The sequence below is a fragment of the Peromyscus eremicus genome, chromosome 5 (assembly GCF_949786415.1).
Source record: "Peromyscus eremicus chromosome 5, PerEre_H2_v1, whole genome shotgun sequence".
Classification (NCBI taxonomy): Eukaryota; Metazoa; Chordata; class Mammalia; order Rodentia; family Cricetidae; genus Peromyscus; species Peromyscus eremicus.
In genome coordinates, this window is record NC_081420.1 from 117,841,986 (window position 1) to 117,986,164 (window position 144,179).

Here is a 144,179-nt window from a genome sequence, read left to right on the forward strand (position 1 = left end):
TCTACCACACTACAGTGGACGGCCCCACACCTGTGAACATATGGGCAGAATTGGACTGGATGGGTTATGGGGAAAACTAAGAGGGCGTGAAGTGGGGAGAGGGGATGAGGGTGGAATATGATCAAGATACATTGTATGTAATTAAGAAATTATCAAAAAATTAATAACAGTATTATATGAAAAGTCCAAAGCCCCAAACAAAAACAAATAAAAATCAAAAAGAAAACATGAAAAGAAAAAAAAAATGAAGGAAAGAAAAAAGACAGAAAGCTAACGGTGTTTTGTTCAGGAGAAAAGGCAGAACAGCAGAAGAACAGAAGGGGAGAGTGAACTGTCACGGGACTCAAGAGCATTTGCTGTCAGGACAGCCTGGAGGGTGTCACGAAGCGACCAGTCAGCAGAGGGAAGCGACAGTGTGGCGTGTGAGGAAGCATTTGTGAGCAGGCTGTCTATGAGACCCAAAGAACACAATAGCAAAGTAAGTCCTAGAAACTAGAAAGCGGCAGGGTATACACAGAAACAAGAGCAAAACAAACTGCCAAAGGCAGAAAGGGACTACACATTTAGCTTTTACACAAGCGCCTGCAAACTATACCCCTGGTCTAACTGGGAACACTCCCCAGGCCCTGAGCGGGATGCTGCTAGAGCTGACTGTCCCGTAGGCTTTCGTTAATAACAGCCGCTTGCCCGAGCCCCAAGAGATTACTCATGCCTGAGAAGAAAACAGTCCAAAGTTTATGAAGACTCCAGGCTTCTCACATACCACACAAAACACAAAAGGAAAAGCAGGCCAAAGAGAAGGTGGTGTTTGGGCTAAAAGACACAAAAGTGCTTCCCATAATTTGACATTTGGAAGGGACCTTGGCTCCTCACTCACACTGGCTACCTACAAACACAGCTTTGCCCACTTATCTACAGTCAGCTTCATGGGAAACAGACCTTCACAACTAGAGAGAAGTGTCTCAATTTGCTGTGCTAAATAACCTCTCCCAGCACTGAGAGATGCGACAGAGAGGGGACTGGCGGCCAGGGGAGGAAAGCAAACAGCATGCACGGAAGAGCAAAGGTGACATTGGCTGGTCCTGGAGGAAACGGTATTCAAGAAGAGCAGAGCCGTAGACAAATTGTAAATACGATCCCCAAAGGATTTAAGAAAAACTTGTATCTACCAAACAAAACCATAGGAAAGGAGGAGGCAGAGTTTGAAAAGGCATATTCAGACATTAAAAAAGGCAAAATAAAAAATATGCATTTGGTGAAAGAATTAAAAGCTGATGTTCAAATGGACAACTCCAAAACTTAGATCATCTTTCGAAATTTAGAGCTGGATAAAGCACATTGGAAGATTTGAGCGACCTTTATCACTAACTTTTATACCTTACTGTCTTCAGTAAAGTAAAAGTGAAAATAGTTAATACATTTTTTTCTGAATTAAAAATAATCGAGTTTTCAGATGGAAAGAGATGATAGAGGTCTAATCGTGTAAAATAATAAGACAAAACCAAAATGGGTCAGAGCATTAGACTGTTTATTCACAGCCCTATCATTTGCACTCCTGTGTAACTTGACATTTGTTGAGTGAATGAGTGAATGAACTGAGGAAAATAGAAAGCTTTAAAGTTCCAAGGTCAAGGAACAAAGCAGAAATGTGTACACAGAGGGCAAAATAATAGATTTATTATTACATAAATATAGTCAGTATATATATATATTATAATAGTCAGTAAGAATTTTATAATTAGTAGATGTTTCCTACAACCACAGCTCCTCTATTCTCTCTCTCTCTCTCTCTCTCTCTCTGTCTGTCTGTCTCTTTCTTTCTCTCTCTCTGGATGTATGTGCACATTGTGTGGGTGGGTGCTTGCACTTTTGTGAAGGCCAGCGGTCAATATCAGCTATTTTCTTCCATTGCTCTCCACCTTCAGGTAGACCAGCCATTCAGTGAGCTACAGTGATCCTCTGCTGCACTAATGCAGGCTTGTGCCTCTGGGCTCAGCTTTTACAGGATGCTTGTGCCATAGAAATGGGCACATGCCCAGTCCAGCAACTATAGGTCTGATGATATGTCAAATTAACTTCCTTCCTTCCTTCCTTCCTTCCTTCCTTCCTTCCTTCCTTCCTTCCTTCCTTCCTTCCTTCCTTCCTCCCTCCCTCCCTTCCTTCCTTCCTTCCTTCCTTCCTTCCTTCCCTCCTTTTTCCTTCCTTCCTTCCCTCCCTCCCTCTCTCCCTCCCTCCCTCCCTCTCCTCTTCCCTTCCTCTCTCTCTTTCTTTCACCCAGGACCTTGGGCATTCTAGACAAGTGCTCTATCACTAAGCTACACCATGGCCTGAGGAAAGATGATTTTCTCCCTAGAATTCATTACCCAGGCAAAAGGTCAATCTTGTATGGGTAGCTGGAGAGGGAAAGAATGAAGACTTTTTACATTACTTTTAGAATAAAGGAATAAAGTAATTTGCATTCATCTGAAAAAAAAATTATCCAAGGTCAAGCACCAATGAATAAATAAATAAACTTAAGGAAACATACAGAATCCAGAAGTAGTAAAAGCCAGAAGTTGCACGGAAAGGAATTGGAGGGCTGGGAGCTGAACTCAGAGCCTTGAGCATGCTAGGCAAGCTCTCCAGCACTGAGTTCCATCTCTAGCCTCACTATTCTTTTAAACCCACACTGTAGACCACTATAGTTGTAACTAGGTACCTGCTCTGTTGAAATTTGGGGTCAAATTCACAGGTTTCCTGGCCACTCTCCAAGGACTAGGAAGTCTCTGCTGGGTTTTGATGCATCTTAGTTGGTGGAATGCTTGCTTTGTGAGCTTGAAGGTTGGATTCCTGTCCTCAGCACTGCATAAAGCTGGGAGTGGTGGCATTTGCCTGTAATCCCAGCATTTGAGAGGTGGAGGCAGAAGGATCAGGAATTCAGGGTTATCCTTGGCTTCTTACTGAATTCAAGGCCAGCCTGGACTATGTGAGACCTTATCTCAAACAAACAAACACCCCGAACCAAACCAAACCAAACCAAAACAACAATAACTCAGTAGGAAAAAAGTCTCCATTCATAAGAACAGTATCATGTCAACAAGAAAGGCCTGCAGGCCAGTGTAATAGTCAAAACTGCTTCGCTGTCATCTAGTTCCCAATGACATTGCTTCCCCAGACACAATCAGAAAGTCTGAAAACCAAAAACTTTAGATGCTGCAAGATGTTCAAAATGTCTCAGATTTTGAAGCATTGGAAGTTTCAGAAATTTGGATTAAGGAAGTTCAACTAAATTTTGTGCAAATATGCCCAGCCCACCCAAACTTCAAAATGTGACATATTTCTGGCATCAGGCATTTCAGATAAGGAAGATTTAACCTGGATTAAAGGTAGCCTTCTATTCATTTTCTATTGTGTCTTGATTTAAGTTCATAATGTCTATATAGTGAGGTTACACTGTGTGCCACCCAGAATTACCTTAGGCAGTGGCAATGGTATAAGCTGTCTCCAACTATAAACCATAAAGCAGATCAGGTCTTTTACATAGTGAGGGGATAAATGATACAGACTTATTGCTTGGATTCTAATGGCTTCCTCAGGGGAGGAGGTGAGAAGGCATGGTGTCAACGACACAGACACTGGGAGTCCGTTGAAGGCAAATAATAAACTCATTTATTCAACAACAGGGAAGGCCTTATATACCCTCCTCCCAGTGCCCAGTCTGTGTGGTCGCCCCTCATTGGCTGGGCACGATCAGGAACTCTGACAGCTCCTGTTGCTAGGCCCTCAGGCAGACTCCAGGTTGGCTCTTAAGGAGTACATTATGTGCATGCCTTGGCAACTAGTCTGAGCCAATTTCTTCAACCCTACTACACAGACCCACTCTTAGGTGAGCCAAAAAAAAAAAAAATCCCAAGTGGTATGTGCTACACAGAGAATTAAAGTAGAGTGATGTAGTGATGTAACAGGGTGACTGGGTGGCTCAGATTATGTGGTCAGATAAGGTCCCTCTGGGGATGTAACATTTAAGCTGACCACCTTTTTATCGTTGCGTCCTATATAATTAACAGAGGCAAGAGCTTGCAAAATTGTACGTCACATATCATAATTCCTGGTTGAGATTACATAAGTATAACCACAAAACACTCCCTGGAGTACTGAGCTAGTCTGGTGGGATAATGAGTGATGGTCAGAACTTACACCATCATTTTGCCTTGACTGGTTCATAGTCCAGTAGATGAAGCTCCTTTGACCCCTCTGGGGTTTGGTTGAAAATATCCCTTGGATATCAGGCAGACTGTAGACATGTGTGACTGTGCTACCTAGCAGGGTCCAAGGAACTTTGCAATTTATAACAGATCTATTGAATATCTACAAGTGTCATGGAATCAGGGAGACAGAGACAGTGTAGAGAAATCCAGGGTCCCTGCCTAATGAATGGCTCACGCACACCGGGGAATGTGCCGTCTAGGGAGGGAGGATGGTAGTTAGAATCCTGAGGAAGAGCCTCAGTGTGGACTGCTGTGGGGTGTTAAGGCATCATCGTGCAGACACATCTTCAGCAAACTGGAAGTTTATCACTCCTCTCAGTTCTGTAAGAAAACATGCATGTGTAATCAAATGCCCTTACTTTTTCTGTAAGCAACTGTTGAGGAAATCTCAGTTGTGGTTGCAGCTCAGTGTTCAAGTGCTTGTCTACCTTCAACTCAAGCACTGAAACTCAGATTGAGTGACATCGAAACTCCTTCTCATATAAAATCACGTAGACATGCTTGTACATGTAGGCACACACATTTTCTGGTCACCATATACAGTATAGACCAGGGCATCTGGTTGTTTCCTGAGGTGCCTGTGGACAGCAGTGACAGTCTCTAAGATCCTTTCTGATCCCAGCTGTAGATTAGTTCTCCCCACCCCCACCTCCAGGCAGGGGTTGGTTCAGGCAATGTAAGTGTTCATGCAGGTGACTTGGCTGGTTATCTTTCCAATGTTCTAGTAATATTTTATCCTAAAAATGATTATTATTGCTGTTGTTATATGGGTGGTGGTGGTGCACATGAATCATGGGTGTGTAGAGGTCAGAGGACGACTTTGAGGAGTTGGTACTCTCTATGTCTACAAGGACTCCTGAGACTGAACTTGAGTCATCAGGCTTGTGTGGCAAGTGTTTTGCCTGCTGAGCCATTTCACTGGCCTGTGTTTTTAAACTGCAGATAAGTCCTCTTCTTGTCTTGGACAGGGACTTCTAGGAAGACATGACCGAAGGAGCAGGCTCTGCTGGCTGTGGGCAGAGAAGAATCAGCCTTCTGGAGTGTGCCTGCTGTGTCCTCCTCTCCTCAGAGACCTTGATCCCTCAGTGGTCTTGTTTTGTCTCCATACCAATCTCAGTTCTCCTGTCTCAGGAATACAGAGGATGTTTTCCCCTAACTGTCTTTCTGGGATCAGCTGGTGTCCCATGCCGCCTGCACTTCCTCTCCCACAGCTGCTAACAAGCATGGTTCTCCTCTTGCTGATTTACAGCCTATTAAATGCTCCATCCACACTTGTGCCTATATGCACACACACACACACATGCACGCACGCACACATGCACACACACACACATGCAGACACACATACACACATACACACACACCACACACGCATGCACACACGCACACACCACACTACACACACACACACCACACACACACATGCACGCATGCACACATGCACACACACCACACACACACACACACACACACACACACACACACGCACGCTCACACACACCACAACACACACACACACCACACACATGCACAGACACCACACCACACACACACACACACACACACACACACACATGCACACACGCACACTCACACGCACACATGTTTGTAGATTTTCCATCTTAGGACTTACTGGTTAAGCTTGAAGACAGCAGAGAGGTACAGTTGATTGAGAAGTGGCTGTATTCTGGGAAAAAATGCGTAAATGGAGTGAGTCAGGGCTGTCCCCTGGAGGGGCCTGGGCCAGTGACTTGGCTGACAATGGGATAGTGCATAGTCTGGGCAAGGTCATGACTCCCATCTGGGACAAATCTATCACACAATACCAAACACATAATTATATCTGCCATCCCAGAATCACATTGAAATAAGCATTGATCATCTACCAGATAAGAGGACGGTAGTTTAGAACTAAAAGGGAAAAATCTTTGGAATTCTCTCTGTTGCTCTAGGGAGGTTCCATGACTCTTCTGATTCTATTTAGAGTTGGCATTGCCGCTCCTGGTTTAATTCCTCCCAGGAACAAACACATTTTATAGATTCTACTGAATCATCCCTATGCCAAAGCTCAGGAACGTTCTAGTCGGCTTCCTTACGGCAGACCAGCCTTGCAAAGGCAAACGTCTTCAGTCCTTTATTATTTTCTGATTCTCAGAGTTGGGGCTTTTCTCAGTTTTATTATAGAAATAAAGAGCCACAGAGCACAGTGCTGACCAAATATAGACACTGGGTCATCTTTGTTACTACTCAGAGAAAAAGTATGACAGAAACACTAGCAAAGGCAGGATTAATTAAAAACCTCTGCTGAATATTAAAATAGGAAGACCTCACTAACATTTCAGAACCAGTCAGTGCATGTGCGGTGGATGTGTATTCTGATCTAACTCTGCCTGTTTCACAGGTCCGGTAGAATCAATGGAGATGGCACAGTATTGGTTATTACCAACACAGGAACTTGGAATCACTAGCCTGGAAGCACCAGGAGGCTCACAGAACATTCCCTCCACTCCAGGCCCAGGCCCTCCTCTGAGTACTGTAAGGGGGCTAGCAGCACTGGGAAGGAGAGTGCAGGCAGCAGTTTACTCTAGATGCAGCTTAGCTTGGCTATTTGGACCCAGGTCTACCTCGTTCATTATGTTAGTACTTTAAGATTCATTGGTAGATTTATTTGTTTGTTTGTTATTTATATTTGCAGTGCTGGGTATGGACACTCAGTCCTCTCACATGGTAGGTAAGTACACTATCCCTGAACAAGACCTCCAGTCCCTGGGTACATTTACCTTTTTGAATGGGAAGTAATATTTACTGACTTAAAGCAATACAACGTAGAGGTAACACTGCTATTTCTTATTATGAAGCTAGACGTCTATCTTATTTCCACAGACTCGAGCAGGGCCTCATAACATCTTTGCACATGTCAACAACCTGACACCAAAAGAATTCTGACTCCTTAGCCCCTAGTTCCATTGTCTGCTGAGTCACCACTAGGCATTTTTGCGTTTATTTATTTATCCATATCATGGCATGTTTCTGGCAGTTAATATTATGTAATATGGTGGGTATTCACTGTCTTAGAGTTACTCCTGCTGTGATGAAACACCATGATCAAAAGCAACTTGGGGAGGAAAGGGTTTATTTGGCTTACACTTCCATGTCACAATCAATCCATCGTCGAAGGCAGTCAGGACAGGAACTCAATCAGGGCAGGAACCTGGAGGCAGGAGCTGATGTAGAGGCCATGGAGGGGTGCTGCTTACTGGTTTTGTCTTCTTGGATCGTTCATCCTTCTTTCTTATAGAACCCAGGACCACCAGCCCAGGGATGGCCCCACCCCCAGTGGTTTGGACCCTCCCCCATCTATCACTGTTCTGTTGCCTACAGCCTGATCTTATGGAAACATTTTCTCAATTCTAATTCCCTCCTCTTAGGACTCTAGCTTGTGGAAGTAGACATAAAACCAGCTGCACATCTATATGGAGTGAAAAGATAAGCCAGGGGGTCTGAGGTAGGCTGGAAGAGAGGGAGAGAGAGAAATGTGGTGTGATGGAGGAGCTTCACGCGGCACTTCTCCCGAATGACTGCATTGGAGGATACGTGGCATTATACACCTGCTAAAACCCACAAGATGTAGCACCCTGGATGTGAGCCCCAGTATAAACTATGGACTTGAGTAGTACAGCTGCATCAGCACTGGTCAGTCCCTGCACCAAGCATGCTGCACAGATGCCAAAGTGTAAATAATGGGAGAAACTGTGAGTGCAGACGGGAGGGAAGAGGGCACGTACGAACAATACAGTTTTGGTTTACTTTTCTTGTACACTTTAAACTGCTCTAAAACAAACAAATCAACCCAAAATGCAAAAAGATGAATCAAGATAATTTAGGTGAGCTAGTCTTATAATGTGTTCTTCTAAGCAATGGAAAACCGACTCTAACCAGAACAGGCCAAAAGGTAAATGCTGCAGGATGTCTTTCTGTATGCTGTGAATATGTGCGGCTCCCATTGGATAATAAGTAAAGCTGTTTTGGCCTATGGCAAGAAATCTTACAGCCAGGTGGGAAAATCAAGCAGAGACACACAGAGAAGAAGGGCAGAGTCTGGAGAGACGCCAGCTGCCACCCAAGGAGCAATAAGATGTCAGCAGACCGGTAACATCACAACCATGTGGCAACATAATAGATGAATAGGAATGGGTTAATTTAAGATGAAAGAGCCAGCAAGCGAGAAGCTGAAGCCATAGGCCATACAGTTTGTAATTAACATAAGCCTCTGAGTGATTATTTTATAAGCATCTGCGGGACTGCGGGTGGGAGAGATTCGACGAACTGTGGGGCTAGGTGGACCCAAGAAACTTCCCCCTACAGGTACAGGAGCTGATGTGTTTCCACAAGCCATGGGAAGCATTAAGAAACCCCAGAACTGGTGACCAAAACACTCTTTCCCGTCTTTGTGGCATGGATAGGCTGATTTTCTTCCTCATGCTCAAACCATGGGTACCAGCTGGAGCTGGAGCTCACAAGCTTTTAGCCTCAGCACAGTGGGACAGGCCTCTTTCTCACCCAGTGCTTTCTTAGGCCCCATCACCCCCGCCTGGACTCGGGCTAGTCTGGCTTTACCCAGTCACGGTGTGGATGGAGTACAGTCTCCATGAGCATGGGCACGTACAAGGCAGGAAACAAGTAGACAGGATGGGACCCTGCCACAGTTACATTGACCACAGATGACAGTGTCATCGATGACGTAGATGGCACAGGCAGTGGGGAGAGGTGGGCGGAAAAGTGACACAGTCATGGGCGTGATCTACCGAGGGGGCTCCTTGAACTATTGAGATGTTGGTGTAAAGTCTAAGAGAAAAGAGTGATTTCAAATGTTTGTCTTAACTAGCCCAAAGGTAGAGCTGTATCTAACTGAACGGAAGAATATTATGGTAGCATAGGTTGAGAGACATCTGGTTCATTCTGTATGTATTATGGTCTATTAGCCATCTATTGGAGATGTCAATAGACAGTGGCTATGGATGTGTGTCTTCCTCTGGGCGGTCACATAGCATTGCTTACTGGCTCTTAATTCCTCTGGATTGCAAGCTCGATCAGATCTGGGACTCTGCCTGTTTCGTTCACTGCCTTGTATCCAATACCTAGCAGAAATTTTACTAGAAAGATAAAGGAGGGACAAGCGAGTTAATTGTTCAGTACAACAAAGCAGGGTGATGGGGACAGGACTACAGAACAAGCAGCTGTTCGAAAGTAAAATTGCTTGACTGGCAGTTACTAAGGAGAAATTTGAAAGACATTATATAACAGACACTCCCTAGGAAGATCTAATTTAAAATGAAATACATATTGGCACTGGTGATAGTTCTCTGAGTTTGAAGCTAGCCTGGTCTACAGAATGAGTTCTAACCTAGTCAGGGCTACACACAGAAATCTTGTCTCTGGGGGAAAAAAGATAAAAAGAGAGAGAAAGACACTCGCAATGCTTCTGTAAACCTTTATTTTATGTTTAATGGGCTACTACCAATGCAGGCCCTTAGATTCTGGCTCATTTCTACAAAGTTATTTGTTGGAAATATGGTAAAGGTAGAAATTAGAACTGTCTGTATGAGTGAACCATCATTACCAGTCCATAAACAAAATGCACACCAAAGCCTGTGTATTCAGATCTATGATGTTCTGAATTTAAAAAATACATCCTATCTGTAAAAAAAGCATTTTTTAAAAGACAATGGTCTAATAAACAAAACCGTGTGCATCTATGTCTAATTAGAGGCATATATAGGTGTGTGACACTCCAGTGGTATAGTGGGACTTGGCTACTAACACACAGAGGGCAGCATGTCTCAGCCCTGAAATTCAACCAGAATCTGATGCATTAACTGTAATAAAATATGACACAGAAGTTAACATAGCTAGTTTTTCACCAATAATCTGTCTGATGGTGTATGACAGAAACTCCAGCAACTTGTCAGTTGCAACGCAGTTGAGGATTAGAACAAAGTAATACTTGGCTGGGGATGTAGCTCTGTGGTAGAGCGCTTGCCTAGCATAAGTAAGGTCATGGGCTTAATCCCCAGTGCAAGAAGTAAAAGAAAACACACACACACACACACACACACACACACACACACACACACACCAAAAACCAAACAAAAACAACTAAGGAAATAAAGAGAAAAGTATAATACTTCTAATATAAAACTCTTTGCTCTGGCATGGGCAGCCCTATGACCCCAAATATTGCTTTTTGAAATCATCCAACCTAACAAAATCCCCTCCTCTTAGCTGGTGACTCATTCCCTTGCATGATGCTGCCCATAAGCTGTAATGGTAAATGGTCACAAATGTGGAACACTTGAGATTCTCATGTGAAAAAAACTGAGCAAAGTATAATGAACAGTAAGCTAGAATCCACTCCCAATATGTGCTTTGGCACAAACACAGGGTATTCTGAAATTATATTAAATCCATATGTACCATAACACACACACACACACACACACACACACACACACACACACACACACACCCCCTCCATAGAGACTGTCACAGAAAATTTGGCTAAAAGAAAGGTACAATTATTTATATATTTATATACACACAAAATAAGAGATATTTGTCATGCTCACAGTCTGTAAACACCTGGGAAAATGCCCAGTAGAGTTACTGTGGGCCCTTTGAAATGGTGACCACTGGGAACCTGGAGACAGGATGGAGATTTAGGTTCATATCAGGGAGGAACAAAGAGTTAAAGGTTCACACAGGTATAACTACAGTTCACTCGACACAGTCAGCTCATTTGGCTGCGTTTGAAATGGTTTCCTGTTTGGAAAAAGGAATGAGCAGGAAAACCCTGCAGCCAATCATCACTGTAGAAGAAACTGAGAGCATGAAAGGGACTACGTATTATATATGTGCTGTTATTATAGAACTTAAAGAAAATTTCAGGTCCTCAAAAAATATTCAGCATTTTCCTCTTAGGTACGCATCAGACATGGCAACTGGGAGTCTCAAGCATCCTTCAGTGACTCATTGAAGCCTTAGGACATGGTTTCACATTGAAAGATGGTTTATGAAAAACAGAACCATTGGATGTCAGTATTATTATTAATCACTATTATTATGAGATGGAATCCTTCTCCTTGCTGCAGACAGTTTCCCACTCACAGTTATCCCACCTCAGCCTCCCATGTGTTAAGAGCATTAAGCATGTGGCATGTGCCGTCTCACCCAGCTCAAGTATTATTTTTTTAATTTAATATAAAAATATGCTCAAGCCAGATGTAGTGGTGCATTCCCTTAATCCTAGCACTTGGGAGGCAGAAGCAGGTGGATCTTTGTGAGTTCAGGGGCTAGCTTGGCTTACATAGCAAAACCCTGTCTCAAAATTAAAAAAAACAAGATCCAAATATGCTCTAGTAAAAACATTGTTAAACAAAAAGGAAGGAAAGAAAGAAAATACAGGTTCTTAGGAATTCTTTGGCTAGCAGTTGTTAAACTGCTCTGGCGGTTACCAGTCTGGCTGTATTTGTGGCAGTTCTAGAACTCATGTTTTACAAATAAAACTGTGATGCTCGTCTGATGCCCCCCCCCCCTTCTTAGTATACGTAAATAAGATAGAACAATCATTTCTACGATACCATGCAGTTATAAAATACTAACTCTGGATGACATTTCCAAAAGAGTACTTGAACCTCACAGTGGGTTTGGCTAAAGAAAAGCATCTTGTCACACTCTCTAAACTCTTTTTATCTGTTTGTGTTTGAGACAGAATCTCGTGTAGCCCGGGCTTTTCTGAACCATGCAGATGAGGCTAACCTGGAACTCCTGATCACCTTTGCCTTACTTCTTCAATTCTAGGATTATAGGCATGTGCCAGTAAACCCAGCATAACCTCTAGATCAGTGGTTCTCAACCTCTGGGTTGAGACCCCTTTGGGGGTTGAATGACCCTTTCGGAGGGGTCACTGAAGATCATCAGAAATATCAGCTATTCACGTTACGATTCATAACAGTAGCAAAGTTGCAGTTATGAAGTAGCAACAAAAATGATTTTGTGGTTGGGGGTCTCCACCACATGAAGATCTGTGTTAAAGGTTCACAGTGCTAGGAAGGTTGAGAACCCTTGCTCTAGAGTCCTGTGATGAGCATTCTCAGTGGTTGTTCCATAGAACTGCATGAATGCTGGTCATGAACTTGCAAACTCTGTGTTCATGCAAAGCTTGCAGATATCGCGTGGTTTCCTTGAACAATCTCCTTTCTCCCTCAGCTCTCATAATTTTCAAGTGTTGGATATGACATGCAAACTATGCAAATCATACAAAGTATTTAGGAAAGATCCACTGACTGTGGATGGAAGGCACTCCACCACATGCTGTTGGGAGGGCAGGAGAGCTTTTCTTTTCTTGGGATGGATTAGAGGACCAGGGGAGAGAATTTGGGAGGTTTGGGGGGGCCGCTGCTGTGTGACCATCCCCTCCACTAGGACTTGAAGACACAGTGATTGGTGTTTCTGCAGAGGGTTAGTTCATGCTGTCCTTGTGGCTACTCCGTTCTGTGTTGTGGTTGTTCTGGTCATGGTTCTTCCACTGGACACTTGTTCCATTCATAGGGACCGAGGTCATGAGGCTTTTGGACTGGTGACAGCAGCAACAGAGGCATGACTTGAGTGAGAAAGAGAGAGTGTGTAAATGACGGCGTCAGCCTGCCTCCCCATCCCTAGTCACACATCAAAGCCTGGGGCCCACGAGGGAGGGGTCAATGCCTGTGGACAACTGAGGACAGCTGGAGCTTGTCAAGGCCAGGCAGAGATTAGGAGCAACGGTCTCTTGCTTTTCATTGCAACCACGTTCTTCATGGTTAAGAGGAGGGACGGCAGTACTGGTTGGAGAGGGGGCTCTCCAGGGCATGAGGAGTGTATTCCTCATGTGGTGCCTGGCATCTATCAGTACCTCAGCTGACCCTCATGCCAGCCCCGGCTGTAGGCGCTGTTGATAGCTCTTTACGAAGAATGATAGTGGGGTCTGAGGATGTAAACTACAAGGCAGGGCTCTCCAGATTGGATTCTTTCCCTTGGCCGTTCCCTTAGGCATGTGTTTAAATTTCTGAGGATTTTTAACAGGAAATTTCCTCTGCCCTATAATTAATATATAAATTAATCAGCAAGTGATATCAAATGCAGCATATGAAAATACACTAGTTAGGACCTGTATGTGAGCCAACCTAGTCCCAGTACTTTGTGATTTGTAACCTTTCCAAGGATACCTCAAAGTCACAGCACCTGAAGCTCCACTATCAGCTCTCACCTGCTTGTGCCATGGGCGATATGTCTGTCTTTGTTTAGATCGTGGGTTCTATGAGAGCAGTTACCATGTTTCCCTCTCTATCTATGTTAAACACTAGCGCACTCATACTAGGTACTTATTGTCTGTCTATCATCCATCCATCTATCTATCTATCTATCTATCTATCTATCTATCTATCTATCTATCCATCCATCCACCCACCCACCCACCCACCTACCTACCTACCTACCTATCCATTCATCTATCAGTCATGCACACTAAATTGTACTTATTGGATGGTTACTTAGCTCATCTATTTTTCAGGTGAGGTGACTGAGGGAGCTGGAGGGGACACCATTACACGTGGGTGAGACTATTAGCAAATGCTGGGCTGTGCTGTCAGCCAAGGTTGGCTGCTTCTTCCAGCGCCTGTACCCTGACCTCTGCTCTGTTCTGTATAATATGTACTATGACCTAAAGTTAGCCATCTTGGTCCAAGGTAACACAACCAGTAAACATTAGGGCTACGCTACAGACATTCCAGAACTGGAAAGTGACACACCAATGACGTGCCTGCAGCTCCTAAAGATGTTGTTGGCTTGTCTGGAAGGAGATTTGAAACAAGAAAGCTGACTACGAGTGGTGTCCCAGGAGGCCTTACAGATGGCTCTAAGCCACCATGTGGTTGCTGGGAACGGAACCGGGGGCCTTCACAAGAGCAGTGAATGCCCTTAACTGCTGGACCACCTCTCCAACTCGGAAAGGTTGTTATTAAATGCACCACTTAATTGCTTTTAGTGAGACCTTTCTCAGCCTCAGAGCTTATGTCTGCCTAAGACCAATTAAAGTCTAAGACAATAAAAGGTGTGAACTGGCTTTCTGTATTGAAAATGTGTGTGCTTATATTTGAGCATTCCTTTGAAGAGAGACACTGAACTGGCATGCAAGTAAGCCAGTCCTTTTAGCTTTACCCTGTGAACATGTCATCCGAATATATACTGATCTTCTGCTCTGTTGACAGTCGGACCCTCTTTCTAGGTGACAGGAAGTGATTTTCACTTCTCAAATGAAGAGGGACATGCCCGATCAAAGCGGGAGTAAATGGAATTGGCTATGCCAGTTGGGTACGGAGTACACTGATCTGGCAGCCCTTAGAGAGAGAGAGAGCTTGCAAAACCGTCTTACCTGGAAACAATTTTTGAATTTCTTGCTCACAAAATATAGAGCTATTGGGTTTATGCAAGAATTCATGGTTGCCAAGTTGATACCGATGTAATCCATGAGCAACAAGAAGCTAGAGCAAAAGAAAACAGTGTCATTAAAACACACTGCTTTAAAATCTGCTAAATAGCATTTATCCCCCACACCAGCATTTCTGCTGCCTCAAAGCCATGTCTCATGGGTGGCGGGTAGAATTGTGTAGGAAGTACTGCAGGGCCAATGCCTTGGTTAATGGAAATCCCCGAGCACAGCTTCAGGAAGGTAGTGTCAAGATTATAGACAGGACCCGCACAAATTCTGGGACCAGTTATGGGTTGTGTCAGCTAAAAACTTATAATTAAGTTTGCAATTTTAAATTTCAGAGCTGGTAAGAGTGTAAATATCCTATAAATGTGAAAAGTTGGGAAACTGTAGTTCCCTGCATGGGCACCTGGAATCATACCTGAGCAGTTCACATCGGTTCTTATCCATCTCATCATACACAGTCTTCTTCAAAATGCGGCTTAAGTGAAGAGGGAACCAGCAGAGGGCAAAGATGACAACCAGACAGAACACGGTCTTCGCCACTTCTCGACGCTAAGGGGAAGCGCACACAGACAAGGTAAAGGTCACACGACGTCTGCTTCTTAAGACCTAGAGTGCAACTGTCTCGTGGAGGAGTCGTTAACCATGCCTTTGGGCAGCTGCCAGGCTCGAGATGTCCCAAGGACAACAGCAGAGGTCTATGCCAGGAGGAAGGCAGGAACTGGCCAGAGTCAACACCATGGCTGAATGTAAGCATGATGGCATGTGTGCTTGTGAGTCTAAGCATGGGAGCATGTGCGTTTGTGAGTCTAAGCATGATGGCATGTGTGCTTGTGAGTCTAAGCATAGAAGCATGTATGCTTGTGAGTCTAAGCATGGGAGCATGTGTGTTTGTGAGTCTAAGCATGGGAGCATGTGCGTTTGTTGAGTCTAAGCATGATGGCATGTGTGTTTGTGAGTCTAAGCATGATGGCATGTGTGTTTGTGAGTCTAAGCATGGGAGCATGTGTGTTTGTGAGTCTAAGCATGATGGCATGTGTGTTTGTGAGTCTAAGCATGGGAGCATGTGTGTTTGTGAGTCTAAGCATGATGGCATGTGTGCTTGTGAGTCTAAGCATGGGAGCATGTGCGTTTGTGAGTCTAAGCATGATGGCATGTGTGCTTGTGAGTCTAAGCATAGAAGCATGTATGCTTGTGAGTCTAAGCATGGGAGCATGTGTGTTTGTGAGTCTAAGCATGGGAGCATGTGTGTTTGTGAGTCTAAGCATGATGGCATGTGTGTTTGTGAGTCTAAGCATGATGGCATGTGTGTTTGTGAGTCTAAGCATGGGAGCATGTGTGTTTGTGAGTCTAAGCATGGGAGCATGTGTGTTTGTGAGTCTAAGCATGATGGCATGTGTGTTTGTGAGTCTAAGCATGATGGCATGTGTATTTGTGAGTCTAAGCATGATGGCATGTGTGTTTGTGAATCTAAGCATGATGGCATGTGTGTTTGTGAGTCTAAGCATGATGACATGTGTGTTTGTGTGTGAGTCTAAGCATGATGGCATGTGTGTTTGTGAGTCTAAGCACGATGGCATGTGTGCTTGTGAGTCTAAGCATGATGGCATGTGTGTTTGTGAGTCTAAGCATGATGGCATGTGTGTTTGTGAGTCTAAGCATGGGAGCATGTGTGTTTGTGAGTCTAAGCATGGGAGCATGTGTGTTTGTGAGTCTAAGCATGATGGCATGTGTGTTTGTGAATCTAAGCATGATGGCATGTGTGTTTGTGAGTCTAAGCAAGATGACATGTGTGTTTGTGTGTGAGTCTAAGCATGATGGCATGTGTGTTTGTGAGTCTAAGCATGGGAGCGTGTGTGTTTGTGAGTCTAAGCACGATGGCATGTGTGCTTGTGAGTCTAAGCATGATGGCATGTGTGTTTGTGAGTCTAAGCATGATGGCATGTGTGTTTGTGAGTCTAAGCATGATGACATGTGTGTTTGTGTGTGAGTCTAAGCATGATGGCATGTGTGTTTGTGTGTGAGTCTAAGCATGATGGCATGTGTGTTTGTGAGTCTAAGCATGGGAGCGTGTGTGTTTGTGAGTCTAAGCACGATGGCATGTGTGCTTGTGAGTCTAAGCATGATGGCATGTGTGTTTGTGAGTCTAAGCATGATGACATGTGTGTTTGTGTGTGAGTCTAAGCATGATGGCATGTGTGTTTGTGAGTCTAAGCATGGGAGCGTGTGTGTTTGTGAGTCTAAGCACGATGGCATGTGTGTTTGTGAGTCTAAGCACGATGGCATGTGTGCTTGTGAGTCTAAGCATGATGGCATGTGTGTTTGTGAGTCTAAGCATGATGGCATGTGTGTTTGTGAGTCTAAGCATGGCAGCATGTGTGTTTGCTGAGGCATGTGTGTTTTGGAGGAGTGCGGATGGTAGCGGGCGAATACTTAGGGGCTAGTTTAAAGCTGAGTATCAGGCAATTGGCCTTAGTGATGGAACGACAGCCAAGGCGACTGGACACAGCACGAAAATGGACAAGCACAGAGAATCAACCCATTTCCACTCGTGTCTGATTTTGAAGCTACTCTTGGAAATGCTTTGCTTTTATTTACTTATGTTGTTTGAGACAGGCTTGCTTTGTTGCCCATGCTGGTTGTGAATTCCTGGGCCCAAGAGATCCTTTTGCCTTGTCTCTCTTGTGTTTAGATTATAGGCATGTACTACTATGCCTGGGTTGAAATTTGCTTTTCATTTCAAAATTCTTTTTTAATGACATATAGTTTCCAAAGACCTGCTGTTTGCAAACAGGAGTTTACGGGGAGGGGGCACCCGCAGTGATGGTTAGAAGCACTGGGCATGCTGATCAGGGACCGACTCCAACTGAAGCTTTACAGTCTCTGAGTCTGCTCATGGTCTGAGCAGCCATAGGTTGGGAATCATCTCTACCCTTCATTTGTGTCCACACCGCTGAGGTACCCCACACACATTTAGAAGCAGAACTAGGGACATAAAATGCAACCTGTCTGTAACTGGGCCAATCAACCTCAAACAAAACTGACTGCAAACAGGCTGGAAAATGATTCTGGAAAATAATCCTGGCTCAAACTGAGGCGTCTAACATTAAGTTCAGGAAGCCTAAAGTAAACATATCCGGTTGAGCCCTTCACAGAGACCACTGTCCCAAATTACTGCTACAGCCCAAAGAATTGGAGCCTTTAATACCCCACAGTCTCGACACCAGCTGGGATGTGGTTCTAGAGAGATGTCTGGAGGAGGGACATAGAACATTCCCATTTGCAGGGCTGGGGCTTTGTAAAGCTATTTTGTTGTTTGTTTTGTGTTTTTGTTTGTTTGTGAGGCAATGTTTCATTCACTATTTATCCTTGGCTGGCCTGGGGCTCACTGTGTTGACCAGGATGGGCTTGAACTCATAGAGATCCACCTGCCTCAGCTACCTTACTGCTTGATTAAAGAAGTGCACCACCACACCTGGCCTTAAAGGGTTAATTTTGCACCTGAAGTATCTGCAACATCCAAGCCTGAACAAAGTCAGGCTAGTTTCTCAGGGTGAACGCTGCCGTCAGTCAAAGGCAATAGCTCCCATTTGTGTGACACAGACTTCAGAGAGCACACATGTGCACATCCCTTCCTGAGATTCTCATAATAGCACCGATTCGTGTATTGTTATGGCCAGTTTGCAGACAAGGAAATGAGCAGTGGTTGAAAGGGTGCTGATGTGTGCTCGTGTGTGATAACTATATGGCTAGCTTTTGGGACTCCAACAACAGCTCTGACTGAGTGCTCGTATATACTCTCCCACTGCTACCAAGAAGTTACTCCACTCCTACTTTAACTCTATGAATCAACATCAATTAATTATTTCCTGAGTGTCTACTGGGAACTGGACACTATTAGGTACCTTACATGCCTTTGGCAACCTACAAATATATTATTACATACTTATGAGAAACCAGAAGCTTAGAGACATGAAGTAATCCACCCAAGGTCACGTGATTAGGAAGTTTAAGAGTCAAGTTTTGCCTTCTAAAGTCTCAAAGTACTTATAACTGTCTTTATGAGCTGCTGCCTGAAAGACACATTAGCTCCCACTGGCATGTTCAAATTCCTTCTAAAGTTTTGGGTCCTCCAAAATTTCACCTGTTTTTCTGTGTTCAGTCAAATTTCCTATCATTTATTTAAGTCTCATTTGAGGTACTGATCTGATCAAACTCATTTCCATTTTCCTCCTCCTGATTGCCTGGTGTCCATCCCACATTTTCCAAGGGCTTCTGTCCTCTGCTTTCCTACCGAATGACATTTATCCTCACTGTCCCCAAACCACAGACAATTCTCCATAGTTCCGCTTCGTACATGCCTTGGCTTTGTACTGTATGGCTGCTTGGATTGCACTTCATCATCCTATTTTCTAATTGCTTGTATTTGCATTTTATTCCACAACTACACTACAAAGCCCACGAGGGAGGATGGCCATGTGCATCTTTCTGTCCCGGCGTGGCCACAAGCCCATTTCAGTGCATCCACGCACACACGGCAAAATAATCACAAGTTAACTATCTTTAAGCCCAGCCTCGCAGGCCATCTGGTTCACAGGCAGGATTCCTACTTCCCAAAAGGAATTCCTAAGGCTATATAAAGAGCAGCTATGAGAGAACGTTTTTATTTTTAGAAAATCAGCATAAATCTGTTACATACGACATGGTCATATGCCACTTAAAGACAGAGATATGTTCTGAAAAATGTGTAGCTAGGCAATTTCAACACTGTGCAAACACCACAGAGTGTACTAACACACTGCTGGATGGTATCATCTACCTCACAGTAGGCTGTGTGGTCCAGCTTGTTGCTCCTAGACTATACATCTGTACAACGTATTACCGTACTGGATAGCGTAGGCAACTGTGATACAGTGGTGTTTACCTGTCTCAACACGTCTCAGCATGGAAAAGACACTGCAAACAATGCCAGGCGGTGAAGTTTTCCGTTCTGTTTCTAAACTTAGGGAGCCACTGCCATTTGTACAGCTGCAGCGGACTGCGATGCTTTTATAAGTAATTACCCACACTCGCAGGCTTGCTGATTTCAAAACGGCCCTGGCCAAGTTCTCGGGCACTGTGGAGATTTACCTGTTTGAGGTGTTCGCTGAGGGCAATCCGCAAACTGCCGTTCCTCCTGTTGAGCATCTCACAGGTCATGAGGGTGTAGAAGATGGCCGTGCACACCAAGGGCATGCAGAAGTAGAACCCGAACAACCACCAGTCCTTCACACCCTGGTAAAACTGTCCAGTGAGGAAAAGGGAAGAGTCACACCCTGGTAAAACTGTCCAGTGAGGAAAAGGGAAGAGTCACACCCTGGTAAAACTGTCCAGTGAGGAAAAGGGAAGATTCACACCCTGGTAAAACTGTCCAGTGAGGTAAAGGGAAGATTCACACCCTGGTAAAACTGTCCAGTGAGGAAAAGGGAAGATTCACACCCTGGTAAAACTGTCCAGTGAGGTAAAGGGAAGATTCACACCCTGGTAAAACTGTCCAGTGAGGAAAAGGGAAGATTCACACCCTGGTAAAACTGTCCAGTGAGGAAAGGGGAAGATTTACACCCTGGTAAAACTGTCCAGTGAGGAAAAGGGAAGATGGGCGCTGGAGCTTAACCTGACAGTCTCTGTGCTTGTACATGCGGTCGTATATACCCTCTTTGACAGCAGTGGAGAACTTGCATTGTGCTCAGTATTTATTGTTAATTTTATTTTTCAGCATGGGATCCTGCCTAGCCAGGGCTTGGCACACACTAGGCAAGCGCTGTACTCTAGGCTATGACATGTGAAAAAAAATGTGCATTAAAATTACCTAATTATCCCTACAAGGATACTTCTGAGAACTTCACGATGATTTCTATTACACAACGGAGGAGCTCTAATCAGTACAAAGAGTCTCCTCTTGAAGTTCATAAAATGGAATTTGAGACAGTTTCATTTTGTTTATTGATGAGCCTCAACATTTTGATAAGAGCAGCCGACTCTTGGATTGTGTGGTTAAAGTGTCTTGATGTGGGTGTCTGATGTGAGGACTGTGAAGGCGATCAGTGAATGGCTTATCTGCGGCTGCAGTTAGTGGGACTTGACCCTTCGCCTGGTATGTGACCCTAGAGTCAGCCAGCTCAGCCATCAATAACTCCTCCCTCCCTCCCTCCCTCCCTCCCTCCCTCCCTCCCTCCCTCTCTCTCTCTCTCTCTCTCTCTCTCTCTCTCTCTCTCTCTCTCTCTCTCCCTCCCTCCCCTCTCTCTCTCTCCCTCTCCCTCACTCCCCTACCCCTCTCTCTCAATACTTGCCACCTGGAAACTACTGAGTGGGGACATTCTAGCTAAAGGCTGACTTGGCACTCTCTCTCTGTGGACAAGGATTTACACAAATACAGGTTGTTCAGTTTTCTGTCTTCTTTTAAAGTTTTATTTTTGTTTATTTTATGTGCATTGATGTTTTGCCTGCATGTACGTGTTAGGATGCCAGATCCCCTGGAACTGGAGTTACACACAGTTGTGAGCCACCATTTGCTGGGAATTGAACCCAGGTCCTCCGGAAGAGCAGTCAGTGCTCTTAACCTCTGAGCCATCTCTCCAGCCCCCAGTTTTCTGTCTTTTTAAAGGAGGATAAAATTGAAAGTTGGGCAATAATACTCAAATGCTTTACTGAATTGACTTCGAACTTGGGAAGGCAGGCTTTTTACTTCCTTATGCTTTTTCTCCAGACCGTTTATTTACCGCTGGTCACGTATCCTCTTGTGACAGCTCTGTCAGTTCACACAGACATGATCACCCTGGTCCTTGAACACTGAGCCTTCTGTACATGGCAAGGAGCCCTTCGTGGCTGGTCGCAGAAGACCAAGGCCAGGCAAGGTTTCTTCACTGTCAAATGCCACAGACCCCCTTGGATATCTGGTGAATGTGAGAATTCCTTCTGAAAACAACACTGAGTGTGTGTGTGCTTGATGTGAGCATGTGCATGTGTGTAGGACAGAATACCCTTAGGTACTATTCTTCAGGAGCCATCCACCTTGTTTTTTGAGACAGTCTCCCACTGGGACCGAGGGCTGGCCAATTTGGCTAGGTTATCTGGCTAAAGCCTGTGGCCTTGCAGGCCTTTGCCTTCCCAGCACTGGGTTTACACGCCTGTGCCGCCATGCCCAGTTTTTTACATTGATAAAATTCCCAGACATCAACATTATATTTTAATAAGCACAAAGTTAAATGTAATGTGGTCACAGTGAAAACCAATTAAATTGAAATGGAGCTATCAAAATACTGAAAATAGAATTCTGATGAAGACATGCATTTATCAACAAATTACATAGTATATGTGTCTGGTTAAATAATATAATGGCTCCAAAAACTACTAAGCATTGAGCAATAATACTAGCAATGCATATTAATATTTCAAGATTGTGCACACATGTTTCTCTCTCTAAAAAATCATGGTACCTTTAAACATTACAGTGGTTTATTATCTACATTTTTGTTTTATTTTATTTTATTTCATTTTTTGACAGGGTTTCTCTGTGTAGCTTTTGCTGTCCTGGAACTCACTCTGTAGACCAGGTTGACCTCAAACTCACAGAGATCCACCTGCCTCTGCCTCCTGAGTGCTGGGGTTAAAGGCGTGTGCCACCACTGCCCGGCTATCATCTACATTTGAAGTCAGAGGAAATGACAGATTTCAGGAGAACTTTAGTGAAAACAAACACATTTTCTTTCCCATCCAATCTCCTAGACCCCTGTATTCTATCCCAGATTAAGTGCAAACTCCCAACGGAGTTCGTCTCTTCAGACTGTTAAACAACCTTCCCTAGTCCATCCCATTGCAAAAAGACCTCTGTCTGGAACTTAAAGAAAAATCTGGACTCTGTCCTTGCTTGGAAGTACAGTACAAACATCCTTTGAAGTTCTCCCCAGCCCCTCCACTCCCCAGCCCCTTCACTCCCCCCACACCACCTCTGTAGCCTCTTCCCACAGAATTGCAGGCTGAGTGGGTGTGGGTCTGAAGGTGACCCAGGACAGAGCTGGATGGATGGATGGAGTATCCCACCCCCTCCATGACAGAGGAACACTGGGAAAGGAGTTACAGTTTGTTTTTGAACTGATGTCATCAGCTAGGGATTGGAAAGGGCTTCAGGGCAGTCTAGAGCAGAGCAAAGTTGAAGAGTGGGGTGTGAAAGAAGATGGGGGGTTATTAGAAAAAAACGTGGATTCCAGATTCAGAATGAACTCCGAAATCTCACCAGTTTGACTTGTACCCTTCATTGTGACCCGCGGCCACCCTCTTCTCAAGCACTTACACGAAACCTCAGGCTTCATGATGGCACCTGCTTCCTTTAGTCCATTTCCAGGGACAAAAGTGCCTTCTTATGGGACCTTCTCTCCTCTAATGCCTTTCTTTGGAAAGTCTGGAATGCTTATCTGCCCCTCCCAATTCCAAACCCTAAACATGGGCTAAGCCATCCCAGTGTCTTGTTTTTCATTGTGTAAACTGACCTAGTAAAAAAGGCAGTAAGAAAAAAACTTCAATTTTGAGGTTGCCAGTTTTTATGAGTTCTTCTAATTTTAAAACAAAAATTTCCAAGCAGAATAACCGATCAACTGCAAAACCATGAATTGGGTGAATTTCCCACTTCAGGAAAGCACAGCTTGAGCTGTCTGTGACGCTGGTAATGCCAGCAGGTGACGCTGCCATCAAAGCACTTAATTTGACTGACTCAGGGACATGGGTGACCTGTTGGTTCTGTCCTGTCCACGTGGAACCAGTTTTGCAAAGGGAATATGCATTCTGAAACACGTTTCCCAGTGTGTTCAGGCACCTGCTTAAGCCTTTCAGAACAATGCTGATGTGCTCAGGGGTGCCGGGCCTAGAGTCCCTATCAATATAAGCCCAGGCAAGCATGACAGCATATTTACAGTGAGCAAGCCCAACCTCTAGGAATCTGGGTGTCTAATTTTTTTTTACTGAATTTGCTTAGAGGTCAGAACCTACAGTTTCGTATATGTTACAATGATTCCCCACAGGGCACATGTTCAGCTCATTTTGCTGGAGAAATGTTTTGTGAAATATTTTTAGGGTAGATAAGATTAGTGTTCAGAAAGCTAACTGAGCAAACTGCGTTTCCTCAAGGAACATGTGCATGTCTATCAGATGCAATGTCTTCTCTGTATCTTTGAATCATAAAGACAGATTACATTCTGTTCTTACAGAGGAAGTCTCAGTAAATTGCCTTGGACTTCCTTGTACAGAAAACAATTTTGTCTATAGTTGCACAATAAATAGAGAGTAGGACATGACACACTTGCTCTATTTAAGAAGCTACACACAGGCCGGGGTCACCTTCCCGGCAGTTGGAACATCTGCACTACTGGAGGCACAGCAGCCTTGTGGAGATACCAGCAAGCCTCCAGACAGTGAAGTACGGTGCCTCCCTCCCTGGCTAATTCAGTTAGAGCTTTAGCACGTCTTTAAGTTAAAATGTTGACTTTGATATGGAGAGTGAATTGTGCAAATGATCAATACCTCCATGAACTTGGTCGTGGCGTTGAGCATGCAGGTTCTATGCTGCTCACCCCTGTATTCGAACGGTACCATGACGAAGCCGATCGCTTCTGGGATGGCCAGGATAAAAGAAAGGATCCAGATGGAGACAATTTCAATGGCGGTAATCAAGGGGATCCCAATTCCTTGAACACGACTCCATGAAGCCACAGCTCTATACCTGAATAGGAGGAGGGGAAGAAGGAGAAAGGGGAAGAGGAAAGAAGGGTGGAAAATCAAGTTAGTGTATTTTGAACTAATTTCGACTGGAAAGCGCCTCCCCTTGGCAGAAGAATACCATTGGCTTTCCAGGAATTTTCTTTGAGCCTTGATGTGAAATAAAACAAAAGAAAGAAAACCAGTTTGCCCATTTGGAAACAGATGGTCTGGCACGCCTGAATCTAAAATCTATAAAGAACTAAGATTTATGAGTGCTATAAAACAGTCATCCAGATATGATGCGGTAACCATTAACATGGAGCGGCTATGGAGTCCTGCATAAGGTCTCCACAGGACTGGACCCTTCGATCGTCCATCATGGTGGGGGCGGTACCCATGAGGCCTTCACAAGACTGGGCCCTTGGGTAGTCCATCATGGTGGGGGCGGTACCCGTGAGGCTCACCTCTTCCTGAGTAGCCATCACTGGCAGTTAATTGTAGTAGAGGAAGGCAGCGTCTTTTTCTTTGGTAGTGTGGCCACTGCTCAGTTGTTCATGTTCCAGTAAAACAACCATCTACCCAAGCTCCTAAGTAACCTAATTAAACTGAGGGGCAGGTAGGAGACAGGACTAGTCGGGAAGAAGGGGTTCAGAGGGAAAAGGAGGGAGAAGGCAATGGAGGTTGAATCTAATCCTAATACATTGTATATATGCATGAGATTGTCAATAAACTGGTAAGTAAATAAATAATGGCAAAAGTAAAAAGAAAACCTTAGCATACTTAGAAAGTGGCACCAGCAGTGGGTGTGTCCGTGTGCTTAAAGCTGGGGGCAAGGAGGAGATGAACAGGGTAGTGAAACCTGCTAGGATTTCCCATAGCAATATGTATTTAGAATATATATATATATATATATATATATATATATATATATATATATATATAATCATAATACATATTCCAGACAGTTCCAGGCTATCCTGGAATTTGCTCTGTAGACCAGGTTGGCCTTGAACTCACAGAGATCTGCCTGCACCAGCCTTCTGAGTGCTGGGATCAAAGACATGGGCCACCACTCTTGGCTTCTCTTAACTTGAAATATTACTAATGAAGTGTATGAACCTTGAGTGAATCAGGACCACCCATAATTCCCTTCCTTTATCTTCAAGATATTATTAGAGTAGGCTTTACCAGGCGACAGGTTCAACAAATACCATTTCTGTAAGTATTGAAGGATTGTTAACTATCTCTCATTATAGTCCTGTGCCAGAGAACATGAAACAATTACAAACAGTTACAAATATCTTCATTCCTGACCTTCAGATTAACAACCTAACAGAAAAGAATAGTTCGTACAGATGACAGGGCATATGTGCAAATGAATAATAAGTAAAACAGAAGTAACCCCCTGACATTAAGAAATCATGCTTACTTACTTTACTTTTTACTTCAATATTTTTGGTGTATGTATGAATTGAGACAGTGTCTCATGTAGCCCAGGTTGGCCTAGAATCCACAATGTTTCCTAGGATGACCTCAAGCTTCTGACCTTCTGGCCCCTACCTCCCAAGTGCTGAGGTTATACTTGTGTCCACTGTGCCTGACTATTTAATATTTTTATGGTAGCAATTACATTTAGATGTCTGAAGAAAGTCTGGCTTAGAGACTCCATGTTCTTTGACTTGATGTAATGACTGATGGTGACTGCTGTCAGACTTACTATGAAGAAAAGACCTGCGACATAGCATGGTCTTTATTTTTTTTAAAGGCATGGTGTTTTTGTGGTCTCATTCTTGAAATTTTTCCTCTTGTTGTAATGGAAAAGGAACATTTTCTTTTTATAGCTTTCATTGAACAGTGCCAGAAGCAGGCTGTCAAAGAGACCAAAGCATCGGAGACAGGTGCACTTGGGTTTGCAGGACATGAGATTTACTGTTGAAGATTAATCAATAAGCCAAGGCAATGTACGAGCCACCCAGACTCACCAAACTGAGCTCTTTGTCATTTACATTTAGCTCACCATCTCAGTATGTCTACACAGTACATGTCTGTGAAACCCAGCTCCTAAGGACAACAATGCCCCAGATTCGCTTATAGATCAGAACCTATAAACTTCTGTGTATTATGATGACACCGTATGACTTATGTGCAGCTCAGTTTGCTGGAGAAATGTTTGCAGAACATTTTCAGGGTAAGATTTATGTGTATAAGAATGTGTGGCCGGGCAGTGGTGGCGCACGCCTTTAATCCCAGCACTCGGGAGGCAGAGCCAGGCGGATCTCTGTGAGTTCGAGGCCAGCCTGGACTACCAAGTGAGTCCCAGGAAAGGCGCAAAGCTACGCAGGGAAACCCTGTCTCAAAAAACCAAAAAAAAAAAAAAAAAAAGAATGTGTGGAAAGAAAGACCAGGTTAGTTGAGAATGGACTAAAACGCAGCTACACAAACAGGCCACGAGCACCTTTTATGGTATGGCACAAACTGCATCCTAAAATTCACGGTTCTCTCTAGTAAGATAAAGACTGGTGCTTATTTTGATTTCCCGTTCTATTTTATTTTCTTCGTGGCTTATTGATCTGGCAGCCTAATGTCCAGTAAAAGCTGGAGTGGAGACAGGATGTCTGTGTCCCAAGACTGCAGCTGAGGTGCATCTGTTTCTTCTCCCTTTCCCTAAACTCAGTAAGGTGATTTAAATAGAACCCTTTGCTCACAAGAGCAGAAGCAGCTGGGGTTCTCAGCTGGCATCTCTGGAAGAAGATGGTCTAAGGGAGACAACGTGATGACTATGTTTATAAACCAGCTTCACTGCACACTGTGTCATGAGGAAATCTGACAGGCATACACACACACACACACACACACACACACACACATCCATAATCTGATATAGATTTTTTTATATACATAGAAGTAACTTTTAGCAACTAGTTCACTCATAACCAGTCTGCTCCTTTATTGACTCATATCACAAACAATTAAAATATTTCTATTTGTTATCACATAGATCTTGATAACATCTTTGTGAGATTAAAAGAATGACTACTAGAGCAATTAGAGACAATGACTTGTGATGACGGTCATGGAGGTTGTGAAAATATGAAACCTTAAATGTTCCAACACTGTTTTTTTTCTTGGAAGTTTATTATAACACACACACACACACACACACACACACACACACACTTTTCTTACTACTGAACAGCTTTCAGTTTAAGTGGTGTGTGTGTGTGTGTGTGTGTGTGTGTGTGTGTGTGTGTGTGTGTGTGAAAGGTATCTTTGGTTGTCATAATCTGCAAGTGTAGATCTAGTCACCACCGACTGATCTTTCCTCTTGAGACACCTCATCACTTGGCATCCCCACATTTACCTGATCATTCCTCATTTCTTTAGCTAGACTCATTCTACCCCCAAATCTTTAGCAGTGGATTTTGCTAGGTCCAAGTCCTTGGAACTCTGTCTTGGTGATCTCCTCTATCCTATGGAAGTATTTTAAATAAAATAAAAACTATTTATGTGTTGATAATGCCCAAATTTATGATTCTAGCCTGGAACCCACCTCAAACTTTGGACTTGAACAGGTAGTTGCCAGCTTTAGAGTTCCACTGGGCATCCAGTGAGCACCCTAACACCCAAAAGCAGCCCCTTGACCAGTTCTTACCACTTGGTCCCAAACCTTAGCTTCACTCCTCTTCCACCTTTTTGTAAATCTCTTAACATATGTCTTCAGAGGTGCCCACTCTAGTATGGTGCAACACACCTTTAATCCCAGTGCTCAGGAGGCAAAGGCAGAGGCAGGAGGATTGCTGTGAGTCTGAGGTCAGCCTGGTCTACAAATTAAGTTCCAAGACAGCTAGGGATACATAGAGAGACTTTGTCTCAACAAACAAACAAACAAACAAACAAACAAACAAACAAACCTACCTCCAACCAACCAACCAAACAAACAAACAAACCTCCAAACAAAACAAAAAACTGCACAAAAGGGCATTCTTTCCCTTTCTCACTCATCACCATGCTGCCTACATTATTTCAGTAGATTCCTAATCAGTGTCTGTACCCATCTTGCCCTGCCACAGCCTTCCTTGGACACAGCAATGGGAACAGACCTACTAAACAGATAGGGAATCCTCTGCTCCAGCCCTGCCATGACTGCCCTCCTTACAGGGACACCCACAAGGGACCCACACGTCTGCTTGCTCTCTTCCTTCAGGTCTTTACTCAGTTGTATCTTAAAAACATTTAAACAATTAAATTTAGGTTTCATTGTCCATCCAAGTTTGGCCTGGAACAAACTATGTAGCCACAGCTGGCCTTGGGTTTGTGGTTCCCTACATTACCTGCCAGGTGCCAGGATCACAGATCTGTACCCTGGGCTCAGCTGTCCTTTTATAAAACCCCCACTTAAAATTTCAGAGTCCTCTTCCTGAATTATTCTGTTCCATGTACATTTTTTTTCTCAAAAGTACTTACCACTATGGGACCAACCAAAAGTTTTTTCTTTGTGTGTTAGTTGATTGTCTGTGCCAACCCCTCCATTTAGAAAGTCATTGTCATACAGTCAGGCACTTTGAGTGTTTCCAATAAACAGGATAACAGGTACCAGACTGCTGTGGGATAATGCTTTTGTATACTGGTTTAATAAAACACTGATTTGTCAGTAGTCAGGCAGGAAGTATAGGCAGGGCGAGCAGATGAGGAGAATGTTAGGAAGAGGAAAGGCAGAGTCAGGAGTCGCCAGCCAGACACAGAGGAAGCAAGATGACAAGGCAGAACTGAGAAAAGGTACCATAATAGATAAACATTATGGGTTAATTTAAGTGTAAGAGCTAGTCAGTAATAAGCCTGAGCTAATGGCTGAGCAGTTATAAATAATATTAAGCCTCTGAGTGATTATTTTATAAATGGCTGCAGGTGTGTGGGGGGCCATGCAGGACCCAAGAAATCTTCCAAACTATTGGTGGTGCCCAATGTGGGGCATTGATTCACATAGTCCTAAGAAAGCTTAAAGATTCTGAATGCACAAAAACAGAAGCCACACTGGGCTTCCATTCTCATGCCAGCAGCAGCACAGACTCATCTCTCAACAGCTGCCTGTGAGATGGAGCTGGCCACCAGCCGTCATAAGCTAAGCAGCATGGTGGATTCCCGCCACAGTACACAGTGGTGTCTACAAGCCACACAGTGTGCTGTGTGGCAGATTTAGCTTTTGCTAGTACGGACAAAAAAAAAAAAAAGGCTAGAGAGATGGCTTAGAGGTTAGGAGCACTGACTGCTCTTCCAGAGGTCCTGAGTTCAATTCCCAGCACCCACATGGTGGCTCACAACCATCTGTAATGAGATCTAGCACCCTCTTCTGTATACATAATAAATAAATAAATCTTTAAAAAAATGTTTCTGGACAACATGCTGCTTCTTGGAGACATAGACACACTGCTTCCCGGAGTTGGCAAGTAGATGTACCACAGCCATGTTGGAAAGCTGAGACAGGTGGGGTCAGCAGCCAGGGCTGCAGCTTTTGTCCTAGCCAAGCAGTTTAAAATCTCTCCTGGTCAGAGAAGGATTATAGATTCACAATGAGACAGATTCAGATGGAATAAAACTCTAAACTGTTGACAGTGTGTGTAAAAATGTATGTAGGTTTGGAAGAGAGAGAAGGAATATATGCAGTTATATAAAGAAATTGTTTTTAAAAAGTCTTTAAAGAGACAGTAAAAGTAATATAAAAGTTAAGCCATGTAAAGATGGAAATCACACAGAGTCTAGATTATATTGTCTTTGGTATTTTTAACTGCAGAAAGACATTTGATTGTAAAGGCTGATGAGTTAAACCAATATATATATTTTAAAGGTATCTTGATTTCAAAATTTGTGTCTAATGATATGTTGCTTTGGAAAAGAGATTCTGCTTTTTTTCCACAGAAGATGAGAACCTATGGATTGCTTCCAAGCTAAAAAGGTTTGATCAGCCAAGACCCCCTGAAAGGTCTCTGATGACACCATGGCCCAGATGATCCAACATCCAAAATTAGCTTCAAGGCTCAGACAATGCAGCCTCACAGACCACTCCAGGCAGGACTTGACCATAATTCTTAATTTTCTTAGGATCCCCATAAGATTGCCAGTGCCCCAACCAGCAGGAAGTAGAATGAAAAACTACGCCCAAATTCCCAAAATATTGTTTATAAATGTTTATTTTTATTTAAAGGAGCTTCATTATAAATGCAATCTCTTTCTAAAAAAGAAAAGAGGATAGTATAGATATGATAGGATAAAAGGGTAGATTATTGAATCTACTTTTAAAGAGCAACAACTTGTTTGAAATGTTTTACATTGCTATGGATTTTAGTTTATTGATACAAATTTAAAGTTAATTTTGTTATACTATATATATTTCTGCTCTTGTTTAAGGTATTATGTTTGTGCAGCTCATTTAAAATTATGATGTATAATTAAGAAATACAGATTAATAATTAGTCATCTATGATAATCACACTTATAGTCATGTTAGTTAAGTTTTCTAGGTATACATAGATATATTTCAATTCGGTACGTAATCTTCAAACACTTCAAAGACCTACAGAATATAGCATTTAAAATATTTTAAAAACTTAGTCTTTCTGGACAGTGAGACATTCTGCTCCTGGCAGAACTGATTTACTTCAAAGAAGATGATGGGCATTGAAGAAAATCCATATGGAATTTGCTTTCCTTATGGCAAAAATTAACCATTTGGGCAAGAAACTGTTCTTGCCTGGACTGCTTGACAAAATGTTGTATAAACTGGACATACAGGACCCATATGAAAATGACTACTAAATTTTACCAAAACAAGACGAGATGGCAGATATTCTACAGGACAGAGGGAGAAGTGACTAACAAGCTCTAGGCCTATAGGCTGAAGATGGATGCCTCAACGTTGCAGAGGAACTTTGGGTGACTGTCCAGGCAGGCAGCTGTCTCTGTCATTCTAGATTTTTGGAAGTTGGTCACAAAGCACTTCCTGTTTACTTGGGTAATATATCCTTCAGGAGTCTTTGATGTAGTTGAAGATTAGATAGTTATAATTTTCCTTGGTTATGATAAAAGATAAAGTAGATACAAAACCTTAGACTCACAAATATAGGATAGATAGAATATTTTCTTTAATTTTGCCAACTATAAATAGACTAGATATTGTAACTGTAATTCTTGCTTGATAACTGTTTATTATATGTAATTTTACTATGTTAAAGTTAAAACCTTCCTTTTTGATTAGACAGAAAAGGGGAAATGCTGTGGGATAATGTTCTTGCATACTGGTTTAATAAAACACTAATTGGCCAGTAGCCAGGCAGGAAGTATAGGCGGGGTGAACAGACAAGGAGAATGTTAGGAAGAGGAAGACCAGAGTCAAGAGTTGCCAGCCAGACACAGAGGAAGCAAGATGACAAGGCAGAACTGAGAAAAGGTACCAAGTCACTGGCTACACATAGATAAACATTTTGGTTTAATTTAAGTGTAAGAGCTAGTCAGTAATAAGCCTGAGCTAATGGCTGAGCAGTTATAAATAATATTAAGCCTCTGAGTGATTATTTTATAAATGGCTGCAGGTGTGTGGGGGGCCATGCAGGACCCAAGAACCCTTCCAAACTACACCAGACAGATACCTGCTGATGACATGTCTCCTCCAGGCCTTGACGTGTCCTGGTTCCCTTAGCACACATTGTTTGATTTCACTGGAAAAAGCACTGTATGTTATGAACATTTTTCTGCTTCTCAAGCCAGCCCTGGATTAGGTAACACACACAAAAGCTAATATATTTTTTTTAAAGCATGGAATCAAATGATTTTAAAATAAGGAGGGACTCTGAGCTGTTTGCTTTTGCCCTTGTATTAAAGATAGGAATCCTAAGATCTAGAAAGGCAAGGGCTGGGTGTTGCCACATCCATGTCAGTCTCCAGTGAATGGGGGGGCCTGGGCCAGGAGATGGGTCTCCTGACTCACAGAGGGAGTATTTCTTTATATCACCTGTGCCCTGATATGTGACATGTCAGAATAAAAGGATAGACCATCTTTTATATATGTGAAGTTGTTTGTCGTAGTTAGTGAATGCCTATAAGTGGATTTTAAAATATTTTTATGGCCAGAGGCATTTCCTGCATGTGTGTGGAATCTTTATTATTATTATTTATTATTATCATTGTTTATCATTTTTTTCAAGACTGGGTCTTTCTATGTAGCCTTGGCTGTTCTGGGACTCTCTATGTAGACCAGACTGGTCTCGAACTCACAGAGATCTTCCTCAGATCAACCTACCTCTGCTACTTGATTCAAAGACTGCACCACTATGCCCAGCTTGTGTGATGACTTTTGACAGTAAGGCTTGAGACAGTCATTGTTAAGCATTAAACTTTTATAATTGAACAAACTTAAAAACATTATAAAATAAAAATTAAATTCAAAAGATGTCACTTCAAAATCTCTTTATTTTTAAAATTCTTTGCCCATTGCTATTATTATTGTTTTATTTTGAGACAGAGTTTCTCTGTGTAGTCTTGGTTGTCCTAGAACTTACTCTGTGGACCAGGCTGGCCTTGAATTCGTAGATCTGCCTGCTTCTGCCTTCTAAGTCCTGGGATTGAAGGTGTGTGTCTCCACCAACTGGCCATTGCTATGATTATAAGCCTAGTTTGAATCGGTTATACTTGTATTTTTTCTGTTTATATGAAAAAAACAAAAGCCCTTCCATAGGCCTGACGTTTATCAATTGAACCTGGTGATGTCGCTATTGTTTCCACGTCCATCCGTCTTTCTTTTATGTGTCACTTCCAGTGTCTCACAGGAGTGAAGAGCACATCTGTACACAGATTATTTTCTCACTGTGAGGACCCTTCCTGGATGAATTACTAGGAGTAACGTTGCTAACTGAAGGCCATGAGAAGTAGCCTGAACACACGTATTTTGGAGACCAAGTCTCACTCTGCAGTGCAGCCTGGCCTGGAACTCAGTCCACTCCAGCTTGTGAAATCCTCCTGCCTCACTCTCCATGGTATGAAAAGCAGGGTAAGTGCCTGTTGACAAATGCTTGCTCACACTGGAACACAGTGGGTTTTCTTCAGTTTTGCTGCTTCGGTAAGGAAAAGAAGCACATCTGCCTTTACCTCTGCCTGTCTAATTAAGAGCAACCTGTCATTTGGGATGGTCAGTTCTGACTTACATCTTCACACGATGGACAAACTGTGGACCTCAGACAAGCTCAGCGCCAGCTGCAAACTACCAATGACCCCAGCTGTGGTGACAAGAAGCAGAAGTGTCCAAATTCCTGCATAACATGGTAAGATCTGATAAAATGGCTGTTTTAAATGGCTGAGTTTGAGGGTAGCTGGTTATCAAAGAGAAACGGGGTTAGCAAAACTAACCAGTTGCCCGATCTTGACAGTAGAGTAAGATAAAGCTTGATGAAGTGCGCGTGCTGCAGGGAACAGACCCAAGATCAGACCCTGAGTTGCCCTCGCCAGCTTGTGACTTTGTCCACATCCCATCTCTTTGGTTTAACCACTTCTGTGCCTTCACCCTTACCACACAGCAGTAGGAAACCACAAACAGAACAAGAAACTAGACCCAAGTGAAAGGCACGCACTTGAGAAACCCCTTACGCTTGTAGAGTTAGCATCCTTCTGTGAGACTATGAGGGAGGGCACTGAGCAACAGCCCGCGAGCGGACATCACCGAGCAACAACCCGCAGAGCGGGCATCACCGAGCAACAGCCCACGAGCGGGCATCACTGAGCAACAACCCGCAGAGCGGGCATCACTGAGCAACGACCTGCAGAGCGGGCATCACTGAGCAACGACCCGCAGAGCGGGCATCACTGAGCAACGACCTGCAGAACCGGCATCACTGAGCAACAACCCACAGAGTGGGCATCACTGAGCAACGACCCGCAGAGTGGGCATCACTGAGCAACGACCCGCAGAGCGGGCATCACTGAGCATTGACCCGCAGAGTGGGCATCACTGAGCAACGACCCGCAGAGTGGGCATCACTGAGCAACGACCCGCAGAGTGGGCATCACTGAGCAACGACCCGCAGAGTGGGCATCACTGAGCAACGACCCGCAGAGCGGACATCACTAAGCATTGACCTGCAGAGCGGGCATCACTAAGCATTGACCCGCAGAGTGGGCATCACTGAGCATTGACCCGCAGAGCGGGCATCACTGAGCAACGACCCGCAGAGTGGCATCGTCTGAAGTAAAAGGCATACAAAGAAGAGCTCCCTTCCTAATGGATCTTTGCAGTTTTTCCAGAAACCTAATTATACATTGCTCTGGAAGAGTCGTTAAAGGAGTTTTATCTTTTTATAGGCTCCTTCTCCAGACATCTTCTAACTACAAGTTGGATCCGTACCCAGGCCTGTTTATAGCTGGACCCTGTCATCATCTTCTACTTTAAACAAGGCCATTAACTTCACAAAGACAGCATCAAATCGCCCTTGTTCTTCCCCAAATAAAGTAAAAGTAACATTTGAAGCTCATCACTGCTGCAAGAAAACACATTTTATGGTTGGTAACAGTTGATTTTTCATAGTTTTTCTGGGAAAAGTTCCTTCCTTGTAAAATTATACTTAATGTCTGCATTGAAAAGTTTGCTGATAAAGCTGAACAGCACTCAAAACTTGTTCTTAAATTTCTTTCCCTATTTCTGAAAAATGTCTCTTATCTTTTTCATACAAGAATGAGAACATAAATTTAAGGAACGTAAATAATATTTAAATTTGAGAAGGATTAGTGAAAAGGATAAGTCCATAGATGAACAGCAAAAGCTCATCATCCAGGCACAAGCGAGGACTCTCGGACTGTCTTGCTTATCTGGCTCAGCTCCATGGGAGGAAGCTGGGACATTTCTTTGGTTTTATTGCATTCTGTATTTGCGTAAGTAATTAGGGAAGAAATTCGAAAGTACTCAGGTATATGCTTTCTCTCCAAAATGAAAGATGGGTATCATTAAATATCATCAAAATACCATGGCAACTCTGCCTGGGTGGTAATTTGGTTCAGACAGAAAAATATGGTTTTAAAAACTGAAAATTGTTTTTAAAGGACTCCAGACTCCCCCTTTCTTACTGCCTGTTTCATTAAAAAAAGTGATTCCTCCCTCCTGTAGATTATAGTACAATCAAGAGAGGGCTCAAAGTGAGTGATACTCTATCCACAGTAAGTAAGTGTACAGGTCAGGGCTCTTGTTCAGCAGTGAAGAGGACACAAGTTCAGTTCCCAGCACCTATGTCAGTAACTCCAGTTCCAGGGGACGCAATGCTGCTGGCCTCCTTGAGCACCAGCACTGATGTGTACAGCACACACACACACACACACACACACACACACACGCACACAAATAAAATGATCTGATGTGTACAGCACACACACACACACAAATAAAATGATCTGATGTGTACAGCACACACACACACACAAATAAAATGATCTGATGTGTACAGCGCACACACACACACACACACACACACACACACACACACACACACACAAATAAAATGATCTTTAAAAAATAGAGGCATTATGAATGTGGTTCATTCTCCAGTATGAAAGCTTTTGAAATATAAATGTCAACTCCATCCCCCTCATGTGGGTCCTCAAAGTCAACATCAAATGAACACAAGGATAAAGGCCACAAACAAAGGATGATTAGTGTTTCCAAGGAGAGTCTCCGGGATGAAGGCCATGTCAGCAGAATGGCATTTTAAAATGGCTCATCTCCTTGATCTAAAAGTCAGACCACATCTGAATGAAATAATTTTTGGCATTGTTATTATTTTCCTCTTTTCTAAATGAAGAATTGCATTTTATTTGGGACTTGACTCAAGGCTGACATGAAACATGCAGTTCATGAATGAGATGAAGAGACGAGGTACTGTGGGGAGGGTACCCCACAGTGGAGATATTTGTGATGCCAGTGAATGTCTTAGTTAGGGTGTGTATTGCTGTGAAGAGACACCATGACCCATAGCAACTCCTATAAAGGAAACATTTAATTGTGTCTGGCTTACAGTTTCAGAGGTTTAGTCCATTATTTTCACATTGCGACATGGTGGCATTCAGGCAGACATAGTGCTGGAGAAGGAGCTGAGAGTTCTACATCTTGATCCTCAGGCAATAGGAAGCAACTGCGTCCCACACTGAGTGTGGCTTGATTATAGGAGACCTCAGAGCCTGCCCCCACAGTGACACATTTCCTCTAACAAGACCTCACCCACTCCAACAAAGCCACACCTCCTAATAGTGCCACTCCCTACTGGGGCCATTTTCTCTCAAACCACCAGAGGGACCTAAGCTACCCCTTCCCATGCTGGGCTGACTGAAGTTTGGTGAGAAGACCTTTGAGATTAGAAAACAAAAAACAATGAGGAGGAACCAGCCTTGGCTGGCCCTGTAGTGGAACAGACAGTTTTTCCCTTCAGCTTTTAGGTTTGCCTTATTGCCTGTGGTGGCTTGGATGAGAGTGGACCACATAGATTCATATGTTTGCATGCTTAGGCCCCAGCTGAACCATTTGGGGAGGACTAGGAGGTGTGTCCTTAATGGAGGAGGTGTGTCTCTGGAGGTGGGCTTTAAGGTTTTAAAAGGCCAGCCCAAGCCCACTTTCTCTCTCTCTGCCTGCTGCCTGAGGATTAGGATAGAAAGCTCTCAGCTACAGTGCCATGCCTGTCTGTTCCCTGCCATGGTAATAGTAGACTAACCTTCTGAAACTGTAAGCAAGCCTTCAATTAAATGCCTTCTTTTTAAGTGTTGCCCTGATCATGGTGTCTCTTCACAGCAATAGAACAGTAACTGAGACATTGCTGTGTTCATTTAAAAAATGTTATAAATGTTCAGTGTGGATTTTAAAAATGTACCTCTTAAAATATATTTGTGATTACATTCTGAATTCTTTTTTTCTTTTTAATTAATATTTTTTATTTGTTTTACATACCAATCACAGATGCCCCTCTTCCCTCTTCCCTCCCCTCCAGGCTTCCCCAGCAACCCACACCCCATTCCCTCCTACAAGAAAGTAAGGCCTCCCATGGGGAGTCAGCAGAGCCTTGTACATTGAGTAGAGACAGGTCCAAACCTCTTGCCCTGCCTCAAGGCTGTACCAGGTGTACCACCATAGGTAGTGAGCTCCAAAAATCCAGCTCATGCATCATGGATGTATCCTGATCCTACTGCCAGGGGGACCCCTTAAGCAGATCAAGCTATATAACTGTCTCGCTTATGCAGAGGGCCTAGGGCAATCTCTTATTGTGATAACATAATATTGTTTGTAGTTGAATGAATGAAAAAAGAGAGAATTATATTAAGTGGATAATTCAGTCATACAAACAGAATTATTTTAAGTGAATACAATATTCATTATAAAACCTATTATGATCATGATGTTGGCTCCAGCTTTCAGGAGAAACCCAAGTATACATTCTGAATTCTTATTATTTCTTTCTAAGTTCAGAGGTTTTCCATTTCAATGGTTTACTTACTTATTTTTTATACATGTGTGTATGTCTTCTGAGTTTATATGCACCACATGCATGCAGTTGCCAGAAGAGGATGTCAGATCTGCAACTGGAGTTACAGGTGATTGTGAGTCACCATGTCGGTTCTGGGAACTGAACCCAGGTCCTCTGCAAGAGCAGTATGTGCTCTTAACCGCGAAGCCATCTCTCAAGCCCCTGATAAGGTTCAAAATGTATTATTTTCTCCTACTACTTCAAGGTTTGAGATTTCACATGCTTGTGTGTAGTGGTTAAGGATGAGGACAGCCCATTTGATTACTGATTCTCAGGTTTCATAGTTCTGTGGACTTGATTAAACTTTTCCACCCCTGCTCTCCTATTTGTAAAATGTAGATAATTATGGCAATATCCAGGTAGAGAAAAATTATTTCTATAGTGTCTGGTTCTTATACATATTCAATAAATGGTAATTGTATATTTTACTGTTGATATATAGGGACAAATAAGACTTCAATTTTTTCCTCTCCGGTGGCTAAATAGCACTACGAATAAAGGAGTCATTCCTTCCGCATTTATTCAGTGATATGAGCACCTCTTACATGTCTGTGCACTCTAACCCCATCTGGTTTCCCACTGACTTGTCAGAATATTCCCGACTGTGTCCCATTGGTTAAACACTGAAGCTCCCAAGCACTGATGTCTGTGCACTCTAACCCCATCTGGTTTCCCACCGACTTGTCAGAATATTCCCGACTGTGTCCTATTGGTTAAACACTGAAGCTCCCAAGCACTGATGTCTGTGCACTCTAACCCCATCTGGTTTCCCACCGACTTGTCAGAATATTCCCGACTGTGTCCCATTGGTTAAACACTGAAGCTCCCAAGCACTGAACGAGGTGCAGGCAACTTGCTGCTCCTTTGTCAGCTGTCACAGTATTTTCTTGTTCCTTTTCCCCACATGCCTTTTAGACTTGCTTTAAACATTTTAATCAAATAATGTAATGAGAATGCATCTCTAGTCATACACACTGATAGATGCAGGAAGTCTTTACTTCCATCAGTGACCTCACACGCACTGTCTAAAGCCTCTCATTTTCAGATCGCACAACACGTCAGGAGGCAGCCATGCCTAGCACAGTCCCAGCAGTGCTTGATAACACGGCACTAAGGTGAAGGAAGAAACGATACCGGCATGCTTATGGAGGGAACAACAGTAAGAATCTACTAATGACTTAAATCAGGATGTTGGCGCTTGCTTAGCTTCTGCGGGAAATGGCCGGCGCACCACAATCTGCTGCCCAGTCGGCGGGAGCTGTTCGTGGCCTCTTATGTTGCTTTTCATTTCTTCGACTGCTGGGAATTAAACCTAGGGCTTTGCACGTGCCTGGTAGGTGCTCACCACTGAGCCACATCTCCCATGACCGAAGGCAGCAGCCCTTAGCATCTGACATGGGGCAAGAGCAGCTTGAGAAGAACTTGTCTCTCAGTTGATTGCTGCAGATTGTAATCGCTAGTGAATTTTTTTCTGGTCTTTGCATTTAATCACAGAAACAGGGTCGTTTTTACCACATACCACTGTATTTTAAACTACTGACGGAATTATTTTTCTGTATTTTAGCTTTAGCAAATAAATTTATTTTGAATAACAGTACAAAACATTTTATTTATTTTATGTTTCAGTTATCAGGTCTATGACTCTATAATTTATAACTACTAATGTGTTTTGATGTCTTAACAATAATAATTTTATTTGAAAATTATAAATAACAACTGAGTATTCATAGGCACTTAGCTGTTCTTTATGAGAGTAGGCTTCTCTCGGTGCTGATGGCAGTGATTATTAGTGGTATGACTTAAAAACAATGGGGGGGCTGGAGAGATGGCTCAGAGGTTAAGAGCACTGACTGTTCTTCCAGAGGTCCTGAGTTCGATTCCCAGCAACCACATGGTGGCTCACAACCATCTGTAACAAGATCTAGTGCCCTCTTCTGGCCTGCAGGCATACATGCTGTATATGTAATAAATAAATCTTTAAAAAAAAAAAAAAAAAAAAAAAAACAATGGGAAGCTTTCCTAAGTCAAAGGAAGCACATTGTACCCACCACACAGCACTGTGTTAAATACGCAGGGGTGCCACAGAATGTGCTGTAGTGTTTTGACTTTGATTCTTTAGCAGCATCGCCTCGGTGGATGTTAGACGTTGACGGTAACATCATCTAGAAGTACACGAGAACCAGGTCTTCTTCTCCTCCTCCTTCTCTCCTCCTCCTCTTCTTCTTTAGAGACAGGGATTGTGTGTGTGTGTGTGTGTGTGTGTGTGTGTGTGTGTGTGTGTGTGTGTGTATCCTTGGCTGTCCTGGAACTTGCTCTGTAGACCAGGCTGGCCTTGAACTCAGAGATCTGCCTGTCTCTGCCTCCTGAGTGCTGGGATTAAAGGTGTGCAACACCATGCCTGGATTAAATCAGGTCTTTTTTTTTTCAAAGTCATTAAAAATGTTTTCCATTAGTGATGCTTTTTGCTTGAGAATTTTTCTAGTTTATTTATATTTTACGTGTATTGGTGTTTTGCCTGCGTATTTGTACATCATGTGCATGCAGTGCCCCCAGAGGCCAGAAGAGGCTGTTGCACCCTAGGAACTGGAGTCACAGGTGGTTTTGAGCCACCATGGGTACTGGGAGCCAAACCCAGTCCTCTGGAAGAGCAGCAGTGCTCTGAACACTGAACCGTCTCTGCAGCCTGCCTGGGAATTTTAAAGCTACATTTTATTTATTTTATTTAATGTGTGTGGGCATTTTGCCTGCATGTATGTCTGTGCACCTGTGCATTTCTGGACACATACCAGGGGTTGGGGTCACAGACTGTTTTGAGCTGCCACGTAGACTTTGGGAACTGAACCCAGGTCCTATGCAAGAGCAGCCAGTGCTCTAACTCCTGAGCCATCTCTCTACCTCCAAGTTTTCTTAAAATGTTATTATTTTTAATTATGTGTGTCTGTTGTGGGGTATGTGCAGGTGTCCGTGGAACCAGAGGAGCTGGAATGACAGATGGTTGAAATCCACCTGATCTGGGTGCCAGGCACCAAACTCTGGTCCTCTGGAAGAGCATGCACGGTCTAACACGGATGCATCTCTCTAGCCCCTTGCCTGAGAAAACGTTCCTGATAAACTGTGTATATAGGCTTATAATATAGGCACACAGACGAAACATTTACTGATAATGTACTATGAATAAATAACCCGATTGTTTAATATACATATAATTTTATTTACTTATTATTGTGTGTGTGAATAATAAGTGTGTGGCATGTCACAGGGCATTTATAGCGGTCAGAAGACAAGTGTGTGGAGTCAGTTCTTCCACTTTTACATTTGCTCTGAACATTGAACTCAAGTCATTGGGCTTGCGTGGCTAATGATTTTACCAATGTGTCATCTAACTGGCCCAATTTTATCATTATTAAAAATGAATGCAATAGTATATACTAATGGCATGGGAGTTCTTTTTTATTTTTATATAAAGAACACTATTTTGGGAAGCTGGAGATGGCTTAGTGGATAAGAGTGTTTGCTGCTCTGGAGGAAGACCCAGATTCAGTTCTCAGCACCCATGTTGGACAGCACACAACCTGTTAACTCCAGCTTCAAGGTATCTGATGCCCTCTTCTAGCCTCTGTGGGCACCTGCACACACATATGTAAAATAAAATAATTAAAAAAATATACCTTTGCTGACTATTTGATACTGTACCATGTGGACCATTTTCAATGTTTTTTAGAACTGACAGATTTTTTGATTTTATAATTGTCAATGCTCAGAATATCTCTTTTTACAATACATAGTACAAAATGGCAAAAGTATGTTTAGAGCTGTTTCAAAAATTGTTGGAAAGTCTGTTCTAATCCCAATTCATTTACTGATATTTTAAAATGAAACTCAAGTCAATGACTCTAACAACAGTTCTTAAAACCAAACACTCTAACACAAGTCAAAGCAAAGACATGTGCATGCTTAGCAACGACGGCAGGGAAATACTCAAGTCTTTGTTTTCTGTAATTAAACCATTATGTTTAATATGTACAACAAACACTGCAATCCATAACATACAAAGGTCTTGAATCTGGGCCAAGGTGTTTCAGGCAGTGTGCACTGGCCCTGTGTGTGTGAGGACGTACACACTGTAAAGTCGTGCTGTGTGTTCAGAACCAAGGCTGCCGCCAAGCCACTTTATGCAACATGGGCAAACAGAACAGAGACACCTTGGGTTCACTACACATTTGATTTTCAATTAAGTTTTGATCATCAAATGTTTAGAAACTTTTATTATTCCTTTTTTTGTTGTTGCGACTTTGCATCTGCAACCATCAGTTTAGGAAGCTCTTCCTTGAAGTCGTTTGTGAGGATTATGGGTCTTTCAGAACTGGATCGAGGTATTCCATTTGTTGCCCTCTCTTGAAAAATATGAAACACTTTAGGCATTCAAAAAAATATGGTGAAAAACTTAACAACTTTGTACAGTCATTTCTTGGCTCAAGCATTTGAAATATAACTCAACAGTATCCTCCATTTCTTATTAATAACAGTGCATTACCAGTCTAAAATACAGGGTTTGCATATTTTCAGGTCTCTTGTTTTCAGCAAGTTTATTCCATCAATATACTAATTTTTATTTTATTTTTTACTGTCTTAAGGAAGTCAATTGTATATCATTGGCAAAATGTGCTAGGTGCAGATTGTGGGAGTCTGAGATGGATACTAACTAGCAAATGTGGGAAGCAATTCTAAACCCTGGGGACAAGACTGTTAATATCTTAACTCACTTGACGTTGGTTAACACTTGTCTCTGGTATCAACTCTCCCACTCCTTCTCTGAGAACAGTGGTTTTCTAAACCCACTAAGAGCAAAAGGAAAGAGGCACGTTACCTGTCGACACTGAGAGCGCAGAGATTCAAGACAGTGATGCCCACGGAGGATTTCTGTAAAAAGGGGAACAGCTTGCAGAGAAACACTCCAAAATCGTTGTGGTCAAAAGGCCAGCGCCCCGCCAACAGCTGCAGAGATGAGATGGGAATGAGATATGGGGGCTGGCCCAGCATGCACCCCCCCCTCCGCTTGTATCCCCAGCTGCACTTCTATTAATGTGTGTGAACACATGACCAGATATTGAAGGTTTTCTCCTTTTAAAAGAGCTTTCAAACCCCTCCTGCTTTCTGAAGAGCTTTTGAAAGAGTCTTTCCTTCGATCCAACCTGACCCTGCCTCTTCCTCATGGCACTATAACCGTCTCAACCGTCTCATCAAATTTTCACGTAAACTTTGTCCAAGGACATCCACAGGCTCTCCACTAAAATGCTGCTCTGAACTCTGACGTTATTTGTGAACTTCACGAATAATTATATGACTGTGGCTGCCTAGTGTCTGGTGCAAGTGAAGTCACAAGGCACGATTTCCGGGCTGAATCATCTTAGAAAGACAAGGATCGTGGTTTTAACACCAACTTGCCACAAACTAGAATTAGCTGAAAGATTGGGAGATCTTTCCACTCACTCTGTCTTAGCAGTAAGACAGGGGTAAAATGAGAGGGCGTCATAAAGGGAACAGCACAGTGCACAGCTTCCTGACTTTTCTATTACCTTTATTTATTTGTGTGTGTGTGTGTGTATGTGTGTGTGTGTGTGTTACAGCAAGTGTGGAGATCAGAGTTGGTTCTCTCTTTCCACCATGTGACCCCAGGGAATAACTCAGGTCACCAGGTTTATGGCAAACGCTATCAAGGCCTCAAAATTTCCACCCAGAGGCAACCCTTGTTCATAGCTCTGTGTTTTCTTACTGAAAACTTGCAAATGTACGTCCAAACTTCGTCTTTTAAAAAAAACAAGACAAAAATACTTTTAAAAGTTTATTGTGTTTTCTTTTTCTAGGGTAATTTACTAGGAAGCACTATTGCCTAAGCCAAAGGTCTTGGGCCTGAAAAATACTTTGATGATACAGTTTAAGCCAGGACCGCACTTGGTTAACAGCGGTTTAGTACGGTATCTCGACCACGGAAAAATAACTGCTGATTTCTGTAATGCTAGCAATCGAGGATCAAGTCCACGGCAGAAACAACAAACAAGTTGTCGAGTCAAGCTGGTTCACAGGGTCATTTTGGAGCATGGGGAGTCATAGCTTATTTTTATTGCCATAAAAAGGCCTGTGTTATGAAAGCTCCATGTTTGTGTCTCCTTGAGAGCACCATGTGGTACCTAGAGAGAGGCAGTACCGAATGCATCGGTGGCACCTACTCACTCCTGAATCAGTCAGTGACTCTAACTCGTGAACTCAGGATCATGTTTTCATGGTCTGAAATGACAGTATGCAGGCTCTGGGAGCACACTTACTGTGATTTACTTTCTATTTCCAAGGTATCAGTGCTCCAAAGTGGCATTCCCACGATTTTGTTAAGTGAAGTGATACACAGACTGAGAGGGAAAGTGGCGGCTTAGGTGGCAGAGTGGTTGTTTGCCATAAACCAGCCCTGCTTTGGGTGGTGGGCACATAGCTTCCTAGGAGGTCACAGAAGGCCGAGACGATACACGTCCTGTGGGATCCTTAGCTTTCTGCAGAGGAGTTCAGAGGAGCACTGCACACGACAGAGGACAGTCCCCTCAGCAGGAGACACTGGTCTTGTAACCAGTTGAAGCATATGCACATTCTAAGATGGAAAATTAATGTAGAAACCCCAATTCGTGTGGTTGATTTGGATTGTGTCAAGTGAACATTATAAAATCGACAGGGTGCAGCCTTTTTCTTAAACCTGCCGGACACAGATTACTTGCAAACATGTATAATTTGACGCACCTATGAGGGCCTGTTTTCAGAAGGGCTATGTTCCCCAGGCACCTTTTATGTCCACTTCTGTATTTTGTATTTTTCTGCAAAGCAGTATCTTATTTGGTATGCACAATGTCAATTTGTGCTGCTTTTCTGGAACATGCCTGACAGCCAGAAGTAAGGGCAAAGTCTGGAATGGGATAGATGACGTGAAATTACACCCCAGTGATCCCTGCTTATTACGTAGGTAAAGGAAGTCTCCATCATAGGTAGGCTTATTGTTACTTCATATCTAATGCTACAAGCTTAGGTTTTCTTCTTTAACTTATTGCAGATTCACCAGCAGAAACACCTCTGAGCAGTGGTTCTCAATATTGGTTTGTATAAAGATTAAGGGAGCTAGTGAAAAAAACCCCAGCACTTGGGCCACCACCCAGACCTGTGCTGATCTACCAGGGGTAATGTTGTATCTCTCGGGGATATGTGACAATATCAGAATCTTCTGGGTATTAAAGACTAGGAGAGATGTTCCTGACATCTGGGGAGTAGATGCTGAGGATGTTGCTAATATCTTGCAAGGCAAAGGGCAGTATCTTCTCCAAATACCCACCCAATGCAGGAGGTTAATGCTGCTGAGGTTGAAGCGTACCATCCCAGGAACTACACCAGAATCTTTGTAGGGGGACAGAAGGAAAGGGAAGATGTGTGGGCAGCTAGGCTGGCCGCTTTGGGGAACTGAACAGCACAGAGGCACCGGGAGGGCTCCTTACCACACAGACTGCTGCACTGTGTCCCAGAACTTGTGACTCAGCAGCTCTGGGGTTGGGCTGAAGCATGGGCTTTCCTAACTGCCAAGAGACTCAGATGCTGCATCAGAACCATTACTCTAGGAGCACCACGAGCAGTGAGAAAGGGAGCTGGTAGCCAGTTAGAACAGGATGAGCAGAAAAAATATATATAATACACACACTACATTCACAAGGGAGAAAACCACCGTAATAGTTTGGGGCTGTGTGGCTTCCAGCTCATGTCCCTTACTGTCCTAAGGACATGGCACAGAGGTATTCAGTCAAAGCAACAAGGACTCTAGTGTCTGGGCTTGATGCTGTTTGTTCATTCCTATGCTCAGGACGGGGTGAAGAGGATCACCTATATCTGCATGACCTAGTGTGAGCTCCTTAACTTATCGGAACTCTATATCTGTGCTAGTCAAATGAGGATGGTCTCACACCTGCCACAGTGGTGCAGTGGCCGTTCGGGAGGCTCAGTCAGGACTGTGCTAATGTGGGAATTCTGCCAACTGAATACACACTATCAATGCTATTATTTTCAATTGCTATAATTTGTAAACCCAAGTTGAAATATATGTGCCATTTATGTATGACTCTAATGAGAAAAATGGGTAATGTGAGTAATTGTAGCCCTGTTTTCTGATTCCAGATGTTAGTATCTGCCACCACTTAATCTCATCATTCAGGCATTGTTTTTGTCATTGTCACCACATCTTAAAACCGTACACAGAAAGCCAGCAGCAGCTTCTCCTCTGTCCCTATCCCATCCCCCCGCCCCCTCTGGTAAGGCTGAGCGATTTTTCCATTTCTCTTTGTCTCACCCGCCCATCCCAGACAGGAATGAAGGATTTATGAATATAGTCTGCAATAGCTAAACCTCAGCATTTGAAGAATGTTCTCTTCCCCTGGAATATATTATTGTGGGTCACTTGGAACCAACAGACAGTAATCCTCAAAGAGCAGGGACTGACTTCTCTCTCTTGTCTTCCCCTCCTCTCCTCTCCTCTCCTCTCCTCTCCTCTCCTCTCCTCTCCTCTCCTCTCCTCTCCTCTCCTCTCCTCTCCCCTCTCCTCCCTCTCCTCCCCTCCTCTCCTCTCCTCTCCTCTCCCCTCCTCCTCTCTTCTCCTCCCTCTCCTCCCCTTGCTTTACTTTTCTCTCTTTCCATTCTTTGAGAGGAGTTGGGATATACAAGCTATTACCCAATCAAGCCAGTAGAAAAGAAGACTATGCCCCACCAGCACAGACTGAGATGGTTTCAAAGCCTGTGATACCCAGGACAGGGCTTTTAGAGAGAACATGAGTTCCGGCTATTGACAATCTCCAGTCAGACTATAAAATCAGTCACTCTCATGACAGGGAATGGGTTTTGTTCTTCCACTATGCTTTAATTGCTTCAGGATCGAGGTGCTGTGGGATGTATGGCAAATGTGTTGCTCTGATTGGTTAGTAAATAAAACACTGATTGGCCAGTAGTCAGGCAGGAGGAAGTATAAGCAGGACAAGGAGGAGAATAAAGCTGGGAAGTGGAAGGCTGAGTCAGAGACACTGCCAGCCGCCACGATGACAAACAGCATGTGAAGATGCCGGTAAGCCACGAGCCACGTGGCAAGGTATAGATTTATAGAAATGGATTAATTTAAGCTGTAAGAACAGTTAGCAAGAAGCCTGCCACGGCCATACAGTTTGTAAGCAATATAAGTCTCTGTGTTTACTTGGTTGGGTCTGAGCAGCTGTGGGACTGGCAGGTAACAAAGATTTGTCCTGACTGTGGGCCAGGCAGGAAAACTAGCTACAGCGGAGCTATGACACAAATGTAGTAAAAACTGGCTTCTGTGTCATCCACACACTTTTCTTTGTCAGGTTCCTCTTGCCTCCAGTAGTATGTGGCATTCAGAGAAGGAGCATGCTGTTTTGGTCTGGCTGTGTGTGCTCTCAGGGACATAGGGGACAGACAGAGGACACTTGGTTTCAGCTATGGACTGGGTCTGACCTGGGCCACCTTCTGACTCATTACTCAGGCACACTGAGTCACTCTTCTGTCTTCTCCTGTCTTCCTTTATAAACGGTGGTAGCTGCAGTGGCCTCCTCAAGGGACTAATGACTGTGGGTAGCCGCGGAGGTAATGCAGAGCTCAGCACAAGAAAAGGTCTGGAAATACGAACTTTGTCGGTGACGGCCCATAGCTAGCTCTGTTTTTGGTCTCGTTTTGCTAAGGAAGTTCTGTCTCTGACAAAATACCCCAGACAATCAAATTTAAAGGAAAGACTTATGGTGGTTCGTGGTTTCAGAGGTCTATGGCTGCTCAGCCTCATTGCCTTTGGGCCTACCATGAGGCAACCAACACTTCAAGGCAGGGAGTGTGCTGGAGCAAACTGCTCACCTCATGGCAGCCTTGAAGCAAAGACAGAGGAAGAGGAGGGGGCCAGCGTCACAGTCTTCCTTGAGGACATGCCCCCAATGGCCCCACTTCCTCTTTCTAGACTTTTCCTTTAAAGGCTCTACCACCCCATAGTGCTATGGACTGGGAACTAAGCCTCTAATGCCTTTGGGTGCGTTCAAGACACAAACTAGAGCAGATGGTAAAGGACGAGTACGTGGGTACCTGGTACAGGGTGGCAGCAGACCTCACAGAAGCCAAAGACCCCCATTCTCAAGGAATTTATTGTCTAGGAGACAGGCAGAAGTCACGGCACCTGAAGCTCTAAGCTACACACCAGGACCTCCACAGAAGGACAAGCCACGTGATGTCACCACGAAGAGCACACAGCCCTGTTCCTCAATGGAAACGGTGGTAAAGAGAGCACCTGCACCATGTGGCTTGCGTGCTGAATGACCACGATGGCACTGTGAGTCGCACAGGATCTGGAACACAGCCAGGGTGAGCGTTGGTTCCTGCAATGGCAGGGTTCTGAGGCTTGAGGGTTTGCCTTGCTCCTCTGACTTGTGTTGGAAAGCATGGAATGGTTGCTACAATTCTTTTTTAACTACTAGCCATATTATTTACTTCTGAATATTCAGTTTTTCAGGTTTTTGGTTCTTTTTTTTTTTTTTTTTTTTTTTTGGACTGAAGGTCCATTTCTCAGGTACCATTATATTCCTTCTCAGGTCTTTGATGGGATTGAAGAATAGCAGTTATAGTAACAACTTAGTGTATATATATATATCTAAGGTATATTATATATATATATATATATACACACTAGATATATAGATAGAGCATATTAAGTATTAGATTCAGGTTCTTTAGGATAGGACACCTTTTGGAATGATCTTTGTAACATGCCATTTACTTACGCTCTAGACTTCTCTGGATTTTAGTATGTGTCTCTTGTTTGATATTGTTCTCATTGGTTGTAGTTCCATCTTATCTAGGTCATTATCCCTCATTACTCCTGGACAATATTTGATAACCATTCCTTTGTATATAGTCTTGTATTAGGTTAGAACCTTCTTATTTAGGCAAAGGGGGGAGATGTAGTAGGTAGCCATTCCAGCTTTGATCTGGAAGTTCCAACCACCATTGAGGCTTCGGTAACTGTCACGCCTACAAGGCGGGGCCGAGAGAGGACCCTGAAGACCCGAGATCTGGGTGCGCCGGCTCTCTTGGTTCCTGGAACCCTGATGCTGGAGGTAGACTGAGCAGAGTTCTCCAGAGAACACTGCCGGACTGCGCTACACCTTTCCCAGACCCTGTAACCTATCCCTTCACTTGTAAGTTACCCCACAAAATAAACCTCCCTTTTAACTACTTGGAGTGGCCTTAATAATTTCACCAATAGGCTTCCTTCAGTTTCTGGAATCTGAAACACAGATGTTAATACTATCCAGGAGGAAGAGAGAATAGAATGGAAAGAAATGTCCCCCCACTTTGCTTGTGAGCCTACCCTTTAATCACTGAGCTATCTCCAGCCCAGAAAATGATTTTTAAAGACAGATCCAGTGGTGGATGTGGTGGTGCACACCTTTAGTCCCAGTGCTGGGGATGCAGAGGCAGGAGGATCTTTGTGAGTTTGAGGCCAGCCTGGTCTACAGAGCGAGTTCCAGGGCAGCCAGGTCCACACAGAGAGACCTTGTTTCAAAAACAAAACAAAACAAAACAAAACAAAACAAAACAAAACAAAACAAAACAAAACAAAAGCAATCGAACGAAAAAGCAAAACAAAACAGTTCCAGGGCCGGAGGCTTTCTTTCCCTAGAGGAAAGACTATCCACCAGAGTGGCTTTTCATACTGCAGTCTCAGGCACCCGATGGGTGGGAACCACAGTGTTCCCTTGAGCAACCGATTCAAAGAAACTGACCCAAAAACAAAGGACCCAAGACTTCCTAGTTTGCAAACATAAAACCAAAGGATCACTGGGTGGAAAGAGTATAATTTTAAAGCAGAAAACTGAGATGTTCTCAATACTGAGATTTTACTATGTACCATTGAGCGCATGGGTCAGTGCTTAGCAGGTTAGTTTGCAGCAGAGGTTCATGTAGCGAAGAGTGAGCCCTGACTGCCTGGATGGAGAAAGGACTTCAAGTTGTGATTGGAGTCCTGTGATTTGGTGTCATGAAAGGCAAGCAGAGTTATTGACAGACACTAAATGCGCTGAGGAGGACATGTAATGAGGCCTAAAAGCTAATGGAAAAATCTGGACTTTCTCATAATCATAAATCTCTGTGTTAGGACACTTTGAGCTTATTTCAGACAAGCAGACAAAACAGTGAAACCTGAGCAAATGAATGACTTAGGTAGTAGACTCTCAGAACTTAGCAGTGATAATGGAGGCAACAATCAGGAAAATGGCACAGAACACTTGAAAACATGCAGCAGATGCACTGACTAATGCGCAATTCTTGAGAACTGGAGTTAGTTCCCCACTGTGGAGTGTGTCATGTGTTCACAATTATCTTGTGTGTATGTGGAAACAATGAGCCTGTAAAGATAGGGTATGCAGCATGAAGGAAAATGATGCCATATGTGTTCTGAGGAAGAGTACTACCTACGCTGTGGCTGATATGATGGGGAAGAAGGCTGGGGGTGGTTCTGGCTATCTAGTAACAGAAATTCATTAGAGGATAACATCGCAGTTCTAACAGCAGAAGCATAAATCAGAACCAACAAAGGCAAGAGGACTTCGTTACCAAGGGACTGCCTGTGAAAGGGACATGTGTTTTAACATGTCCTCCGTCAGGCTTCAGGAGCCTGGCGAAATGCTCTGCGCAGTGCAGGGACTATCAGAGTCACATGAGGCCCCTTTAACACACAGAGAGGACGCATTGTGCCAGGGGGACGGTGGACGCCTGCCTTCGAGCTCAAGCCCCAGCTGAAATCTTTGAGTCTCAGTTCTGGTCTCTGCCAGTTAAAAAGCCCTGGGCCGGAATTCAGCCACCCCCAAATTCTCAGTGAGCCCTTACTGATGTATTGTTTCCATATCCATCTGGAATGTGCTTCTTTGAAACCATTGCTTCATTTACTCTTAGCCTGACCACTGACTGCCTTCTCCCTAGTCTACAAGATCACTCTGCTGCCCCAATTCCCCTTCTGTTTTTCCCACAGATTTCCTTAGTCCTTCATTCCTCTTTTTTTCCCTACACAAAAGAATGAAGGTTGTCAGAATTTGGGAAATTCCACAGATGAAGCAACAAGACAGTATGTTTTGAATGTGGAAAGCCTACTTTATGACTTTCAAAGGAAAAGCTAAACCATATAGTAAATTAACTCAGTGGGTTATAAACATCGCAATGTAAATATTATAGCGACTTCATAGACAATTTCAATTAATTAATTTTCAGCTTCTGGTTGAGGGTCTGTTATATACATCATACTTTTTTCAAGTTTTGAAAATGAGTTTGACTTGGTCAGGACGGCGCAATCTCCTTTCAGTCTTCAAGCTCCGTGAAGAGGGTGAATCTTTTTAGTCTCCTGGCTCACAAAGCTGGTAGTGGTTCTGGTGGATGCATTTTTGGTGCTACACCACAAAGAGGCCAACATTTAGAAGATCTATATGAACTGAAAGGAAAAAAAAAAAAAAAACAACAACCCAGTACTTATCTACTGACAGACACTACAAAGCCATGTGCTTCTAAAGATGCTTGCAAAGAACGTGTGAGTTTTTGGGGCAAGTGTGTGCAAAGTTCACCAGCAGTTTCTCAGGCCATATCACAGTCAATCTTAAAAAACTGCCAAAGGCAGAGTTTGGCCATTGTATTAAAAATAGTCATGATTATATGAAAAAACTATTAATGTTCTCTTTTTCCTCCAACTACGTATATGTGAGGGACCAGATGTTTTCATGTATGTATTTAAACCAAAACAACAGAATTCAACAGATCCAAACCAGGAATTAATAGGAGAATTCAGCTGAATTTTATTAAGCTAGACATTAAAGATATTTATTCAGATTCAAATTAATGCCATTATTCTCATTAATTTTTTCATTTTAAAACATCCCTTTCCCCATAAAAGTAGCCTAATATTTAATGGGTTTACTTTCCTTTCCTGTGAATTAAGGCATATATACTCTACAGAATTCCAAGTTTTTACTTGTAATGTGGTCATAAAGACACGAGCTGTGGAGGGGCCTCAACTGTATGCTAAATCTGAAAGAATTTGTTTTTACTTTTACTTATGTGTATGTGTGTGTCTGTGTGTGAGTACACATACATGCATGCACGGGTGGAGGGGGCCAGAAGAAGGCGTGAGATCCACTGGGGCTGGAGTTATAGACAGATGGGAGCTGCCTGAGGTGGATGCTGGGACCTGAATTTAGGTCCTCTGGAAGCAACAAGCACTTTTGCCCCTTCAACAACTTTTAAGAATACAAAAATGACCTGAGACCAAAAGGTTAGAGAAAATTAATCTAGATCAATATATTTATATATATATTTTACATTTTTTATTGGTGTGTGTGTGTATTTGTGTATATATGGGTGTGTGGTGTATATGCATGTGTGACATATGTGTGTGAGAGATGTGTGTGGGGGTATATGTGTGGTGTATGTATGTTTACTGTGTGTGTGTGTGTGTGTGTGTGTGTGTGTGTGTGTGTGTGTCAGAAGTTGCTGAAGTTGGCTCTTTCCTTCCACCATGGGGGTTCCTGTTGTCAGACTCAGGTCATGGGGCTTGGTGGCAAGTGACTCTACCCACTGAGCCATCTTGCTGGCCCTCAAGATGCTTTTAAAGATAAGACGACTCAACGGGATAGAAATGCCACATAACTTATTCAAGATCACAGAAAAATCTTGGTGATATTTAATTTTGTTTGTTGTCATAGTAAAACAAACATTGGAAACTTACGGTCATCACTTTTTTGTTACAGTTCTAACCTCTAGCCTCCACTAACTTTTAACATGACAATCGGAAGTGGACAGTGGCGGGAGGCACAGGACTCTTAGTGAGGCCACTGAGTCTTCGGGTTCCTGAGTGGAGAGGAGCTCTGCATGGGAATGAAAACTACGTTCCCCTCACTTCTTGGTTCCTGGGATCTGTGCTTGCCCTGGGCCTCAGCCTCCACGTGGGGGAGGCCACAGCACACTGGGGTCCTGTCACTTAGCTCAGTCCAGTGAGACCCAGAGCCAAGCAGTCATGGTACTCGAAATGCTCATGGCCACCACATGACATCAGCCATAAAGTGTCACCATCTGAGTTGGCACTAGAGACTTCTATCTCAGGCTCCAACTCCTGCCTGCGCAATAGCCCGGCCGGCACGATTTGGACCAGGTTTCATATGGGCTTCTGCGACTTTAATCTCTGTCAAAAAATGCAAGTGAAAATGAAATGGAAGACAATTGTCACAGTTCACAAATTCAATTCTAGAAAAAAGCATAATCCTTTATCCCCATGGCAGCCTCACTTTATTTTCGACCTCAAATGAAAATCTCTTCCAGGAAGATGGAAGTAATTTGGTTCCATTTGGAATGTTTTGTGATATATAGTATGCTGGAAAAATGTGCCACAGATTCTTTTTTCTAATAACAATAATTTAGTATGAAGATGAATGGACTTGACAATTTTCAGGTAGATGAATTATGAAATAATGAGAGTGTAGAATTCACTGACTCAGTATGTACATTACTGACTGCCCCAGAGTAGGAAAATGTCTAGCGTTATATTCTATTCTTTTGAATTAGTGTCTTCTTTATTTTTAAGCATAAGTAAATGATTTATCTTGAGCATTTTATTCTGAGGCCCAATACATTTTCCAAAATTATTCCAATTTATTTCACGATTTTTACAAGCAACATTAGTGAAGCGAATGAGTGAAAGAGAGAGGGAGGAGAGAGAGTGAGAGAGAGCGAGAGAGCAAGAGAGCGAGAGAGAGAGAGAGAGAGTGAGAGCGAGAGCGAGAGAGAGAGAGAGAGAGAGAGAGAGAGCGAGAGCGAGAGAGCGAGAGAGAGAGAGAGAGAGAGAGAGAGAGAGAGAGAGAGAGAGAGAGAGAGAGAGAGAGAGAGAGAGAGAACGGTACAGTTCACATGTGGAATTCAGAATTTGCTTCACACCCTGTTTAAGACAAGGTCTCTTTGTTGTTTTTCTGCTGTGCATGCCAGGCTAGTTGGCCCACAGTTCCTGGAGATCCTCCTGTCTCCACCTCCCAACCCATCCGGGGAGCACTGGGGTCACAGATGCATGCCACTGTGTCTGGCTTTTATGTTGGCTCTGCTAATTCAAACTCAGGTCCTCACACTTGTGTGGCAAGTGCTTTACTCAGGGACCTACATTTTCAACGTTTTCCTTGGCATTTAAGAGAGACAGGACAAAGGAAAGAAAATCTCAATTAAACAAACATGTTAGGAAGCAGAGACCCTTCACACTGTTAGTGGGAGCACAGGAAATGTAACTACTATGGAGACAAATTGGCAAAGCAACCTGCATAGTAGCCCTTGGCTGCAGGGTCCTATGTGAGGAAGTTTCCCATGTGCTCATCACACCCGTACTTATAAGTAGGACGTACATATTCATCTATACTCATAAAGCAAAAGATTGGGACAAATGATCGTATAAGCTATGATGCTCTCTCATGTTGGAGGAGTGTGAAAATGTAAAAAGAATGAAGTAGCGTTGTATATATTCTCAAAGACCTCTGGGATGTAATGACAAATGAAAAGACCAAGGCGCAGAATATTGATTAGGAAACTGGAATATGGAACGGTGCAAGTGGGGGTGGAGTGTAGGGAGGTGGAGGAGAGGAATATGGGAGGGACTACTATAAGGAATCCTGTTACTTTGTCTACTAATTACATCTAACTAACAACTAACTAACTAAACAGGAAAGCCAGGCATGATAGCTCATACCTGTAATCCCAGAACTTGGGAAACTAAGGCAGGAGGATTACCATGAGTTCAAGTCAAAGCTTGTCTAGGTCCAGAATAACACCCTGTCAAAACAAACAAACAAACAAACAAACAACCCATCACTAGCTACATAAAAGAAACAGAAATGGGAAGACTGGCTCTCTGTGTATGTGCCTATTCCTCAAAAAAAAAAAAAAAAAAGGAAAATTAGAATTTTCTCTGAACACTTTTATCAAATGTAGAGACATAAATGGAGAAGGGGTGGTCTGAATAAAATGTGGGCTTGGACCCAGAATCACAGACCCTGAAAAGCAATCCAGTACAAATACCGTCTATGTCATTCATCACATATCCAGAAATTCTGGCTGAGAAAGGAATTTTTATCAGATACTGTCAGCTCTAGCACCAGCTTTGTCTCCTGAGATTTCACAGAGAAACTGGATGTTCACCGCCTCAGACAGTTCACCAGTGCCCTGTAAACAAGGAATGAGTTTCAATTCCATAGGAGATGTGGATGATGCGGCAACTGGAGGTTACTGCAGAGCTTCACTTGCAAGTAGGGTTGTGATGGTTTGCTTGAGAATGGCTCATATACCTGAACGTCTGGGACCCAGTCAGTGGAACTGTTTGGGGAGAATTAGAAGGTGTGGCCTTGTTGGAGGCAGTACGCCAGTTGGAGGCAGGTTTCAAAAACCCATGCTATTCCCAGTCTCTCTCTCTCTCTCTCTCTCTCTCTCTCTCTCTCTCTCTCTCTCTCTCTCTCTCTCTCTCTCTCTCTCTCGCCTCTTGCTTGCAGATGCAGACTGAGATGTAAACTCTCAGCTACCGCTCCAGTGCCAGGCCTGCCTGCCTGCCGCCTGGCTCCCTGACATGATGTCATGGACTCACCTTCTAAACTATAAGCCCCAAATAAACTCTTCTATAAATAAGTTGCCATTGCCATGGTGTCTTGTCACAACAATAGGACAGTAACTAAGACAGTGGCTGATTGGAATGACCGCCTCTGCGAAGTTATAAATAGCTGTGTTCTGGTTCTTCAGGTCCTTTCATAGCTGGAACTGTAGGTGTAATTCTTACACCCTGCATCTTACCCTCCTCAAGTCCACACGGGATGATGTCTTCAGAATGCTAGCATCTAAGAGATGAGCCTTAGGAGTCTTCTCACCTAACTCTGCTCTCCTCCATCCACCCCCTGTAGTTTCCCTGCTTCTCTCCAGCAGTGTGGAAAAGTCTGTGTGTACAGAGAACTCTGTGCCACAGGGTTCCAGGCATGTGTGTGCACACAGTGGTAAACCAATGGAGCACAGCAGGCATTTCTCACCTCCACTGGCCTCCCCTCTTGCTGCCCCTTGGCCCTCCTTACAGCTGTGAAAGAAGTCCCCGACCTTTTCAGTATTAATGGAGAAAAGTCACTTCTTTTACTTATGATTATGTAACTTAATCGGCCCATCCAAACAAATATGAAGTATAGAAACATTCATATTTGAATATTTCAAGTTTGTAATATTTTTATCTTTTAAAAGCTTTAGAGACTAATTACTGATTAGCATGAACCTTCTCTAAAGATAAGAGGGCTAGGTTTCCCTTCTTTCCCTTCCTACAAACATGAATGCCACTTAAAACTCTGGCTGTCTGGTGTGCCTCTTCTCACTACTTGAAAGTCACTGTAATGAACATGGCTAAGCACGTGACAAAGAGTTGAAAACTTATTCAATTTCGGTGAGGAGTGACCAAATGTACTTGTGGATACTTCTACTTAGTATGCGGACTGCATTTAGATAAATTCCGTTTTGGGGATGCTGTGATGTAGATTTTTCTGGTGGCTAAAAAGAATTATTTCTTTCAGATTTATGCTTATGTTTTATAATTTAGAAAGTTTTTACTATTAATCCTCTCGGCTGTACTCATCTTGTGTTAGTGTGCTGCAGTGACCAGATTATTGAGAACCAGGCAGACCTGGGACATGCCACTTTGCAAAAATAACCTCGGAGAAATTGTCGGGAGAACCCCATCAACCCACTTCTGACTGTTAGAGATGTATCAGCACTACCCAGCGCCTCCTAACCTGTACTGCACGGTGTGTGTGTCTTTACCCAGGGCCTCCTAACCTGTACTGCACGGTGTGTGTGTCTTTACCCAGGGCCTCCTGACCTGTGCTTCATGGTGTGTGTGCTTTATGGTTTACAAGGAATACTGTCTGTAAAAACTGAAGCCAAACTTTACTTCTCTCTGTATCTTTTGAGATTAATTTGACTGCTGGAACTTCAGCTGGATTTATTATTCTGGGAGAAAGATGTTTTCAAAGAGATGTTTTTATAGGTGTTTTACATTAAAAATAGTATTTTTTTTCTGTGTTCTATGGTTTCAAAAAGTTCAACAAGCCAGGTGGCCTTTAGTCCTAGTACTTGGAAGGGAGAGGCAGTTGTATCTTGGTGAGTTAGAAGCTAGCCTGGTCTGCACAGTGAGTTCCAGACTAGACAGAACTACATAGTGAGGCCCTATCACAAACAAACAAACAAACAAACAAACAAACAAACAAACAGATTCTAAAACTTCCCTGGGATTCAGACTAACTTTAATATTTGCCCGTATCATCAAAGAGCATGTGTAATTTGAACTCACAACTTTCCTCAATTTCCCTCTGCTTTCTCAGATGCCTGGTCAGTGTGTGAGCTGACTCGGGGATTATTCATATGGGGAGAAATAACAGATTTCCTTGAGAGGCCAGGAAGTGAAATAGACAAAGTTTACACTAGGCTACATGGATAGCTAAAGTTTTTGAATGAGAAAAAAAAATCTTCCTCAAAAATTCTACCTCCATTATAATTCTGTACCATGTTCTGATATAGTTCCTCAAACTTGTTAATTAAAATATAAATGTATTAGTATAAAGAATTATGTTGTGTCTATTGAGTATATACCTATACATGCAACAGAAGTGCATACATGTGTGCACAAGAATACATATATGTGTGCACAAGAACACATGTGAGAATGTCACATGTGCACATCTCATAACAACTGAAAACTATTTAAGTCCCTATGCACAGAAAGAGATACTAACCCACAGTGAGAACAAATGAGCCATCACCCAACACCAGTCCATGATGACTGTCAGAGGCATGATGGCGAGACAAAGAAGTCACACACAGAATAACAGATCGCATGAGTTGAATCCATAGAAATGAAGCAGAAAAGTGGACACACTCACATCATCAGAAGTCAGGAAAGGGCTTCTTCAGGGTTCCGATGGTGAGTGGGGATGTCCTGGAGCTGAAAGCATTCTGTCTTGGTTACAGTGGTGTGCGTGTTCTCACTTTGTGTCATGGTTACAGTGGTGTGCATGTTCTCACTTTGTGTCTTGGTTACAGTGGTGTGCATGTGCTCACTTTGTGTCATGGTTACAGTGGTGTGCATGTGCTCACTTTGTGTCATGGTTACAGTGGTGTGCATGTGCTCACTTTGTGTCATGGTTATAGTGGTGTGCACGTGCTCACTTTGTGTCTTGGTTACAGTGGTGTGCATGTGCTCACTTTGTGTCTTGGTTACAGTGGTGTGCATGTGCTCACTTTGTGTCTTGGTTATAGTGGTGTGCATGTGCTCACTTTGTGTCTTGGTTATAGTGGTGTGCATGTGCTCACTTTGTGTCTTGGTTACAGTGGTGTGCATGTGTTCACTTTGTGTCTTGTTTATAGTGGTGTGCATGTGCTCACTTTGTGTCTTGGTTACAGTGGTGTGCATGTGCTCACTTTGTGTCTTGATTACAGTGGTGTGCATGTGCTCACTTTGTGTCATGGTTACAGTGGTTTGCATGTGCTCACTTTGTGTCTTGGTTATAGTGGTGTGCATGTGCTCACTTGGATGGAGTCAAGAGCTGTCACGGGAGCACACTTTCAGTAATTATCTGCTACAGGATGTCTAACTTATATTATGGTGCTTAAATGATGGGCTAGTACCGAAATTTTTATAGATATTTCTATAAACAAACAGATCTCTGGCAATAGTTGAGGAAAGACCCTTTAAGGAGAAATTCCAGTAAACTCCAGACACTTAACTCTGAGAACCTAAGATTTAAGTCTTCCTGTGAGCTAAACCCTCACAGTGCTCAGGCCCCTTTTTTAAAAAACATACATTCTGCAAAGTTCCTTTATATGACAAAAAACACACATATACAGAGGCATAACATTCCATATTTGGCAAATAGGCATGCATCCAGGCAATGATTTTGGATAGTGTGAATATGCTCAAGACTTATATTTTAAATTAGGGACAAATAATACAATTCTCCATTAATTTGATTCAGTGGAACTATTTCATAATACGTATACTTTATGTGTAAGCCCCATAAGAGTGGGGAATTTGCCCCATTGTTCATGGTGATATGGATGGACTAAAATGTGTTATGTTGAACAAAATAAGCTACAATGAGGAGAGCATTTTATCACTGTTAGAAGCTGGAAAATGGTCTCAGATGAGCTCAGAGCAGAATAGGGGCTACCAGGAAACAGGGGAGGGCGGATGAGACCGAGAGAGGATGGTTAAAGGATCTAGACAGCTAGGAGGGAGGAACTGGTAATGTTCTGTGGCAGTAAGAGTAAAGACCGCTGAAAAGACTCAACTCAGATGAGGAGAAATGCTGCTAGTAGGGAGGATTCCCAGTGTTGCCAACACAACCAAATGGTGATGGATGCAGATAATGGGATCCTGTCATCACACACTGTACCACAAATACTGAAATGCCTCTTTATCTTGTAAATACATATAGTGATCACATGCCAATTTAAAATAAAAATAACTTTAAAACTGAGGACTTTTGACTTTAACAATCAGTTTAGACATTTCCCTAGATGTCACCCGTTACATTTCCACAGACTCCTTTAAATTCTTGTGCACCTGGTAAGCCCACGGGAAGGAAGCCTACAAAGAGAGCCTTCAGTTCTACCAGCCAAGCCCATGTTTTTATCTCAGCTGACAGGGTGCACGAGCCATAGACACTCATCTTTCTGTATTGTGTCTAGAGACAAGTTGCCTGGCCTTTCAATTGCTAAATGAAACATTATGAGATGTTAGTTTGGCCAGAAGTTTTTCTCTGAGTGCGTGTCTAGGCAAGAGTCCATCCAAGAACTCAACCTTTCTTCTTAGTCTGTTTATTTATATTTTATTTTCCATGTTTTAGTCTGTCCTTGTCAAGACAATGAATATAGGATACATGAGTCCTGATAACCAGGTACTCTGAGGCAGTGTGCAAGCCTTATGGCACAGATGCAATATTGGAGAGAAATCTCTGGTGTCCACATTTTCCTTAAGAGTATGTTATTTCATTCTAGATACAGAACTAAACTGCTAGGGGCTGTGGACTGTAGCTCAGTGGTAGAACACTTGCCTGATGTATTTGAGGCCCTGGGTTCCATTCCCAGTGTCATGAATAGATAAGTGAAGAAATAAAGTTTAAAAACTGTACATGAGAAGAAAGACGGAAGGCTCCTGCCACCGAGGTCGTGGGAGCTGTGTTTCTGGGATAGTATCGGTGTTTGGATGCATTTGCTTTAGGAGGTGCTGGGAAGAGAAGTAGCCATCACTGAGTTACGGCAGAGCTTCTGGTGTCAGAACCCTCGTGGTGACTCTGCACTTGCATATTGCGTGAACTCAAGGAGATTCACTTAAATATTCTGTGCATCAGTTTTCCCATTTAACAGTTGCATGTTGTAAATTTCTTAGGGAGATGGCCTTAGCGAGCCTGACAGAGGGTGGACACTAAGTTTAGGGAATACCGTTCTCAGGATAAATACCAGAATACTGGGCCCACGAGATGGCTCATTAGGTAATGGTGCTGGCCACCAAGCCTGCCAACCCGAGTTTGATGCCTGAATCCCAGGTGGTGGAAGGAGACTGATTCCCACAAGTTGTCCTCTGACCTCCACACTTGGGCAACGGCATGAGCCCACACGCAGTAAATAAATAAATGACTGTAAGAAGATTGGCACACATAACATCTTTTACGATAGCCCATTTCTGCTTTATTAATGTGGAGATGCTTCTCAACACTGCATCTAGGATGCTCTCGTTAGAGTCCAAACCAGACCATCCCTCCCTGCACATACCTATTCTCATACTTTCTAGTTCATTCAGAGAAAAAAGCCAGGGACTTCACAAAGACTTGGAGATAGATGGACCATGTTTCCTACTTTATCCATCTTACTTTATTACAGTCCAGTTCCCCATATAAAGTTTTGTTCTTCCTCTACCCGCTTTACAATTTATATATAAGTATATATTTTTCTTTCCCCATTTTACTATACACACAAATCACTCCTGATTTGTGCCTGCTATCTATCCATAGGTAATTATTAATCATGTCTCCTTTAACTCAGAACTGTCCTGACTTAGACAAGTACTAGCCTCTTTTAGGCTCTTGTGATCTGCCTTTCTCGATTGTCGTACCCTCTGTCCCTATCACCTTACTACCATTCTGTCCCTCCCGTGGGACATCAGGGCTGCCTTGCTGTCTTTTAACCTTCTGGGTATAATCATGTTACAGGGCCTCTGACCTCGCTGACTCCTGTACCTAGAATACTTTTGCCTTAGATAGTCAGCAAAGTTTGTTCCCCCACCCCTCCCCACCTCCCCACCCCTCCCCACCCCTCCCTCCCCCTCCCCCTTTCTCTTCCTTTCCTGTCTTTTTCTTTTTTGAGAAAGGGTCTTAATGTGGTTCACGCTGGCCTTGAATTCTGTATGTAGTTGAGAAAGACCTTAAACCTGAAATCCTCCTGCCTCTACCTCCCAAGTCCTGGGATTACAGGTGTGTGCCTCCACAGTTTTTTATTTTGTTTTTATTATTTAAAACTATTTTTAAATGTAAATATAGTTCGATAATTTTCTTCCCCTCCTCTGAGTCCTCCCAAATCCTCTCCTCCCACCTACTCTTCCAACTTTCAGGTTTTTTTTTCCTCAAAAAAAAAAAACAACCCAAAACCCAACACAACAACAAAATGCCCCAAACCTAGAAAACAAAATACAACACCCCAAAAGACAGACCCAGACCTTCGCGTATACCAGGCAAACACTCCTCTCCATTACACCGTCAGTTCCCCATAGACATTTTTATTCAGTTGTAACTTATCTTGAGGCCCTTCCTCTACCCATTTTACAATGAATATAGTTTCTTTCTTCTTTCTCATTTTATTGTTCTCAGCATTTGTCCTAGATACATATTTACTTATTTATCTCCTTCTGTCTGTTCTTCTTTCGTATCTAAGTTCCACAAGGGTGAGGGTGTCTATGTGTTTTGTTTGCTATTATTTCCCAAATGTTTTTATTGTACAGTAAATGAAGAACATTTATGAAATAAAATCCTTTTTTTTTTTTTGAGCTGAGGATCGAACCCAGGGCTTTGCGCTTGCTAGGCAAGCGCTCTACCACTGAGCTAAATCCCCAACCCAGGAAATAAAATCCTAATGAAACTCAATAATCAAATCGTTAATTATTTGCCATCCCTTTTGCCTGTGAATACAAACTTGAATGAATTGGAGTCCTGTTTTGTGTAAACTGTCCCTTCTCTGCTCACTTTTTTATGTGTAGAGTGTTCTGCCTGCGTGCATGTCTGTGCATCCTGGTGCCCAAGAAGAGCGTGAAAGGGCATGGCTTCCCGGGAACCAGGATTACAGATGGTTTGAACTGCCACGTGGGTGCTGGAAATCAAACTCAGATCCTCAGCAAGGGCAGACATTACTCTAACCCACGAGCGATCTCCCCAGCCCTAAGCCCTGAGTTTAAGAAAGAGTCATGGAAAGTTTGAAGTCTTCCTCTACTATTCGTAGCAGTCTACGGCAAGTTGTTTAAAAAACTAGATGCTAGTGAAAGAGGAATTTAGAATCTAAATTCACACTAATATGTGTGCAATTGGTAGGAAGGCTTTCTGGGGGCACACCTGATTCAGGATTCTGAAGTCAAAGAACACAGTAGGGCAGAGTTCAGACTCTCCAAATTTAAATGAACACTGTTGATGCTGAAATTTAGATACAAGACTATCAACAATTTACACCGAATGACACATTCAGTTTTATAATTGCACTTAGTTTCAGCAGTTAACTTCTCAGTGCAGATGTTTGTCTAGAACAGCTGGTCCCAGTTAAAAACAAAACTGTAGATACAGGAAGTCATCGTCATCACTCCCAAGAGAGCATGGTGGGTCCAGAAGGAGTCTTAGAATCCCAGGAGGGTCTCAGGTCTATTCTAGTGAGACTTCTTACGACAGTCCGCGTTTATCTTGCTAGACTAACATCAGCTTCAGAGGATGCACATTCAGTCCTCTCCCATTCACCTTACTTTGCACAGTCCACACTAACTGGATCACCTTCTGCAACTCACAAACTTACACCACAAAACTACATCAGAACCAAAAAGCTAGCCTGTCTGCTTTTACTGATCAGAATACTGAAATCAAGACAACGCACGCACGCACGCACGCACGCACGCACGCACATGTACATTACATGAAAATTATTTTCTAAACTGGTTCCACATGTGCATTTTATGTTCAGTATGGAATAAAGCAAACTCTGGTAATGAGGTAAACTCTTTGATGGAGGAATCCCATCAGCCACGACTCCATTTACCTCTCAGCACCTCCCAACAATAACAGAAACCATCTTCCCCTCCTGGCCAGGGGAACAGTCCTGCAGTTACAGATAGCTTCCATCCCCCACAGTGAAGTGGGGAAAGCTGTGCTGTAAGGCAGATGCCAAGGGTTAGGGAGCAGCCCCACATGAGACTAATTACATCACGTGACCATGAGAGAAAGCAATGAGGTTCCCAGACACAGGAAATGAGCAGTCAGAGGGGAAGGGGGTAGACCTGGACAGGGTTCTGAAGTCTGTCCAGACAGCAACTTCCTCACAACAAACAGAAAACTGGCTAATAAATTATCACTCTGTCATTTCATGTGTCCATTTACTCTTAAATAAGCCATTTAGATGGATTTTTGCAACGAGCATGTCGTCACAATGCCAGAAATGTAACTCATTCCCTATTCTCTGAAAAGCAAATGAAATGTTTTGTTATATGAATGTTTATTTTGATATTCTAAATCACTTGTAGATTTAAATATATTTATCTAAACCACATCATAAATAAATTTAAAAAATCAGTATTGCATGGTAATTTTGGAGACTTTTTCACTGGTTATATATTCCCAAAGAGAGGAAATTATATAGCATAATTCCTGAGCCATAGGAAAGGAATTCTTGGCCTCCAGAGACAAAGGGATGGGGGTCTATTCTGTCTCAGTGTGGAGTTCTGTTTCTCACAAGTTTTTCCTCAGATTTATGAGCCTAAGACATTCTGATTTGGGGGGGCAGGGGAAGTAGATAGTCAATAAATTCAGTAATCAAGTCTGCTTTTAGGTCTGGGAGACAAACAGTCTAATAGAGTCAACTACAATGCTTTAAAAAACCCTCATTCATCAAGTGTTTTAAGATGGGCATAGGAGATGCAATGATACGTGGGAATGATGGCAACTTGCCTCGAGGAACTTGCAGGCAAGCAAATACATTGGCAAATACAATGGAGCATGTGTTAAGTGTTCTCATAGGGTTAATGGAGGATGTCGTGGGGGCACATGAGGAGGCAGTAAACCTAGTCTGGGTCATGAATAGCTGCCAGACAGAGAGATGCTGAGGCTGAGTTCTGAAATACAAAGTGTAATAAGCCCAGAAGAGGCACGAGAGACATTTATTTGAGGTGGATGGAACACCTTGAGATCTTGGATAGGTCAGGTAGCTGGAGAAGGTAGAGGCCTAGAGAGACAGGTGCTGCAGAGGAGGCATGAATGGCTGGATACAGTGCACCAGCGAGGGGCAGAGGTCTTGACCAAAGACAGTGGTTCTCTCTGTTAAAGTTTGGGGGCAGCTTCTGCAACTGATTTCATGATTATAGCACTACTACTCGCATGAGTGGAAAAGGTCTGCTTTTCTCTGTGAAGGTGCAGTGGAAGGAAACAATGTGATCACCACGTATGGAATCTGATGGGTAATGTAACTTGGAAAATAGGATGTGTAGACAACAGGTACCTAGTTTATAAATGAAAAATCCTTTTGTTAAGTCATCGTCATAATCATCATCATCACCACCAACAACCATCATCATCATCATCACCACCACCACCACCATCATCATCATCATCACCACCATCATCATCTGAAGTTCTCAGAAAAGTCAATTATAGGGCTGGGTGGCTGGGTGCTCTTCTGGAGAACCTGAGTTCAATTCCCAGCACCCACATGGCAGCTCACAACTGTCTATAACCCAGCTCCAAATGATTTGACACCCTCACATAGATATACATGCAGGCAAAACACCAATCCACATAAAATAAAAATAAATAAGTGATTTTTAAAAAGAAAAGAAAAAGTCCATTAGAAGTTCATCTCAACAGTCAAGGCTCCCGTCAAATCAGAACACGCATTACTGAACATCTATGTTTGAGGTGGTTGATGTATAAATCATGACAACTTACATCTGAGACCCAAACTGTCTTGGTTATTGGCTGTGCCATGAAATGACATTTGTACCACTGTCCCAAAAACATGGGTTCTAGAGTACCAGATGCCAGAGACTGGGTGAATATGGAGAATAATTGGTCTTAGGTAAAAGCCTTTTATTTCTGCTCTGTTCAGATCCGCTGTCAGAGAGAGGCCCTGGGAGCCTTGGCTTCCCATTGCAAAATACTCTTGAGGATTTTATGCAGAAACTGCATTTGCTTACTTTTGGTTGCTGCTCTCAGTAAGGGGTGGTTGCTTACAGTAGGACAGAGTCAGTAGGCACCATTTACTATACTCTGTCTGGGACTCTCACGAACTCATGAATCTCCTTCTTCTTCTTCTTCTTCTTCTTCTTCTTCTTCTTCTTCTTCTTCTTCTTCTTCTTCTTCTTCTTCTTCTTCTTCTTCTTCTTTTTTTTTTGGTTTTTTTCAAGACAGGGGTTCTCTGTGTAGCTTTGCGCCTTTCCTGGAACTCGCTCTGTAGACCAGGCTGGCCTCGAACTCATAGAGATCCGCCTGGCTCTGCCTCCCAAGTGCTGGGATTAAAGGCATGTGCCACCACCGCCCGGCCACGAACCTGCTTCTTCATATGTGCTAAATGGAGGCATTATTCACCTACCGAACTATCTGAAGAGCACCCACAGTTCCAGCTTGTCACTACCAGAGTACCTGGCCACTAAGCTCAACGTTTTGCCTTTTCTCATGACCTACCTCTCACTCGTTTTACCCTGTTTCTCTCATACATATGGTTTCTCTCATTCTTGTTTCTGCTTAAAAGGCAAGGCGCAGTGGCTTATGGGACCATCTGTGTGAACATCTGGGTAAATTATTATCCTGAAACTACATGCTGCCAAGCTTTGGCCCACCCACAAACTTCACTTTTGAGGTTTCTACTTTATTACAGATCATAACTCATATACTGACAGGCAATACTACCTGAAATAAATATAATTTCATAAGTCATTAAAGAATAAAAGTTATTATGTTCTATGTTTCTAACCAATGCTAACTGGGGATTAGTTTTGATCCTCAAATGCAGAGACGATGCTTGCACTGTGTTGCCCTCCTAACATGCAAATGTTTTGTGAACATATTAATATACTTGGCTAAATTTTATATTTCTTGAATTTGGGATACTAGACAATGCATTTTCCTGGCAAATTGAATCCATCTCCAGTGTATCCAGTACAGGCGGCAAGCCTGGGCATAGGGAGATCATGCAAGCTCTCCCCCACCGTTTTTATTAGTCTTCTTTTGCAATTATAACATTATCTGCTTTTTGAGCAACTAAAAATTAGAGTTGGCGCTGATCAAGTTTGTCATAGCTGTCCCTCAGCACTACCATTTGCAAGGCCCTTGTGTGTCTGAAGACCCAGAAGCCAACTGGTGTTCATTTGCATTCTGTGTGCCGTCTGCTTCACATTCTGTTTTGTTAGATTTTGTGATTTTTCTCTTGTCATTCATGTGTGAGGGTGTGCTTCCAAGCAAGGTCTGGAGACGTTTCTCTTAAGGTTTTGATTTATTTCTTCCTAATGCCACGTATACACTCCAGACCTAACCCAGTTGTTTATTTGAGATCTTTAAATGCCTTGACAGGCACTATTTGGGGTCAAGCTCATTGATAAATATGCCCAGAGACCATGGAAAGCCACCAATGCCCACTACATGGCTAGTGACAGATGGGAAACAGCTCAGTTATGTGACCCTTGTTTTCCATCAGCTGCTCTGTGAAACACTCCTGTACAACCCCTTCCAAACAACACTAAAGAGCGACATCGTTAACAGACAGCACACACACCCGGTAGCCTCTCTTTCCTCCTGTCACATTGTACATCTGACTCAGCTGGCTCTGAGATAAGTCTGCACAGTGCCCAGGTCTACTTTTTTGGACTCTGAGCCAAGACATCTTAGACTGAGTATATAACTGGCGTGGTTGGAAGTAACTGAGGCAGGGTGCAGTTTCAGATCAGGTGCTTAAATTTTTAGATAGAGGACTTATTTCACAGATGAATTTGTCACAGAAAACCTATGATACCTCATTTGACTAAGACTCAACCAAAAGTAACTAACTTATTTCTAACTCATCTATTCTCATGTAACAAGAGAGACCAAACAGTAGTTAAGTGCCACTAACGGCAGGTTGTTTTTTTTTTTTTTTTTGAGAACAAGAAAGTCTTTTTAAAAAGATTTATTTATTTATTTATTTATTTATTTATTTATTTATTATTTTTATGTGTATATGTGTGTGCCTGCATGCATTCATGTGCTCCATGTGCATGCAGGAACCCACAGAGACCACAAGCGGATGCTGGATTCCTGGAACTGAAGTAACAGGCACTTGTGAACTGCTATGTGAGCGCTGGCAAACAAGCACAGGAAGTGCTATAACCACTGAACCATCTTTCCAGCCCAAGAACTAGACAATCTCATTTAAAGCAATCAGCTCCGATTAAGCGCGGGCGCCCTGAAGAAGACGGTGATCCCAGCTATGTTAGCTTTCTGCAGAAGATTCTGCTTCTGGGACATCACATGGGGAATGCTGGATTGAAAGTCATACGGAGACGATACTATGATGTGTGGATCGAAGAAGCATTCCTTCCCTGGAAGCCAGTTACTTCTGCTCCCACTCTGGTGTGAGCGGAGCGTCTGAGGCAGCTGGGCCCTGACTGTACATCATGGCAGATGCGGCAGACTTCGCGGCATGTGATTTTGAAGCATGTGCTTCCCAGATGAAGACATACATTGATACCCGTGTATGCGGGCCCCACTTTAAATACTGCAGTGAAGCTGAAGTCCTGAGAACACGTGACCCACTTTTAAGTAATAACACGTTTAAAGATACCTACAACTAAAAAATCTGTTTATTTAATGAAAAATGGATCGTGAACTAAAAAACAAAAAAACCCTATATGACTGCCAGACAGAAAAATAAGAGTGACTAGAAAACTCATCTTTGTGTGTGTGTGCATGTATGCAAGTGTGTGCGTGCATGTGTGTGTGCGCGTGCGTGTGTGTGTGTGTGTGTGTGTGTGTGTGTGTGTGTCTGTGTGTGTCTGTGTGTGTGTTGGGGTTTCCTATGCAGGCCAAAGGTTGATATTAGGTTGTCCTCTTCAGTTGAAAACTAACTTTTTTTGAGACAGGATCTTTCTCTGAATTTCTCACTTGCCATTTTGGCTCGACCATCAAGTGGACTCACCAGTCTCCACTTCACAGAGCCGAGGTTACGGACGTGTGCTGCCATGCCTGACTTTTCACTCAGGTGCTGGGGATTTGAACTTAGGTCCTCATACTTTGTCCACTGAGCCATATCCCCAGAAACTTATCTATTTAGAGAGCCTAGAAGACTGGTCAGCCCTTCTATATTCACAAAATTCTTCTAGTAATGAGGAAGATGAAAAGAGTTCACGCATCCATCCTCTTAGAGAAACCTGTATGTTATTTTCTTGGGTATCTAAATTCAATGACTAAGTGAGATGGACAGGTGCTGACATAGTGAACCGGATGTGGCTAGAGGGATCCAAGTCTGACACGGGAGTGGGATACGCTGGCAGGAGGCGGCGAGGGAGACTAGGAACAGGGGCCTGACCTCATGCGACCTGGAAGGACATCTCCTGACTAGCCTGGGTAAAATTCAGAGGAACAGCATTACCTAGGGAAGAGTATGACAGAACAACATGGAGACAGCTTCACTGCTACTGTCTCTTAAGCTCACGGTAATGCTGTTTTCTTTCCTCAGAAGAGGATTGAGATAGTTTATTTAAATACTTAATATTTAAATATTTTTAAAAGTTTAATTTCTAAAACTCAAATTGGTCCACTGACTCATATTACATTTAAAAAACAGGACTTAAACAACCTCAGTCATGTGATGTTAAAGCACCATGACCACACTGTCTATATTACTTCAAATTATAACAAGGTGCATCAATTATGAGAGTCCCCAGAGTGAAGAACCATGGAGTTGGACAACGATGCGTCAGTCTATCATTACATGAATAATATAAATTGTATTTGGATTTCTACAATAGTCAGAACTCTCTCAGCTAATGTGACTCACCATCTGGTAGAAATGAAGCTTAGTGTGGTGATTGGCAGGAGCAACTCGAAGATAACCATCCCCCTCCTCTGTCCCCTCCCCTCCTCTGGCCCCGCCCCCTCTCACCCCGCCCCTCCTCTGGCCCCTTCTCTAGCCCCTCCCCTCCTCTGGCCCCTCCCCTCCGCTTCCCGGGCAGCTGCACCTATTGGTTTGCCAAGAAATTGCTTTGCACAGGGTTGTGTCTACAGAGCACTCTTCAGACAGAATAGAAGCAGGGGGTTAGTTTAGAGATGGTTAGTCACTCTCTTGAACAAAGATGAGCTAGCTAACCAGTGTCTACACACGAATAATCAAGAATTAATGAGAACATTCACCAATAATCAACTGAGACTAAAGAGTCGAATTTTGACCAGAAGTCATGGCAATCTTTTAAAATCTATCATTGAAAAAGGTTATCACAGGAAAGTGAAGTGTTAAGTGTTCATGACAACTCATAAATGGAAAATTAAGAATTTTTTAAGAGAAAAAAGTAAATTTTGAAGCATATGTTAAACATTTTAAATTAATTATACGTTTTCAACTTTGCTTCATAGTTTAGTTCCAAAATTCTGTTTTTATGTTCAAACTACAATCACATGCATTCATACTTATTCCAAGGAAAGAAAGAGTATGTGATTTTTTGATTATTCATTGTCTAATTTCTCTACTTTTCCAAAAAGCACATGGTACAATCTTGAAAATTGTTAACATTCAAAAAATTACCAGCTGGGTGTTGTGGTGCATGCCTTTAACCCCAGCATTCAGGAGGCAGAGGCCAGAGGATCGCTGTGAGTTCAAGGCCAGCCTGGTCTACATAGGGAGCTCCAGGAGAGCCCAGGCTAAACAGAGAAAGTCTGTCTCCAAAACAAAACAAAACAAAACAAAACAACACAAAACAAAACAACACAACAAACCTTGCTTCCATCTTCAGTGCTAGAGCACGGTGCTGTGGTATTGTCATAAGACTTCACTGTGATTTAAGCACCTCTACTAGAAACGGGGAGGCTACTCCAGGCTACCTTGATACTCACAATTTAATTAGCAAAACCTGTTTAAAGTAATATTTCAGAATCGTATCACTTAAAACAGTGGTTCTCAACCTTCCTAATGTGTGACCCTTCAATACAGTTCCTCATGTTGTGGTGACCCCCAGACATAAAATTATTTCGTTGCTATTTCATAACTGTAATCTTGCTACTATTGTGAATCATAATATAAATATCTGATATGCAGGATATCTGATATCTAACCCCCAAAGGGGCCATGACCAAGGTTGAGAACCACTGACCTAGAATCATTTGTTTCTGTGGCAGAGGAGGAGGAAAAGGAAGAGGGGGAGGAAAAGAAATAAGAGGAGGGGAGGTGGAAGATGGGGAGGAGGAGGAGAAAGGGGAGGAGCCTGACTTCACACTAGAGGAGGTGGGGGAAGAAAAGGAGGTGAAGGAGGAGGAGGAGGAAGGGGGAAGGGGGAGAGAAGGAGGAGGGGAGAAATAAAGTCCGGGGAAAGCAGTTTCCTTGGGTTTAGGGTGAAGACATTTCTTAAAATGTGGCACACATATCCTAATTTCATTTGACTTTTACTGTACTTAAATTTTTTCAGCAACTTCCCCTCACAATGACTACAGCAAATACAGAATATTTTGCTTCTTTTGGTTTTAGTTTATTTCTCTTAAATACTCTCTAAGGTGGGATCTAAGGTGATCCCAGCCATGTTTAGACACTCATCTTCCCCCCACGGAAGCATCAACTTTCCTTCATTGTCTTTGAACCCCTGTTCCTAGCTCAGGGGAGGGCACATTACAGCTGAAAGAGGGAAGGAGTAAACAGGTCTATTTTGAATGGTTTTCGCTAGTAATTCAGTCCTGGCCTTCTTTCTATCCATGGACTTCATTATCTCCAAGTCACCAGATAGTGAGAGAAGCCAGCAAGCCCTTCAGCTTCAATCATCCACCCAGGCACTCAGACTAAAATAGAAGTTTTCCACTCGACGCTCTGCTGTGGGTATCTATTCTGAGCAGCATCACATTGAAAGATAACCAAAATTGAATATATATTTAACCTTATGTTCTTTGGGAGCTTGGTACATCTCACCCTAAAAACTCAAAAAACCTCCAATCATTGATTGCCCCAAGACCTCCCTTGGAGCCAGCAAACTGAGTGCTGGCATGGGAACTCACTTCATGCCATAGAAACATCTTAAGGGTCATCCTTGAAATACTGTTTCGCTAACAGCTTAGTCAGAAAATAGTCTAATATATAGCAATAAAAATCTTACAACGTCAATGAGCTATAAGATAGCAGAACTAAGTCTCCCAGTCAGAACAGAGCAAAGTGTCAGAGGTCAATAAAGTCCACAGGAATTTCCTACCTTAAACACATTGATGGGGAGATCAATGACCACATAGATAAGGTCTCCCAGGGCCAGGCTGGCTATGAGAGCGTTGGGGCCATTCCTCATACACTTGTTCTGGTAAATGATCCTAAGCAGAGTTGCGTTCCCCACCATTCCCACGATGAAGATGGTGCAGGATATCACAGTGTTAATGTATTTGAAAGCTGATGTGATTTTAGTCTGCTGTGGGCAATAGCTGTGCATTGAGCCATTGCTGGGCAGGGCCAAATTAGTAGGTGGATGAGTGGTACCCAGGAAGTTGAACTCTGTCCCTGGGTAAGGGGTGAAGTCCTCCACATGACTGCTTAGATTAGTGCTGTGTCTCTCAGGGTTGTCACTGATTACTCCTCCCACCAGGGCCAGCCAAAAGGATGCCAGGAGGCAAAAAGTATCCATCTCAATGTGGATTTGAAGAAATGTCTTCTGTCGTTTTTTACACCTTTCTTTCACCTGGAATAAAAAAGGAAAAATTATTATTATTATTTTGGCTACAAAATGTAGCTGCCCCTAAAGATCATAGGTAATGGGTGTTTACTAATTTAATGAAAATATAAGCCATATTTAGTAATTAGATATGATATGTCAGACTACCCATGACAAATTAAAATAAAAAAGGCCAAAGATACATTACAGCAAGAAATGACATCCCCACCCCAGTCCTGGCTCTAGCTACAGCTCTATTTGTATCTAGATCACAACACAAATATTCCTCAAAAATAGCAGTTTTTTTCTCTTTATTCAGGCTAATGAGAACCTGAATCTTCCAGAAGTGAGACAGAAAAAGAGGTAAAAGGAAAAGTTGATTCATATTGAGGCACAAAATAGAAGAATCTAATTCTGTGACTAAAAATTTATCATCCCCCAGTGAGTGGTGGTTTGCACATGATGGGAACAGGGCAACAGTGTAGTCTGGAGCATCAACAGTGTAGTCTAGAGCATCAACAGTGTAGTCTAGAGCATCAACAGTGTAGTCTAGGCATCAACAGTGTAGTCTAGGGCATCAATAGTATAGTCTAGAGCATCAACAGTGTAGTCTAGAGCATCAACAGTGTAGTCTAGAGCATCAACAGTGTAGTCTAGAGCATCAACAGTGTAGTCTAGAGCATCAACAGTGTAGTCTAGAGCATCAACAGTGTAGTCTAGAGCATCAACAGTGTAGTCTAGGGCATCAATAGTATAGTCTAGAGCATCAACAGTATAGTGTAGGCATCAACAGTGTAGTCTAGAGCATGAACAGTGTAGTCTAGAGCATCAACAGTGTAGTCTAGGCATCAACAGTGTAGTCTAGAGCATCAACAGTGTAGTCTAGAGCATCAACAGTGTAGTCTAGGCATCAACAGTGTAGTCTAGAGCATCAACAGTGTAGTCTAGAGCATCAACAGTGTAGTCTAGGCATCAAAAGTGTAGTCTAGGCTTCAACAGTGTAGTCTAGGCTTCAACAGTGTAGTCTAGAGCATCAACAGTGTAGTTTGGGCATCAACAGTGTAGTCTAGAGCATCAACAGTGTAGTCTAGAGCATTACAGCGTAGTCTAGAGCATTACAGTGTTCATTTGAAGCAGAAGTCTGCTTAGCACCATGAATACATCTAACAATTCAAGTCTTAATGAACTGTGAAATGACCGAGGGGCTGCAGGTGCACCATTTGCTTTGCATACTCACCTGCTCCATCTCCAGCACCACAAAAAGAAAAGAAAAAAAAGATGACTCATGAAAAGATTTGGTTTGAAACACTTGGCCAGAATCCACATATTTTAAACCCTCCTCCTATGCATTCAGAAACCACCACGACACCTGGCAATGGGCGCCATGTGAGTGACAGGCTTTCCCAGGCTAGTCACACTGTTTGGTGTGCCAAGGGCTAGCTGGCTTCACACTGTCTTGCAAGCATCCTTTCTAGCTAGGTTTGTGAATATGTCATGTGTTGCTGCTGACTAGCCCATGTGATGGTCCCATGAAGTCGTACACAGGTCCACCAAGAGGACAGGGAAGCTGAAGAGAAAGCCTGGTAGCTCATGGAGGTCACAGATGGTGGCAAATCCACAACTCTGAGGTGGCTCCATCTGACTCCAAACCTGAGCTTTAACCACTAGGCCATCCTGTCTTTCATTTTCATGCTTAATTTGTGCCAACAACATACTGAAGATGTCTCCAGAGTTTAGATGAGGCAACAGACTGGGAGGGGTGGTCAGATGCTATCGGAAGAGCACTTGGAATTCATTTGCTTTGTCAGGTTGTTTTTATTCTTGGGGGGACAGCCACCCAGCTCCCAAATAAATAATACCAGAGGCTTATTCTTAATTATGAATGTCTGGCCTTAGCTTGGCTTGTTTCTTGCCAGCTTTCCGTAACTTAACCCATCTGTCTTTTGCCTCTGGGTTTTTCTCGTTCTCTTCTGTAAATCTTACTCTTACTCTGTGGCTTGCTGTGTGGCTGGGTAGCTGGCCCCTGGAGTCCTCTTCCTTCTCTGGTTACTCCTTTTTCTCCCAGATTTCTCCTTCTATATATTCTCTCTGCCTACCAGCCCTGCCTATCCTTTCTCCTGCCTCACTATTGGCTGTTCAGCTCTTTATTAGACCATCCACAGTAACACAGCTTCACAGAGTTAAACAACTGCAACATAAACAAAAGTAACACAACTTAAAATAATATTCTACTACAGAACATGGTCCCTGTTGCTCAGTAAATCTAGTTTTCTCCTCCAACACTTCAAGATAAGACACTAGAAAACTGAGGAAGGTTGGCCATGAGAGGGTAGCAATCAAAAACAACAGCTCCTTTTCTTTCAGTATTTTGTACCTTTCTTTTATTAATCTGTAAATGAAGACCATGGGCATGCACACCTAATCCTAAGTTTTAAGACTAATACTCCTTTTCTGGAGTCTACTCAAGGCTGTTGCCGACCACTTTTAGGGATTTTGGTAGCTGTCATGGGGCATCACTAAGTCCAGGCTTAGTCAACGTGAGGACAAAATAAGACATATTGACTAGTATAGGAAGTTCAAGCCAAACACCCACTGAGGACCTTGTACTTTTGCTTCCTGAAACAAGAGCATTTTACACATTGCACCTGACGCCATTGTTTCTTGACTTGAGCTTTGCCCTGTAGCAGCAGAACAACTGTCCACACTTCACTTGAGAGAAAATGAGTCCTGAGGTGAAGTGACATGGCTTCACAGCCTAAGTGGCAGGACAGCCATCCCATCTCCTAGCTGAGCTATAGGGCTTCACTTGCTGCTGTGATTTCAAAACGAGGGACCTGCCATCCACCTATCACCGTCGTCACTTCTGCTCACCCTTAATTCTAAGTAGTTTACAGATCTCCTTTCCATTGTCTTACAGTCCAGAGAATCTGGCTGAATTATTAAGTAGGACTACAAAATATCTTCATTTCCTTTCCCAGATGGAGACCAGATTCCAAGCATAAAGCTTGTTAAAGTCTGTCCCCTTGAATAATGAGGGGAGGCACAATTCTTTAATTTTGACCGCTTTGTGATGAAAGGTTCCTAGTTTCCCAATGGGAATGTAGTAGTTAGTAATAGTTTTCCTAAAAACGAGAGACAGCGGTCTTTTCCATAAACAGAATAGCTTCATGATCTGTTACAATCATCCAGGAGGTGACTTCATGGACCCCTTGCTTATCATTGGCACTGTACCCTCATGAAGCCCTCACTGGTGCTCCTAGGAGCTTGCCGCTTTCCTCCATCAGCTGATAGCTGCAGGCATCACTTCTCTTCACGGTGTGAGCCAGCTACCACTGAAGCTTCCTTGCTTGCTTACTTCCCCCAACCAAGACACTACCAAAGAACTTGTTTCCCCGGCACTTCTGTCATCTCTCCACATCTAAGGGACATCTGTCAAAGACATGTGGATACCATATTGTCACAGAGTGAAAAGACCCAAAACCAAAGGAAAGAAACCTCTTTCCAATACACGCTTTCCCAAGGATGGGTCTGGGACCATTTTGGTGTATTCGAGTCAAGCTTTGTTAGGCATCTCCTCTTGTAGTCAGCACAACTGGGGGGAAGCAGTCTACATTCAAGCCAAGGGACATGTCTACAGATTCAGCGTTTTCCCTTTGTGGGTCTAAGATTTTAGAGTGCTTTAACAAACGCTGAATCCTTAGCACTTTACCTATTTAACATATCAGACTCTCAGGATAAACGTTCACTTGCCATTAGCAATTTGGAAATTCCCATGGCACCCAAACTGCACATGTTTAGAACAGGTAATTTGCAAGACACGGTTGCCAGGGTATTTCTCAGTTGGCCAACACTTTAAAAACAGATGGGTTGGTGGGGATGGGTGTCCGCTAACAACTACAAGCAGAGAAAAAATTAAACTAAGAACTTTTTTTCCAAGTTCTTTGTGGGTTTGCTCTCTGACGCTCCTTGGTGGCACCGTCTGACTTTAATATGTCTTCACCCCATGTCTGCCAGGGTGAGGCCATTAGGGCGGTGTAAACAGAGGTGCCTTATCTACAAACGACTGGTGTTCTGCACATGAAAGGCAGCAAGTGCCCTTTAAAGGACAGCCCAGAGCAAACAGCCCAGACCTCCAACAACAGAGTTCCAACACTAGCTGCAGTCATGGTGTGAGAGGATTCACAGATATGGAATCTTCACAGTAAGTGTCCCAGGGTGCGGGATGCCAGGAGGCTGCAGTGGCCAGCTTCACCAGCAGGCTCTGGAGCAAGCTTTAGGCGTGATACCACTGAAAGTTCTTGCCTGTCTGTGGAGAAAGAGACACCCCTGGGCCAACTTCCTTTTCCTAAAAATCAGTCTCTCCTGGGGATGTAAAATGCTTTTGATCTGTGGTCAAAGCTCATCACCCCCACTCCACTCCCACCCGGTAGCGCTCGGCCCCTAGGAAGATGACCCACACTGGGCTCCAGGGCAGGTAGGTGCCAGCCCCCGCCGCGGCGTTGCGGGCGGTGTGCGACACCCCAGCTCCTCCTAGCCGATTGCCCAAGGATGCGCCCCTGTCCCTCGTCCCAGTCCTGATTCCCATTAGGAAAGATTTGCACCGACCTGGGGGTTCCTCGGACGCAGACAGTGCCAGGTTCGCGCCTGGGCCAGACGGAGCCGGAGCGAGAGAAGGTGGCGTGCAGGGTGGCGGGTGGCCGCGGCTGCAGCACTGCGCCGACTTGGGGGAAACTCCCCCGGCAGGGCCCGGGTCCTCTGGAGGAGATCTCGCCCAGCCTGCAACCTCCGGAGACGATTCAGTGGATCAGAATGGCTCCCCACCTTCCTGGCACAGTCGCCAGGCCAGAGGAATGGGTGTGCGCTGGAGCGTTCCAAGCAAAAGCAAACTCCGGAGGAACACGCCTCCCGCGGTCCTTCCTAGACTCCACAGGCTTCCAGACCTTCCCCTCCACTCTGGGACCGAACTGCAGAAGCGTCCTATCCCGCCTCCCCTTGGGGGAGCAGCCACCGAGCTGCAAGGCTGCTGCCCCCGCCAGGCCCAGAAGGGCAGGAATCTTTAACTATTTCCTTCCTGAGATAAAGCTGGGGGTGGGCCTAGGAGGGCTAAGGGAGGGAGTAAGGAGTAACAGACCAGACTCAGAGTTGTGCGGGGCCTTACAAAGAAATTCAAGGCACCAGGCTGCGGCGAGAACAGGAGGATTTGATCTGCAGGGGAAGCCAGGGCCGAAGGGTCGGGCCTCCCTTGTCCACTGTCAGCTTTACTTAGCTTGTGAGTTCTCCTCACCTTAGAGGAAGTTATGTCCTTGCATCAAGTGAGCCCTCCAAGACTACAAAGCCTTAGCTCAGGGCAGGGGGAAGCTGGAGAGTCTGTGGAAGGTTCTCATGCATGCGCAGAGAAATAGTGATGCCCAAGTGATTGAAACGATGATGGAGAGACCCTACAGAAGACGATGTCTTTCTCACAAGACTGTGTCAAGACTGTATGATAAGATGAGGGCATAGGAGCAGAGATGAGGGCCAAAAGCCATTGCATGTGAGTTGACACCTGGGTTCCTCAGAGAAGGGAGCTTGCTTGTATGGGTGCTGTGTAATTTACTGGTTCTTCACATTAACTGTGGTGGAATCGGACCTCAGTTTGTTCTTGGGACCTTAGGAGGAGGGGTGACAGGACTTATATCTCCTCCTGGGAAGGAATTTTGGCAACCTCACAGTGTGGTGGCTAGAAGAAATGTCCCAAGAGCAAGGAAGGAGAAACTGCCACCTATGTAAGGCCTCGGCCCGGATCCTGGCACCAGTGAACTTGTGCTCAACTCCGTCAGCCACTGATCCCAGATCAAAGGTGATGGCGCAGAGGCCCCGCTTGCCAGTATGTGGAGTGTCAAAGAATTCAGGGGCCATTTTGTAAAACCATCAAAGAGATAACAGAATACCACGGTGGACAGGTATTAATATTCTTCTAGTTTTGTTGGATCAGGCATTACCTTGTACATTAATCTGGTCTAACTATGACTTCTCCGGGAAGGAGAAGTTGCCTCAGTTTTCACGGCTCTTTGTGCCTACAGCTTGGCAAGCTGACATTGTTTTCCAGGAAGAAAAGTTGCTGCCTCCTCCCAGAAGAGGCAGTTCTTAACTTGGTATGTGAAATGTACTGGACCTCAGGCCGTACTCACCCCGAGGCCAGAAGCTTGAACAGCGGGCCATCTGTGTGACTGAACACGTCAGTCAGTCTAGTCTCTGCTACAGCACTCCCGATGGCCCCCACTTCTTGCTAGTCCCACCCTGGTATAGAACTAGTCATTAAAAATTCTCTTTCACACCCATTAGAATGGTCACTATTTAAACACAAATGGAACCAAAAAATACGAAGTGTTGGCATGGGTACTGAGAAGCAAACTCCTGTCTTTTGTAGCCAGGGGTAGAAAACAGATCAACGGCAGTGGAAGACAGACCAGTGTTCCTCAAGTAACTAAGCATAAAATTACTATGTGGTCTAATGTTCTGCTTCTGGATCTGTATACAAAATAGGCCAGAGCCGCTGGTTCTGTGGACAGCAAGACCCAGGAGGCAGAGCAGCGGCAGGGACCTGCTTGGCTGGCCTCTTACTTCAGGTTAGCTTCTGTGCCAGGGCTTAGAAAGAATTCCACCTAACTGGCCTATGTGGGGAGTTTGTTTATTTGTATGTGAGTGTGTGTGTAGGTCAAAAGACAACTTTGGAAAGTTGGGTGTAAGGCTGGAGTGCAAACACCTTTACCCACTGAACTGTCTTGTGTTCCCGTGATCGTTAACTGAGTCCTTAGACGGTCATAACGAACAGCTTAGTTTCTGTTTAATGACATGGACTTCAGCTCAATTGATTCTGTTTTAAATGTGTTTCTGCTTTGTTCTGTTTATTTTATTCTTTTTCTTTGATTTAACACTATGGTCACATTTATAAAAGAGACCTAGAATAGTCAAAACCATAGAGGAGGTAGAAAGTGATTATCAGGGCCTTGGAGAGGGGGAACTTACTGTCATGTGTTTAAGAGTTTCAGTTTGGGTGACGAGAAGACCCTGGGATGAGCAGTGGTGGGAGCCACACAGCCATCCATACTTAGTGCCCAGGGACTGCGCACTGGAGGATGGTTACAGTGATAAAGGTATACTATATGGTTTGCCAGGAAGAAACAAACCTTCCTGACGTCAAGATAAAAACATGCCTTACTTGTGTGTTCTACTATCTATAAAGTGAGTTTACTGCCTCTTGGAAGAAAGACCTTCAAATCTGAATAAACATGCTTACGGAAGCCACCAGACCATCGGTTCTCAACCTTCCTAATTCTGTGACCTCATGTTATGGTGACCACCCAACCATAAGATTATTTTCATTGTTACTTTATAACTGTCATTTCACTACTGTTATGAATCAGATGTAAATTTTTTGGAGACAGAAGTTTGTCTGAGGGGTTACGACCCACAGGTTGAGAATCAGTTGTCTTTAGAAAAGCTTAGCCCTGTCTCCTGGGTGAAAGCCCGTAGACGCTCCTTACCCTGTACATTCAGCTTCTCTCTGTTTTACTTTGAAGGCAATGGCCCCAGTGAACTCAATCTTTTTTTGGTCAAATTTACGTCATTTCTGGCTAACCCTCTCCCTGTAGGCAAGCTGGTATTCTCGCCCCCTCCCCCCATTCTTTTGCACTCCCTGTTTGGTACGTCCCGAGGGTATTCAATTAGGATATTTAGCCAAGTTTTCCAAGCTTGACTTTCAAAGGTGCTTGTTTTCCCTGGAAGATGCAGGCAGGTTTGAAGGCTTTCTAGACTTCAGGGAAACTTGCTTGCATTCTGCCTCCACCAGCATGCTAAGTGAGGGTTCCTGTCCAGGCTTTCGCTCGGCAGTGGATCGTATTGATTTAACAAACAATAACCACCGTAGATTAAGACATACTTGAGACAGCACTTAAGAACCAACTGTTCATGTTTCCTAAGGCAAATACTCTTGTAAGTTTACTTCGTGGTTCAGACCTGCAAATGCATCTCAGTTGCTGAGCTTCCAGGATCTTCAAACTCAGCACACAGCACACATCTGAGTCTCGCAGCATTTGCTGAGAAGATATGCCTTTTTTTTTTGAGATCCCCCCCAAGGAAGTAGGACAGGAAGGATTCAGAGAACCACAAAGATAAAAAGGAAGGAAAGAAAAGGGAAATGTATACGGTAACATGAAGATTAAAACTATTACTCCAGTCTTTGTATTGAGCAGTGTGTGTGTGAGAGAGATGTGTGTGTGGTGTGTGTGTAAGAGTTGTGTGTGTGTGTGTGTGTGTGTGTGTGAACGAGAGAGGTATGTGTGTGTAGTGTGTGTGAGAGATGTGTATGTGTGTAGTGTGTGTGTGGTGTGTGTGTGTGAGATGTGTGTGTGTGGTGTGTGTGAGAGAGAGGTGTGTGTAGTGTGTGTGGTGTGTGTAAGGTGTGTGTGTGTGAGATGTGTGTGTGTGGGGGTGTGTGTGTGTGAGGTGTGTGTGTGTGTGTGTGTGTGGTGTGTGTGTGTGAGATGTGTGTGTGTGTGTGGTGTATGTGTGGTTTGTGGATGAGCATCTTTGGCCTGAAGTTGAAAAGTCTGTGAGTTGTGTGAAATTGACTTGTAAGTGCTTTGTTTTCGAAAGGAAATGCGATTGACACTTGACTCAGGAGTTGGGGACACTGACTCCCTCTGTTTAGTTACCTTTCTCATCGCTGTGACCACACGCCTAACGAGAAGCAGCTTGATGAAAGGTGCACCTGGCTCTCTGTTGAGGGTACAAGGCCTCGCTGTGGGAAAGGCATGGTGGCAGGAACTTGCCAACTTGCTAGATTTAGAATCACCATGGAAATCCACTGCTGGGTGTGTCTACACGGTGTTTCTAGAAAGTTTAAAGAGGGACCCCCCCCAAACGTAGGCAGTACCATTCTACTGGCTAGAGCCCAGGGCTGAATCAAAAGGAGAAAGTGAGCTGAGCATTAGTGTTCATCTTTCCCACTTCCGGCTGTGGACACTGCCTCAAGTTCCTGACACTGTACCTTCCCTCAGGAAGCCCTTACATCTCTAAGGGCAGATAGAACTCAGCTGGGGATGGACTGCTTTTCCTCTTTGAACTACGGAATCTGAGTCCTGATTGAAGTGGCAGCATTAGGAAGGGACCTTGAGATGATTGCTGAACTTGGTTCTCCTCTTGAGTGGACCATCCTCTTCCCCACAGTGTAGGCTGCCCTTGTCCAGTGACCAAGGCCCTACGAAGTTGCCACCCACATCATTATATTTACACAGCCTGGCTAGTGCACCCCCTTCCGCATCATGGCTGTCAGCACTCACCCCACTTCTGTGCAGAAAGGGTGCAAGGTGGTGGTCTACACCCCCAGGTCTCTCCACGTGTCGTGTGGTGGGGCCCTTGGCTTGGAGCAAGGCCTGACCCTGGATCCTCTCTCATTTCTCCTTCACTATTCTGGTAGTTGTACAATCAATCATGTGGAGGAGCCCTACAATATGATTGGAGCCTATGAGGGTATAGACCACTTGCATGCTGTCTTAAGCGTGGACTCCTCCAGGGCCTGTAACATTGCTGCCTCCAAAGACCCTTTCCCATTCAACAGCACCAACAAACCCTTCTGTTTCCAGCTCTTTCACAAGGAGGCTGCCTCTAGGTGTTTTTCTATACAGTGATCTGTTGTCCTTGGCAACACACCTGTTGATGAAACCATATCTACTCCTTACATAGAATTTTTTTCTTTTTACTGTTCTCCTAACCTTTATGATGCCAGTCTTGTCCCTGCCATGACCAGGTGCCTCCTGGGTCACCCTCCTCTCTGCCCTTCTGTGAGGTGTCCCTAGATTTGAGGATAGGTGATGATGTCTAAGGTTTTACACTAGTACAAAATGCATGACAGTTAAATTAGTTTTACACTTTCTATGGCCAATGGCACCATACATAGTCTATCAGTTTTGTGTGTATTTTTGTTTAAATTTTAACTTTTTACACTCTTCATGTGTATTTTATGGTAGTGTATGATAAGATAGACTATTATCTACATAATTTTGATCATTTATGGTACACCTTTTACTTATTTAAAAAAATCTAGCCTTATTTTCAGGTAAGAAAACTCAAATTTCATTAGTAAGAGGGTACATGCAATTCAAACCTGTAGTGTTCCAGGGTCAATTGTATTCCAAAGAGTGTGTCGGTGGATGACTTGCTGATAATTCTAAAGGGTTTTCTTTCCTTTTTTCTTTGGTTTTTGGAGACAGGGTTTCTCTGTGTAGCCTCACATTGTAGACCAGGCTGGCCTCAAACTAAGAGATCCATCTGTCTCTGCCTCCCAAGTGCTGGGATTAAAGGCGTGCGCCACCACTGCCCTGCCTAAAGTGTTTTCTTATGGCAACAATGTTGTACCAAGTCCCCCAAAGCACAGGTTATCCCGTCAAAAAACATTTACTGCATGGTGTAGCTCAATTGCTGTTGACCTCACTGGAGAGCTGAGAAACTTCTAGCCTTAGCATCTCTTATAATGGGGTAACCAGATGCTGAGTGCCCTCTGAAGATCCATTCCAGAAATGTCTAACTTGAATATAATCAAGACTTTAGCTGTCTCTGTTTTCAGAAAAGAGAGTGAAGAGGCGACAAGAGGAGCAAATAGCACGAGGAAGCAGACACACAGCCTGAAGGGAGACTTGAACCCAGACCACCAGCTCTGTCTCTTCAGTGAGCCAACCAATACAGAGATTTAAGGATGGACAACAGGACAGGATCAGGACGTTTGCATTGTCTTGGATTAGGTACAGGTTTAGAAAACCAACTCTAAAGGTCATCTTTTTGTTTGTTTGTTGACTGGAAGTCAGCATCAGAATTTGTTAAAAATTTGCAGCCGTGCAGTGGCAGCGCACGCCTTTAATCCCAGCACTCAGGAGGCAGAGGCAGGCGGATCTCTGTGAGTCTGAGGCCAGCCTGGTCTACAGAGTGAGTTCCAGGACAGCCAGGGCTACACAGAGAAACCCTGTCTTGAAAGAGAAAAAAAAAGAATTTATTTTGAGTTGGGGAGATGGCACTGTCAGTAGTGCTGTGTTGAAAGGTTCCTGAGAATCTGAGAACACAAAGAACACTTTCTAAGAAGAAGGAGAAGGAGGAGGAGAGGAAGAAGAAAAAAGAAGAAGAAAAGAAAGAAAAACACCAGGTGTGCTGATAGAAATTTGTCCCAAGGCTGGGAAGTTAGAGACCAGGAAATCTCTGGGGCTTTCTGCCAATCAATCTAGCCTACTGATAGTTCGAGACCAGAGAGAGACCCTGTCTCACAAATAAACAAATGGACTGTCCTTGAGAAATGACACCCAAGATTGTCCTCTGAGCTCTATACATGTAACATGTACACAGACACATGCATACCCAGAGAGACACGGACTACATGTTAAAATATTGTCTTGGTATGTAGAACAGCTTTGTATTTTATAGATTCTTTAGTGCTTTCACTACCAAAGCATAAACAAAGCAATGTGAGTTGTAAAAAGAGAGGTAGGGACAAAGAGCTACAAGGGTAGACATAATACAAGTCCCAAGCAAGGGTGGCCTGAAGGATAGCAGAGCTGTTCAGCAGCAAATGTGCATTATTGATCAAGGAAAGAGAGGAAGGGCCTTAAGGTGATGCAGAGATCATTAATCAGAACTGCCACTGTCACGGCAGGCCCAGGGAAGTCTGTGAGCATCTCACTGTCAATGACTGCCATGGCCTCTGGATTTCAGTAGGCCCTCATGACACCTCCTGCTGACTCGGGGACCTTGTCACCTCCAGAGGTGCTGAGGTCACACTCCCACCAGAGAAGGCCCAGAGGACAAAGGATCAAACCAAAGATAGATGCTTCAGCCTTGGGATCCAATGGAACTCTCCTCTCTATGTTCTGGACTTGCTTGCAATCTGTTATCTCTTCTCTTTCTTGGGATTTCTTCCTTTTGGAATGAGAGCTTTTGTTCGGTGCCTGAGCAAGACTGTGCTGTGGAAGCTAGTCTGGTTTTACAGGGACCTGGCTGGACAGGAATTCGCCTCACTCAGTTCTGACTTAGATGATATTTAAATGTCTTTGGACCTTCAGCTTTCTAGCTGGAATGATCTTGGACTTTGGGGCCTGTTGGAATTAAGGCAATTTTAATATGAGAAGGACTTGGGCTTTTAGGGGCAAGAGGGCAGCAGGAAGTTGTGGCTTGAGTTTTGCGTCCCCTGTCATTTAGGTGTTGATCTCTTACCAACTGATCTGATGTATTTGGAGACAAACTTTTTGCAAATATTTAGGGTTCAATGTAGTCTTGGGGGTAGGGCTCTCATGGAGGATTAACAACCTTATAGGAAGAGACACCAGACAGCTAGGTGTCTCTCTCCTCACCATGCGATGACATACTGAGAAGGTGGCCATCTGCAAGTCAGGGGGACAGCCCTCATCTGAATCTGACCATGTTGCATTCAGATCTTGAGCTCACAGATTCTATAATTGTGGGAAGATACATTTTCATTTATAATATCAAAATACCTTAGAAATCTAGCCTAAGGTATTTAGTTATTATAGATAGTACCTGTCATGTATATATTAGTAAATTTATGTCAACTTTTCTTATGTGAGGCCACAGATTCCTCTATGAATGTGGTCAATTTGTAGATGACAGAATCATATTAAAATGCCAAAAAGTTAAACACCCTTGATTGCAGATGAGGTTATTGAATTTTCCTTTAAATACTTTATGAGAGTATTTGTTATGGTCATACGCCTTCTGCAGTCCATTTCACACTTGTTTTGAGGCCCATTCTTTGTTTGCATACTTGCTTAGTGTAATAAGCCTTTATGAATAACTATTAACAACCCTTCCCACTTACTGTGTGCATGCATGCATGCATGATGTTGAGTGCTCTGTGTGTGTTGTCTCCTGAAGGTAGTGTAGCATCTCTGTAGAATAAGTTCTGTTTTGGTCCTTTGTGGCTTTTGATAAAAGCAAAGCTTAAAAAGGCTGAGTGGTTTGTCATTTAAGTGTGTCCCTTCCAAAGTTCATGTTAAAACCTAATCTCCATATGGTAGCACTAAATGATGAGGTCTTTGTTGGGAGGGGGTAATTAAGTTATCAGTGGTTTCATGAGTGGATAGATGCTCTTATAAAAGAGGTTGGAGAAACTAGCCACCATGCTTTTAAGTCTTCTGTCTATCTGTTCATATCCTCTGGAGAATGCATCACCTTGGATACAGACAGGAGACGTCATATGCCCACTTGACCTTCAACTTCCTGGCCTCTGTAACTATGGGAAGTAATTTGTTTCTTACAAACTTCCCAGGCTTAGGTGTCATTTTGCTATTGCAACACAAATGGACTAAGTTCTTTAGTGAGTAACTGATGGGTGGGACCTGTATCATTGATACCAACTCCCTCATTAATAAAATAATGATTATTTTTGTTGCTGTTGCTGGTGGTGTGTGTGCACGTATGTGGGGGTGTACATGCCTTTGTGTGTATGTGTAGAGGCCAGAGGTTGATGTTAATGTTGAGTATATTATTATTATTCCCTCCACCGTATTTTATTAAATTAAAAGGCACTGTGTGTGTGTGTGTGTGTGTGTGTGTGTGTGTGTGTACATGTGTTTGTGTTAGTATGTACATACATAGAATGTGTCAGATTCCCTGGAGGTGGAGTGGTTTTGAGTTGCCCTGGGGTGCTGGGAAACAAAACCTGGTTCTCTGTAAGGACAACAAGTGCTCTTTACCGCTGAGCCACGTCTCCACTCCTTCCACCTCGCTGTTGGAGACAGCATTTCTCACTGATCTGAAGCTCACCAATGGCTAGGCTGGTTATCTGGTGCTTCCAGGATTCCGTCTCCCCCACCCAGCACTAAATTCCATGTCAGGAACTGTTGTCTCCTTGTTTTTTGACACACTTCCAGAAAACTTCATCTACTAATTCCACTGGTGTGTTCTGTTGGCCAAGAGAGTGGGGGTTTTATTTACCTTCATTTTGTAGGAATACATAACAATTCAAACTACTTTGAATATTTAAAATCTTATTGTTCTAATGGCAGTAATTCTTTACACAACTTTAAAACCTACAGCCTACACTTCTATGTACACACAGCAGAACATAGTATCTGTGGCTGGTAGAGAACCATAACTATAAAATCAATTGTTCCTTTCAATTCATAGAAGAAATAAGATGTTTTGGTTTAGAAATACAGAAAATGGAATCCAACCAAAACATTGCCCAGATGAAAAGAAATCATGTTGACACTAAAAAATAAAAAATCAACATCCGGGGAAAGGGCTTGGTGCAGAAAGCCTTAGCTTTGACATCTGTCTTGCTTTCATAGGTGACATCTGTGTTGGTTAACTTGATTAGACCATGTCCAGAGTGAGGTCAGTCCAGAGTCTGAGTCTCATAAAGCCTTCCTCTGACATTGCTGGGCTAGGGCTATAGCTTAGTCAGTAAAGTGTTTGCTGTACAAGCCTGAGGCCTTGAACTTGGAATCCCCAGAACCCACAGAAAACAGCTGGGGGTGGTGGCCTGTGCTTGTAAATACACAGCAGGGGAGGTGGAGACAAGCATATCCCGACACTCACTGGCCAGCCAGCCTAACCTAATAGGTGACTCCCCTGTACCACTAAGAGCTTTGTCTCCAAAATTGAAGTGGAGGACTCTTGAAGAATGACAGCTGAAGTTGATAACTCAACTGGCCTATACACAGACAGACAGACAGACAGATAGATACAGATTCTGTCATTGTTCTAGAGTAGAGATTGAAAACTCCTTTGTGTAAAGGACCAGATATTAAAAGTTTCAGCTCTGAGAGCCCTATGGTATTTGTATCAGTTACTCAACTTTGTCCCTGAACCTTAGAAACGGTGGTAGATAATACACAAATGGGGCTGTTTTAATACTTTATTTATACAAAAAAAACCCCAAACAACAATAACAACAAAAACAAGTGGCCGTCTGAGTTTGGCCTGTGTGCTATTGTTTGGTAACACTGATCCCGTTGCTACAATCAAACGTTTGTCAAGAAACAAATTAAGGGTGAAAGGTTTTCTTTGGGCTCAGGGTCTGAGAGTCCAGCTCATCATGGTGGGGAAAGTATCGTGGTGGGAGCCGCCTGAGTCAGTGCTCACAAGAGTGTGAGATGAGTCAAGAAGCCAAGATGTGGCAGGCAGTGGGGCTGGGCTGTAAATCTCAAGCGCTGTTCCCAGCGATCACCTCCAGGAAGCCTCTGACTTCTGAAAGCTCTACAAATTTCCAACAACACTGTCAGTTGGGGTTCCAATATTCAAACACATGAGCCTATGGAGAGAGTTTCCCATTGAAACCATGGCAACACCCAGCAGAGAACAGCAAATGCTCGTAGGCTGGCTTGCTGATACATGACCCTCACTAAGAAAAACCATTTTTCTTGTGCTTTTTTCTGGGGCAGTTGTGGTAGAAGGTGTCACCTCACTGAAAACTATGGATGTGCACAAAGCCTGAAAGGATGGTTCAACAGCGTCCTTCCCTTTTCCTCCCTTTCCTGGAAGATGTTGCTTCAACCATTTACTACTTTCAGTCCAATCCCTCCCAGCAACTTACACACACATCAATATATATATGTATGTATATATGTATGTATGTATATATATGGAGAGGCTGTTTTTTTTATTTCATATTGATGAGGTCAGACTTTCTTATCTGGTAGACTTGTCTTTTTATCTCCTCACAGCCACGAATCTTAGCACTGTTTGTTCGTTTCATGTTGGGGTTCAGATTCTGAGTATTTCACAGTCTGGCTGTACTATAAACTGTTTAGTTAGGTTTCCCAGATGTTGAAGTTCTTCACAGTTTTTACTTTTACAACAGAGCCGTGAAGAACACTGGTGTCCACGTTTTGAAGGTATGTGTGTCTGGGGATTAATTCAGGCTAAGTAAGTGCTCTGCCTCTGAGCTACATAGTCACTTCCAACTCTGCACATTCTTTTTTGGGAGAATGTGTAGGTTTTGCCTCTAGAATTGAGGACGTTGCTATCGATGAGGAAGACATTTTTGGTTGAGGATGATCCATTCTCTCTTAAAGCCACTATATTCCAATTCTGTAATAGCATAAAAGGAGGCACAGACTGTATTTATATTGTGTTATATAAATACACTACGTAATACATAAAGTGTTATATAAATATAAAGTGCTACATTAAGCTGAGCAAGGAAGATAGATGAGGAGCACTTGATGGTCTCTGGAAAGGGAAGCCAGATTAGCAAGGCTGCCCGGGTTTACAAGAGAAGAATTCAGTTCTGAAACAGTTTGCAAACAGTCAACTGCAGACAGCTGAGAGCCGCCGAGACCTGGGTCTAGGTAAAAGCTTCGGGCTTGAAATAGGAGAACAGGGTAATTAGTCACCAAAGCCATGAGTTGGATGCATTTTATTTTGAGACAGAATGTGGAAAAAAGAGAAGGGCAAAGAGACCAGAATGAACCCTGTCCCAAGTTTTAGCGCAGCAACAGCTAGACAATTGTCCAAAACAGAGACATCCGAGAGGAAGTCAGGGCAGGGCAGTCAGTGTTGGAGACATGGAGGAAGGAGAGAACATGGGTGGTCCTGAGAGGTCAGGGAAATGAAGAGAGAGTGGCCTTGGAGACAGCCAGTGCGGAATATTGTTCTGAGCACGGCTGACTTAGTTTTTACACTCATGCCTCAGCTTCACACACACTCAAAATAACTCAGTAATTAGAAACAGTGCCAAAGATGAATAGCCTCATTGCTCACTTTAAATATAAATCCTTCCACTAGCTTTATATTTATCACTTGGAGGAGGAAAGTCAACACCCTCTACAACCAGCATGTGCATTAGGCTTTTAAAGAATTAATGGTAACTTTCGGGACATGGATTTGTTGGGAAACATTCTTCTTATATTTTTCTGGAGTAGAGAGCAAAGAAACAGTAAGATAAGATTTGAAGCAAAGTCCTTCTCTTTTTTCTGTCCTTTATTAAAAATGCTTTTATACAGTATATGAACAAAAGTTCACATTTTCTCCCCAATTCCCCTACCCTCCCCTCTTCTTTCTTCTTTTCTTTCTCTTCCTCCTCCTGTTCTTCCTCTTCTTCCTCACTCTCTCTCAAAATAAACAAAATAAACACCCCCAATGAAAATTAAAATAAATAAGGAAACAAATGAAAAACCAAAAAGACAAAACAAAAGCAAAGCAAACACCCAAAACAAAACAGCAAAAAGTGGAACAAAAAGCACACACACAAACACACACATACACAAACACATACACAAACACACACAAACACACACACCCACATACACACACACACACACACACACACACACACAGAAATGTCGACTCCATTTTGTGTTGGCCAACTCTTCCTGGGCATGAGACCTGCTTTGGAGTGTGGTTGATGTACTCAGTGACACTCTGTTGGAGAAAACCAATTTTTCCTTTCCTGAGCAGATACCAATTGCAAATAGCTTCTTGATTGTGGGTAGGACTTTGTGTCCACTTTTCCTCCTCTGTGCTGGGATTTTGTCTGTCTTGAGCCTATGCAGATCTTGTGTGTGGAAAAGCTCTTTTCTGATGTCAAATTTACCTTTTTAGAATTTGAAGATATATTCTATTATCCTACATGAATTCTTTTTCTTACGAACACGTATTTTTCATAACAAGATTCAGTGTGATAAATGCTGTGGCATGCGAGGCTCAAACTCTGCCTCTTTCTAATACTTAATGATCACTGTTCTACTTTCAGGTCGTTATCTAAATTCTGTGTTAAAAATTCAATAATTGAGCCTCCTAGTTCTTAATTTTATTTTTATTTCTTTAAATTTTAGCCGGGTGATGATACACAACTTCAATCCCAGCACTCAGGAGGCAGAGGCAGATGGATCTCTGAGTTTGAGACCAGCCTGGTCCATAGAGTGAGTTCTAGAACAGCTAGGGCTACATAGAGAAACTCCGTCTCAAAAAACTAAAAAGAATACAAATTAAACTATATATTTGTGTGGATATATACATATGAGTGCAAATGTCCAAAGAAGTCCGAAAAGAACATTTGGTCCCTGGAACTGGAGTAAGTTGCCAGATGTGGGTGCAAGGATTGTATATGTCCTTAACCTTTGAGCTATCTCTCCAGCCCTGAGACTTCTAGTTCTTCATGTATACTTACTGGTTCTATTTAAGAAATGTCTAATGTAGGGTATGCTCTGTGGCAAATCTTTCTAATTTCTAATGCTTTAAGACAGTTCTGCAGTAGATATGTTTTATGATGTGAAGAATTTTTAATCAGTAAGTTGGACATGGTAATACAGGCCTATACTCCCAGCATTTGGCAGGTTGGGGCAAGAGGATCAAGAACTCAAGGTCATTGTCTTGGTTATTTTTCAATTGCTGGGACAAAACACCATATCCAAGACAACTTATAAAAGAAAGTTTATTTAGGGCTTACAATTTGGAGGCTGAGTCAGTGACCGTCGTGCCAAGGAGCTTGACAGCTAGCAAGTAGGCACAGTGCTGGAGCGGTAGCTGAAGGCTCACATTGGGATCCACCAGGAAGAGGCAGAGAGAGAGAGAGAGAGAGAGAGAGAGAGAGAGAGAGAGAGAGAGAGAGAGAGAGAGAGAGAGAGAGAGAGAGAGAGCCGACTGGGAACAGCATGGGCTTTTGAAACCTCAAAACCCACCCCCAGTGACAGACCTCCTTCAAAAAGATCACACCTCTTAGTCCTTCCCAAACAGTTACAACAACTAGGGATCAAATATTCAACATGGGTCTATGGTGGGCATTGTCATTCGAACTACCATAATCATTGGCTATAAGGTGAGTTTGAGTCACAGTCTGGGGTAGGTGAGACTCTGTCTCAGAAACAGAGTTTAGAGTCAGAATTTCAGACTTTAGAGTTCTTGTCTCATTGTACAGTTCCCAACACCTCGGCAGCTTCTACAGACGTTAGGTGTCTTCCCACACATTCTTCTTACCCCACCTCTCCCAAAACTTAGATGTTCTTGTCCAAAAGATGATGGAGAGATTCGGCAGCATCTCAGGGGTCTCTGCTCACTGTATTTGGGGAAACTCAAGTATGACTTTATTAGGGATGGTGTAACATAACCCAAGGCAGAGTGGCTTACCATGCAGAAGCTCTGGCCACAGTTGTGAAGACTGGAATTCCAAGCTGTCAGTAGCTTTGATTGCTTCAGAGGCCCCCTCGGTAGGCTGCAGATGGTTCTTTGTCCCTGCACATGTCTCAGTCTCATCTTAGGGACAGCGTCACGTTGTCAAGCCCCACCATTTATGATCTCATTTACTTAAATGATCACTTTAAAGCTGTGTCTGTGAATACAGTCACACCTTGAGAGACTGGCATTTAGGAATTCAACACAGAAACATGGAGGGACACAACTCAATTCCAAGCAACATCTATGGTTCACTGGGCGTCTTAAGGGGTGTTTTCGAGACGTAGTTAGCACACCTGCTACACTCTAGGCTCCTTAGCTCTGCTACAGTTTGCTGCCTCTTGCACTGCCCTCTGGGTTTTAATGACTTTTAAAAATGTTCACGGCTGGGCATGGTGGTACATGCCTTTAATCCTAGCACTCAGGAGGCAGAGGCAGGCAGAACTCCAACTTTAGGGCAGCCTGGTTCCACAGAGTGAGTTCCAGTATAGCTGGGGGTACACAGAGAAACCTTGTCTCAGAAAAAAACAAACAAACAACAAAAAACAATAGCAAAAAATGTTCACAGTTTGCTTCATGTATTTCATCAGTGTATATTATTCTTTTCTTTTCATAAACATTCTGTGGAATTATTTCAAAGTAAATATAAAGACATCCTGACACATATCACTAAGTGTTTGATTTCATGTATCTCAATACAAGAGCATTTTCCACTTTATTTGATTATGTTCACTGCTTATGTCTTCTCAGATACAAGTCTTCAGTTTTGATATTTTCCTGGAGAACTGATTTCACCTCGCTGAGGGCTTCCTTCTGCATCAGATCTGCAGACTGGTGTTTCTCCGACATGCCGTCATTCCTAAAGTGGCCTGTGGTTAAATAACATTGGGAAATGCTGGTGGACGTGCATCTGGAGGCAGCAGTTCTGGTTCTTACTTGTTGCTTCAGTGACAGCATCTGGATGTTACTCCTGGGAAGTTCACTAAGGCTGCACTGTGATTTCTGTTTCTACGAGACTGAAAACCCCTCATGCCTTGAGGATGCTAAGTTTTAGACACTATTTTATTTTGTACCCTTATCTACTTTGCTTCTTGGAGATGTTCTGGCTGCTTTAATGGTTTTACAGAACATTTACTGTTTTTATTCTTTTTTTTTCTCTAGACAGGGTTTCTCTGTGTACTTTCGGTGCCTGCCCTGGATCTCACTCTGTAGACCAGGCTGGCCTCGAACTCACAGAGATCCGCCTGGCTCTGCCTCCTGAGTGCTAGGATTAAAGGCGAGCACTACCACTGCCTGGCTACTGTCTTTATTCTTAATATCTTACAGGAAGTAAGTCAGGAATTCATATCAAAGATGCCGTCTCCACCCTTATCCCTGTCTTTATTCTGAGTTAGTTCAGTCACAGGACCACCATATTGCTAGCTTTTCCCTAGTCCATTTAAGCTTCTGTAACCACACAGTATAAAGTAGAGAGCTTGTAAACCACAGAAAGTCAGTTCTTATAACAACAGAGGCTGGATAGAAGTCTAGGGCCAGCCCTGTTGTATTTTGTGTCTACCAAAGGTTCATAGATAGAGTTACCTCCCTAAGTTGTCAAATGGTAGAAGAAAAAGGCTCCCTTGGGCCACTTCTTGGTTTAGTCACCTTCCTCAAAGTTCTATTTCCTAGTACTATTTATTACCATGGGAGTTAGGAATGCATCACAGGAAGTGTGTGGGAGGTAGTGTACATTGACAGGGTGGGAGTGGGGTGGGGGTGGGGGGATGGGATGACAAACATTGAGACTAACAGCTTGCATCTACATTCCCATTCCATAATCTTGCAAGGATGTTCACTTTCTTTTCTCTTGAACTTCACTAAACAAAGACTTTGCTTTCTCTTATCTCTTGATATTCCTTGCAAAATAAAATCTCATTGTCTATATTACTTATTTGGCATAGGTAAAAGTCTATGTTGAGTCTGCCCTGTTCTCTGAGTTAGGCAAATGTCCTTGACCACTTTCATGAAAATGCTGCCCTCTTACCTGCTGCCCTGGAGTTGACTCTTTGCTTTCCTTGGATTTATCAGGTCTTCATCTCAATTTCTGACTCCTGAGTTTTTATAATACTGGCACAGTTTAGGCAATTGTTTCATCTGGTGCCCCACATTGGGCGCCATGTGTAGCAGGCTTTCTTGGACTGCCAGCCCCCAAATCATGACACAGAGATTTATTATTGATTATGAAAGCTTGACTTTAGCTTAGGCTTGTTTCTAACTAGCTCTCATAACTTCAATTAGTCCATTTCTATTAATCTCATGCTGCTACATGGTTCATGGCTTTTACCTCTCCTCCTGTATGTCCTGCTTCCTCTCAGTCTCCCCTGCATCTCATCCATGTCTAGATTCCTCTCCTCTTCTCTCTTTCTGCCTGGAAGTCCCATCTAACCTCTTCCTGCCTAATTACAGGCCATTCAGCTCTTTATTAAACCAATCAGAAGGTGCCTTGGCAAAGACACATCTTCACAGTGTACAAAAAGATTATTCCACAACAAGTGGGGTCTTTCTAGACATGCCCAGTAAATCACTTACATCTGCCCCCAACTATTCATTCCCTTCTAGGTTTTTAAACTATTTGTTTAATTATATCCCCGTTTCTTCCTTTGGAGCTTCTAATGAAACAAAACAAAACAAAACAAAACAAACAAACAAACAAACAAACAAACAAATAAAAAACAGTAAGAATAGTCCCTGGAGCCAAGAAAATTAAAAGCTGAATGAGTGGGCAGTCAGGTTGCGTGCTTTAAGGTGATGTGTTTCCAGAGTTAATTAATTTGGTGCACTAGGTGGTTTCCTGGAGAACAGTATTTAGTTCATTTACCACACTGAAAAGAAAGAGCTTTAAAACATGTGTTTACAGCTAACATTTCAAAAAGTTTTCTAATATTTCTGTAAGGAAGCAGGATAGGCACAGCAATTCTCTCTCTCTCTCTCTCTCTCTCTCTCTCTCTCTCTCTCTCTCTCTCTTTCTCTCTCTCTCTCTAACCAGAGTTTCTCTGGGAACTGCATTATGAGTGATTGTGGGTAGATTTTATTTTCTTCAGTGACAGTGTTGGATTTGAGGACCCCATTTCCCTAAAGGTTCCCACTCATCCTAGAGCCTTTCTGAAAGCAGTGCAGTAGGAGTGTAGGAACAGACACAGACCTGACCAATGCTTCCAGACTGCTTTCCCACAGTAATATTCTTTGGGGGAATTGTAGTTGGTTGTTTTTACTCTTTGACTCTTTGGAGGACCCACCATCCAGCTCCCAAATAAATCACAGAGAGGCTTATTGTTACTTATGAATGCCCAGCCTTAGCTTGGCTTATTTCTAACCAGGCTTTCTTAACTTAAATTATCCCATCTTTTGCCTCTGGGCTTTTACTTTTCTCTATTCTGTATAACTTTCTTTACTTCTTACTCCATGGCTTGCTGTGTAGCTGGGTGGCTGGCCCCTGGAATTTTCCTCCTTCTCTCACTCCTAGATCTTCCCTTCCCAGATTTCTCTTCCTATTTATTCTCTCTGCCTACCAGCCCTATCTATCCTTTCTCCTGCTAGCTATTGGCCATTCAGCTCTTTATTAGATCATCAGGTGTTTTAGACAGGCAAAGTAACACATCTTCACAGAGTTAAACAAATGCAACATAAAAGAATGCAACAATCTTTGCATCATTAAACAAATGTTCTACGGCACAAACAAATGTAACACATCTTTAACTAGTATAAGACCTAAGGTTGGGGAGAAGTCTCAGCCTGTCAAGTGCTTGCTGAGCAAGCATGATAACCCAAGTTCAATCCCCAGCACCCACATACAGCCAGGTACCCTGGGAAGCACTTATAACCCCAGCCCTGGGAGGTAGAAATGTGAGGATCCTTGGAGCTGGCTGAGCAGCTAGTCTAGCCAAATTGGTGAGCTCCAGGTTCGTTGAGAGACACCGTCTGAAAGAGAGTGATGGAGGAAGAGATCCTGCTGATCCATGGATTCCACATGAATGTACACACACACACACACACACACACACACACACACACACCATCTCAAGGATTTTCAAGTTCACTCTCCAAGGTCCCCAATTTATTCAGTGACAGACGCAACTGATGAAACAGGCAGATGAAATAGGCTCTCCAGCTGCTCTGCAGACAGATAACAGTTATCAGGGCTCCCCTCCCCTCACTGGTAACCTTAAGTATCACTACTAGACTGTAAGATCAGAATTCTTCAATGGAGCATTGCCACAGCAGTGCTGTGACTGGAGTCAAGTTGTATCTTAATTAAGGGGCATGTGCTTTGGATGGTGGCAGCTAAAGGGTATAAAGTTAATATATATATATATATTAATCATCACATGGCTGAATTATAGAAATCACACATTTTACAAAATCAATGTGCAATTGAGTTTCTACTGTGTCCTAGGCAGTGGGGCAACAAATAAGAACAATAGATTCACCCCAAGGAGCTAATATTCTACTACAGAGACAAGACTAAGATAACTGAACAAGATATATATAACAAAATTATATTCATAATATAACTTCAGTTAAAGATCCGTGCTGTAGGTAAAGATTCTGATGAAATGGAGCTATTTTAGAAAGACCTTACGTGTGTGTCAGACTGTTGTACAGGTACTGCAAGGCCATTGGCGAGTCCTCGAGCCCAGGGCCAGCAGAGGTGTCATGTACGTCCCAAGATCTGACTTAGCATTGGCCATTGGCTGGAAGCATCCGGCAGGAATGGTGGGTTTTGGTGCAACCAGTGGTGAACTTCAAGTGTATTTCAAGGGTCTTTGGGCCATTATGCTTTCATGGTTGAAAATCTCCGTGGTGTGTCCTACAACTCACAATTGTTATAAGATGATTTTAAGGTATTGGAGGGGTTTGAAGAGACAAAGACCTTAAACTTAATTATTAAAATGCCATGTTCCTCTGTGAAAAACAGACTACCAAGATGTAGAGGGACACTGCAGGGTGGAGACAAAAAGCTGTCTGGATTAGAAGCAACAGAAATGATGAGCTAGGATAAATTTTTGGAAGAATCTAGAGAGAGAGTTAAGATATTTGTGAGAAGAAGTAAGGATGTTTGCCCTCATTCATGGAGATGGAAAGTATTCAGGAAGGCTAGTTCAATCAAGGCTCAGTTTTATGGATGTTTGTGAGTTTGAAACACTCATAAGATATGAGTGGTACCTGGTGGCCAGCTGGATACCCATGCAAATGTAGAGGACTAACAGTGTAGAGGCAGAATATTTTGGAGTGTGTGCTAGGTTTCATCTGTGCAATTTAATTTAAATGAAAATGAAAGAGTCCTCTTGAGAGTGAGCAATGTGAAGAAGGGAGAGAACCAAAGACAGCTTGGCCTCCACACAATGGAGGTGAGGAATAGAGAGGCATGGAAGGAACCACCAGAGGAGCAGGTACTGAAGCGGAAGGGGGACTATGGCAGTAGTGTCCCAGAATATGTTTCGGGGAAGAAGTGATCCACTACATCCAGAGCTGCCAAGAAACTGGTGGGAATTCTAAAGTGACCTTGGGAAAGGCAAGATGAAGGTCTTGATGACCTTGACAAGAATGAGCCCATTAGGCCAGTAGGGAAACAGGCAGATGGGTGATAAGCGCAGATGGTAAGCCGAGGCCTTACTTCAGAGCAGAAAATGGGGTACAGCCACAGTGTGTGTCCATCTGTGTGTGAATGTTTCAGAGTGGAGATCTAAACTAAATACTCAGAGCAGGCTGTGACTTTTTAGGGGTTTCTGGATAAGCACAAGCTGTCCTTGCATAGGACAGTGGGACCGGAAGTCTGAGGACAGGTTGGCTGTCAGAGGTGCTGACACAGCAGTGCTTGTAGATTCTGCAGTAGGCTAGAGGAAGGTACCCGTCTGCTTGCTTCTGTTTTCATGGTGAGATAGGAGGTAAGATCATTGTTAAAAGGAAGGAGCTGAATGTGGAGGTACATGTGCTTAGGAGGCTGAGACAGGAGGATCGTGAGTTCTAGACCAGTGCAAGCCGCACAGAGGGCCTCTGAAAAACAGAGAGAGACCTGGAAAGAAAAAGAAGAAAGTAAAAGGGGTTCAAGGAGGGACTGACAGAAGATCAAGAAAAGAAGATAAAGAAGGGGTGAAATAATTGTCTCCAGTCCTAGACTTCAAGAGAGTGAGCAATAGTTCTCAACTTGTGGGTCACGACCCATTTGAGCATTTGAATGACCCTTTCATAGGAGTTGCTTAAGACCATCAGAAAACACGGATTTTTTTTAACATTACAGTGCATAAAAGTAGCAAAATTACAGTTATGAAGCAGCAACGAAAATAATTTTATGGCTGTGGGTTACTTGAGGAACTGTGTTCAAGGGTCGCGGGGTCAGGAAGGTTGAGAACCACTGCTGTACAGGGTAAAACTGAAGCCTGCCAGGCAAACAGAGGGCTCACCCGAGCTGGGCTAGCAATGCCGAGAAGAGGCCATCCATGCAGTTAAGGGTTCTCTTCCGGCTGTGTACTGCAGCGGTTCTCAGCCGGGGAAACTTTGCCTCCGACAGGACATCTGGAAAGGCTTCAGACTGTCTTCGGTTGTCAGTAATTGTGAACGAGGAGCATGGCACTGTGGGTTGGAGATCTACACAGCACCTTCTTTTGACAGTAGCAGCACAGTTAGTGCCTGTGGGAAGGTCGTTGGAGATTGACAGAAAGGAGGCCCGTCCTCCACAGCTCAGTGTAAATCGCTTCCAAATTTCCGCAGCATTTGCGTGAGAGATTCTACTTTACAAGTTCAGAGCCAAGTACTCCATCAAGTCTTAACACTTAGTTAAAATTCAAGTGTGCTGAAGAAAAAAAGCAGGCCAGCCTTGTCATTAAAAATAACTAAACAGGGAGAGGGACCCCATAGCCCAGGGAGATTCAGCTTATGGACCTCCTACCCCAGACTCGGGCTCCATTATAGCTGGATTACATGTTTGAACCACAAGGCCCACAGACAGATTTTTGGTTCCTCTTTCTGGGTAACCCCGTTCTAGAATATAATCCCTAAGAAAACTAAAAAAGGACTGTTTTATAAATCCCCTGGGATGGGGACAGTACTGGGAGGGGATGGTTTATGTCTGCTTAGATACTCAAATGGGATAAGATGCGGGGTCTGAGGCATTTTATAGTCTGTGCTGCAGTGGCCTAGGAAGTTTCCCTGGGCTCCTGCACTCGGACACTCGCTCCCTAGCTGGTGGTGCTGTTTGGGGCGCCTTCAGGAGGTGAAGCCTGGATGTAGGGAGTGTGTCCTGGAGGTGGGTGCTTCCGCTGCATAGCTGGCCCCACTTCCTGTCCCCTTTCTGCTTCCTGAGTATATGATGTAACCAGCCAGCCCTCTGCTTCTGCTGCTGCCTCCCTGCCTGCTGCCTGCCTTCCTTTGCCTGGGCTGTGTCCCTTTGGAATTCTAAGTTCCCTTACGCTGCCTTTGTCAGGGATGGTGTCTCAGCAATGAGACAGAATGTGGTTTCCCCTTTGGCACTTTTCTAGCTGTGAGGTCTTGAGCGAATCCCTTAAAATCTCTGAGCTTCAGTTTTCACATCTGCAAACCGGCAAAGGTTATCCTTGTCTTTCCCTCCCAAGGGTCTTGTGCTAATCAGATGGAAATCAAACGAAAAACCTTCCATACCGACCACACTACTTGGCCAAGGATTCGATTTTAAAAGTCAGTAGAATTTTGACTTCCTTAGAGATGGCTCTTTATTATTAACAATGAGATATTACTGTATGAGAAAAAACAGATATAAAACAGTAGGTGCTTTTGTTGAAGCAAACGGAACAATCCGCTGGGCCTGATGGAAAGGATGGATTTGTTTTCACCAATGTTCCCGATTTATGCCTCCCCAGAGGAACCATGTTGGAAGTGTTTTCATAGAAACCTTTGAAGAGTGAGTTAGCCATGCTTAGCATGCTCAGTTTGTGCAGGGGGAATTTTTTCTCTACAGCAGATGTTTAGGATTCAGCGTTGGTCAGCTCCATACAACTAGTGTCTTATTCTTTTAATTAGAGTGTCTAATTGGGCAGGCTGTGTGAGTCAGTGTTCAGTTTGAGAGTTCCGCCAGGCAAGGACTGTAAAGAAACCATGTTGAAGTCAGGCCATGAAAACTCAGCATTCATGTAGACCCAGCTAATTCACCAGGGAAAATAACCTTGGGGTGTATTTATTGTAGAGGAAAATTAATGGACCTGGCACCCCCACCCCGCCCAACCCTCCTGTGACCTGAAGTTATGGAAGTGGAACCTTCAAAGGACAAAGGCTGTTGAAAGTCTATGGTGGATGGAGGGATAGCATTCTAAAAAGGTGAACAGAATAGTGGATGCTGAAGGGGAAGCCAACGGCTCTGGCCTTTTCCCAGTGGCTCAAACTGTAGAAATGGAAAACCAGTTTTTAGATATAAGTAAAATTATTAACTTATCAAATTCTTTGGCATGAAAGATAACTTATATGCATTTCAAATGCAGCATGTAAGTAGATAAGAATGTGAATTAATTAAATATAATGCAACATTGCGTATGTAAACTCACATTTTAAAAATGAAACTTTCAATGCATTGAGAGAATATTTTCAAAAAGAATGTAGAGAAGAAAGGTTTACTACTGCTTAGAAAGAATTCAGTATTTTTCTTGAGTTGACCTTCTCTTTCAGCCACAGTCCCACTTTTGGTCACCTTTACCAAATTTCCCTAAAAATGCTCTGTTCTCATTGTGCCTAGTTTCTTTTTCATCTTGTCTCTTGGCTTTGCTTACTTTGAACTGGTTCAGGCCAACTTGGAGACATATGGCTATTCGATTCTTTTTGGTGCACGTGGAGGCAGGGGAGGGTGGTCATGTCTTCATCATGTCGTTACCGAGTCATAGTGAGAACATTCTAGAACATAGACAGGACACTGAGAAAGTCAGATATTTCTAGCACACACCAGGTTTTTTAAAAAATACCATTTTTTCATGAAGTAGGGGTGGGAGAAAATACTTGAAGTGAGATGCATGATATACATTAGCATGGCTACTATTAGCTTCATCTGTGGAAACCCACTCACTCATACACAGTGATTCTGGGAAAGTCCTCTTGTACTAATCAGGGAGTAAAATGCAACCAAAAGGTTACTAGGTAGTCTTTTAAAATTATGAGTGTTATAATTTCAATTATGCCAGAATTAAAAGGAGCCTTACTATCCCACCCAAAGCTCTGATCTGGTAGGTGAGTGAGCCAGGGAATCTGAATTTCAAAACAAGTTCCTGGTCCAGGGTCTGTCTTTCAGAAGCCTTCATATTGTAAGTGAACTCAGGTTCAGTATTTCTTCCAGAGTTAATTTCAGTAAATTTAGAAAATAGTGTATTTCACCACTGTTTGAAGTCTCAATTTATTGCTTTAATTCTGATCTTAATGGACACATTAACACTATAATTACCTAGTCAAATGTCATTTTTATCTTCATTGTGCAAATCTGATATGAAGATTTTTGTTGTTGTTCTTTACATTCAGTACAAGTCTTTTTTAATTTCCAAAATGGATTTTATCTCCTTGATGAGTTATTTAGAAATATGGTTTCTAATTTGATTGATTGATTGATTGCAGACTTCTTGGGGCCTATTTCTAGCTTTGTTGCACTGCCGTCCGTTACGATACCGGGTCCTCGTGCTAGGTCAAAGTTCCTTCCTGGTACAGGACATGGTAAGATTTCAGGGGCCCTGGAGGCAGCTCAGGTGTGCAGGTGGCTCCTCTATCTTTAGGTCTTCTGCCTCTGCTCAAGGATTCTAGACTAGTGACTCTTCTTTATTTTAAAATTTTATTAGCTTATTAAAATATTTACTAGTGTACGTGCGTGTCTACATGTGTGAGTTTGTTCACATGTGTGTGCAGGTGCCCTTGGGGGCCAGAGGGCATCCAAAGGGATTCAGAACCAGAAATACAGACAATGTGAGCCACCTCTTGGTGCGGGGAACTGAGCCCAGATCCTCTGCAGATGCAGTGAGTGCTCTTAACCACTGAGCCACTTCTGCAGTCCAAGACTATTAATTCTTTTTTTTTTTTTTTTTTTAATCTCATTACAGATGGTTGTGAGCCACCATGTGGGTGCTGGGAATTGAACTCAGGACCTCTGGAAGAGCAGTTGGTATTCTTAACCGCTGAGCCATCTCTCCAGCCCCCCGACTATTAATTCTTAAACCTGAGTAAGCATGACCCTTTCCTAGAAGACCTCTTATTACCAGAGTTTTGGACTCCATAGGTCAAGTATTCCAGGAATTTTCCTAAGTTTGGTGGTGCTGTTTAAACTGCGGGTCTGAGGATCATCGCTGAAGACTGCTGTCTAAATTCTAAGGCCTTGTCTTCTCAAGATTGTTTTTGTCCAATATTTTGGTTTTTATTTGGTAGTGCATTTCACATCCTTTGTGTCCCTAACACCTCTGTGTGTTTTTCACATAAGAAAGGAACTCTATTCTGCAATGTAGATCAAGCTTCTGATTGTTGTATTTTCTTTTTCCAGACTTTGAACTCTTTAGCTCTACTGATCTCATCCGAAGTTGAGGATTTTCAACCATCATTTAACAGTCAAGACTCATGGAGATGCTCAACTGTTGTTTTAAAAAATGATAAGCAGTGCTGGTTACCATGCGGAAAGGTCATAAGGCACGAGCCACGACAAAACTCAGTATCAGAGCTTTATTAGGAGGAATTGGAGGGGCAGGGCACAAAAGAACCAGGCGGGGGGGGGGGAGCAGAGGAGAGAGAACAGAGAAGGGAGAGGAGGAGTCTGTGTCCGGCTTTTTAAGGATTCCCATGCACATGGTCAGGTATGTATGTGGAGCTACACCACACATGTGCTGATTGTGTGACTGCTGCATGCAATGTGTGATCACGCAGCATAATGATGACGCAAGATGTAAGACTCCTTGCTTAGCTGCTGAGCTGCACATGTGTGGTCATGCAGCTGGAGCGGCGGCAGAATCCTAACATCAACCATACATGTTTATGATTCTCCTTAGGTATCCAGGAGTATGGCAGTGTCTGTATGAACTTTAAATGCTTCGTGATTTATTTTTGACACACACTCAGGGTTGAGACTAGCAGTATACGCTAGTAAAAAAATCCTCGCCTTTCTGTCTGTGCCAGTGTTTCACTTCTTTGAGGATGTGTCTCTCTGAGGTGGTAGCTGTGTCTTCAAGGATACCTGAGCACACCAGGGTGGACTCAGCATAGGCTCAGGCTGGAAATCAGAGAGTAATGAACACAGACGTGAACTTGAAGCTGTAAGAATGATGCATGGTGGTAGGTTAGAGTTGGAAGAAGAAAAGAAACTTGGGGGCTAAGCCTTGGGAAATGTAATCTTGGACTGTTGGAGGCAGGGAATACAAGAAAGATCTAAGTGTGCTGTAGAACTGACTTCAAAAAATTACCCACTCACATGTAAAATCAGCTCTGCAGCTCTTGTCAAGGGCAGGGCCATGTTTGTATTTGTTCATTTCGGAGACAGAATTGATTTAAAAATTTTTCTTGACTTCTTGGATTCAGAATATGACACTTCTTGTGCTCTAAGTTTAATATATGTCTTCCTTCCCAACATTACATGTTCATATCCCTTACATATCATGCAGGCCTGCTTACCAGTTCTCTTAGCCATTTAAATTTATCTTATTATTAGATTCACCTTTAAATTATGACTTGAGTGTGTTTCTTTCAGTGTGTGTTTATGTATGTGTGTGTGTGTGTGTGTGTGTGTGTATGTTGATTGGTTGTGATTCACTGGCCAGTCATTCCAATCTTATTTCTGCCTCAGTGAACTGTGACATTCTTAACAGTGTACTGTGCCTTTTCCCACCCATATCTCACCATAGTTGGGGAGACCTTGTTCATTCTGCATGACAATAATAGAATGTTACTTCCTGAGGCCCTCCAACAGTTCTATAACTTTTCTGAGTTTCTCTGTTCTCATCTGTAGGGACACTATCACCCATATCCAGAGTGATATGATAGGGACACTAATATCACACCCTTAAAGGTTGTTATAAAAATGGAGTGATTGCTAGATGGGTGGTGGCACATACTTTTAATCCCAGCACTCAGGAGGCAGAGGCAGGTGAATTTCTGTGAGTTCGAGGTCAGCCTGGTCTACAGAGTGCGTTCCAGGACAGCCAGGGCTGTGGGATGATCCATCTATATGCTGTGACTATGTATTACTGTCACTTGTTAATAATAAAGCTGTTTGGTACAGCAAAGGCAGGATAAAGTTAGGTGGGACAATCAAACTGAGGACTGGGATGAAGAAGGGCAGAGCTGGGAGAGACACCAGTGAGCCCTCCGAGAAGCAAGATGCCAGAAGACTGGTAAAGCCACAGGCCATGTGGCAGTACATAGAGTAATAGAAATAGGTTAATTTAAATGTAAGAGCTAGCTAGCAATAAGCCTGAGATATCAGCTGAGCATTTTGTAATTAATAAAAGCTTTTATGTGTTTATTTGGGACTGGCAGTCACAACAGATTAAAAAAAACCTCTGTCTCTGTTTACAGCCAAGGATACACAGAGAAATCTTATATAAAAAACCCCAAAAATGAACAAACCAAAAAATTGAGTGATTTATGGCTAGCCTATGGTACACAGCAAACACTTACAAAGTTAAGATAATGTTATCTTTTTTTAACATTTGTTTTGTTTCAGAATATTTTTATTTAGTCCTTGACAGTTCCATATATATTACCAATGTATCCTGATGATATCCACCCCAACTATCCCTGGACCTCATCAACACCTCCCACCTCCGTGTCCTTCTCTACGGATCTCACTATATATCCTCGGTTGGCTTGGAACTGACTGTATATATCAGGCTAACCCCAAACTCATAGAGAACTACTTCTCTGAGTGCTGGGATTCAAGGTGTGTGCCACCATGCCTAGCCTCTTTTCTTCCCATTTAATAACTGAGTCCAGTTATCCTGCTACATGTGCACAGGTTTGGGACGTAGGACATCTACAAGAGCATGGTCAATCTACTAACACCAACACCCCCGTGGAGAAATGATGATTCCTTCATTCTTTGATGTCTGTGTAGTATTTCGTTGTATGTATAAGACCATTTAGCAGTTTGTCTTACAGAAGGAAGGATTGTAAGAGCCATAGAAATCGGGATTTTGCTGTGAGATTGAGTCTCTTAGAGTGTCAGAACCACACCATAAAGTCTCACCAGCATGAACACCTAAACAGGGGCAACAAGCAGGCACACTAATGTGGACAAGGAGCTGGGGGTTCACCCGACACAAAGAACTACAGACAACCAAGGCTGCTGAGAGCAGAGGTAGTCTTCCAGGGAGGAGTGCACCAGCTCTTTATCTAGTACCAAATGGTCAGCCCTGAAACATACATACAAGTAACACTACAGACCGAGCAGGTTGTATTTACGTATTTAAGAGAGAGAGAGAGAGAGAGAGAGAGAGAGAGAGAGAGAGAGTAATAACAATCAATGAGAAAAGAGGCCATGAATTTAAAAGAAAGTAAGAGGTGTATGGGAGGGTTAGGAAAGAAAGGAAGGGGGAATGATGCAATTATAATCTCAAAAAATGAAAGAAATAATTAAAAGGAAAAACACCAATCAGAATCGTGTGTTCATTTCAGTGATCTGGGCTTTCCCAAAGTGAATGGAAGAACCAAAACATACCATACCATTAGTCTCTGCAAATAAATGTGTTCGACAATGGGAGTTGGCTGAAATGGACCATTTTCCCTCTCAGGACAAAAGAAACAACTTTTCCGCTTTGCTTATATGCTTTCTGCCTACACTTTAAAAACCTGCAGTCCATAGGGCAGCGAAAAGGATCACTGTGATTGTAGCTTGGCTAGGACAGGGTAGACGCTATCAAAAAGCTATTGTTGCCAAGAACTAATGATTCTGCCATTAATCGACATGTCTGGGCCAAATTGTCTTTAGAGACAGTTGTTAAAGTAACAAAGAGGTAATAATTATTTACTCCAAAAAACTACATGCCCAGTCTTGGCAGGTTTGTAATGAACAAAATGTTCAATGGCTCCTTTAACTTTAAACTTAAATGGAACATGAAATACTATCCATTAAATTTAGGAGAAGGCCTTTAGATGACTAAGTTCAAAGAAGGTTAAAAAAGAATTCAGGTGATAAATGTACACCAGCCAGGGTGAATGTTCACTCCCTACTATGACCATAAATCATCAGCCTTGCTTTTTTAAGGTAGCAGTGTATTGTTGTTTTGTTTATTCATGAGAAAGATCACTGGAAACTTGCGGTGTGTTTCCTGAGCCGGAACCACTTATGTGCTCCTCCTCATCTGCAGAACTAGAGCTGAATTCAGTCGTCTCCGAGAGTCTCAGACTCCCTGTTCCTGACAAGAACCTTCTCTTCTGCCTTTTCTTTTCCCTCTATCCGCCTCCCCTTTCACCCTCCTCCTCCCTTTCCCTTCTTCCCCTTTTCCTGGCATTTTTGCCCCCTCCAGAGCTCCCTAAATGTGTCTGCGTCTTTGGGACTCTCCGCACTTCACCCCCATACTTCTGTTGTTTCCCCTCTCCCAGGAGCCCCGCTGCTGGTTTGCTGTCCCAGGACCAGCAGCAGTGAGGACAGACTCACAGTTGAGTGCACGGCCCACTGCTGCCTCCCACACTGCTGCCTCCCCTGCCCCACAGATGACGTTAAGGTCCCCTCTCTCCTCTTTATTTGCCTGTGATAGCAACAGTCACAGGACTTTAAATCCTTGTACAGATACAGCTACTCATGCGGTCCTCAAATACAAGTATGAGGGCATAAACATAACACACATTTTATGTATCATTTTTAAGTTTATATTTAATATATAATATCTGTATATTATGTGTCTTCTCTCTCTCTCTCTCTCTCTCTCTCTCTCTCTCTCTCTCTCTCTCTCTCTTTTGAGACAAGATCTCACTATGCAGCTCTGGCTGTCCTGGAATTCACTTTGTAGACAAGGCTGGCCTAGAACTCACAGAGATCTGCCTGCCTCTGCCTCCCGGGTGCTGGGATTAAAGACACGGACCATTACTCCGAGTTTATGTGACTTTTCTTAAGCTGCAAACACCTAGGCTTTGTTACAGTATTTTTCTTCTTGGTCTGCAATTAAAGAAGGCTTTTCAGCAGTTTTTAATCATTTCCATTTGAAATTCACCTTTGTCCCAGACTCTGTGGGCTCTCTGTGTCTCTGTACTCCCTCTCTTGTCCTTCATAGCATTTGGTGGCCCAATTCACGGCTGTCAGAGCTCCTCTTGGTAGAAGCCTTCACCTCCCACTTCCTGTTTTCTCCAGTGCTGGCCCATGAGCCCTGCCCTTTTGCAGACACACTTGACTATTGCTCAGAATAAGAGCAACCATCCCCTGCTTCTGACATGAGAATGGAAACAAACAACACTCCTAAAGGCTTTGGACTATAAAAAACATCAAAGCCCCTTAAAATCCCATTGGCACTATTATTCTTCTGGCACGATCATTTATTTATTAGGATACTGCAGTTCCTTGCAGCCTTTGGTAGATCTGAAGATGAAAACCAGCTCTATTGGCTGTAACCCTGGACTGGCATCTTGCTTGGGTTACAGTGGTGATGTTTGCCTATGTGTAACTTAAAGCCAGACTGTACCTTGTTGTTTACATTCTTAGGCATTTTTCTAAAACTATACAATGGCAGCATCACCAGCACACACCGCCCTTTCCTATACAAGAGCTCAAACTGCATTAAGTCAAGACAGAACAACAGCAGTCTTTAAGAAGCACCTTCCATAACGCCACCTGTCACCCACTGCTGTTTAATTAATGTGTGGGCGAATCCTTTTAGGAAAATTTATTTCCAGAAACAAAGGCTTTTCTCCCTGGAAGCATTTGCATGCTTTTCCTCAAGGCTTTGTCTAACTAACTTGCTGTGTTTTCCTCTCACTGGGCTGCCAGAATGCTTGGAGCTCAGTCAGCCTTTGTGGTGAGGATATTTGTTTCTTTTTTTCCTGGTTTTGATTTCTATCTCAACAGTATTATTTTACAATCAACTTTAAAAGAAAGCTACATCAGATTCCTTTCTCTTTTGAGTGGGCAAGTTTAATAATAAATAATGAAAAGCATTTATTTCTCTGGATGAAATATAATTTATATTTTTTTTAGAGTCAAAGTTCGCTTCTGGGATCTACCTGTCTGGCAGTCATTTAGAACTTAGTAAATTTAACATGGAAACACGTATGTGTAGAGCCCTGTACACTGGCTCTGCCAGTAAGCCCTTCACTTTATACCTTTTACTGGAAAGGAGGCAATGTTGTTTTGTTTGGGTTCTTTTAAGTAGCCCGTGATTTCTTAGACACTCCTTTCCAGAACCTTCCCTCTTCCTTGATTCTCTTTCCAATGGGTGCCAGGGTGAGTGGGTGGGAACAAGGTCCCACTTTCCATAATTCCCTGCATTTATCCTTTTGGATTAGTCTCCAAGTAATAGTCATCTGTTCTTCCTCCAAACTCATTTCTTTAGTGCAAATATACCATTCAGCCCACTGAATTCTGTGTTTATAACCTGCCTAAGTTAAGTCCATTCTACTGCTCCTTAAAAACCATATGCATAGGAACTTGTATATATAGAATATGTTATGTGCTGCATACGAAGAACACCTTTGAAAAACCCATGGCCAGCGTCATAATCAGTGGGAGAAAGTGTGAGCTTTTCTTTAAGATCTTCGCCCACTGTAAAGCAACTGCTTTTCTATTGCTGTGATCACACCACAATTTATGGGAGGAATTTACCATCCCAGAGGAATAAGAGGCCATTGTGCAGGGAGCGATGGCAATGAGTGGTGGCCACAGCAGCTGGAGCAGAAGCTGAGAGCTCGGATCCTGGAGCACAAGCACACAGCAGAGAGATCAAATTAGAAATGATGTGAGTCTTCAAACCCTGTAGCCCACCACTGGTGACTTCCTCCGCCAGCAAGGCCATACCTGCAATATCTCTCTAACCACAGCCACCAGCTGAGGATCAAGTGTTCAAACACATGAGCCCACTGGGGGCATTCTCAGTTAAACCACAACATCCTCTCTCTCTCTCTCTCTCTCTCTCTCTCTCTCTCTCTCTCTCTCTCTCTCTCTCTCGGTTTTTTGAGACAGGGTTTCTCTGTGTAGTTTTGGTGCCTGTCCTGGATCTCACTCTGTAGACCAGGCTGGCCTTGAACTCACAGAGATCTACCTGGCTCTGCCTCCTGAGTGCTGGGATTAAAGGCGTGCGCCACCACGGCCTGGCTCACATTCACTCTCTTGAGCATGCCTGCCTTCCCCACTTTTTCTCAGCCAAAGACTGGGAGTACTCGAAAGGGCAGTCAGGCAAGAAAAAGAAATCAAAGGCATCTAATCAGAAAGAAGTAAAATTGCCTGTTTGCAGATGACGCTGAGCATAAGAAACCCTAACTCTAGAAAAAGCTCTTAGAACTCATAAAGAAATGCATTGAGGTTGTAAGACATTAAAATTGAAACACAAAAATAGGTATTTCTAGAAATCAATAGTGTAAGTGGGAAAACTTAAGAAAAGGATCTCATTTATGATACCATGAAAGTCTTTAGGACAGGGCCGAAGAGGTGGCTTAGTGACTTTAAGAACATCGTTTAATCTCTGGATGCTCTTCATCTACACAGTGAACAGAACAAAACAGACTCTCTGGTGTAACAGCGTGTCTAAGAATGGGATGTGCTCAGGTCTGGGAGAACTTTCTGGATCATGTGCAGAGGAGGCCAGTCAGGCTTTATTCTTTCACAGACAACCAGGGTAGAGCCTTCTGTAAGAACTGGGTATTGGAGGTCGTGCTGGACTGTACACTCACCTGGCCCTTAGAGTGACCCTGGACAAGATCCTGTGTCTATTTACACCTTTTCCACTGTCTTCGGGTTCCCAGGGCCCAAGACCCTGTGTTGGGGTGAGGCGACGTTGGTTTGAGAAGAGCTCGCTTTGTACCTTGACTTGTGCCTGAGAACTGCTTCTGTTGGAGTGTGTTCATTCCTTCCCATCCTTCTCATTTAGGTTTACTTTGGCAGGTGGTACGTTAGGTGTGGAGAGAGAAAGATGGACCAGGAAACTGAGCTCATGACAAGAAAGATTCCCAGGGAACCCCAGCCTGAAATGTAGTCAGATGAATTCTGGTGAAGACAATGCGTTCTGGAAACAAAGGAGCAGAGGAGAATTCCAGGAATCAGCTCCCAAAAGGGGGTTAGTTGGTGTGTGAGAGGTGAGTGGTAAGTGCAGGTCAGATGGGCCTTTTGATGAGCCTGTGTATGGAGGTGAGGGAAGAGTAGTTCAAGGGGAACTGAGCTCGAGAAAGTGGGGTGCAAGACTGTAGTTGAAGGTATCAGGGATCCATTCGTAATGTGAGAAAGTGTGTAGGGGCTGAGTTATGAAGGACCTTATTTAGTTTTTTATTTGCATCATGTGAATAAATGTACTAGTTTCATTTCCTAAACTCCTTTTGACTATTGGACACAAAGTCACTTTAATTAGATACAATCCTTTGCTTTGGTTTTGAAACAGGATCTGACTATGTAGCTCAGAGTACTGCCACACACTCCTGAGTGCTGGAACTACAGGGGTTTGATACCATGCCTAGCTATCAGTTCCTGGACTGCATGTGATGCTTCATCAGGATGGGACTCGGAAGCTTCAGAAGCCTGTACCAAGAGTGAAAATAAACTGACACATTTACAGACTTAAATAACTAATTCTGCATCTTTTCTCTTCTAGTCATGAGTGTGGAGTAGCTAGGGATTGTGGAGTTTGTGTTACTGTGTGGACTGAACAGATACAGGGAATGCAGTTTGTGAACATTGTGAGTGGGACTGAATCAAGCCAGATGCTCTTAAAAGAGTCCCCAAGTACCATGCCAAGGTGAATGCAGGAAGCTGCAGTTGTCTTGAACTTGGGATGACCATGCCAGGGTGAATGCAGGAAGCCGCAGTTGTCTTGAACTTGGGATGACCACACCAGGGTGAATGCAGGAAGCTGCAGTTGCCTTGAATTGAGGCATTGGCACCTGTGAGTCCTAGGGTTTATGGTTAGACTTTGAAGCTAATGGTCAAGAAAGGCAATCAACCCCTGCACCTGCTTCCTCAAAGCACCGAGTCACTACGGAGAGGAAGGCTGGCTAAAGCGATGCTTCTTGCTCAGGCAGTACCACTGTGGTCCACACACTCATCCGTGGTGACTTCACAGTTGGGAAGAAAGGCAGGAGATCTGAGGAGAAAGTAGAAACCTATCTCCCAGCAAATTTCAACTGCATGATAAGGTATAATTTACCATATAGTTAATATGCTGTGCATCAAACCCCAGAGTGTATTTATCTTATGGCTTAAAGTTTTTATCCACAACACAGATTTTAAGTACATAAGCTCTCTCTACTATGTGAGGTGATAGACACGACAATTCACTCAATTAGGAAATCATTTCACAGTATGTGTCAAAACATCACATTGTGCAGCTGGGCGGTGGTGGTGCATGCCTTTAATCCTAGCACTTGGGAGGCAGAGGCAGGCGGATCTCTGTGAATTTGAGGCCAGCCTGGTCTATAGAGTGAGTTCCAGGACATCCAGGGATACAGGGAGAAACCTTGTTTCAGTATATGTGTGTGTGTGTGTGTGTGTGTGTGTGTGTGTGTGTGTATAAATATATATGTATATGTATATGTATATGTATATGTATATGTATATGTATATGTATATACTGGCCTGGAGAGATGGATCAGTGGTTAAGATCACTGGCTGTTCTTTCAGAGGACCTGGGTTCAGCTCCCAACACCCACATGGCAGCTCACAGCTAGCTGTATGTAACTCCAGTTCCAACCCTCATACAGACATGCATGTAGGCAAAACACCAATGCACATAAATAAAAAAATTAACAAAAAAATCACATTGTACAATTTAAACATATACAAGTTTGTAACTAAAGTTTTTCTGTGTCCCTTTTGGTCCACAGGTGCTCAGGTACAACTAAACACACAGAGGCTTATATTAATTAAAACTGCTTGGCCATTAGCTCAAGCAAACTACTTACTAGCTCTTACGCTTAAACTCAGCCTATTTCTGTTAATCTATATGTCGCCATGTGTTCTGTGACTTTACCTGTGTGTCATTACATGCTGTTCCCTGGGTGGCGGGCTTGTGTCTCCTGACTCAGCCTTCCTCTTCCCAGAATTCTCCTTGTCTGCTTATCTCGCCTATACTTCCTGTCTGGCTACTGGCCAATCAGCATTTTATTAAACTGGTGCACAAAAGCATTGTCCCACAGCACAAGTTGTCAATCGCATCTCAGCAAAACAACAAAAACATAATCCTTATCAACCATGAAGACCATGGAAAGGATTACTTTTCCAGGTCAGTAAATTCATTCTTTTTCTGTATACCAACACTGGGGAAAATTCAAGCTGTGTTTAGCAGCCTGGAAAGACTTTTAATGACCCCCTCCTTTTTAGTCCCATACAGGAAGTACTTAAAGTAGCTAACATATCACTTATTTCCCAAATGTCTCAAGTGGCCATATTATCAAGAAGATGGGACTCCAGTTTTCAATGTCTTAGGACAGCCTTGGAAGGGAGGCTATGCTTTCTGCTATCTTCCAAGTCATCCTAGTGGCGACGTCAGATGACCTGTTCTGAAAGCCCATGGTAGCCCCTCCAGTGTCCTAGACTTTTAAATGAGAAAGGTGGGAGGTAGCTACAACAGCCACACCTGCCATTACAGCTACCGATGGCTATGGCCTCTTTTCGCACTGTTCCTCAGTTATGGGCAAAATTCAAGAAAGGGAGCTGACAGGAGAACCCCAGTTAAAGATTTCACTCATAGCACCCATCCCTTGTGGTGGCTGTCTATTCTCATCGCTGAGGACAGCATACACAGCAGTTTGGTCAACGTCCGTCTAAGTATTGCTGTGAAGTTACCTGTGGCTAGCACTCAAGCAGTGAGCCTCAAGTAGAGCAGAGGACTTCCTGTAACGTGGGTGGACTTTGCACAATCAAGACTAAAGTCCCTTGTGCAAGGAGTTTTGCCTCAAGACCGTGATATCTCCTCTTCTCTGGGTCTTGTCCTGGCCTGTCCTGCAGACCCAGGCTTGCCAGCCTCTGTGGGACTGACAGGAACCACCCTCTGCCCGTTTCTGTTTCTGCAGAGAACCTGAACTTCTGCATCCCTTTGTGGGTTCGTCTGGTTCTTCTTGTGGCTTGTACTGAATACTCAGACTGCTGTATTCCTGATAGGGAAGAACAGGAAGTACACTCCCTAACATCTAGACTTTCTCTCCAGGCTTTGCTTTGCACAAGGTTGAGAGCATAAGAGGGCAGGAGGCACGGCACAGCTTTGGCATGAAGTGCACCAGTCAGGGTGCCGGCTCTCTTCAGCTCCTTCTCCTCTTCCGTCATTCTTCCAGCCTGTGAATGTCACCGTCTGAGCTTGAATTGTGCAGCTCTTTGCTGGGAAGACAGAAAGTAAGCTTCTTTTATTAACAGCAATCACATTGTCCTGGCCTTTTTTGTGTTTTGTATTTTTCCTTCTGGGGAAGAGTGGCCAGAATTTCACAGAAGATAGATCAAGATCCCACTGTTGGATTTGTTTCAAAGTGAAATAACCCTTACAGCTTTTCAGTTCTTTGATAACCACACCAGCTCTGGTCCAGAACCGTGGAATCCTCTGCTACATGTGACCAGTCAGCATTTAAAATGTAAGAACATAACCAAGGGACTGAATTCTATGTGTTATTTAACTTAAAGTCATTAAACTTAAATAGCACATGAGGCTAGGAGTTACATTTGAGTATGTACATCAATTTCCAGTTTATTTTTGCCCGTGATGTTAAAAAAAAAAAAAACAAAAAACTCACCCGGTGGCGGTGGCACACGCCTTTAATCCCAGCACTTGGGAGGCAGAGGCAGGCGGATCTCTATGAGTCTGAGGCCAGCCTGGTCTACAGAGCGAGATCCAGGACAGGCTCCAAAATGACACAGAGAAACTCTATCTCTAAAAACAAAACCAAAACCAAAACTAAAAACCAAAAACAAAGACAAAAGCCAAAAAACAAACAAACTCTCCTGTATATGTATATATGTATTTTTTTCCCCTGCTACTCACCATCAGCATCATCTTCCAATTTCTTGTGTTTGTGGAATCTCAGGGTCACCTTCTACTTGTTGCCTATTATCTTTAGTCCCTGAGAACTATTGAAACAAAGCAACCTTCAAACCATGTTGCTTCACAGATGAGACTAGAGAAAGTATGAAGGTCTTTCCTGCTAGTCTATGCATCCTCCCAATGTGCTCAAGAGCATCCACCTCCAGGTGTGGCCTCCAGGTGTGGCCTCCAGGTGTGGCCTCCAGGTGTGACCTCCAGGTGTGGCATAGTCTTCTCAGGGCAAGTGTATGATTTTGGTTTTTAAAAATGTTGTATCTGCTCACAAACTTTTAGGTTTTTTTTTCTTGCTATCATGGGAGGAAGGAGTTACATGCTTGAATCCAAGAGGTTTCTTAAAATTAAAAATCACTGGGGCTGGAGAGATGGCTTAGTGAGCAAGTATGTTTGATTTCCAATCATGAGGACTGGAGTTTGGACTCTAGCACCCACCTAACAAGATGGATGTGGTCGTGTGCAGACCCGTTTACTCAACACTGAGAGGGCAGATGGGGGATCTCTGGGTCTGTCGGCTGCCAGCCTCTAGAGGAAACAACACAAACAACATGAGCTCCATGTTCAGCTGAGATCCTGTCTCAAAGAAATAAGGTGGAGGGTAATAGGGGAGGACACCAAATGCCCTGCACGGGGCTCCATGTATGCAGTTACATGTAGCCCACCACAACCACGTCTGCATACACCAAACACTTCCCAACATGCATTACTGTTCACATCGAAAGTGTTTGGTTGCACCATGACTACTTTATGTGATTCTATCCATTGATCAAATTCCCCAAAGTACACATTAATATCTGCATTGGATTTTTGCTTATTATCTGACAGATCCATGATAACTTATTGACTGTATATTATATATATTAAAAACTACCTTTACTTGATACTTTTCTCTATTTTTCAGGGTGAAAATTGCAGGCTGCATATAGAGATTGGAGCTGGCTTACTGGCCAACAAGCCATATCCATTCATTAGCTTCTAAAAGTGATTCTGAAGTACTTGACTTTCCTGACACTGTGGGGAGTGTCATGCAAATCAACGCATGGAAAAATCATCCTGGCTCATGTGGACGCAGCCAGATAGCACAAAGGTCATGTTGGCTTAGCATCAAGAGAATGACTCCAAAATGCTACATAGATTCATAATGTAAAGGGTGGCAAGTGCATGGAAGGACCTTGTGGCATGTGATTTTGTTTTTATGTCGTTCTTAATTGCAGAACACTTTTGGGTCTCTGCCATTGTGCTCACTTTTTGTTTTCCTTTTCTTAAGACAGCATCTCACTATGTAGCCCTGGTTGGGCTTGACCTCACTGAGATCCACCTACCTCTGCCTCACAAGTGCTGGGATTAAAGGTTGTGCCACCCTGCCTAAAACTTCTCTCTGACCTATTTCTACTCATGTATCTTGCCATACTTTATAATACATCTTTGTAAGCTAATGGGAAATTAAGAAATGAGGGTTAACACCAAACTCAAGGCTTATTTAACTATGACCCAAGAGCTGGAGCAGAGGGAGACCCTGGCCTTGAGCTCCTGCCTACTAACTTTCCATGCCTCTTAGGATCTCCTGGTTTCCAGTCAGAAGGAGACCGCCTGGGACTGCTAAGCAGACAGCAAAGTGATTTGGGATGTGCCCACGCAGTGGTCATGTTTAAAGTTTCTGTAGACACACACACACACACACACACACACACACACACACACCCCTGTGTGTACACGTACACATATACATACAATCACATACGAATTATACTGTTATTTGTCATATTATATTCTGTTCTTCAAACAATACAGTAAAGGAACACGGGAAATGCATGGTATAAACTATTTCCTGAGAACACGACTTTTAATGGCTGCATTGTCTTCTGTCGCCCAGGCATCACAGTATCTCCCCATTTTCTTATTCCTGGACTTTGTATTTTTTTCTGATTTGTTGATTTAAGCAGTACTCCCTCATTATTGCTTCATATGGTATGGACTCTTTCTTCACACAAATTGCTAAATTCAATTCCAGAGAGGCTGTGTCACTTAGGCCCCAGGCAGCATCTCCCAGGCTCCAGCAAGTGTGTTGAAAACTAACATTAAAAGCTGCCCATTTGATGCGAAGATCAACAACTGCTTTAGTGGATTAATTACTTTAATTGATTGTTTTGATTTGAATTTCTTTACATGGCCATGTGAAACTTTATGCAGTTAAAACTTATTGGTAATTAATTAATTTTAGCTCTGAGGTTTGAACCCAGGGCTTGCACAAGCTAAGCACATACTTACTGCTGAGTTATATTCCTATGGGCTTGACATTTATTCTAACATTTAACAAATGTTAACATGTTGAGGCGTTTCAAGATGTTAGCATGTTTCCCACAACCAAAGTTGAGAACGTTCATTGCAAAAATATTTCAGAAAACACTGTGTGGTGATATATTGTGTACTCTAGAGAAACAAAGGAACAAGTCACTGCCACTCGTCACCTCACCAATTCCATGAATCCTCTGACTGAAATCCTCTGAGTCCTCGCCCAAAAAACTCCAGCTGAAAGAGCCTCCAGCTGAAAGGGATGCTTCTGCCGAAAAGCCTTCAGTTCCTGGCTCCTCACGCCTTATAGACCTCTCTCCACCCAGCCGTTAAAGGTGTGTGTGCTTCCTAAGTACTGGGATTAAAGGTGTGTGCCACCACTGCCTGGCCTCTATGTTTAATCTGGTGGCTTGTTCTGTTCTCTGATCTTTAGGCAAATTTTATTAGGGTACACAATATATCACCACAATGCAAAAATATACAATGAAAGTAAAAGCCACCCATAATTCCCTTGGTTAAGAGGACTTCCTGTTGATATGTGTTGTGTTTAGAAGTCTCAAGTTTTATTTTCTAGGCCTATCTGTGCCCCATCAACAACTATGTGTTCTTTCCTGGGACCAGAATGGAACCACACATTATTTTTATAATTGATCTTGGTCAACTAAATACACATTGTGGGGAAAAAAAAAACTGTGTAATGTTTTTATTAGGACCACGGCTCTTCCCCTTCAGCCTCGTCACTTATTAGCTGTGGCCTTGAGCAACTTATACACTTATTAGGAATGATAATAAATGAGTATAATGTACAGCAAATGATATAAAGAGTGTAAAACACCACCAACGTGTGTGCCCCAGTAGCCCTCCACCAAAATGAACCTTTAGTAATATCTTCTTTCATAAATGATAGATTTCTACTTCTAGGAGGGCAGTTGTTTGCCATGTTGTCATTAGTACTGTCCCACTGTGCTACCTTTTGCTGTGTGTGGAGTGGATCTTACCGAAACAACCTCCTTTTGAGGTACTTTGGGTTTGTAATTGCTCATCTTCGCACTTTATAAAGATGGAGAGAGGGGTAGCTCATAGTTTCACAATGCTGGTTGTTAAAATTCCAATCTGTGTCCCTATGAACTCTGGCCACGCCACTGGCTGAACTTGATTAAGTCTTAATTTCTCCTGTGTAAGTTACATATAACAAAACTCTCCTGAAGTTGTCTATTAGCTTCTACTGTTGCAAAGTCAGTGGTGTTAACTGACTGGGATTCCGCAGCTCAGAAGTTATGCTGAGCTCAGCCCGGTGATTCTTTGGTTCTTGCTGGGGAGCATTCAGGTGGCAAATGGAATTCGTCACTGTAATTTACATTTTTTTGATTGTACATGTTTTTGTATATAATTCCCATTGTTTTTTTTGCCCATATGAAATTCTCTTTTAAAAATTATTTTGAAATTGACAGATTTATTTGTATTTGATGTGTACAACATAGTGCTTTAACATATATTCACCTGCAGAATGGTAAAATTAGCTAATCAATGAATTACCTCTCAGTTATCGTTTTTGAGAGAACATTTGGTATCCTCTTGCTTGACATTTTTTCATACAGCACATCCCCATTAGCTTTAGTACATGCTGTACAAACACATGGGGTAGATTTATTTTATGAAAAATAACCTAGTCCTGTGAGGCCTACATTGATCTCTTTCAAGGGAGATCCCCCATGATCACTTAATTTGGGTTCACTTCTTAAAGGTCTACTACTTTCTGGAATCGTTATATTGGTCATGGTTCCAGTCCAGGAGCCCTTAAAAGCTACGTTCAAACCCATAGCAGAGGAAGCAGGAAGTTCACCAGTTCGGGTGTCTGTATTGTAGGAAGGAGACAGTTCAGTGCCCTTGAAGCAGAGTAAGGGAGGAAATGACGTAGGACAGTAGCAGAGTTTGTGAAGGGCCATCACATCCAGGACTCCGCAGTTCAATGTGTTTGAAGCCACAGGGAATAGACATAGAACGCAATGGGCTTGTATTAAAATTATGTAGCTTTGGCCATTGTGTAGACGACTGGCCAAAGGCTGAGGGAAGTCCAGTAGGTATAGAGAAGGGGCTTTGACAGTGGCCTTTAGGAGAGGTGTTCTGGGTTTGGGCCATGGTTGTAGCAGTGGAGGTGAAGAGGAGGAGCTGGACTAAGGCCACATTTTCAAGCAGAATCAACAAAATTTGTTGAATGACTAGATGTGATGCAAAAGCAGAGAGGGAATGGAGAGGCCTCAGCACACTTGCACCTTGGAAATCAAGAGAAGGGCAGATCCTCTTTCTCTACACCCATGTTGGTCAGAAAGGACTTGGAAGAGCACTTTTAAGGTTCACTCATGTGAATCCAAGTCTTCAGGAGAGCAAAGAGTGCCCCAGGTGCAACAATTCGGGCTAGGCTATGTCCCAAGAGTCTATAGAGCCCTGGGTTCAAGCAAGCTATCTACCGAGGTAGACGGGAAGCAAATGAAGGAAGCACAGCATGGTTTCTAGGGACTACAGCTTGCCTAAAAGCATCTTCCAGAGGCCAGGCTATTATGGCAATTGGGATGACAGGTACACTTGGAGCTTTTCAATTTTAATCATCAAACATAGTGCCTAGTACAATGTCATCAGTAAGCTTGTAGATGTTGGGGTCAGACAATGCTGCTCACTTGTTACATTTGATCGCTCTAAGATGATTGGAAAGTTATTTGGCTTCACATGCTGTTCATATGATAGATGATGTTCATAGTTGGTTGGAGGAGAGAATTATAGGAGTTCATGTACCTCATGTGGTATTAATACAGTGGCTGGGACACAGCTTAATGGATGCTACTGTTTTCTCCCATTACTAATGGCACTGCTTGTGCTACTGCTCAATGCCACCACTGTGTCACCTCTTTTGAGTTGACCCCAGCACCTCTGCACGTTTTCTAAGCAGAACATAGATTTGTAGCTCTGGAGCATTTGGGGCCTCAAAGAACTTGAGTCAATGATACTAGAAAGCTATTAATCTGGTAGACTAACTGTCTTAGGGTTTTTTATTGTTGCGAAGAGATATCATGATCACATCAACTCTTATAAATAAAAACATTTAATTGCGGGGGCTCACTTACAGTTTCAGAGATTCAGTCCATTATCATTAGGATTGGGAGCATGGCAGCACACAGGCAGATGTGGTGCTGGAGCTGAGAGTCCTACATCTTGACTCAGAGGCAACAGGAAGTCGACTGACACACTGGGCAGTATCCTGAGCATAGGAAACCTCAAAGCCCGCCCCCACAGTGACACACTTCCTCCAACAGGGCCACACCCACTCCAACAAAGCCACACCTCCTAATAGTGCCACTCTATGAGATTATGGGGGCCAATTACATTCAAACTACCACACTAACTCTAGTATGAGTTGCGGGCTCTCATGTGTCCTGGCTATCCATTATAGTCACATCTATTGTTCCAAAATCAGGAAAGAACACAGTGGACAGTCAGATTATTAAGAGCTCAGGGAACCTCTCCAACTACTGACAACCAACAAGGGTTGGCTTACGTGGAATGGGGAGAAGAAAATAAGTTTCCAATATTTTAGGCTGCCTATCTGTCTGTTTGGGTCATACCCATATGAGTGCCAGTAACTATATTAATGAAAGTTTTTTAAGCAGCAAAGATCTTTTGAAAGAACTTAGGGGAGGGACAATTGTAACTGGTAATGGCACAAGCTAGAAATAGTTATAGCCATATAATGACTGCACAATGGAGCCTAGGGACCGTGTTTTCCCAGAAAGGACATTTAAAGATACTTGTTCTCAGAGTTCCTGCTGAGAGGAAATATTATCCACAGACTACTACAGGCCTTTGCAGGTGAATTACTCTCTTTCAAAAGGGGCACCTGGGTCACTGTCCCGTCTGGACAATTTTATCCTGACTGGAAAAAGGGCAGCGTGCTCAACAGTTAGTCTGTTCTGAGACATCTGCTCTGTGGCAGGAGTTTAAAGGCTCTAGGAAGAGTCGTCATCCTACACAGCACCTGGAAAAGAACCACTTCCTGTCCATGTGGTGAGAAAGTGACGAATCTGGATGGACAAGAGGAATTCATCCCGGCACCCCTTTGGCAACCTGGCTTCCTTTCAAAATCCATTCTTGGATGTAGGATGAGTCTACTCTCCTCATTTACTCTTTTCTCCTCCCTTTAGTCTCACGTCTCAGATTTTCTTGATTTAATTTGTAGACTGTAGAGAAACGTTGTAAATGTAGTGTAGGAATTCTGCACTAAAGTCCTCAAGACATCGTTAACCAAATAAAAGCAGCATGGCCACAACGCTCTTTACTATGTTTAGTTCCATTTCCCTATTTCTCACCAATATACTTTTTCTATTTTAGGATTCGCATCTGACTTGAATATTACATTAGCTGCCATTGCTTCTAGTGTCTTCAAATCTGTGACAATGTCTCTGTCTTCTTCTGTCTTGTGTGGCCACGGAGCTTTCTAGAAGTACTGGGATTTTAAAAACCTGCTTACTGACTTTGGTGTTTTCTCAGAGTTAGTGCAAACTTATGGCCATTTCTTTGTCTTTTTTTTTTTTAAGAAAAGATTTATTTATTTTATGTGAATTGGTGTTTTGCCTGCATGTATGTCTGTGTGAGGACACCAGATCCCCTGGAACTGGAGTTACAGATAGCTGCGAGGTGCCATGTAGGTGCTGGGAATTGAACATATGCTCTCTGGAAGAGCAGCCAGTGCTCTTAGCCACTGAGCCATGTCTCCAGCCCCTCTCTGTCTTTTTAAACAGTTTCCTTCCTGGTGTCTCTTCCAGAAGCACTAGTGTTGAAGGCTACAGAATCAGAGACTCTCTACTGGTGATTAAGTTGGAGATGTGTCCTTGCAGGAGCAGGGAGAGTTGACTGGAAAGAGGATGAATGCCTATTTTCTTTAATGTAAGGAAGCTTTCTGAAAAGAAAATCAATAATAACTACTTTTGGTCCAAAACATCACAGTGACATTGTTTCAGAGATTTGCCTTTGTAAGATCTTTGACTGTGAATGAGCTGGTAACCTGGGAAAGATGAGGTGAACTGCTGCTGTAAATATAGCCCAGGCACAGAGGATACACAAGGACTTTGTGCTTTTGCTTTTTTTCAGAAAATTCAGCTCTAGGTCCCAATAAAAGCAGTTATATTATGCCACCTGCTAGCTTATGTAAGATGACATTAAATTAATTTAATAGATGTTCATTTTCCTTATTTTAGGCACCATATAAATTCTAGCTTATGTGGGAATTTAACATAATATTTGTGCTAAGCACAAGCAAATTGTATATACAGTTTTTGATGGTTAGTTTTAATTGTCAACTTGACTTAGAATCACATGGGAAGAGAACCTCAATGAGGGATGGTCTACATTAGATTAACCTGTGGGCATGTCTATGTGGGATTCTCTTGATTGCCTTAGTAGATGTGGAAAGACCCAACCCTGTGTGAATAGCATTGTTCCTTAGAAAGGAAGTCTGTGGTGGTTTGAATGTAATTGGCCTCTTTATTATAAGCTCATAGGGAGTAGCACTATTAGGAGGTGTGACTTTGTTGGAGTAGGTGTGGCCCTGTTGGAAGAAGTGTGTGTCTGTGGGGGTGGGCTTTGAGGTCTCATATATACTCAAGCCATGCCCAATATCTCAGACTACTTTCTGTTGCCTGTTGATCAAGTTGTAGGACTCTCAACTCCTCCAGCACAATGTCTGCCCACAGCCACCATGCTTTTTGCCATGAGGATAACGGACTAAACCTCTGAAACTGTAAGCTCCCTCATTTAAATGTTTTCCTTTATCAGAGCTGTTGTGGTCAGGGTGTCTCTTCATAGCGATAGAAACTCTAAGACAAGGTCATAAGAGTGTGGAGCCAAACACAAACAAGTGAGCATGCATGTAACATGTAATCTGTCTCTCTTCTTGACCGTGGATGCGGACCTGGAATCACAGCCAGGGAAATCCTTTCTCCTCGACTGATTTTTTGTCGGGATATGTTTCCCACAGCAACACAAATGAACCTAGAGCAGAGTTTATTCTCACCAATCACATTGCTGTCTATAAACTCAGCAGGAATAATAAATGACTGAATACAGGACATTGCACTTGCAGCAAACAGGGTTGTGTTCCTGTGAGTCTACGATCACATGTACACAAACCAATTAATTTTTTGTGTTTTTTATGTGTTTATGCTCAATGATATTACTTGGTGTGTGTTGTTGACTTGTTAACGTGGAATTCATGGTCAGCAGCATTGTAGCTCTTGCCTTTGTGAAGACTGACTGACACACACACCCTCCACTGGCACACCACAGCTTTCTAGTACTTAGGAACAGTACTTCAGCACCAGCTCAGGAGTCATTTTACACACCAGAATACCCACACAAGAGCACAAAAATGCAACAATTGTGGCACTTGGTAGGTTGTGAAAGGACACTTGTTCACAATGTGAAAGCTGACATATGAAGCCAGAAGTTCGCCTGGTTCATCCCTTGTGGGGATGTTTGGAGGGACCTCAAACATTTCTGGACTCTCTGAACGCAGAGAAGATTGATTTTGGGGTGACAAATACATTTTGGCGGGTTGGAAAACTCATGAATGTAGAGTTCCTGAAACATAAAAAGATGAGCTATCATCACCTCTGCACTGGGTGAAGGAAGAGAATCTCTGTGTGATAACTGAGAAGAACCGGGTTCCAGGGTGTGCAGCCAGTCACGGGGGCTGCCCGCTAGACAGCGGGTAGGTCAAGGTAACCCCACTGTTCCAGTTGCCAAGGCAACCGTCCCACTTGCACACTCCACATCCTGCTGCAGTTAAGGGAATAGTACGACAAGCATTTTCTCTAATGAGTGTAAAGGTCAGGGAAGTGAAGCGCTGCTGTCCCAAGCCAGGCCTCAGACAGGATTTAAATCTGTTCAGTCAGATTCGTCTCCTAGCGAAGCACTCAGTCTAGTTACACAGTCCCCAGGACCTGGAGAGCTGGACATTGTGTTGCCTTTATTAATAAGGCCTCCCATTCCCAGAGCCTTTTTCCTGGATACTTCATTTCTTCTCCACCGAAGTGAGTCATGCCATTTTAATAAACTTTGAAAACATGCACACAGAAAGCTCAAAGAATAAAGAAAACATTCATGTTCTTTTTTATTTTACTGTTATTTTTGTATATATATTTATTTGTGTGGGTATGTGCGTGTGTGTATACGGGTGCACGTGCATACACGTATCTGTGTGGGCCAGAGAGCAACATCGAGAGTCCTCCTTCGTTGCTCTCCCTTTATGTTTTGAGACAGCGTCTCTCACTGAACGTAGGGCTCATCAACTCGGACGGCTGGCTGGCTCCAGGGACCAGCCTGTCTACAGCCCCACCGGTGCTGGGGTTATAGATAGACACATGCCGCTATGTCCAGATTTCACATGGGTGCTGGGGATCTGAACTCAGGTCCTCACGCTTTCACAGCTGATGCTTATTGAATGAGCCCTCTCTTCAGCCCTGAAGTTCCTTAACACTACAAAGTAATCATTATTGGGCTGCTGTGTTATCTCAGTGGTAGAACGTTTGTCTAGCATACCCAAAGCCCCGGTTTCATTCTCTAGCATGTAAAAAAAACATGAGAAATAATCACTGTTAACAATGAGTGTGACTTCTTTGCATCCATAGTTCTAGTTTCCTATATCTGCATGTTTGCTTGAACATATATAGATGTGCTAATTATTGGGGTGGGACTTCATATACTTGTTACTATGGGGCTGGAGAGATGGCTCAGTGGCTAAGAGCGCTTGCTGCTCTTTCCGAAGATCCCAGTTCAGTTCCCCGTATCCACAGTGGGTGGCTCGCAGCTACCACCTGCTCAAGGGCTGACGATGCCCTTTTCGGACCTTTGTGGGCACTGTACTCACGTATGGCATACAGAAACACACACACACACACACACACACACACACACACACACACTAAAACACACTAAATCTGGCAGGGTGCAGTACTGCATGCCTTTAATCCCAGCACTGGGGAAGCAGAGGCAGAGGCAGGAGGATCTCTGAGTTCCAGGCCAGCCTGGTCTACATGGTGAGTTCCAGGACAGCCAGGGATACATAAAGAGACTCTGTCTCAAAAACACAAACAAGCATGCAAACAACAAAAAACAAACTAAAATAAATAAGAATTAATATTTAAAAACTTTATATGTAAAAATATATTTTAGATATTTTAAAATATCATATGAATATATCGTTGTTGATTGAAGTATTCATACTGCTTTCCATTATTGGCCAATTCAAATATTTTTTCAGTTGCACAATGTTTGAGGTGAATATCAACCTATACGTAATTGTTATATAGAATAGAATCACCACATCTAAAGACAAGAAAGTTTTAGATATTTTGTGGTGGTCATTGCTAAGTTGATTCCAGGAAACTTCCCTCCAGTTCCCCCTGCTCATGTCTGCCCTGCTACTCTCTGTCTTGTGAATAGGATGTATTTTAGAAGCTTTGCCTTAAGTTCCTTTATTTGAGGCACGGAAATGCTTTTTATTTAGAATGCTCTCTAACTGAGATACATCGTTCAGTTTCAGTTTCTTCCAGCTGTACGTGTTATGTGTCGTGGGGTTGTCTGTTCCTTAAATTGAGAGAGAGGGACGCAGAGCTGGAGACCTGGGGGCACCCTGGTACGAGTGGGGAGGGTGGGTAGAGAAGAACCCCTAAGTGAGGCAGACAAGGAGGAGCTTGAGTGATAGCAAGAGGACAGGACGGGGCTGTTTCTGTGGAGCCATGAGAACAATCACGTATTGCTTCAGAAAGTATTCAGAAGGTCAGATGAGCAACGAGCTAAAAACCGTCCATTTCATTGAGCAAGCAGGCAGGGAGAGCAGTTGGGATTGCCGTGGGCTGAGCTGTGTGCGTCACAGACGTGTTCTTTTCTGCGTGGGCCAGTTTCTGTTTAGTGCCTGTTGGATTATTTTTTTTTTTTTAGTGTGTATAGAGAGTGGATGTGTAAACATAGATGGTTCTGGAAACAGCTGACATAGTTTGCTTCAGGCCCCTGCTTCAGGGAGCAGCATTTCTATAACAGCAAAGAGGTAAATCATTGCAGATACTATCTGTCTGCTTTTGAATAGCCATAAAAGGCCAATTTCAATTTTGTTCTTAAAGTAGGCCAGTGTTTTCAACTGACCTGTCATTGATGGGACATGTGGAAGGTCTGTTTCCAGCCACTGACAGTCAGCTCTGCCAGCAACGAGTTAGTGGGGTTCCCTTTGGAGCCACCCCGCCCTTGACCTGTGGTTCAAAGGCAATGACACCTTTTACTGTAGCAGCAACTTTGGGCCAAGTGTCCATTTGGAACTGACTAATACTTTCACAAGAGTGACTTAGAAAGATTGACAGGGAGCTTGTGGTAACTTGAGCTAAAATTAAGAGCAAGGCTTGGATCCTGGAGTCAATACGTATGCTTCCTGGGCTCTGGGACACGACTAGGGGAAAGACATGACCTATCTGCAAAATACCTCTTGGTACTAGCCTGGAAAGAAGAAACAATTTGGATATGAGAGGACTTGAGGTGTCCTTTCCATTCTAGACGTTTTCCTTTTTTAAGAGATTTATTTATTATATATACAGTGTTTTGCCTGCTTGTATACCTGCAGGCCAGAAGAGGGTACTGTATTGCATTATAGATGGTTGTGAGCAACCATGTGGTTGCTGGGAATTGAACTCGGGACCTCTGGAGGAGCAGCCAGTGCTCTTGACCTCTGAGCCATCTCTCCAGCCCCTAGTCTTTCTAACCTTACCTAAGAAGGGAATGTGAGATAATGGAATGGTGACGCCGCCTTTGATAGCTAGTGGTCACAGTGCAATTAGCCTCTTCCAGGCTCTGTGCCAAGCACTTGACAGGCTGTGTGTAAGGCAGCATTCACCACAAGCTTTAGGAGATATGCAGAGGGAGGCATGGAGCCGTAAGTAACTTTCCTGAGGTCGCTGGTAAGAGGTGACGTTGAAAGCTAAACCTCTGTCTCCTGGCCTTGGGGTCCCATCTCTTCTGCCTCCCCTTGGTCCTGTAAATCTTGGTGCACAGCAGAGTTCCCCACAGATGTTTAGGTGAGGGCCGGCCTGGTTACTGTTGTTGGGCAGGATGGCCACACACTGAGAGCCCTCTGGACCCTGCTCAGCCGACCAGGAGTGACAAGCCTGAAGGAGGCAACAGTTGCAGAGCCCTCTGGGAAATCCGAGGACATCATATAACTCCCCGAATCGCTGGTCATTTGTGGTGCTTCTCACTCCTGTCTTCTGTGGTGGTTCATGATTTTTGTTAGTAACTAGTTTTCTATGAAAGACTTTTTAAAAAGGCCCGGGCCTTTCTTTGCCGGCCACAGACCGATTGCTGTGGATTGGGGCTTGGGAGGCACAGAGGAACGCTCTGAACTACACAGCAAGGTTAATGGAAGGGGGTTCTCACTAGCAGAGAGCTGAGCCTGGCTGACTATGGCTTCTTCTCTAAATAAGCCCGGGTTATACAGACCCCAAAAGTATAGCTGTGTCTACGGGGAAAGGCAGAGTGTTCTAAGAGGACAGCCAAAGATTTCTTACCATCAGAGTCAGATGAAGGTGGAGGAGGAACTCATAGAGGGGCCAGAACCCCACTTTACTGGACAGTGGAGGCAGAATGACGCCTCCTACAGGTGGCCTGAGGATGCTGCAGTTATAGGTAGCTCAAAGTCACATGTATGCTTCAAACACAATACTGGTGCCTAAATTCAAACTTCTGTATTATAGCTACGTTACACTAGCCAACTTATATTTGTTAGGCCATTAGGCTTCAACCACTTTGGGAGTGCAATCTAATAACAAAAAACGACAATAACAAATTAACCCAAAGTCGCCTGCCCAGTTTTTAAATCAGGTTTCAGTATTTACTGGCTATAGATTCAAGTCATTAAAGGAAATCTTTTGTGCATTGTATATATGGTGTGTGTGTGTGTGTGTGTGTGTGTGTGTGTGTGTGTGTGTATGAATGTAGGCACACATGTGTTATGAGCATGTTTGGGGGTCAGAGGAAAACCTTGGATGCAGTTCCCAAGTTCTACCTTGTTTGAGGCAAGGTTTCTGGTTCACTGCTGTGCATGCCAGGCTATCTGGCCCATGGTCTGGGATTCGCTGCCTTCTGTGGGTCACCAACGGAGGACTGGGATTCTGCGAGGGCACCTGCCTTCTGTGGGTCGTGGGCGTCTGAACTTGGGTTCTCACACTTGACTGGAGGACTGGGGTTCCTCCATGGTGCCTGCCTTCTGTAAGTTGTGGGCATCTGAACTTAGGTTCTCACACTTGACTGGCGAGTGCTTTACTCAGCAAGCCATCTTCCCAGACCCTCACTTAAGATCTTAATTAAGAAAAGTATTTTCTGAGCATGGGTGTCTGAGTTCATGTTCTGTCTGTGCACCATGTGCAGGGGGTGCCCACTGAGGCCAGAGAAGGACATCCCCTGGAACTGGAGTCACAGAGGGTTGTGAGCCATCATATGATGCTGGAAGTTGAACCTGGGTCCTCTGAAAGAGCAGTGGTGCTCTTAACCATTTCTCCAAACACCCCCGCCCCCACCACCACCACATTTAGGATCTTAAAGTTTTAGTCTCTTCATTTGGAAAGAGGAGTTAATAATAATAATAATAATACCTTCCATATAGTGTTGTGGGAACCTTGTACTTCTAAGAATTAATAATATCAGCACATGTGAGGTAAGCGGCATCACTAGTATTTAATTGTCACTACCTAACCCTGCCGTGGGAGTGGGGGCTGAGGACTTTTTACTAACAGACCAGCAAAAACTGTTAAGAAAGTTAGTTGATAGATTTCTTTGTGTTCAAGTTTTCTGTAAAGCAACGTCAAATCCACTTCATACTCACATGGACAAACAAAATGAGAAAGGGTGACACGAACGGGGAACTGGGGCCCAGAGACAGTGCTCGTGGGACAGAAAGTGGCTTATTGCTACGGGAAAGTCTGATGGCATCTTGAAAAGCTGGACTTAGAATTACCTTCTGACCTGACAGTTCTTCCACTCCCAGGGATTATCGTGTGAGACTCTTCTTGGCGAGACACAACCTAAACATCTGTTTACCCCAGACACGGAACTGAGGATAGACCGAAGTACAGCTTGGCAAACCCGAGGGGTTTGGGGGTCACTTACAGGAACAGGGATGACTCACAGACAATTGCATCACCAAAAGTCCGCAGCACCATGGGAGACAGCTCACACAGCCGCAACCCTGGAGCTCTCTGTTAGACTTGCAGACTGTCCGTGGGTCAGGGAGGGTTCTCCAGAGGCTGTGCTGGCCCAGTCACCTCGATCACCAGGTGGTTACTGCGACTCTAATCTTCAGAGGAGCTGTGACTCTTGCAGGTTTTAGCTTTCCAAAACAAGAGGAACTTGTTTACTTTCTGGGTCTCAAGAGTCTCCCTCTAGAATGGATTGTTTCAGGTTAGAGGAAATGGCTATACAGCCTGAACGCCCAGGAATCCTAGTGCATGAATACTCACAGAAGCACAATTCACGGTAACCAAAAGGAGAAAGCACAAAAGTTTGTCAGTGTGTGCAGTATAAGTTATGATACAATGTAAACTTTTTAGCCACACAATAGAACTAAGTACTTAAGTGTACTTCAAGATGGGTGAAGTTCTAACTCATTATTGTGAATGAAAGAAGCCTGTCACAAAACATCACACATTGTGTAACTCCATTTATGTGCAAATACCCAAAGTAGGTCAGTTCCCAGAGACAGGAGCAGATTGGTGGCTGCTGGGTGCTAGGGGAGGAGGTGGGTGGTGAAGAGCTTATTGGTGCAAGGCTTTATTTTGAGGTGACAAAATTCTTAAGGAGATGAAGAATTTGCATACAATGGATGCACAGAGTTTGTGTGTTTGTGTTTATTTATTTATTTATTTATTTATTTATTTATTTATTTATTTATTTATTTATTTTGAGACATAGTCTTTCTACCTAGCCCTGGCTATTCTGGAACTCACTGTGTAGACCAGGTTGGCCTCAGACTCAGATATCTGCCTACTTCTGCCTCCTGAGTGCTGGGATTAAAGGTGTGCCCCACTGGGTTGTGCTTGGATGTACAGTTTTAGAGGCACAGTTCATTAAAGACCACCTTAACCATGAGGTTATTCTCATCAACAGGCATTTCCTGTTGATGGAAACAACATCAACAGGAAACATCCATGACTTGATTTTTATTATCAAAGAGTAGCATTGCTTGTTTTAGAAATGGGGCAGTAACTGGGATCAATGGTCACTCTTCTGTACCTGGTTTCTTGCAGCATTAATGCTTTTGAGCTTCGTTTATACAGTTTTGAGTTTCAGCATTTCATTACTTGTGTTGTTGAGTAACACTCCATTATTTTACAACAACATAATCTGCTTGTTCATTTACCTGATGATGGATATTGGATTAGCTACAAAGTTTGAGATAATGAGTAAATGCATTCTTAATATTTTTGTGTAATATCTTTTGTAGAAATATGCTCTATTCTTTTCCTTGAATGAAAATTTAGGAATAGAAGTAATGAATCAACAGAAAGTATATAGTGGCTTTATATGAAATGGTTTGGAACTTAACTAAAGAAGTATAAAATGTGTACTTCACTAGAAGCATGATGGATTCTCATACTGCCCCTCATATCCTATGGATCATCACCACCATTTGGACTTTTACAAACTATATGTTGAGTACATAGATATTCATTTTCTAGTAGTCAACCTTCCATTTTTTTTTAATCCACTTATCTTTTTGTGTGTTCTATTATGTTTGTGTATCTTTTTGTGTATATATTAAAGTAAAACAGAACAAAGCAGAGAAACAAAACATTTGGGTAGATTGTTCTCTGAAGAATGAAATTTAACACCACCCCCATACACATTGAGCAAAACCCTATGTTGTCAAGAAACACAACTGTTGACTTGGTCCAGTTTGTCTTAAAAAGATAATTTGAAATCCAGGAATTGGACCTTTCCTCAGACATAACACTAATTTGAAGAATTCTTTGTGGTTTAGCACAGTGCTAAAATTTTTGTTGTCTGAATAAATGAATTAATGGGTGGAAAAGAATCCAGTGTAAGAATCTAGAAAGAGGAGGGGGAGAGAACAGTGTGTGGTGAGTTGCTAAGATTTTGTTTCTTTCAGTTGGAATAATTAGAATTCTGTGCTGTCTGCTTCAATTTTGTCTTCGCTGTGGTCAGAACAGTACTTAAACTTTTCACAGAAGATTGAATGGAGTCCCTTACAGACAGATGAGCCCGGATGAGCCTGCACTGCTGAGCACAGCCTGTCTGCTCTTTGGTCAGTCGTGGGTGATTCCATTTTCTTTTTGGCATAAGGCTCCTGCGTTCTAATCCTGGGTTTCTAATGAAGCCATCTTGAAACAGCAAGGAAACATGTTTGGGAAGTACAGCTTTTCTTTTATTATTACTTTTATAAGCCCTGCAAACATAGGGTCCACAAATAGCTTATCCATCATGGTATGAATAATTCAGAATAAGAGATATTAAATGGACTTGACTGTTTATATTCTTTTTTGTTTTTTTGAGACAGGGTCTCTCTACATGGCTTTGGCTAGTCTGGAATTCACTGTGTAGACCAGGCTGGCCTCAAACTTATAGAGATCTGCCTGTCTCCTGAGTGCTGGGATTAAAGGCATGCTCCATTATTCCAGGCCCTGAATGCTTATATTCTTAACTTCATTGAAAATGTATAGACTGTCGCAATGATACATCTGTTCCCTCTCAATATTTTAGTAAAAATCCTATGATTTAGTGATGTTTAATAAAGTAGAAATATTTTGTCCCCATAAATGGATAAATGGCAGGCAGCCACTATGGGCGGCTTTCCTGTAGGTAAAAATGACATTTCTGGTTCATTTTTCCAGCAGTCATTATATTGCACAGCCATCTCTGTTATCTTGTATACAAAAGAACTCAGGGCATGTCCACGCTGCAGTCTTCACATAGTTATCTTACCTTTAACTTCAGGGGAGGGAGACATGTCAAGAGAAAGCAGAACTGGAGAAAATGAGTTGTATATATTGGAGCGCATTGCTCACTTTTGGGGAAGCCCTTCATGTACGAAGGAAGAAGCATACAGTCTCCTGCTCCCTCAGTCATTCCCTGGTGCTGCAGAGGACTGTTGACTAACCCTAACTCCTGGCTGAGTTTGCTGTGAGTTCCTTTGCTGTAGATACTGTAGATAGTTTTTTTTTTTTTATTCAACAGTACAGCAGTTTTCATTTAATTTTTAATCTTCAAGTTATGTGTATTTGTGTGTGTCTGTGCATGGATATGTGCATGTGAGTGCAAGTGCCCAAGGAGGCCAGAAGGGGCCATCTGAATGCTGGGATTATAGGCATGTACCGTCACATCTGGCTTCAGACAGCAAACACTCAGTTCCCTAGAGAAGTCAAAGTTATGACAAGGTGCTTCTCTTACGGTAAATACTTTAAACAAAGAAAACAAAACAACCAGCATAAGAACGAACCACACACATTTAGAGACTAAAAATGATATGAAAAAAAATAAAGCTGCTGAGTGGTTGTGGAAGGAGAGAACCACTCAGGATTGTGATCTGGGAATGTGTTCTGAGGAGGGGATACATGCATGGATCAACGTGTATGTGGCAAGTTGAGACCCACTATGCATCTACCTGGTCACAGAATGTCCTAAGAGGAGGAATCCTGAAGTACAGAAGCCCAGCAGGAATAAGCTTGCTTCATTTGAAGAAGGTAGAGAAAGTTAAGCTGACTGCAGGGATGGAATAAAGAAGTCTGAGGAGCTGAGGCCGGAGGGTGTGGCTGAATCGCTTTGTGGTTCTGAGATGAAGTTTGCTTTTATTTAGGACACACAGTGTACTTGGTGTTTGTCAATGTAATATCAACATATGTAACTATAGAGTTAAATAATCTCCATAACTGATGTTTTATCCATTTGATTAAAATTAGTTTAATTTTTCTGTCATTGAGTTGATCCAAAAATTATTTATGCTTCGAGTAGACGATATCTGGGCATAGTAACAAATGTAAGAATAGAATTCATTTGAGACTTACCCTATCACCACAAACAAATGATGGTGCTGGAAGGTGGCTGTGCTCCAGCTCCCCTGACCTCTGAGTGCTCCCTTTGACAGTCTACGTGGGCCAACCCTAACATAAGGCTTAGCATATCTTGCTCAAGAACGTTGGGGATCTGTAGCTTCATTGTGTGTGATTCATATTCTTGTGATGAAGTTGCCATTAAACCTTTGAGGCAGTGAAACATGGACCACAGCCCAAGCGGTTCCAGTGTGGGCATGCCCAGAGTGCAGGCTCCTCACAGGGGACGCAAGGAAGAGGAGCCAATGTCTGTGTGTTGTGAGCCCTAAATTCAGATAGTACCACATGCCTCTGGAGGATGAAGACACATGTACCTCATTTTCACACAGAATCATTTTGACTCCAAATCTTAGGGAAGATCCTGTGACTTGAACGTGATGTAAAGTCCCATGTTTCCCTCACGGTTGTATAATCACTTCTTTTCTTTCACGAGGACTATTCAGGGAGTCTTTGGAGTTTACAGAAAGGATGCATTTCTCACTTTGAAGCAACAAAACCAAATTTTTGTTTAGTTTTTGAAGCAAGGTATCATTTAGCCTGGGCTGGCCTCAGTGTTACTACATAGCTGAGCCTAACCATGAACTTTGTGTGCATGTATGTGAGAAATGAACATGTACAGCTGTGGCGTGCATGTGGAGGTCAGAAATCAACCTTGGGTGTTGGTGGATGCCTTCCATCCTTTTGGGACAGGGTCTTGATTCTCTATGAGCTGTTGCCTGTGCCATGCTAGCTGGCTTGTGGGTTTCCAAGGCTTGTCCTCTCTCCACATCCCATTTGCTGTAGAAGTGCTGGAATTACAGACATGCCTGCAGGACCTGGCTTTATGTGGGTCTTGGGATTCAAACTCTGGTCCTCACACTTTGGCTGCAAACACTTTACCCACTGAGCCATCTCCCCAGTTCCCCAAACTTGAACTTTTAATTCTCCTGCCTCTACCTCCCCGATGCTGGGATTATAGGTGCCTGTTACATTCCTGGTTTATGTGGTGCTGGGGATCGAAACCAGGGCTTCTTGCTTTCTAGGCAAGCGCTCAACCTGCATCTTCAGCACCAATTTTCTAATGCTCTTTTGCTTTTCCTCTAGCCATCTCATCAGGAAATATTTCTTTTAAGGGACAATGATTTGTCTAAAGCAGTCTTTCTCCATTCTGTCTGAATTTTAAATTTCAAGGTTTCTGTGTGATTCTTGGACAACTCTGGTAGAAAGAACAAAGTTGAAAGAAAACAAAGCAAGACGGAACAGAGCTGCCCTCCTCTGACACTGCTGCTCCTGTGAGCTTGACTTTATGAGGTGCGTTAGCACACTGTGATGGGCGTGCCCCATGGGAAGCGTCTGGTGGCCTCCTTATGGGAAGATAGGGTGGGATAGTGGCAAAGGCATAGGTCTTGTTAGCTCTGTGACCTCGGACAAGTTACTCACACCAGCTATGGAGCCTCTGTTGGTGACTTCATCAGATTTTCCTAACAGAGATGTATACACACACACACACACACACACACACACACACACAGACACACACACACACACACACACACATTCTGTTGGTTTTATTTTACTGGAGAACATACATGAAAATAGTCCTCCTCATATGAGAAAATTTATATGGAAATCAAGTTACATAATTATGGAAATCAGGAAGTTCCACAATCTGAGGAACCAGGAGAGCTTTTTCGGTAATCCAGTCTCAATTGACTGTTGAAAGACCAAGGAACTGATGATGTCCAAAGAACTTAGCAATGGAGAAGCAGAAACCTGTGTCTAAAGTCAGAACGTCTGAGATCCAGGGGCTCCGGTGTCCGCAGTCAGGAGAAGGTGAAAGTACCACAGAGGCACAAGGAGCCTCCCCTTCCTTTGACCTGATAGGACCCTAACAGGCAGAGTGATGCCTGCCCACAGTGGTGACTGGGAATTCTTCACTGGCCCTGAAGATAAGCACTAAGCTGGTTAGTTTTAACTGTAACTTGACACCATCTAGAAACATGGGAGAAGAGCCTTAATGAGGAACTATCTAAAACAGGTTGGCCTGTGGGCATGCCTGTAGGGGATCCTCCTGAGGATTAATTGACATTGGCGAGGCAGACCCACCCTGAATGTGAGCAGCATCTTTCCATAGGCTGGGCCAGGGATTATAGCAGAGGAAACTAGATTTATAGCAAGCAGCTATGTACGAGTCCATGTACTTCTCTGCATAGCCATGGATACAGCTGGCTGTTTCTGGTCCTGCTACCTTGAATTCTGCTGTCGTAGACTATCACCTGGAGCTGTGAGCCGGGTAAACCCCTTCTGTCCTAAGCTGCTTTTTGTCCAGGCGTCTGATCGCAGCAACCAGAGTGAAAACCAGGACAAGCACTGCTCTCTGTGGGAAACCCCTCCACAAACGCACAACGAAGAGATGCTCACCAGCCATCTGCTTACAGATGCAGCATCACCAGCCACCTGCATACAGATGTAACATCGTGATTGGCTAAGGTCTCAATACTCCCCTACTGCCTTCACTTTCCAAGTGATGAATCTTGTTGTTTTCAGTAGCTAGGACTGAACCAGGGCCTTACCTGCTACCACAGAGCCACAGCCCCAGATCTGAATAGCTTATTCTTGGGGATTCAAGCCCCACTAACACTCAGAAACAAGAAACAATGTCAAACAGTACAAGATACAGAAACATACTTAAAGTTTACTAAATCCCATTAATTCATCACTAATGACCAAACCAGAGAGTGGCAACACTAACATGGAATATATTGTCAAATTGAAAGTCATTTAGGATAAATGTGGAAACAGGAAATGAATGAGATAAGGAAGGAGCAGGGAAGGGGATAAGGAAGAAGAGGTAAGCATTGCTGCAGCCTACAACTGATCACATATTTTATAAGTAACAAGAATTAGAGGTTTTAAACACAAAGAAAAGGTAAGCATTTGAAGGGATGGAAGAGCTGACTTCTGACATTTAGTCCTTACACATGAAAGGGAGAAATCAGTAGCCATCTTGAGAGACGCTCCCCCCCCCCCCACAAAGGTATTTGCTGACCAGCAGTTTAGAACTGAACAGAAGTTGAACTCATTGGAAGATAAGGCTGGAACAAAAAAAATCTATATATCCTGGACTTGGTAAAACAGGATATGGGGAGTAATGGACTCAACTGACCAGAAATTGAACTCATGGGAAAATAGGACTGGAACAATAAATCTGAATGTATATATCCTGGGTTCAGCAAACGCAGGACATAGGGAGTAAAAATTTTATGTCTCTATAGACACCCTGAATCCTGCTAGCCATCAGTAGCCTCAGGCTTACAGTTCATCCAGTAACTTCAAAGAACTACCTCACCACTAGCCCCCTCATCCAATCCTGAGATATGTAACTCTCTGGATGTAAACCTTTCCTATATAAACCCCTTAAGGTGAGTGCTCGGGGCCGTCTTCCTCCACCCTCTATGTCCAGTGTTTGGAATATGGACCAAGCCCCGGGCTTGCTTTGTTAATAAAAAACCTCTGTGTGCTTGCATCAGATATTGGCTCTGTGGTGGTCTTGCTTGGGGGGTCTTGTGACCTGGGCACAACACACCTTGTGTTCATAGATCAAGTTACTACACAGGACCCCACAGGTATGTACAATGTGAGTCAATTAAAACTGAAAGACATTGACATTTAGAAACACTTGAAAGGCCAAAAGTTTAGACTTTGAGAAGGAAGACTCCGTTTCAAACTTTATTCTGTACACGGGCAACAAAGCAGTCAAATATAAATAATAAAAGGCCCAGAAGGGGAAAACCCTCAAATATAGCCATCCTTGTTGACATATTGAATCTAAGTTATTTTATTCTTGTTAACTCCTAAAATAGACGATCTGCATCTTTGTTATGTCAATTTTCTGGCTAGTGACATAAAGAGTTTTGCTCTACCCAACCCAACTCAGTGTGTCCAATTCTCAACAGATGGGAGTGCCTCGCTGTGACAGAAAAGTGTCACTCTGCTTCACCTTGTGCAGGGGAATAGGTTCCATCCCAACGGCAGAATGAACTTGTTGATCTGGTGACCTGGGTCCCCAAATATGGAAATTCTTACTTATCTTGGTAACTATCTATACAAAATCTTTCACTGCCTTTCTGCACTGGCTCAACGATCTGCTCTGTGTCCCATCTTATGCCATCTGGCAGGCCTTTTCTGGGCTACAGTTGCATTGCCAAGTTACCATTTCGTGTAAGAGTCTTACACTGTGACACAAGTTAGTATGCAGTGATTCAATTGCTATTAACAATTCAGAAAATATGTTTTGCATAGACATAAATTAGCAATTACTATGTAACAATTTGTTAATTTTATTATAGCATTTGGCTTTGTTGTTGTTACTGTGGGGATGCTGTTGCAAAATACACTTCTAATTTGGAGATGTGATATTATTTTAAAATTGATAAATTTTTGAAAAAGATCTATGTCCTTCCATATGTTGAAGAGGAAATTTAAGTGAATCATCAGAAACAGAAATGAAACATTGGGAAATTGTTAGAAATGAAAAGAAAAACTTTGGCTGGTTAGATAAGTTTTCTGGGAGCCACATGGAATGAGAGACCACAAGAGGAAAGCCTTTCACGGCAATACTTCCTAGTTGAATGTCGCATAGAGTTGTCATTGGTAAAGCAGGGTGGGAAGTTACCTATCACCTTAATGCCAGCTCTTAAGAAGTTCTTCAAGAGACACTCGAGCCATGGGATGGGTGGCTCAGCAGGAAAGGTACCTGCTGCCACACCTGAGGATCTGAGTTTGATCCCTGGAACTCACATCACGGGACGAGAGAACCGGCTCCTGAAAGTTGGCCTCTGATCTCTCCACGTGTGCTGTAGAATGCACGCAGCTCCACCCCACTGTATCAAGACAAATTGAAGGGGAAACACCTAGGCAGTTATCGATCCAAGCTCATAGACATTTCATTTGAATATTAAACAGAAAGATCTGATACTCCTGTTGAAAATCATACAATTCTAGTATGGAAATACAGTATTCCAACAGAAGCCTATGTGGTACTGTTTCGGAAGTGGTCTGTGTTAGTTGTCTTTCTATTACAGTGACAAAATACCGGAGTGAATGAACCCCACAGTCAGAAGGGTTCCCTTTGACCCCTGGTCTCCAAAGTTTCAGTCCATAGCTAGCTGTCTGTTGCTTTTGAGCTTGTGGTGGAGGAAGGGCATTGTGGTGAGACCATGTGGTGGGTGTGGTCTGTTCACTTCATGGTGGCCGGGAAGTAAAACCTCAGAGGCAAGAAGAAGGTTGGATCCCAATATCCCCTTCACCTATCAACCTGGCCCCACTTCCTAAAAGCCCCACCATCTTCCAGTAGTGCTGTGGACTGTCTGGTCCTCAGCACATAACCTCAAGGCACTCAGGGTCTGACTCATAGCACAGCGACACATGAGCTCTTCCAGATGAGGAAAATGGCTAGATTATAGTTATTCTACCTCAAAAGATTACTTTTGGAACAGAAAAAAAAATCAAATCGTGTGCAATAACTGTCAGCATTTATTATGTATTTCTTTTTTGTTTTTGTTTTTGTTTTTCGAGACACGGTTTCTCTGTGTAGCTTTGCGCCTTTCCTGGATCTTGCTCTGTAGACCAGGCTGGCCTCGAACTCATGGAGATCCTCCTGCCTCTGCCTCCCGAGTGCTGGGACTAAAGGCATGCGCCACCACCACCCGGCCTATTATGTATTTCTTAATGAACATGAAATAATGGTAGCACATTAACAATTATGTAAATGTTCTACATAATAATTACTCATGTGACCAGAGGCTATATCAAGAAGGGAAAAGTATTGATATGCTTATTTGACACCCAAATGTACATGATCCAGCTGTTGGCAAGACCAGAAACTATACAGTGTGATAATGGCTATTCACTATGTTCTGTAGAAATCAAAGCAAAATTGGCTATCATTACAGAGTTCATTTGTGCGCAGTATAAACATTGGCAACATTGTAGCATAATGTCTCAGGTGAATAATTGTGAAAATCATAACAATCATTTGGGTAACGATTGTAAAATATAACAACTGTTTTAGTTACAATGTGTGTCAAGTAATGTGGGGAATAGTTGTCAGTTTTGTGGATTTCAAAAACATGTTTCCATATGCAAACTCTTGGTGTAGAACTTTGCCACGTAAATTATATAACTAAAGGAGAATTTTATATGTATGGATTGAATTAAAAAGTAATGAAGGTAAAAATAGAGGACCCAAATGTATGACAGATGCCTGTAGAAACTACAGGATGGCAAACAGATCCCTTATTCCTCAGTGACTGTGTTGTTTAAATATTGACATTATAAAACATGAGGGCTGCGGAACAATTTGGGAACAATAATTAAAAACAATGAGTTATATTTTTGAAAATGAGTAGAAAAGATTTTAAATGATCTTGTTACAAAAGTGGTAAGGATCTAAGATAGATCACACGTTATTATGTGGCCAGAATGAAATCATGTTTCAAAATACCACGTTATACATGATAATGTATTGAAGATTTTTCAACTAGAAAAACATGTTAAAATTTTTATGTCACACAGTTGAATTATATAGTGGAAAGGTTTAATCCTGCAAAATGATTTTAAAAGATTTATTTTTATTATTTTAAAATTATGTGTAGATGTCTGCATCTGTGTCAAGGAGTTTATGCACATGAGTGTAGTGCCCATGGAGGCCACTATGATGATGATGACGGCATCAGATGTCCTGGAGCTGGAGTTAAAGGCAGCTCTGAGCTGCCATGTGAGTGCTGGAAACTGAGCTCAGGTCCTCTGGAAGAGCAATATGTGCCCTTAATCACAGCCATCTCTCCAGTTCCTATAAAAATATTATTGATACTAGCAAATTTTAATTATGCTTTAAGAACTAATCAAATGCCTTTTGACCTTCACTAAACACTAGATAGTTGGGGTTTTTTTTTTTTTGCTGCAATAAGTTTATTTGACAAGGAACTTTTATAATAAATTAGATGTTAACCTTAATGTTGTGACTACAATTTTGAATTGTATGATTTGATGGTCAATAGTTTGATTTGTGAATTTCACTGAGTGACCTTCTGTTTTACAGTTGTTATGATGGAGAAATAAATATTACATAATCTTAGAAATTTTCACATGAGAAAGAGATGATTTTTGCTGATTATGGAGGTCCTGCATGGAAGTGGAAACCTGTTCCTACCTATGGGTGGGGTCTGCTCACCAAGCAGGTTGGAAGAGAGAAATTCTACCTCCAGAAAAACATGGCTCTGGCCTCTCAGAAGCTTCTGGCCTTCTGTTTTGCAGGATAGTATTTATTGTAAAGCAGCTGCGTGGTGGTGTTCTGGTGCACTCCTTCAGGAGGAAGAGACAAGTGAACCTCTGAGTTGTCTGTATAGAATGAGTTCCAGGACATTCAGGGCTACACAGAGAAACCCTGTCTCAAAACAACAACAACAACACCCCAAAAAACCAAAAACCAAAACAAAACACGTATTGTAAAGCAACATTTCCTCCTCCCCCATCTTTTCAAGTTATGTCACTAGTAGTTAAAGCCCAATATTTTTACTTGAAAACAAACAACAATTTTAAACCTACCTTTTAGCAAATAAACAGATAGGATGGAAGCTCCCAGTACACATTACAGTTGTGTAGAGGATATGCTGAGCGCTTCCTGCCCCCAGTATCTTCACCAGCACAAAGGTAGGTGTAAGTAAATTGATTTCGACAACTCTGGGTTTGGTCTTGGATTTTGGCACCAAAACATGAGTTTTCCAACTCTGGGAAAGGTGTCCTGACTACCTGGGAGTCAGGTGACACCTTGAGCTGCTTAAGACAGCTCTGATGGCTGAACTGCAAGGAGACAGTTCAGCCCTGGAGGGTGAGGTATCCCGGACACCTCGAGCTGCTCAGAACAACAGCTCTGCCCTGAAGGTGTCCTGGACACCAGGAGCTGTTTAGCACAGCTCTGATGGCTAGAACTTCAAGGAGATAGTTCAGCCCTGGAGGGAAGTTTTTCTGTCTTCTTGGGAAAGTCAGGCCTGGAACTGCTTGAGCAGGGAAGGGTATCCTGACTCTTCGGGAAAGTCAGGCTACACCTGGTGTGATGGGGGATGGTCTCCTCGCAGGATATAGCAATCCTGCTCCCCTCCTGGAGAGCCACTACAGCTGAGCTTTGCTCAGCCCCCACTTAAGGGGGCTTCCTAGCAGAGCTCTGCTTCTCCGGCTAAGAAATTGCAAATATGGAGCAATCTCCTCTGGCTCAGGAGAAAAGTGTTACTTTTCAGCTCTCTCTTGAGACTGAATCCACTATGGGATGTCCCAGCAAGGTTCTTTCTGTGCACCAGTGAATGAAGGTCTTCACACCCAAAACTCTTGAGAAGGAGATTTATTTGGGAAGGAGGAGTCCAGGACAGTAGCTGCCTCTATCAAGGTAGAGAAAACAGCTCACAACTGACCAGGCAGGGCGGTTTATATAGGATGTCCTGGGGGCGGAGTCAACTGTGATTGGTTAGTTTTTTTCTGCCCAGGGATTGGCCAGTTGTGTGGGCTAGGGACAGAGATAGCCCTGATTTCAGGACCAAACAGTGTTTCTTTCACTGGCCTTTCTTAGCTTTTTGACCCTTATTCTAAGGCCAGGGCACATTTCATCCACTGACTCTGATTCTAGGGGCCAAGAGTGTTTCTTCGGTACTGGTTTCAGAGTCAGGGCATGTTTCTTTGGTTGATTTCTCTGGCTCAGGTCCCAAACACAGGCTGTGTTTCTTTTCCTGGTCCTGGGCCCCAGGGCCAGGATTCTGCTGTCCTGCTCTGTGATTGGTTGGTTTCACAAGTCAGTTGGCCAGGGGCAGAGATGGCTCTGATCTGAGCCAAACTATGTTTCTTTCACTGGCCTTATCTGAGCCATCTTTCCCTAATTCTGGGCTGCAGGGTCAGGGTGGGTTTCTTTAGCCAGGCCCTTTTCCCTACGGTAGGACCAAGTAGCTTTACACAGCATGCTGGAATTAGTCTCAGGTCTTAAGGACAGATATTAGCCAGGCTGACAACTTATTCTTTTAACAGGGCCTGTCTGCCCTCTAGTCAGCAAAACATGTAACCTAGAAATGTCTTCAGATATAAAAACAAATTTCTCAAAGCTAAAGTTTTTAGATAAAAATACAAACACCCTGTATCATACTCAAACAAAACTTTTTTAGAAATAAACTTTCAAGCGCATGGAGGCTATTGAAGACAGAGGAGAATTGCTTCTGAGCCAGTGACAACAGGGTGGGGAAGACCGCAGGGATTTTGCGATAGACATCTGGAGATCTCACTAGAATTTGAAAGCACCTTGAAGAGAGAAATTCTTTAAAGTGAGAAGGTCTGGCTGAGCTTGAGTGAGCTGGGAACCACCTGCAAGCCAGGATCTGAGGTAGGAGGGGGCGTGATGAGCGCCCACAGAGTCAGCCCCGAGCCCTGGCAGAATCATTGCCCTCATTAGAAGCTTTTGAAAGCGTGAATATAGTAAGGGCAATACAGCTGGCTTTTAAACGTCTTTCACATGCCCTTGGCATATGCCTGTACATTAGAAAGAGGGTGTGTGTGTGTGTGTGTGTGTGTGTGTGTGTGTGTGTGTATTGTGTTCCAGAGTCAGAAAGATACAGACCAGTGATAGGCTATCTAACCCTCATGTTAAGTGGTTGTGGTTTGTCTTGGCTCTATCCTGGGTAAATTCTTTTTTGTAAGTGATGGACTTGTTGATCCTTCAGGAATGCAGGCCCTGTTTTAATAAAGCTCGTTTGGTGGATTTGGGTCTCTTTAAATAACTGTCACTTTAGTCCTTAAAATGACGTCACCCAAACTTCCATACCATTAGAAAAATGCTGGAATAAACCTAACCCCATCAATAAAATGTAAATTGAATAAAACAGCAGTTAAGGTTAAAGTATTTACTTCAAAATAATGAATAATTTATTTTGTATGTATTTTCTTGTGTCTTACTTAGGGAGTTGTTATTTGAGATCAAACTTAAGACCTCTTTCTTGCTGGGCAGTGCAGCCCTTTGACATGATTTACTGAGAAATTAAGAATTTGAATTAAGACTGAAATGTAAAAAGGATTAATAATAAAAGTATATTTTAAACAATTTCTATTGTTTCTATTTGGTGTTTATATGACTAAATTTGATGGTCAAATTGCAATTAAATGTGAAATTGATACAAATAAATAAGGAACATAAATTGACTTCTCAGAGGGAAAGAAAGAGAAAAATATCCATCCCTCAATAAGTCTAAGTTGTTCTTAAATATTTATATGACTACAATTCCAAATGTCTACAAATAGTTACATGTAATGAAAACAGAATTGAGGATAAAAACATGAATACTGATGATATTATTAAAACACAGGTATATAAACTAGAAAAACCAAAGAAATTATATCAAGAAACCAACACTAGAACTAACTAATTTTGCAGAAAAATTTCAGGATAACAACAAAGCTCTCAAGGTTGCACATGAGTTACTGCCCAGCCACCACTTGCTTCTCCATATAAAGATGAACGTCTTTAGTAGATGGAATTGAGCTTGGGACTGAAGACATCCATACAGTCACCACAAGGAAGAACATAGTCACAGTGATGTACCCAAGCCTACATGGCTCAGTCAGCCTTCAGTTCCACCCCCTGAAAGCATTCAAACCTCATTTCACACTTTCCTCTCATTTAAATTACTTTTCTGGCAATTCTGATTTTGGGGTATGTGCCTCATGTTTTAGAGCAAATGCTCAGGATTATATTTAGTAAAACCCCCTGGTAACTGCAAACACAATACCTTGGATTTTGCTCTTTCTCTGAAGAAAGATGGGAAAGTTTTCCCTTTAAGGTAGCCTTACCACTTCCTAGAAGTGCAGGCTGCAGGGGACAGTGATTTTTGTCCTACAGGAAGGCCTCAGGAACATTTGGGGGTGTGATGCAGTCCATGGCAGAGCACTTGCCCAATGTACACAGTGCTCTGAGTTCACTCCCCAACACATACAGAAAGAGCTAAGTTAGTTACTTCACTTTGGTGTCCTTATTGAAAAAAAAAACCCAAATGGTGAAATACCAATCATAAAATTATTAGCATTTGGGTAATATTGGGTAATGAAATAATGTAGTAATTTCATGCTAATTCAAGGTAAGAAAACCTATGAGCAAAGTTTCAAAAGACTGTTGGTAAGAAGATGGCCATGCTTGCTGTATATTAATGTAGTGAAACGCCATGCCATTTCCGGTCCTTGCATAAGGTTTTACAATCATGATCTTCAAACAAATAAGCAAAACAAATAGAAAACGATGACATCTCCTTGAGCACCCAGAGGAGGACTGAGGTCATAGGGCAAGCTGCCATGTGCAGACTCGAGATACAGGAAAACTCAGAGTTGCTGAGATTTGCTTCTTTTTGCGGGGGGAGGTGGTGGTGGCAAATGCTTAAATAGACACTTTCAGAAATCGCTGAAGGGTTAGTGAGCACCATTTTCCTTGTTTTAGTAAGTCTTGAACTGTTTTAAAAATCAAAGCATAATTTTAAAAAATCTTCATGACACTGGATTAAAAAGAAAAAGTAGAATTACACTGAGTTTTTAGAAGTAGTTACTACCAGTTTAAGAAAACGGACAAACTGGACATTTTAGTACACATACTTTCTTTAAATCCAGTACTTAGTAGGCAAAGGCAGGTGGATGTCTGTGAGTTCAAGGCCAGCCTGGTCTACACAGTGATTTTTAGGCCAGCCAGGGTTACATAGCAAGACCCCAGAGGGTGGGGGTAGAATATAAATGGACAAATATGAGAACTATTGTGACGGTAGAGAGCAGCAGGAGTGTTCCAGGGAGACCAGACCTGACTGGGACGGTAGAGAGCAGCAGGAGTGTTCCAGGGAGACCAGACTTGACTGGGACAACAGGCAGCTGGTACAGGTTGCATGAAAGTGGTGATGAGCGCCTCCTGTATTCCAGACGTAACTCCAGAGCTATCAAGAGGAGACACAGCAAACTCCAAGAAGGACACGAGGTGCTTAGCCCAACTTCCTTCAAGCACCTGTCTCCCTTTCCCTCATCTTGAGATTCTACTCCTGTTTCCAACTTCTCCTGGCCAAGTTTTCCAACTCTGTTT

At 43.1% G+C, this 144,179-nt stretch overlaps 1 protein-coding gene and 1 long non-coding RNA gene across 2 annotated transcripts; one reads left to right on the forward strand and one right to left on the reverse strand.

Annotated features, from left to right (window-relative positions):
* Positions 1-11,159: 11,159 nt before the first annotated feature.
* On the reverse strand, positions 11,160-77,261 carry Ednra (endothelin receptor type A). The gene is made up of 8 exons (XM_059264281.1): positions 76,897-77,261; positions 71,845-72,318; positions 42,907-43,034; positions 24,325-24,523; positions 19,903-20,055; positions 15,191-15,324; positions 14,713-14,821; positions 11,160-12,906 (listed from the first exon to the last, which is right to left on the reverse strand). Exons 2-8 carry the CDS (start codon positions 72,262-72,264, stop codon positions 12,766-12,768), a joined length of 1,284 nt encoding a protein of 427 aa, XP_059120264.1. The 5' UTR covers positions 72,265-72,318; positions 76,897-77,261; the 3' UTR covers positions 11,160-12,765.
* Positions 76,379-102,904, forward strand: LOC131911875 (uncharacterized). The gene is made up of 3 exons (XR_009379448.1): positions 76,379-76,492; positions 82,905-83,467; positions 101,960-102,904. It is a non-coding gene; the product is annotated as an uncharacterized LOC131911875 (long non-coding RNA).
* Positions 102,905-144,179: the final 41,275 nt, after the last annotated feature.

Coding starts and splice junctions, on each gene's coding strand:
- Ednra (XM_059264281.1), bottom strand. CDS start 72,264: ATGGATACTTTTTGCCTCCTGGCATCCTTTTGGCTGGCCCTGGTGGGA. Junction 24,524..42,906: donor TGCGCTCTCAGTGTCGACAG/GTAACGTGCCTC, acceptor CCTCCTATTCAG/GTATAGAGCTGTGGCTTCAT. Junction 20,056..24,324: donor CCACGACCAAGTTCATGGAG/GTATTGATCATT, acceptor CTCACTGGACAG/TTTTACCAGGGTGTGAAGGA.